This window comes from Microcaecilia unicolor, chromosome 8 (genome assembly GCF_901765095.1).
Source record: "Microcaecilia unicolor chromosome 8, aMicUni1.1, whole genome shotgun sequence".
Taxonomy (NCBI): domain Eukaryota; kingdom Metazoa; phylum Chordata; class Amphibia; order Gymnophiona; family Siphonopidae; genus Microcaecilia; species Microcaecilia unicolor.
The window spans coordinates 209,256,728-209,400,906 of NC_044038.1; the positions used below are offsets into that span (position 1 = coordinate 209,256,728).

At 46.7% G+C, this 144,179-nt stretch overlaps 1 protein-coding gene across 1 annotated transcript; it reads left to right on the forward strand.

The window, feature by feature from the left end:
• The first annotated feature begins 12,997 nt into the window (after positions 1-12,997).
• Positions 12,998-77,642, forward strand: CTCFL (CCCTC-binding factor like). Its single transcript, XM_030213458.1, has 8 exons — positions 12,998-13,136; positions 17,390-17,523; positions 38,418-38,538; positions 44,538-44,687; positions 58,450-58,610; positions 61,306-61,488; positions 72,966-73,086; positions 77,488-77,642. The coding sequence occupies exons 1-8, from the start codon at positions 13,037-13,039 to the stop codon at positions 77,640-77,642; spliced, it is 1,125 nt and encodes a 374-aa protein (XP_030069318.1). The 5' UTR covers positions 12,998-13,036.
• The last annotated feature ends 66,537 nt before the right edge of the window (positions 77,643-144,179 follow it).

Consider the following 144,179-nt stretch of genomic DNA (forward strand, 5'->3'; position numbering starts at 1 on the left):
GTAGTTTGATAATAAATGAATTGTGAAGCACAAAGGTAAATCAAGGAGCCCTTTTACTAACCTGCGCACGTTAAAATACACTTACCGCACGTTAAAATGCACTACCGTGGGAAGCGCTCATACACCCCTTGGTAGTTTTGGAATCAGTGCGCACGACCCATGCACTTAAAAATAAAAGGCCCTGTTTACTAAGCTGCGCTGTAGGCGCACTACTGTATTTAGCATGCGCTAATTCTAGAGACACCTGTATATTCCTATGGGTGTTTGTAGCATTAGCGCACGCTAAAAAATGCTATAGCACCTTAGTAAACGGACCAAAGTTTATTATCACTGGGGTGTGTTTGGGGGTGGAGAGGGGGCATTTCTGCGCTAATCATTTAGGGCATCTACAGTGCCTCGCTCTAACTGATTAGTGCAGGATTAGCGTATGAGCCCTTACTGCCTATAAAATAGCTTGTAAGGGCTACACATTTCTGGGGAAATTAGCGTGTGGCCATTATCGAAAAATAGAAAAATCTGCCTTTTACCGGTAGCATTAAAAGTGTCCTCAACGCTCAGGAAAGACTCGCGTTGGGACTACCGCATTCCACTTTTAAGTGCTGCTTGATTAAAGGGTCCCCAAGTTTGTTTGTATTTGATTTTATTTTTGTTATATTTGTACCCCGCACTTTCCCACTCATGGTAGGCTCAATGCGGCTTATACATTGTATACAGGTACTTATATGAAGCAGTAGATTGTAAACTAAGGGGCCCTTTTATTAAGGCACGCCGAAAAATGGCTTGTGCTGGTGTAGGCACGTGAATTGCAGGCGCGCAGGTCCATTTTTCAGCACGCCTGCAAAAAAGGCCTTTTGGGGGAGAGGGGCGAAAATGGACGTGCAGCAAAATAAAAATTGGTGTGCGTCCGTTTTGGGCCTGAGACCTTACCGCCACCCATTGACTTAGCAGTAAGGTCTCACGCGTTAACCAGGTGGTAATCGTCAGCGCGCGTACACTGCTGATTACTGCCCAGTTAGCGCCACGTGGTAGAAAATAGAAATTATTTTCTGCTGCACATTTTGGACATGCGTAAAAATTAGAATTACCACCCGGGGCACACGGTAGCCGGGTGGTAGTTCTAATTTGACGCACATTGCATTCACGTAGGCACCCATGCGTCTTAGTAAAAGGGTTCCTAATACACTAATAAATTGGACTTAAACCACAGTTTAAAGATAAAACATAAGACCTTAAATTCTATATATTCTTTGATCAGTAACCAATTCAGAATCTGCTTCAAAGGAGTAATCCTCTCATACTTCCATATATTGTAATTCCCCAGGGGTATTCTCATGTGCTGAGGGCCCTCTGGTGACTCCTATCCAGCATTACAAGCCCTCAGCCAGGACTCACTAGCACTTCGCTTCTGAGAAAGGCTCCAAAACAGTTCTTCTCTACAGCAGCCAGTGTTGCCAGATTGAAAAAATTTTCCCCGCCCAAAACCGCATAAAGTCAAAACCCGCCTCCGGTGTCATTAACCCCGCCTCCACGGGGCTTCTATTGGACCAGGCTGAAGAGGGGAGGGAATGCTCTGGGCTTCCAAATCGGACCAATAAAAAACCCCACGGGAAAAGTGCCCAAACCCGCACCGCGGCCGTGAAAATGCCGCCCAATTTCCCGCAGCCCTCGAAAATTTCCCACAGCCAGTCACGGGAAACTGCCCAATTGGGTGGGAAAACCGCCCATCTGGCAACTTTGACAGCAGCCTATAATCCCATACTCAATGTTTGGACTCCCCTTTTAACGCAGGGTGGCTGTTCCCCATTTATCACCAATTCTGGGAATCCTTCCCTGCTGTATCCTCTGGTAATCGGTCACATTTCTGGTACCTCTGATGGGCCTCCTGTCTCCTTTCTTGGGAATATAACCCTGGTTTCTCCGAGGACAAGCAGGCTGCTTGGGTGACGTCCACGGCTGCCCCTCAAATCGGAATCTTCACTAGCAAAGTCCTTTGCTAGCCCTCGCGCGCCTGCGCGGCCGTCTTCCCGCCCGAAACCGGCTCGAGCCGGCCAGTCTTCTTTCGTCCGCACTCGGTACGGTCGTGTTTTCGCCGTGTCGAGCCCCGGAAAGTCGACCTCGCGCGTCCTTTTTCGACGTGTTTTTTTCTTCGGAAAATCCTCAAAAACTGTTTGGGAAGTGCTCCGGAAGCCCTCTCGGGTTTCGTTTGCCCCTTCCCGTATTTTTTCAGATTTTGCCCCGGTAAGTTTTCTTTCGTCGTCGGGGTAGGCCTCTTTTCGGCCTCGGTCGAGATTTTTCTCCCTCAAAGTTTTGGTGCTCACTTTCGTCATTTCGGATTTTGATTTTGCCGGCGTGGTTTTTCCGCCCATGACATCGAAGCCTTCCAGCGGCTTCAAGAAGTGCACCCAGTGCGCCCGGGTAATCTTGCTCACTGATAGGCACTCGTCGTGTCTTCAGTGTCTGGGGGCCGAGCACCGTCCTCAGAACTGTAGTCTGTGTTCCCTGTTACAAAGGCGGACTCAGGTAGCGAGATTGGCCCAGTGGAACGTTTTGTTCTCGGGCTCTTCGTCGGCATCGGCACCGGGGGCATCGAGTGCATCGACGTCGTCAGCGTCCAGACCTTCTTCCTCGGCTGCTAGTGTATCGGGTGCATCGAGGCATCGAGTCTCTGCATCGGCGCTGAGGCATCGGGCGACTGCATCGACGTCGATGGTACCAGGACCTCGTCTGCTGATGTCGTCGGACGGTGGTGCATCGTCTGGAGTGCAGGTGAGGGCTGTCCATTCCCCTGCTGGTGGCGGTGAGCCTTCGGGTGGGTCTCCCCCTACCCTGAGGGCTCCTGTGGTACAGCCCCCCTGAGATCGACCTCCTTCGGCCTCGGCCCCGAGGAAGCGACGGCTGGATTCTACGTCCTCCTCGTCGGTGCCGGGGAGCTCCGGTGACATGCTTCGGAAGAAGTCGAAGAAGCATCGACACCGGTCTCCTCCCTGCGTCGGCACCGAGAGCTCTGGGTCGCCGAGGGAGTCGGCACCCAGCAGGCATCGGCACCGAGAGGACCGCTCACCCTCTGTTCAGGAGGTGTCGATGCGCTCCACTCTGGACAGCCCGGAACAGCCTCCACGCCCGGAACAGGTTCTGACGTCGACGCCTGCATCGACCTCTCTGCCTTTCTCTGCAGCCGCTCTGAACGAGAGCCTCCAGGCCGTTCTCCCAGAGATTCTGGGAGAGCTGTTGCGCCCTACCCCTCCGGTACCGGCGGTGCTTGCGCCTCCGGTACCGTCGAGCGTGGCGCCGGCTGGCCCATCGCCCGGGGTGAGGTCCCCGACGTCGGTACCGCGTGCGGTGCCGACTGCGGCCACCTCCCAGGAGGGCTCCCCGACTACGTCGGCGGAGGGAGCTTCGCCGATGCGGGCGAGGGAGTCTACCTCTCGACGCCCCCATCGTGGACGTGGCTCCACGGAGTCGAGCCGGGCGAGGTTGCAGACACAGGTTCGTGAACTTGTGTCTGACACCGAAGGTGAGGCCTCGTGGGAGGAAGAGGAAGATCCCAGATATTTCTCTGACGAGGAGTCTGAGGGTCTTCCTTCTGATCCCACTCCCTCCCCTGAAAGACAGCTTTCTCTTCCTGAGAGTCTGTCTTTCGCTTCCTTTGTCCAGGAGATGTCTACGGCCATCCCCTTCCCGGTGGTTGTGGAGGACGAGCCCAGGGCTGAAATGTTTGAGCTCCTGGACTATCCTTCTCCACCTAAGGAAGCGTCCACTGTTCCCTTGCACCATGTCCTAAAAAAGACATTGCTTGCGAACTGGACCAAGCCACTAAGTAATCCCCACATTCCCAAGAAGATCGAGTCCCAGTACCGGATCCATGGGGACCCAGAGCTGATGCGCACCCAGTTGCCTCATGACTCTGGAGTTGTGGATTTGGCCCTAAAGAAGGCTAAGAGTTCTAGGGAGCATGCTTCGGCGCCCCCGGGCAAAGACTCTAGAACCTTAGACTCCTTTGGGAGGAAGGCCTACCATTCTTCTATGCTCGTGGCCAAAATCCAGTCTTACCAGCTCTACACGAGCATACACATGCGGAACAATGTGCGGCAGTTGGCGGGCTTGGTTGATGCGCTCCCCCCTGAGCAAGCCAAGCCTTTTCAGGAGGTGGTCAGGCAGCTGAAGGCGTGCAGAAAATTCCTGGCCAGAGGGGTGTATGACACCTTTGATGTTGCGTCCAGGGCCGCTGCTCAAGGTGTGGTGATGCGCAGGCTCTCATGGCTGCGTGCCTCCGACCTGGAGAATAGACTCCAGCAGCGGATTGCGGACTCGCCTTGCCGTGCGGACAATATTTTTGGAGAGAAGGTCGAGCAGGTGGTAGAGCATCTCCACCAGCGGGATACCGCATTCGACAAGTTCTCCCGCCGGCAGCCTTCAGCATCTACCTCTACAGGTAGAAGATTTTTCGGGGGAAGGAAGACTGGTCCCTACTCTTCTGGCAAGCGTAGGTACAATCCTCCTTCTCGACAGCCTGTGGCCCAGGCTAAGCCCCAGCGCGCTCGCTCTCGTCAGCAGCGTGCGACTCAGCAAGGCCCCTCGGCTCCCCAGCAAAAGCAAGGGGCGAGCTTTTGACTGGCTCCAGCAGAGCATAGCCGACATCCAAGTGTCAGTGCCGGGCGACCTGCCAGTCGGAGGGAGGTTGAAAGCTTTTCACCAAAGGTGGCCTCTCATAACCTCCGATCAGTGGGTTCTCCAAATAGTCCGGCAAGGATACACCCTCAATTTGGCCTCCAAACCTCCAAATTGTCCACCAGGAGCTCAGTCTTACAGCTTCCAGCACAAGCAGGTACTTGCAGAGGAACTCTCCGCCCTTCTCAGCGCCAATGCGGTCGAGCCCGTGCCATCCGGGCAAGAAGGGCTGGGATTCTATTCCAGGTACTTCCTTGTGGAAAAGAAAACAGGGGGGATGCGTTCCATCCTAGACCTAAGGGCCCTGAACAAATATCTGGTCAAAGAAAAGTTCAGGATGCTTTCCCTGGGCACCCTACTTCCCATGATTCAGGAAAACGATTGGCTATGCTCTGTGGACTTGAAGGATGCCTACACACACATCCCGATACTGCCAGCTCACAGACAGTATCTGCGATTTCAGCTGGGCACACGTCACTTCCAGTACTGTGTGCTACCCTTTGGGCTCGCCTCTGCGCCCAGGATGTTCACAAAGTGCTTGGCTGTAGTAGCAGCGGCACTTCGCAGGCTGGGGGTGCACGTGTTCCCATATCTCGACGATTGGCTGGTGAAGAGCACGTCCGAGGCAGGAGCCCTGCAGTCCATGCAGATGACTATTCGCCTCCTGGAGCTACTGGGGTTTGTGATAAATTATCCAAAGTCCCATCTTCTCCCAGTGCAGAGACTAGAATTCATAGGAGCTCTGCTGGATTCTCGGACGGCTCGCGCCTACCTCCCAGAGGCGAGAGCCAACAACTTGTTGTCCCTCGTCTCGCGGGTGCGAGCGTCCCAGCAGATCACAGCTCGGCAGATGTTGAGATTGCTGGGCCACATGGCCTCCACAGTTCATGTGACTCCCATGGCCCGCCTTCACATGAGATCTGCTCAATGGACCCTAGCTTCTCAGTGGTTTCAGGCTGCTGGGGATCTAGAAGACGTGATCCACCTGTCCACGAGTTTTCTCGAATCCCTGTATTGGTGGACGATTTGGTCCAATTTGACTCTGGGACGTCCTTTCCAAATTCCTCAGCCACAAAAAGTGCTGACCACGGATGCGTCTCTCCTGGGCTGGGGAGCTCATGTCGATGGGCTTCACACCCAAGGAAGCTGGTCCCTCCAGGAACGCGATCTACAGATCAATCTTCTGGAGTTGCGAGCGATCTGGAACGCTCTGAAGGCTTTCAGAGATCGGCTGTCCCACCAAATTATCCAAATTCAGACAGACAACCAGGTTGCCATGTACTACGTCAACAAGCAGGGGGGCACCGGTTCTCGCCCCCTGTGTCAGGAAGCCGTCAGCATGTGGCTCTGGGCTTGCCGTCACGGCATGGTGCTCCAAGCCACATATCTGGCAGGCGTAAACAACAGTCTGGCCGACAGACTGAGCAGGATTATGCAACCTCACGAGTGGTCGCTCAACTCCCGAGTGGTGCGCCAGATCTTCCAAGCGTGGGGCACCCCCTTGGTGGATCTCTTCGCATCTCGAGCAAACCACAAAGTCCCTCAGTTCTGTTCCAGGCTTCAGGCCCACGGCAGACTGGCATCGGATGCCTTCCTCCTGGATTGGGGGGAGGGCCTGCTGTATGCTTATCCTCCCATTCCTCTGGTGGGGAAGACTTTGTTGAAACTCAAGCAAGACCGAGGCACCATGATTCTGATTGCTCCTTTTTGGCCGCGTCAGATCTGGTTCCCTCTTCTTCTGGAGTTGTCCTCCGAAGAACCGTGGAGATTGGAGTGTTTTCCGACCCTCATTACGCAGGACGAAGGGGCTCTTCTGCATCCCAGCCTCCGGTCCCTGGCTCTCACGGCCTGGATGTTGAGAGCGTAGACTTTGCCTCTTTGGGTCTGTCAGAGGGTGTCTCCCGCATCTTGCTTGCTTCCAGGAAAGATTCCACTAAGAGGAGTTACTTCTTTCAATGGAGGAGGTTTGCCGTCTGGTGTGACAGCAAGGCCCTAGATCCTCGCTCTTGTCCTACACAGACCCTGCTTGAATACCTTCTGCACCTGTCTGAGTCTGGTCTCAAGACCAACTCTGAAAGGGTTCACCTTAGCGCAATCAGTGCATACCATTACCGTGTGGAAGGTAAGCTGATCTCAGGACAGCCTTTAGTTGTTCGCTTCATGAGAGGTTTGCTTTTGTCAAAGCCCCCTGTCAAGCCTCCTACAGTGTCATGGGATCTCAATGTCGTTCTCACCCAGCTGATGAAACCTCCTTTTGAGCCACTGAACTCCTGCCATCTGAAGTACTTGACCTGGAAAGTCATTTTCTTGGTGGCAGTTACTTCAGCTCGTAGAGTCAGTGAGCTTCAGGCCCTGGTAGCCCAGGCCCCTTACACCAAATTTCATCATAACAGAGTAGTCCTCCGCACTCACCCTAAGTTCTTGCCAAAGGTTGTGTCGGAGTTCCATCTGAACCAGTCAATTGTCTTGCCAACATTCTTTCCCCGTCCTCATTCCTGCCCTGCTGAACGTCAGCTGCACACATTGGACTGCAAGAGAGCATTGGCCTTCTATCTGGAGCGGACACAGCCCAACAGACAGTCCGCCCAATTGTTTGTTTCTTTTGATCCCAATAGGAGGGGAGTGGCTGTGGGGAAACGCACCATATCCAATTGGCTAGCAGATTGCATTTCCTTCACTTACGCCCAGGCGGGGCTGGCTCTTGAGGGTCATGTCACGGCTCATAATGTTAGAGCCATGGCTGCGTCGGTAGCCCACTTGAAGTCAGCCTCCATTGAAGAAATTTGCAAAGCTGCGACGTCTTCGGTCCACACATTCACATCTCATTACTGCCTGCAGCAGGATACCCGACGCGACAGTCGGTTCGGGCAGTCAGTTCTTCAGAACCTGTTTGGGCTTTAGGATCCAACTCCACTCCCCGAGGGCCCTGTTTGTTCTGTTCCAGGCTGCACTCTCAGTTAGTTGGTAAATTTTTTAGGTCAATCTCAGTTATGTCCTTGCCGTTGCGAGGCCCAATTGACCATTGTTGTTGTTTTGAGTGAGCCTGGGGGCTAGGGATACCCCATCAGTGAGAACAAGCAGCCTGCTTGTCCTCGGAGAAAGCGAATGCTACATACCTGTAGAAGGTATTCTCCGAGGACAGCAGGCTGATTGTTCTCACAAACCCGCCCGCCTCCCCTTTGGAGTTGTGTCTTCCCTTGTATCTCTTTTGCTACTTATGAGACTGGCCGGCTCGAGCCGGTTTCGGGCGGGAAGACGGCCGCGCATGCGCGGTGCGCGCGAGGGCTAGCAAAGGACTTTGCTAGTGAAGATTCCGATTGGAGGGGCTGCCGTGGACGTCACCCATCAGTGAGAACAATCAGCCTGCTGTCCTCGGAGAATACCTTCTACAGGTATGTAGCATTCGCTTTCTCAGCTTCCACAAATATGCAAATTGGATACACCAGGTGCAAATCCATTTTATTAGCACTCTGCTCCAGTCTTGTGGGGAACAATTTCTTTACCGCATATCATTCAACGTCCAATAATACACAGTTCCATTACTACCATGTCCATACCAGGTAAGTACTTTCTTGGTTTTTAGCGGGATCCTTCTCTCCACTTCTTGGGGATCTCCTCCAGCAGGCTTCCCAGGTCCCCATCTCCTCTTCTTGGAGGGTGCTCTTTATAGGGTGGCTAATAATCCTCCCCACCTCTTTAGGCCCCTCCCACTGGTTCCAGAAAGGTCCAGGCCCAGAACTCTCTCCACCTTTCCCTAACCTACTCTGAGAGCTCCCCTCTGGTGGCCTCTTCAGGGAAGGGCAGGTCCTATACTATGAGCACTCCCTAGCTGTCCCTTCAGGTCATTACATGGACATACCCCTTTTGGCTCCCTCTAGTGACCAGATCAGGGCATTTTCCAGACTGTTCCCTGAGACAGTGCCCTCTGGCAGCGTCCTCGGGTTAGGGCAGTCCTGTGTTTATCACAATATATTTATATATATAATAAGGTGCGCTGTAAAATGGCCAGCAGTAGTGTAGGCACGGGTTTTGGGTGCGTGCAGAATCATTTTTCAGTGCACCTATAGAAAAGGCATTTAAAATTTTTTTTACCGAAAATGGCAAAATGAAAATTGTCGCGCGTCCGTTTTGGGTCTGAGACCTTACCGCCAGCCATTGACCTAGTGGTAAAGTCTTATGCGGTAACTGGGCGGTAATGACCTACGTGTGGCAAATGCCACTTGACGCGCATATAGTACGCACGGCAGAAAATAAAATTTATTTTTCAGCCGCGCGTATTGGACGCAGCGCAAAAATGAAATTACAAGAGCCATGTGATAGCCATGCGTTAACTCCGTTTTGGCACGCGTTGGGCTCGCGATGCTTACACGGCTTAGTAAAAGGACCCCTTTAAGTTTAGTCATAGTCATCTATTGTGAGATCGTCAAGAAACAGTCGTTAACCAAAAGGAACAAATCAGTAAAAGAAGAAAACATAGGGAAAACCATCTGCACATTGTCTGCTTATATATAATAAGAAAGATTTCAGGAATGAAGAAGTACTACTACTACTACTACTACTTATCATTTCTATAGCGCTACTAGACGTACGCAGCGCTGTACACTTGAACATGAAGAGATAGTCCCTGCTCGACAGAGCTTACAATCTAATTAGGACAGACAAACAAGAGATAAGGGAATATTAAAGTGAGGAGTACACCTAAAGAGCTAGAAAACAAAACAATATGGGCGATAGTGAAGGACCCTGAGGTACTCCACAATCTGCCTGTCATTCTGGAGACAGCTGTCACGATCCCAGGCTTTGAACAAACAGTCACGGACTCTGGAACAACGTGAGCCGTTGGACTATTGTCAATGAGCGGCAGCAGGAGGCAAAATCCCGCAACCAAGACTGGACTAACAGGACTGGAGCTGTAGACAGGCAGGGCTGGAACAGACAGACTGGAACAACAGGAGACTGGAATGGACTTGGCTTGGCTGGACCGGAACCGGATTCTGGAACAAGCTGGGCTAGACTGGACTGGAACCGGATTCATGAACAAGCTTGGCTTGACTGGACTGGAACTGGATTCAGGAACTCAAGCAAGATTCAGGATTTACAAACAAGCTTGGCAGCAAACAGGGCAGAGACAAGTAGGAAGGGGACTGGAGCTAAAGACTACCAGGGTAAAGACAGACAAGCAGGGACAGAACCAATGCTGAAGGCTTGCAAGGCAGAGACAAGCAGGAAGGGGACTGGAGTTAAAGACAGACAGGGCAGCTACAAACAGGAGGGGAACAGAAGCTAACTGGAGCTGAAGGCAGACAAGGCAGATACAAACAGGAGGGGAACAGAAGCTAACTGGAGCTGAAGGCAGACAGGGCAGATAAAAACAGGAGGGGAACAGAAGCTAACTGGAGATGAAGACAAACAGGGCAGAGACAAGCAGGATACAAAGCTGACCCACACAGACAAAAGAACTAAGGCTGAAGCTAAGGTAGAAGGGACTAGAGCAAGCAAGGCAGACTAGGCAGGACACAAAGCAAACAAACAGAGAAGAACAGAAACAGAAATGCACACAGGCACCCTAAACAGAAGTGCCCACGGGCACAGAGGCTATGAACAAAGCAACAAGGATCTAGGCAGAAGTGCCCACAAGCACACAGATTAAGAACAAGGAAGAAGTGCTCACACACAGACTAATTTTGGGACCTTTGGCATTGCAAAGGCCCCGAATGAAAGTGAACCACTTCCTTATAAACAGGACAGAGATAGGAAATACACAGAACCCAAAGTGAGGCTTGAAACACAGAGGAAGTGGAAACCCTACAGGACAGAAGCAGGAAATACACACTGAACACCAAAGTGAGACTTGGAACACACAGGAAGTGGGAAAGAACAGACAAGGAGCCAGCTCAGAAGCTGACCATCTGGAAACAAGGTAAGTCAAAGAGGGGTCACAGCCACAATCGTGACAACAGCTTTCCATATCATTTAACTTGATATCAATGTTTCTTTAAAAATTCTGAAAATCACTGAAGTACATTATGCATGCAAGATATAAATGTGTGAAGTTTTATACAATTCTGTGTCAACAGGTAAAGCAGTGTTTTATTCATGGAACTGCTTTTGATAATTATCCTTTTAAAAATAAAGCTTGAATATGTTGCAAGTACATATATTTCACTGAGTCAATAAATATCTTGTAGATCTAGTTGGAGGGTATCTCAAACTCTGGTCCTCAAAAGCAGCACAAAATTTTTATATAACTTAAAACAGTTATGCTTGTGTTATGCATTCATTTGCTTAGGGTGAGCCTGTGATCACTTGTTTTATGGCTGTTACAGATCAGAAATGCACCTTCTGCCTGGGGGAGTGATAAGGCACCGCTTGTTCCTGATGCACCAGGAAATGAACACTCGCCAACAGCCAGCAAAACCAACCAGCGAGCAGACACTGTGGCAAAAAGTAGCCTGTCTGTCTATGGGTATGATGAGGCATCTTCAGAGGGACGGAGAAGGAAGATAAAAGCTCCTGGAATGAGAAGAGACAAGATGAAGGCAGAAGGTAACATGAGGTCTTTATATGCATCTGGTGCAGAGAGGTGAAGAAGTATTTAGCTGCACCTCTGTGCTTCCATAAAGAGGTTTGGCATGATACTGAGAGGCAGGAAGGTGAATGAATGAGCTGGGCACTGCTAGTGACCTTCCTCTCCTAGGAGTGCTGAAGGGACCCTGGGGATAGCTGCATGTGACAGAAGTGCTGACTTCCTTGATCTTTTAGGTTATATTTTGAAATAAAATCATTCCTTATCATCCTACTAGACCAGACCTTTATGCCACCCAGCCAGCAGATGGAGACAGAGTCACAGGTTTCAAGTTGTATCATCACTGTAAAACGGGAGCTGTGAAGATAAGGCAGTTGACAATATTCATCCTCTCAGAAGTGGTGTCTACATTTCAACTGAGCTAAATAATCTCTCTTCTGAGGGAGAAATGCTTGGGAAGGATAGATCTCTCTGCTTCTTAGATGTTTGGCAAGTTCTCAGGTAGCTCAAGGTTCGTGGTTAGGAATTTGGATAGGTTATTTGGTCTCTTCAGTGGTCTTTACAAGGAAGAGGCAATATCCAAGTCTTTCTTAGCCAGGTGGATCAAAGACGTGATTACCATGGCATACGTACTGAAAGGCTTACAGGTTCCGAATGGTGTTCAAGTGCATTCCACAATAGCTCAGGCTTCCCCCTGGGCAGAATTTAAAACAGTTTCCACAGAGAACATTCGCAGGGTGGTCAAAGGGCCTTCTTTGCACTTCTTTGATAAGCATTATAGATTGGATTTGGCAGCCAGGGAAATATGGCATTAGGAGAAGGAGTACTTCCAGGGAGGGGGGTTGGTTTCTTCATACCCATGTTAGAAGCTACTTGGGTACCTCCAACACGTCTGTACTGGATTAGCAGGATGATAAGAACAGCTACACAAACTTAATGGATCATCTCTGCATTTTTTTTTACTGACAGGGAGGGTGACAAGTTTTCAAACAGCCAATTATCTACATGTGCACATACTGCGGGAAATTTCCAAAACCCATTTACCTGGCTAAATGCCTATTTGATAATCTCCCACCCTTCCTATCATAAGAACATAAGAATAGCCATGCTGGGTCAGACCAATGGTCCATCTAGCCCAGTGTCCTGCTTCCAACAGTGCCCAATCCGGGTCACAAGTACCTGGCAGAAACCCAATTAGTAGCAAAATTCCATGCTACCAATCACAGGGCAAGCAGTGGCTTCCCCCATGTCCATCTCAATAACAGACTGTGGACTTCTCCCCCAGGAACTTGTCCAAACCTTTTTTAAACCCAGATAGGCTAACCACTATTACCACATCCTCCAGCAATGAGTTCCAGAGCTTAATTATTCTTTGAGTGAAAAAATATTTCCTCCTATTTGTTTTATTGTATTTTCATAAAAAGATGTGCTGATGGTTCTTTGTGTGGCTGTCTGGTACTAATGTTTTGTTTTGACTACAGCTGCTCTTTGCCTTCTAAGGCCCCCCCCCCAGAAGCTGCCACCCTGGCAACCACCAGCGCATAGGTTAAGCTGACCCTGGGTGTTAAGGTCATAAGAATAGTTTCAGAACACGAGAGGGTGTGGAAGGTTCTTAGCTGTGTGGAACAACAAGCAGGGTGTGCACTAGTGTCTTGAGAAGGAAGACCAGGCAGACAGGCTGTGCTTAGCCTTTATTACCTGTGCTTTAGTGTCTGTTCCCTGTTGCATGGTCAAACCTAAAGAGCCCAAATGTAATGTTTACCTCTTCCAGGTGCAAACGCCCCCCACCAGTGTCAGCTCTGTGAATTCACCACCGCGAAGCTTTCGAACTTCAGCCGTCACATGAAGACTCATACGAATGAGAGACCTCACAAGTGTCACATGTGCAGCAAGGGCTTCCGTACCGTCACTCTTCTGCGTAACCACATCTACGCGCACACAGGTGAGGGAAGCGTGCAAACGTGTGCAGCCCTCCGAGCGCCTGCCATCAATTTGCCATAAAATAGTGTCGTATCAGAGGCCTCCCCATAGGAAGAGACAGCTGTGTCTGTACACTGTAAAAGCCAGCCTTTCTGATCTGGATATACTGGCATTGTTGCTAGGTTTGGGATGCAGTTGTGAATCACACATTGTGTGAATTTTTTTAAGGGAGGGTTATCAATAGAAATCAAACAAAATAAAACATGGAAAAGAAAATAAGATGATACCTTTTTTATTGGACATAACTTAATACATTTCTTGATTAGCTTTCGAAGGTTGCCCTTCTTCGTCAGATCGGAAATAAGCAAATGTGCTAGCTGACAGTGTATATAAGTGAAAACATTCAAGCATTACTATGACAGTCTGACAGGGTGGGAGGATGGGGGTGGGTCGGAGGTATGCATGGGGACATCAAAGCATATCATTGATATTCTAACAGGATGGGTGTGGATAGGTGAGGGGTGGGGTGATCAACAGAGACAGACAGCTTTATGGTTTATAATGGGTTAGGAACCCCAGATCCTTGTTAAGGATTTAGTGTAAAAAATGTAACGAAGGACAGCACTTCACAGAACCAGGACACTGTACCAGTGATTTCACAGTGAGAATACTGAAAGGTAACTTTAAAACCATACAAGAACGTAAGACCTTTGAAGTCAGAATGATTGAATATTTTAACACCCAACAGAAAGGACTTAACAAGGATCTGGGGTTCCTAACCCATTATAAACCATAAAGCTGTATGTCTCTGTTGATCACCCCACCCTTCACCTATCCACACCCATCCTGTTAGAATATCAGTGATATGCTTTGATGTCCCCATGCATACCTCCTACCCACCCCCGTCCTCTCACCCTGTCAGACTGTCATAGTAATGCTTGAATGTTTTCACTTATATACACTGTCAGCTAGCACATTTGCTTATTTCCGATCTGACGAAGAAGGGCAACCTTCGAAAGCTAATCAAGAAATGTATTAAGTTATGTCCAATAAAAAAGGTATCATCTTATTTTCTTTTCCATGTTTTATTTTGTTTGATTTCTATTGATAACCTTAAGAGTGGACTAACACGGTTACCACACTCCTCTACTTAAGGGAGGGTGAAAGCTTGACAGTGTGATATTTGTTTTTTAATTAACATATTGGGAATAATAGCCCACTGCGGTCTTTGGTTTATAATCTGCTTACTGCCGTGGACTGAACTGAGTCCAGATATTCATGTCTGGGCTCATGCACTGAATAGTTCACCCGGAAGTTAACCGGACACCAGCCGATATTCAGACCGTTGCCCAGTTAGCTCGGCAGATAAGATAGGACAGCAGTATTGTAAGTCACCACAGGTTTCACAGTAATGAGATCCAAACATGTAAATGCATGTAAAACAGCTCATTACTTTTTAAAAACCAGAACGTGACTTGTGGCGTGCACTGGGTACACTCTGAAAGTCATGTTATGGACAAAAAATGACAGCAGAATAAACCCAGCCAAAAACGGGTTGTTTTGCCATTTTGGGAGCATCAGGCCTCAAGGCTATGGCCTGATGCTCTCAGGCCCGATCATAAAGGGCTGGTGCCGTTCTCCTCCACAACCTCAAACACATCCTCCACCCCCCCAAACACATCTCTCACACCCCTCAAGCACATCCCCAACACCCCTCAAAGGACCCCTTACCATCCCTGTGGGTCCCACCAGCATTTTCCCTGTTTGTCTAGTGGTCTTTAGGCAGAAGCAGTCCCCAGTCTCTCCTGCCCTGCCGATGCCATCTCCAAAATGGAGCCCCTAGTAATAGTCTCGTTATTGTTTCTGGGGTTTGGAAGGATGTGATTGGGGGGTTGAGAGGATGTGATTGGGGAGAGAGGGTGGGGAGTTGTGATTGGGATGGAGGGAAAAAGCACTGGCCACTTAGGCTCCAACCCGGGAGCATTGGGCCATGGCTTTGAGACCCAGTGCTCCCAGGCTGTTGGAATAACGCTGCTTGCAAGGAGGCTCACAAGCAATATTATTCATTTACCATGGTAGTCAGCAACCTGTGGGACTGTTATACCACAGGTTGTTGACTCCTATGGCAAATCTAGGTGTGGTAAAAGCTCACCTTTTATTGCACCTTGATAACTCCCCTGATAAGTTGTTTTCTAAAGCGTTTGTTGGAGTTTTTTTGACATGTTTTATCTGTTGTTTTTTTTTTTAATGAGTGCTGTGTTGTACCCCACCTAGATGGCTGGATAAGCGAGTTATAATGTATTAAATAACTAAATAAGTGATGGCTGCACCCCTGGTCACAGGCAGTATTCAATGGCATTACCCACTGAAGTGCTGCTGAAAATTGCCGAATGGCCTGCTCAGTGGGGATTAATAGGCCAGGAGCCTCTCTCGACTGGTTGAGCCCATTCTTTTTGGCCCGTTGTATTCTGCCTACCAGTGAGGAAGCTCTGTGTGAGGGCAGATAAAAGAAGCATGCCTGGACACTAGGATTGAGAAAGGGTTGAACCATATTCAGGCTTATTTTCGAAAGAGAAGGGCGCCCATCTTTCGTCACAAATCGGGAGACAGGCGTCCTTCTCACAGGGTTGTCAAAATCGGCATAATCGAAAGCCGATTTTGGGCGTCCCCAACTGCTTTCCGTCGCGGGGACGACCAAAAGTTCCCGGGGGCATGTCGGAAGCGTAGCGAAGGCGGGACTGGGGCGTGTCTAACACGGGCGTACTCGACCGATAATGGAAAAAAGAAGGGCGTCCCTGACGAGCACTTGGGTGACTTTATTTGGTCCATTTTTTCTTACGACCAAGCCAGGAAAAGGTGCCCAAACTGACCAGATGACCACCGGAGGGAATTGGGGATGACCTCCCCTTACTCCCCCAGTCGTCACCAATCCCCTCCCACCCTTAAAAAAAAAACTTCTTAAATATTTTTTGCCAGCCTGAAATGTCGTACCCTGCTCCATGACAGCAGTAAGCAGGTCCCTGGAGCAGTTTTAGTGGGTGCAGTGCACTTCAGGCAGGCTGACCCAGGCCCATCCCCCCCCCCCCCCCCGTACCTGTTACACTTGTGGTGGTAAATGTGAGCCCTTCAAAACCCACCAGAAACCCACTGTACCCACATGTAGGTGCCCCCCTTCCAGTGGCGTTCCTAGGCTGACTGACACCCGGTGTGGATCGCCAATGCGCCACTCCCCTGGGTGCAGCGCAGCCCCCCTCCCCCGACGAAATTACACCACCCCCCCGGGTGCAGCGCGACCCCCCCAGCGAAATTACACTCCCCCCCCCCCCGGGTGCATTTTTACCTGCTGGGGGGGGGGAGGTGCCGTGCGCCTATCGGCTCCGAGTCCGCTCGTTCCCTGCTGCTCCCTCTGCCCCGGAACAGGAAGTAACCTGTTCCGCGCAGAGGGAGCAGCAGGGAGGGAACATCCAAAGTTTGGTGCGAGATCCGCACTAAACTAATATTGTGTAATGGGTGCTCTGCACAGAGCGTCCTTTGCAGAATACTGGTTTGGAGCACAAGGCCGCCAAGGGGGGGGGGGAGCAAGATTCCCCAGGGCCTGGCTTCCAAGGGGGGGGGGGGGCGTCGCCTGGCGCCGACATTTCTGAGATTGGTCTCCTGCTCCTGTGTGCCGCTGTGCTGGGTTATTGAGTTATCGCGATAAGTCTGCTCTGCCAGCCACAGGTCCTTCTTCCTGCCTCGTCCCGCCTCCTGTGTGAAGTACTTCCTGTTTCCACAAACATGGGAGAGGACGCGGCAGGAAGAAAGACCTGTACAGCAGGGCAGAGTTAACATGATCCTGACCCACAGGAGCAGGAGACAAGCAAGTAAGTGGGCCCACATGCGAAGGGGGGGGGGGGGGGGGGAGTGTGCCCTGTGCCTGGCTTTGTCTCTCAGCTGCCCTGTTAGTGTTGATCTTCCCAACATGTAACTTTGGGTGCTATTTATAGAGTTACCCCCATGGTACCAGGGTAAAAAAACTTTGTCAATGTCTGGTTTAGAAAGTTATTGAGGTCCTCCCCCCCCCCCCCCCCCCCCCCCCGCTCCAGAGGAATTGCAGCTCATCAGTGCATTGAGAGTGAGTTTGGTGGCCACTGATTTAGCATACAGTTCAAAAGTGCTACGTGTTGTGTATCGTCCAGAGCTTTAGGGAGGGTGTTGTATAAAACATGAGACATAAATAAAATGTGACATGCTGTGCTAGTTCTCTTTCTCTGAGACCTCTCCTCCCCCCTCCAGGGGTCAGACCTCACAAGTGCAAGGACTGTGACATGGCTTTTGTCACCAGCGGAGAGCTGATGCGGCACCAGCGCTATAAGCACACGCATGAGAAGCCCTTTAAGTGTTCCATGTGTACGTATTCATGTGTGGAGGTAAGTGCAGCAGGGCAAATCTCCAGGGATAAGACAAGTTCCATATCATCATGCTGATCAATCCATAGACTGGTGGGTTGTGTCCATCTACCAGCAGGTGGAGATAGAGAGCAATCCTTTTGCCTCCCTATATGTGGTCATGTGCTGCCGGAAACTCCTCAGTATGTTCTCTATCTCAGCAGGTGGTGGTCACACACAGCAGCAGCTCTGGCTAGGTCTCTAAGCCTAATTTTTAGGTTTTGTTGAGTACCTGGGGTTGAGGGCTCTTCTTGAGCAAGTGCAAACCTGGTGGAGCCAGGTCCCTCCTTTTCTCCCCCCCTCCCGCTGGCTCCGTTAAAAAAAAAAAAAAAAAATGTTGGACGTCCTTAAGGGCGTTTATTTCGACGTTTATTTAAACGTTTATTGCAGCTACTCACTGGGACACCAGGTCGTTACAGCTCGGAGCGTGAAGCAGGTAATTTTTACCTTTTTATAGTGGGCAAGGGGTTCCCCGATCGATCTCCACGTGGCCTATGGCGTCGGAGGGCGAGGGCGCGAAGAATCGCTCCCCGGACCGCGTGTGCGCTGTTAGCGGGGATGTGGGGGTCTTAAAGTCTGATTCGCCCTTGTTGGGTGTCAGTTCGGAGGCCGGTCAGTGTCCCGGGTCTTCCTCCGGTGCGGCGGTTTTTCCCGCCATAAACGCCCATCCCCCGCTGCTCGCCTCCACCATCTTGGCCGGCCACTCTGCTCGGACGGCTTCTTCTTGGGCCGCCCTTGAGCTGGGAGACGTTAATGCCATGGCCGCCCTTGATTTGGGCGACGGCAAAAAAGCAGCTAAAGTTAAGCGCCGTTCTTCCCGCGCGGCTCCTTCACGGAGTGTCGCGCCGGACGCCATCTTGGATGCGCAGCATGTTTCTCCCCCGCTCTTGCGAGCGCCGGTTGAGGCTGTGGCCCAGGCTGCTGAAGTGCACAGTCTGGGGGGTTTCTCCCCCGAGTTTATTTTGCTGCTGCATCAGGCCTTTCTTATGAAAAACGCTGCCCCTTCTCCCTTGTCCGATAAAGGGGTTGAGGCCCCCGGAAGTAAACGCCCTCGGGTGGATTCCCAGGCCTTAGAGGACTCTGTTTCCTCTGATGTAGATGAGGGCAGCGTATCTGAGTTCTCCCAACGGTCCTTTGGGGATTCCTTGGAGGAGACGGATTCCCGCTCGGATGGAGCGGATGACCCCTCTGCAGCGCGGATCTTTCGCTCAGAGGATTTGCCCAACCTGTTAGTGCAGGCCATGGGCATTTTGAAGATTTCCTCTCCAGAGGACGTCTCTCCCTCAGCCCCTGTTGGCTCCACCATTATGCTGGGGACGAAGCGCCCGCCTAGAACCTTCCAAGTGCATGATGCCATGCACACCTTAATTTCGGCTCAATGGGATGTCCCGGAAGCGAGCCTTAAAGTGGCTAGGGCTATGTCCCGCCTCTATCCTTTGCCTGAAAGTGAATGGGAGGCCTTTCTTTGGCCTACCGTGGATTCTTTAATCACTGAGGTGATTAAGAAAACGGCGTTGCCGGTGGAAGGTGGCACGGCCCTAAAGGACGCCCAAGACAGAAGATTGGAGGCGGCCTTAAGGTCGTCCTTTGAGGCGGCTGCCTTAAGTTTGCAGGCCTCAGTTTGCGGCTCCTACGTGGCCAGGGCGTGCCTGACGATTGTGCAGCGGGCTTCCCCTCGGATCCTTCCTTGAGGGCTGATTGGCCGGCCCTGGAATCGGGCTTGGCTTATTTGGCAGACTTACTGTATGATGTCTTGAGAGCCTCGGCTAAAGGTATGGCTCAGACAGTCTCTGCGCGGCGGTGGCTTTGGCTGAAACATTGGTCTGCGGACCACGCCTCTAAGTCCCGCCTGGCTAAGTTGCCTTTTAAAGGGAAGCTGCTCTTTGGGGTCGAGCTGGACAAAATTATGACCGATCTCGGCATGTCTAAGGGCAAGAGGTTACCAGAGGTCAGGGCTCGGGCTAGTGCTCGCCCCGGTAACTCCAGAGGACGGTTTCAAGAAGCCCGTCGGTACCGCCCGGGCAAGTCGGGCTCCTCTGCCCCCTCTTCCTTCAAGAGGAACTTCTCCCCCAAGCCCTCCGGTCCTCCCCCAGGGTCTCGTACCCAATGACGGGGTCCTGGTCCATGGCCCAGTGCAGATTGGAGGACGCCTGTCCTCGTTTCTGGGCGAGTGGACCAGGGTAACTTCAGACGCTTGGGTTCTGGAAGTCATCAGAGACGGCTACAAGCTAGAGTTCTGCCGACCCTTAAGAGACGGGTTTGTACTCTCTCCCTGCAAGTCTCCGGTCAAAGCTGTGGCAGTGCAGCAGACCTTGGACAATCTGATCCGCCTGGGCGCGGTCGTTCCGGTGCCAGAAAATCAGCTTGGCAAGGGACGTTACTCCATTTACTTTGTGGTACCAAAGAAAGGAGGTTCTGTACGGCCTATCCTCGACCTCAAAGGCGTCAATCGGGCCTTGAAAGTTCGGCACTTTCGCATGGAGACTCTCCGCTCTGTTATAGCGGCAGTGAAGGCAGGGGAGTTCCTGGCATCCTTGGACATCAAGGAAGCATACTTGCATATTCCCATCTGGCCTCCTCATCAACGCTTTCTGCGTTTTGCAGTCCTGGGCCGACACTTCCAGTTCAGAGCCCTCCCGTTCGGGTTGGCTACTGCTCCGCGGACCTTCTCCAAAGTAATGGTGGTCATCGCGGCCTTCCTGCGAAAGGAAGGAGTACAAGTCCATCCTTATCTGGACGACTGGTTGATCTGAGCCCCCTCTTATGCAGAGTGCGGCAAAGCTGTGGACCGGGTGATTGCTCTTTTGAGCTCCCTGGGGTGGATCATCAACTGGGAGAAAAGCCAGCTGCGCCCGACTCAGTCCCTGGAGTATCTGGGAGTTCGATTCGACACCCAAGTGGGCAGAGTGTTCCTGCCGGACAATCGGATTGTCAAACTTCAGGCTCAGGTGGACCAGTTCCTAGTAGCCTCTCCGCTTCGGGCTTGGGACTATGTGCAGCTGTTGGGCTCTATGACGGCCACGATGGAAGTAGTGCCCTGGGCCAGGGCTCATATGAGACCACTACAACACTCTCTGCTGCAGCGCTGGACTCTGGTGTCGGAGGATTATACTGTGCGCCTTCCCTTGGACCCAGCAGTGCGCAAGGCGCTGAGCTGGTGGATGAAGACAGACAAGTTGTCTGCAGGGATGCCTCTTGTGACCCCGGAGTGGATTGTCGTCACGACGGACGCCTCTTTGACGGGCTTGGGAGCCCACTGCATGGGAAGGACAGCGCAGGGGCTCTGGTCTCCTGCAGAGGCAAAGTGGTCTATCAACCTCCTGGAACTCAGAGCCATTCGGTTGGCGCTTTTGGAGTTCCTCCCGGTACTAGCCAGTACGGGTCCTGTCGGACAATGCCATGGCTGTGGCCTATGTCAACCGCCAGGGAGGTACCAAGAGCGCCCCTCTAGCCAAGGAAGCCATGAATCTATGCCAGTGGGCGGAAGCGAGCCTGGAACAGCTGTCAGCGGCCCACATTGCCGGAGTCATGAATGTCAAGGCGGACTTTCTCAGTCGCCATACCTTGGATCCCGGAGAGTGGCAGTTATTGGCTCAGGCGTTCTTGGACATCACGAAGCGCTGGGGCCAGCCGAGCCTAGATCTGATGGCGTCATTGGCCAATTGCCAAGTGCCGCGCTTTTTCAGCAGAGGACGGGACCCTCGATCTCTGGGAGTAGATGCTCTTCTCCAACAGTGGCCGACGCAAGAGCTTCTCTATGTGTTCCCGCCCTGGCCCATGTTGGGCAGGGTACTAGACCGGGTGGCAAAGCATCCGGGCCGGATAATCCTGGTGGGTCCGGACTGGCCCAGACGTCCCTGGTATGCGGACTTGATCAGGCTCTCAGTGGACGACCCTCTGCGGCTGCCAGTGGAGCAGGGCCTGTTGCATCAGGGTCCCGTGGTGATGGAGGATCCCTCCCCCTTTGGTCTTACGGCCTGGCTATTGAGCAGCAGCGTCTGAGGAAGAAGGGCTTCTCAGACAAGGTCATCGCCACTATGCTGAGAGCGAGGAAGCGCTCTACTTCTACTGCTTACGCCAGGGTTTGGCGTACCTTTGCAGCGTGGTGTGAAGCAGGCTCACTTTCTCCCTTCACTGCTCCGATTTCTTCAGTGCTGGCGTTCCTGCAAGAAGGTCTGGAGAAAGGCCTGTCGCTCAGTTCCCTTAAAGTCCAGGTAGCGGCTCTGACTTGCTTCAGGGGCCGCCTGAATGGTGCTTCCCTGGCTTCGCAGCCAGATGTGGTACGTTTTCTCAAGGGAGTTAATCACCTGCGCCCTCCTCTGCGCTCAGTGGTGCCTGCGTGGAATCTCAACCTGGTGCTAAGAGCCTTGCAGAAGCCGCCTTTTGAACCCTTGTCGAGGGCATCTCTGAAAGACCTGACGTTGAAAGCGGTCTTTTTGGTGGCTATCACTTCAGACAGAAGAGTTTCCGAGCTCCAGGCACTCTCATGTTGAGAGCCTTTTCTGCAGTTCACTGAGGCAGGAGTGACTATTCGCACAGTGCCTTCCTTCCTGCCCAAGATTGTTTCTCGCTTCCATGTGAATCAGCAGCTCTGTCTCCCTTCCTTTCGTAGGGAGGACTACCCAGAGGAATACTCTACTCTCAAATATCTGGATGTGAGACGAGTCATCATCAGATACTTGGAAGTGACCAATGATTTCTGGAAATCGGATCATCTGTTTGTCCTGTTTGCAGGTCCTCGTAAGGGTCTGCAGGCTGCTAAGCCTACAGTGGCAAGATGGGTCAAGGAAGCCATCGCAGCGGCTTATCTGGCCGCGGGGAAGGTGCCGCCTATTCAGCTGAAGGCTCACTCCACTAGAGCTCAGGCTGCCTCGATGGCAGAGGCCGGGTCCGTCTCCTTGGAAGAGATATGCAAGGCGGCAACTTGGGCATTGGCCCATACCTTCTCCAGGCATTACCGCTTGACTGTGGCTGCTCGGGCGGAGGCCCGTTTTGGAGCTTCAGTGTTGCGGTCAGGGATTTCAATGTCCCGCCCTGGGTGAGTACTGCTTCGGTACATCCCACCAGTCTATGGATTGATCAGCATGATGATATGGAAGGTAAAATTATGTATCATACCTGATAATTTTCTTTCCATTAATCATAGCTGATCAATCCATAGCCCCTCCCAGATATCTGTACTGTTTATATTCTGGTTGCCTTTCAGGTTCAAGTTTAGTCTTCAGTTCCAGTTCAGGAGGACTTCGTGTTCAAGTTTTTTCAATTGGATTCTTCAAGAGTTGAGACGAGTTTGTGTTACAGTGAGCTGCTGCATTCCTCTCCCCTCCGTTTTACGGGGCTGGATTGAGACATAAATTCTGCCGGCGCTCCCTCCCGCTTCGTGCGGCTGTAGGGCAGCTTTGTACCCCTCCCGCTTCGGCGGTGTTAGGGTCAGTCAGCTCCTCCCGCGGTTGCAGGATAAGCCAGATCCCCCCGCATCGGCGGGGTGGTGTCCCTCCCCCGCTCCGCGGGGATGAGCTGGACGGATTCCCCTCCCCCACTTGTGTGGGGATGAGCTGGGTTAATTCCCCTCCCCCGTTTTGGCGGTGGTGAGCTGGGCAGAGTGTCCCTTTGTGGGTGTAATTCTCTAAGTGCTGAGTCCTGCGGATGGAGCTTGGATATCGACATACTGAGGAGTTTCCGGCAGCACATGACCACATATAGGGAGGCAAAAGGATTGCTCTCTATCTCCTGCTGGTAGATGGACACAACCCACCAGTCTATGGATTGATCAGCTATGATTAATGGAAAGAAAATTATCAGGTATGATACATAATTTTACCCTGCACCTGGTGTATTTTCCCCCATTGCATGCATGGAATTGTAGTTCTAGTCTGACTGCAAAGAACCAGATTGAATCTCACAATATGTAAAGGGGGTAAATTGTGGTTTAGCTCATTTATTTATTTATTGCATTTGTATGCCACATTTTCCCACCTTTTTGCGGGTTCAGTGTGGCTTACAATATGAGTTAAATTATATACTCAACTCTGGTTTGAATGCTTTTGTGGGAGAGTTAGATGTGATAGTGTCAGTGTATTTTTGGCTGAATGAACCAGTGTTTCCTCTAAGGTGCAGACAGTCCTCCACATGGTGCAGCAGTATAATGGGTCAATCACAAGAGGCAGGCAAGTTCTGTGGGGCTCCCAGGGGGCCTTCCTGCCTCTCATAATTGAAACCACATGTTGATGCACTACCCCTGATCATCGGAACATGAGTGAAGGCTCTAGCCCACCTTAGCAGGAACGTTGGAATGGATCTGTCTACTTTTACAATCATTTTTGTAAAGCATTTTTCATATGCAGTAGAAGGCTGTTTCAAAATAGCACAGCCAAATGCATGCATGTACTGTATATACTCAAATATAAACCTATTCAAGTATAAACTAAGATAACGATTTTCCACACCAAAAGGGGGAAAACTGTTAACTCGAGTATAAATCCAGGGGGTTTGTATTCAAGTGTCCAGATCACTTCCAGGTTCACCTGTAGGACCAGATCTACTGCCAGATGTAATGCAGCTGTTCTCTGAAGCATTTCCAGATGCTGCTGCTATCAGGGCTGGGGGGGGGGGAGGGACAGGGCAGCCGTCCTGGGCCCTGCAGCCAAGGCATCTCTTCTTTTCTCCCCACCACAGTCTGTCTCCTATTCCCTCTGAGAAGGGAAATAAAAATGTTAAAGAAGACCGTAAGGTGTGGGGAAGGGAGGGAGATGGACTGTGGTGGGGGAGAAGGGGAAGAGATGCTCGTATCGCATAGTAACAGTGGAGGTGGGGAGATCAGAGGGTGGGATTGAGGAAGAAATGCTGATCATTGAGGTGGGGGGGGGGGGGGGGGGGAAGAGGACAGACTCGAATATAAACCAAAATCCTCATTTTTTGCCCTTTTTTTGGATGAAAAATCTTATTTATCAAAATTTATAGCCCGCACATCGTAACATCTAATCGGGTTACAATAAAACAAACATAAACATAATCACAAACATCATTAAAACAAATAGACATTACAACTATATAAAATCCTCAAATAAAAAAAAGATAAAAAATAAAATGCAAACTAGTTGTACAAATTAAAAAATGCAGTCATTGCTGGAAATGCATTTAACTAGCGCAGAACGATCAAAACAGTCTAAACTCCCCTGCTACCCAGAAAAAGCCTTACCAAACAACAAAATCTTCAACTGCTTCCTAAACAAAGGCAAGGAAGAAATTTGACAGAAAGTCAGCGGAAGAGCATTCCACAATATGGGGCCAACAACAGAGAAAATACGAGAATGAAGGGAAGAAACTTGCAAAAACCACTTGATCTTAAGACAGAACAGGATAATACTCCCGAACCTCTGAGTCAAGGCCAGTGGTTACATCATCATGGAAAATGCCAAACTATAGGCAGCCAATTTAGTTTCTGTAAATGTGGAGTGATATGCTCCAATGTACTAGCCTGCGTAATTATCTGTGCTGCAGAGTTTTGCGCCACTTGCAATGCCTGTAGCATTGTATGTGGTAAACCACACAACAAGGCATTGCAATAATCAGTGTGTGGCAGCTCATAACTCTGCAGCACCAAACAAAAATTCTGATCAGACAGAAAATCTCTTAATCTAATAACTAACCGTAACTTGAAAAACAGTAGCTTAAAGTTAAGCAACTTATGGTTTAAATGACAATGTAGTATACAAAATCACTCCCAAGCTATGAATAGAAGCAGAGACAGGGACAAAAATGGAATCTTACATTCAAGTATATACTGTAAGTATGCGAGCCAACGAGATGAGTTGTCTGCTACATGCACTGCACATAGGTGCTCCTAGTAGTATAATATAACTTGGCTCTTCATGCTAGCTTTCAGTCCCAATTAATGGGTGTCTTTTGGCCCTTCCTCTTTTCAGGAGTACCTTATCCCTCTCCCTGCTGTCACTTCCCCCCCCCCCCCTTTCCCCATGCACTTACAGTGGGGGAAATAAGTATTTGATCCCTTGCTGATTTTGTAAGTTTGCCCACTGACAAAGACATGAGCAGCCCATAATTGAAGGGTAGGTTATTGGTAACAGTGAGAGATAGCACATCACAAATTAAATCCGTAAAATCACATTGTGGAAAGTATATGAATTTATTTGCATTCTGCAGAGGGAAATAAGTATTTGATCCCCCACCAACCAGTAAGAGATCTGGCCCCTACAGACCAGGTAGATGCTCCAAATCAACTCGTTACCTGCATGACAGACAGCTGTCGGCAATGGTCACCTGTATGAAAGACACCTGTCCACAGACTCAGTGAATCAGTCAGACTCTAACCTCTACAAAATGGCCAAGAGCAAGGAGCTGTCTAAGGATGTCAGGGACAAGATCATACACCTGCACAAGGCTGGAATGGGCTACAAAACCATCAGTAAGACGCTGGGCGAGAAGGAGACAACTGTTGGTGCCATAGTAAGAAAATGGAAGAAGTACAAAATGACTGTCAATCGACAAAGATCTGGGGCTCCACGCAAAATCTCACCTTGTGGGGTATCCTTGATCATGAGGAAGGTTAGAAATCAGCCTACAACTACAAGGGGGGAACTTGTCAATGATCTCAAGGCAGCTGGGACCACTGTCACCACGAAAACCATTGGTAACACATTACGACATAACGGATTGCAATCCTGCAGTGCCCGCAAGGTCCCCCTGCTCCGGAAGGCACATGTGACGGCCCGTCTGAAGTTTGCCAGTGAACACCTGGATGATGCCGAGAGTGATTGGGAGAAGGTGCTGTGGTCAGATGAGACAAAAATTGAGCTCTTTGGCATGAACTCAACTCGCCGTGTTTGGAGGAAGAGAAATGCTGCCTATGACCCAAAGAACACCGTCCCCACTGTCAAGCATGGAGGTGGAAATGTTATGTTTTGGGGGTGTTTCTCTGCTAAGGGCACAGGACTACTTCACCGCATCAATGGGAGAATGGATGGGGCCATGTACCGTACAATTCTGAGTGACAACCTCCTTCCCTCCGCCAGGGCCTTAAAAATGGGTCGTGGCTGGGTCTTCCAGCACGACAATGACCCAAAACATACAGCCAAGGCAACAAAGGAGTGGCTCAGGAAGAAGCACATTAGGGTCATGGAATGGCCTAGCCAGTCACCAGACCTTAATCCCATTGAAAACTTATGGAGGGAGCTGAAGCTGCAAGTTGCCAAGCGACAGCCCAGAACTCTTAATGATTTAGAGATGATCTGCAAAGAGGAGTGGACCAAAATTCCTCCTGACATGTGTGCAAACCTCATCATCAACTACAGAAGACGTCTGACCGCTGTGCTTGCCAACAAGGGTTTTGCCACCAAGTATTAGGTCTTGTTTGCCAGAGGGATTAAATACTTATTTCCCTCTGCAGAATGCAAATAAATTCATATACTTTCCACAATGTGATTTTCCGGATTTAATTTGTGATGTGCTATCTCTCACTGTTACCAATAACCTACCCTTCAATTATGGGCTGCTCATGTCTTTGTCAGTGGGCAAACTTACAAAATCAGCAAGGGATCAAATACTTATTTCCCCCACTGTATCTTGTATGAATGCAATTTCTATTCCTATTCTGATATTGTTGTTCTTCTCCATTTTGTCTGGTTTTAATTTTATGTAAACCTCTTTTATGTATTTTTATTTATTTATTAGGATTTACCAACTTTTTGAAAGAATTCACTCAAGGCAGTGTACAGTAAGCATAAAACATATGCAATAGACTATTACAGCAGTAAAAATATTCAAATAACAATACAAAGTATGGCATAGAGGGGCATAATTGAACGAAAACGTCTATCTCCATGGGCGTTTATCTCCGAGAACGGGTCCGTGAAGGGGCGGACCGAACCGTATTTTCGAAAAAAATAGACGTCCATGTTTTATTCGACAATTTGTGAGCTGGGCGTTTTTGCTTTTCAGCGATAATGGAAATTGAAAGCGCCCGGCTCAAAAACGAATAAATCCAAGGCATTTGTTCGTGGGAGGGGCCAGGATTCGTAGTGCACTGGTCCCCCTCACATGCCAGGACACCAACCGGGCACCCTAGGGGGCACTTTTACAAAAACAAAAAAAAAGGTAAAAGAGCTCCCAGGTGCATAGCACCCTTCCCTTGTGTGTTGAGCCCCCCAAATCCCCCTCAAAACCCACTGCCCACAAGTCTACACCATTACTATAGCCCTAAGGGGTGAAGGGGGGCACCTACATGTGGATTTTGGGGGGGTTGGACGACTAAGCATTAAGCAACACAATTGTAACAGGTAGGGGGGGGGGGGGGATGGGCCTGGGTCCACCTGCCTGAAGTCCACTGCACCCCCTAACAACTGCTCCAGGGACCTGCATACTGCTGCCAGGGAGGTGGGTATGACATTTGAGGGTGAAAATAAAAAGTTGTGAAACATCATTTTTTGTGGTGGGAGGGGGTTAGTGACCACTGGGGGAGTCAGGGGAGGTCATCCCTGATTCCCTCTGGTGGTAATCTGGTCATTTAGGGCACTTTTTTGGGCCTTATTCGTGAAAAAACAGGGTCCAGGAAAAGTGCCCTAAATTCTAGCTACAAATGCATACTTTTTTCCCATTATCGGCGAAAGGCGCCCATCTCTCCTCGGGTGATAACCATGCCCCAGTCCCGCCTTCACCATGCCTCCGTCACGCCCCCGTCAACTTTGTACGCTTCCGCGATGGAGTGCAGTTGAAAACGTCCAAGTTCGGCTTTCGATTATACCGTGTTATTCGTTTTTGTGAGATAAACGTCCATCTCCCGATTTAGGTCGGAACTTGGGCGTTTTTCTCATTCGATTATAAGCAGGATAGTATACTATTTACAATATCAACACAGTACGTAATAGAACATTTTAATAGCAGCGTAGAGTATAAGCAAAGAAGGAGCATATAGATAGGTAAGAAAGTAAGAAGAGTTAGAAAGTAAGGTGACTATTTTAAAGAAAGGTGCACATGAGGTCATAGAGATGGTTAAATATTATCTCAAATAAAGCATGAGTGGATAAACATGTCCTGCTGCAGTATGTGCAGCCTGTGTCACTCCTTGTGTATGCGAGTGAGACTAACAAGTTAGTTACTTCTTCCATTAAATGCATGGTTGAAGAGTCAAGCTTTCACCTGCTTCCTGAAGTAGAGATAGTCTTGTGTTAAGCGGAGTCTTTCAGGGGGTGCATTCCAGAGTGTGGGGGCTATTCCAGAGAAGGCTCGCTTGCTGGTATCACATCGTGTAATATCTTTTGGGGAGGGTTTGGTTAGGGATACCCCTTGGGAGGACCTTATTGTTCTTGGAGGTATGTAGAGGGTCATTCTTTTCAAGTACTTGGGGCCATTTCCTTTAAAGGCCTTGAAGATCAGACATAGAGTTAAATTTAGCCCTATATTGTGCTGATAGACAGAAGCTTTGATCTGCTGAGTTAGCAAAGGCGGTATAGCAAATGCCAATAAGCTAAACTAAATATGGGCAGAGCAGGGGTACAGGTAGGTTGTACACAGGCACATTTACAGTTTTGGAGCAGGTGTGAGTTTGTGCATTACCAGGGTAATTCTGGGTGCTCTTTTTTTCACGGAGGTTGAGCATTAGCAAGACAAGCAGGGGCATTTTTGAAAGAGAAGGGCGCCCATCTTCCGACACAAATCGGGAGATGGGCGTCCTTCTCTCAGGGTCGTCCAAATTGGCATAATCGAAAGCTGATTTTGGGCACCCTCAACTGCATTCCGTCATGGGGACGACCAAAGTTCAAGGGCGTGTCGGAGGCATAGTGAAGGCGGGACTGGGGCATGCTTAAGAGATGGGTGTCCTAGGCCGATAATGGAAAAAAGAAGGGTGTCCCTGACGAGCATTTGGTCGAATTTACTTGGTCCATTTTTTTTCACGACCAAGACTCAAAAAGGTGCCCAAACTGACCAGATGACCACCGGATGGAATCGGGGATGACCTCCCCTTACTCCCCCAGTGGTCACCAACCCCCTCCCAACCTAAAAAAAAAAATTTAAATTTCCTCAGCGACCCTCCAGACCGGTCAAGACGCGTGGGTTATGTCCTCCTACCAGCAGAGGGAGACTGAGAAAACACTAAGCTTTTGAAGCCTGTATATATAACCTGTGCAGAACCTCCACTAGCCAGTATTTTCTCAGTCTCAGCAGAGGTAGCAGTTGACAGCCTGTGCAGTCTCCAATAATCTGGTGAGGTAGTTTGTCATTGGGTCGTAGGATTTTTTCCTTCCAAACTTTATTCTGTTGCAGTACCCTGTACGTGTGTGTAAAAAAAAAAAAAAAAAAAAGTGCTTTGGGGCCCTGGGTCTGGTGGGGCCCAGTTTTTCCCCCTGGGGTGTTACACCTATGTTTGGGTCCCTCCCCCTGTGCTGCTCTCTATTTCTGTTTGCTTGGCAGTTTTGTGCCTCGGCTGCTTTCTCAGTATTGTAGCCTTGAGTGCCTTACAATTTCCAGATGCCAGAATTAGAGTACTGTGCCTTTAAGGTCAGTTATTCTATTTCATTTTGCTTGCCAGCTTTGTGCCTCGGCTGCTTTCTCAGTATTGTAGCCTTGAGTGCCTTACAATTTCCAGATGCCAGAATTAGAGTACTGTGCCTTTAAGGTCAGTTATTCTATTTCGTTTTGCTTGGCAGCTTTGTGCCTCGGCTGCTTTCTCAGTATTGTAGCCTTGAGTGCCTTACAATTTCCAGCTGCCAGAGTTGGAGTACTGTGCCTTTAAGGGCATTTATTTCTTTATTTTCAGCGGACCGAACGGGGGTTTCGATTCCTTGCTGGAACGAGAGAGCAGCGCTTTCTTCAGTGCTTTTGCAGTGTGAGGGAGTTTTTGGTTTGGCGCGTTTGCGGAACAGCTTTTCCCTTCCCTCGTGGTTTATGGCGGCCCAGCTCCTCCGATGTCGCGCGTGCTCGTGGCGAGGGGTAGAGGCGCCGGGTGCTCAGTGTAGCTTTGCGGTGCACCTATAAAGGTGGCTGCGGCACCCCCCGACTTGACCGCGGAGGGATCGATGGTGTCGGGAGTCTCCGGGTCAGCGGGAGCGTAGGCAGGGCTGCTGTCAGCGGGAACAGTTTCGGCGGGAACAGCCGCCATCTTGAGTCTGACGCGGCCCGTGGAGCCAGCTGTTTTTGGGCCTGCGGCCTCCGTTTTTGGCACAAAAGGGCCTAATGACGGTCCAGGAATGGTGGGCTTTCCTCCAGATTTTGTCTGGACGCGGTATCAGGCCTGGAGATCGGGACCCCCCCCCCCTAATTGGAAGAGGGGGCTATTTCCGTCTTGGCTGAGAGACCACGGTTAGAGTGGTCAGAGGACAGGCAATGTTTTTCTCCTGTAGCTGCAGAAGCTGTGCTTAGTGATCTGGGGGAGTCAGATGGAATTGACGGCTCTCAGGAGCAGGATTGGTGGATTCCTGGAGAGGATCCTTCAATAGTGCGGATTGTCCATAGAGATGAGCTGTCAGAACTCATAGATCAGGTGTCGTCCACCCTTCAGTTTGGTCCTGAGGTGGCTTTGGGGGAAACTGTCCAGGATCCGTTGGTGAAGGGCATTCAGCGTCAGGCGTGATCCTTCCCTATGAACAAGGATCTCCGGGAGATGATTTGTCAGGAATGGGATTTGCCGTGTAAGGTGGCAAAGGCAATGGCGAGGCTTTATCCCCTCCCTCAGGACGATAGGGATTCCTTTAAGGCTCCCACGGTAGATGCAGTAGTGACGGCAGTAATTATAGCTACGGCTATCCCGGTTGATGGAGGAACGGCCCTCCGTGATCCTCAGGATAGGAAGTTGGGATCTTTTCTCAAGCGTAGTTTTATTTTGTCGGCTCTAGCCCTGCAGGCCTCGGTTTGTGGGGGTCTGGTAGCTCGGGCATGTTTTCGTTGGGCCGAGAAGCTCCTGGATGATTCGGTAGATGTTGGTTCTTCTGGGGGTCAGGAGTTAGCCGACTTGGACATGGGTTCATCCTTTTTGTCTGAGGCTTTTATGATTTGTTGCCTACTTCAGACAAAAAATATGGCTATGGTTGTGGGTCTCTGCCACTTAAGGGAGCTATGCTCTTTGGAGAAGATTTGGACAAGTTAGTGTGAGGTCTTAGTGATACCAAGGTTCTATGGCTTCCAGATTTTCGGTTCAAGGCAGGGGCCAGAACTAGTTCCTCTCGGGGACGGTTTAGGGAGGCTCAGCGGTATAGGCCGGGCAGATCGAGTGGGACCTACCCCTAGCTGTCTGTTTGTCTGTCCAATTTAGATTGTGAGCTCTGTTGAGCAGGGACTGTCTTTTCATGTTAATTTGGACAGCGCTGTATAAGTCTAGTAGTGCTATAGAAATGTTTAATAGTAGTAGGACCTCTAGGGGTCGGTTTTTCCAGCGCGCACAGTTCTTTCGTGAGAATCGTCGCGGAGGGCGTGGCTTTTCCGTAGGAGGTTAGTATTCACGCCGCAATTCCCAATGAAGGTGTGCGGGCTCAGGCTCTGGTGCATGTTGGGGCTCGGCTGAGTCTGTTTTACCAGAGCTGGGCCCAAATCAGGTCAGATCAGTGGGTTCTCAAGGTGTTTCGAGGCGGATATGCGCTGTTCTCCCGAAGTGTTTCTGGAATCCCTCTGTCGGTCTTGGAGCAAGAGGGCAGCAGTGAGGGACACTCTGCGGTGGCTGCTCGCATTGGGAGCCGTGGTTCCTGTTCCTTCAGATCAGCAACGCTCAGGGTGCTATTTGATCTATTTTGTGGTCCACAAGAAAGAGGACACTTTTCGTCCCATTTTAGATCTCAAAAGGGTCAATGCGGCACTCAAGGTGCCCTCTTTCCGGATGGAGACGTTGCGGTCGGTCACTGGTGCGGTCCGGAAAGGAGAGTTTCTCACTTCCCTGGATTTGACGGAAGCTTATCTTCACTTTCCTTCGTGCAGCCTTTTGGTTCCAAGTTACAGGGTCTGATTTGTCGGTTCCTTGCAGAGAAGGCGCCGACGGCCCGTACTTATCGTCAGGTCCTGGGCCTGATGGCGGCGACCATAGAGGTAGTTCCGTGGGCCAGGGCGCGCATGCGTCAGGTACAGTCAGCTCTGGTCAGTCGTTGGTCCCCTCTGTCGCAGGACTTGGAAATGTGTTGTCCGCTGTCGGTGGCCCCTCGTCTCAGTCTCCGCTGGTGGCTCAACCCGCGCAATTTGGGAACAGGAATGCCGTTGGAGTCCCCACAGGGGCTGGTAATGGTCACGGATGCCAGTCTGCAAGGTTGGTGGGCACATTGTCTCGGTCAGGTAGCTCAAGGCCGGTGGTCTCGGGCAGAAGCAGAGTGGTCCATCAACCGGCTGGAAACTCGGGCCATTCGGGTGGTGCTCCAGGCCTTGACGTCGGTGGTTCGCCACAAGGCAGTCCGAGTGCTCTGTGACAATGCCATGGCAGTAGCATATGTCAACCGTCAAGGGGGGACGAAGAGCCTTGGCGGCGCAGTTGAACTCATCTTCAGGCTCTCTTGGCAGCGCATGTGGCCGGGGTAGGTCACATAGATGCAGATTATCTCAGCAGGCACACTCTAGATCCCAGAGAGTGGTCTTTTCTTCGGTCAGTGTTCCAGTGAGTTGTGTCGGTCTGGGGACTTTCGGTGATCTTAGGGCAACAGCTCGCTATGCGCAAGTTCAGAGATTTTTTGTTTTTTTTTCAGTCGCTGAAGAGACCCTTGAGCGGAGGGAATCGACGCTCTTCTGTTGCCTTGGCCTCGGGAGTGACTGTATGTGTTTCCTCCGTGGCTGTTAGTCGGTCGAGTAATATAGCGCATCGAACATCACTTCGGTCGGGTGATTCTGGTAGCTCCGGATTGGCAGCATCGACCATGGTACGGAGACCTGGTGCGGTTGGCAGGGGCGGCGGCCCTGCCTTTGTTGGGATCAGTTCTGTGTCAAAGCCCGATAATCATGCCGGTTCCGGCTCGGTTTTCGCTTATGGCTTGGCTCTTGAGCGGCACAAGTTGAAGAAGAAGGGGCTTTCGTCCAGTGGCTTTGCTACGATGTTGAGTTGCCGTAGACGATCCACTTCCTTGGCGTATGTCCGGGTTTGGAGAATCTTTGAGCACTGGTGTGAAGACCATCGAGTTCGGCCGTTTCGCTCTTCGGTGGCGGAAGTTTTGGAATTTTTGCACGATGGTGTTGATAGGGGTCTGGCCTTGTCTACACTGAAGGTTCAGGTGGCAGCTTTGTCATGTTTTCGTGGGAAGCTTCAGTGAAAGTCCTTCGCGTCTGTGCCTGAGGTAGTGCGTTTTTTGAAGGGTGTTAAGTTGCTGCGTCCACCTCAGTGACGGATGGTGCCTCCGTGGGATTTGAAGCTAGTTTTGGATGCTTTGATCAGGCCTCCGTTTGTGCCGCTGGTATCGGCATCTTGTAAGGATTTATCTTTAAAGACGGTCTTGTTGGTGGCGATTACTTCAGCACGGAGTGTTTCAGAGCTTCAGGCTTTGTCTTGTAGGGAACCATTTTTGTCCTTTCTGAGGGAAAGGTTTCGTTGCGGACGGTGCTTTCCTTTTTTTGCCCAAGGTGGTTTCCGAGTTCCATGTTAATCAGGTCATCTCTCTGCCAGTGTTGGGTGATATGGCTGGAGATTCGGAGCAGCGTGGTATTGCCAAGCTGGATGTCAGGAGAGTTTTGAGTTGTTATCTCTCTGGAACTCAGGACTTCAGAGCCTCTGACCGTTTGTTCGTTCTTCATGGTGGCCCAAAGAAGGGTGCAGCGGCTCCTAAGGTGACCATAGCACGGTGGTTGAAGGAGGCGGTTGCATCTGCTTACTTGGTGAAGGGTCCTGTGGTGTCTAGGGGCTGGTCTGCTCATTCCACTAGGGGAATGGCAGCCTCGTGGGCGGAGAATAGTATGATTTCTCTGTTAGATATTTGTTGGGCTGCGGTTTGGTTTTCGTTGCATTCCTTTGTGAAGCATTATAGGATTCCTGTGCATGCAAAGGACGAGGTGCGCTTTGGGGCAGCAGTTTTGACCTCTGGCCTTAGTAGGTCCCTCCCGTAAGTTAGTTACTGCTCTGGTACGTCCCACGCGTCTTGACCGGTCTGGAGGGTCGCTGAGGAAGGTGAAATTAGATCTTACCTGCTAATTTTCTTTCCTCTAGACCCTCCAGACCGGTCAAGAGCCCGCCCTGTCTGTATTGGAGGCCAGGAGGTGTGTTGGTTGGATAATTCTTGGCTGCTGTAGATTGTTGTTTCTCTAATTGCAGACTGTTTATTTCTGTTTTGTGATAGGAGTCCGGGACAGGTGGGGCTCTTCTTTGATAGTCCACCTGTAGAAGCCCAACTGTTTTATCAAAGGCAAAGGAACATGTTTCCGTAAGAGCAAGCGGAAGATGTTTCTTGTTTTTGCAGTTTACTGTGACCACGTACAGGGTTGCTAGTTGTTGTTAGTGTTTTTTGTTTCTCTGCTTTGTCAGGGTTATACTGGCTAGTGGAGGTTCTGCACAGGTTATATATACAGGCTTCAAAAGCTTAGTGTTTTCTCAGTCTCCCTCTGCTGGTAGGAGGACATAACCCACGCGTCTTGACCGGTCTGGAGGGTCTAGAGGAAAGAAAATTAGCAGGTAAGATCTAATTTCACCTTTTTTTTGCCAGCCTCAAATGTCATACCCAGCTCCATGACAGCAGTATGCAGGTCCCTGGAGCAGTTTTAGTGGGTGCAGTGCACTTCAGTCAGGTGGACCCAGGCCCATCCCCCCTACCTGTTACACTTGTGCTGGTAAATGTGAGCCCTTCAAAACCCACCCAAAACCCACTGTACCTACATGTAGGTGCCCCCCTTCACCCCTTAGGGCTATGGTAGCGTTGTACAGTTGTGGGGAGTGGGTTTGGGGGGGGGGTTGGGGGGCTCAGCACCGAAGGTAAGGGAGCTATGCACCTGTGAACAATTTCTGAAGTCCACTGCAGTGCCCCCTAGGTTGCCCAGTTGGTGTCCTGGCATGTGAGGGGGACCAGTACACTACGAATGCTGGCTCCTCCTACGACTAAATGCCTTGGATTGGGTCGTTTTTGAGATGGGTGTCCTCGGTTTCCATTATCGCCGAAAACCGGGGACGACCATCTCTAAGGTCGACCTAAATGTTGAGATATGGGCGTCCCCGACCGTATTATCGAAATGAAAGATGGACGCCCATCTTGTTTTGATAATAGCGGTTTCCCCGCCCCTTCACGGGGCCGTCCTGCAGGGACGCCCTCAGGAAAACTTGGGCGCCCCTTTCGATTATGCCCCTCTATGTGTGTTTTACTAGGACTGACCTGAGACCCGTAAAGTGTGAGGCAATGGGAGAGACTTGGGCATATTTTAGAACGCTATCCTGATAGTTACCAGTTGCTTAATAGTGTACATTGTTTTGAAGACTCCTGATGCAGGCCGGTTTTGGCTAAAATACGTTTTGTGTCAAGTTTTAGATGTTACCTAATAAAGCTGCTGATTGCATATGCATCATCTTTGTATTGTTTCACTTCACCGTCGCTGTGTTTTTTGTGCTTTTTTATAAGGCACATTAATGCTTATGTTGGCTTTATATAATAGGGGTCATATAGGTGCCAGTTTTGAATGTTGACATAAGCACCCTTTTATGAAATTACCTCCTTTCTTTGCCAGTAGGGCATTTAAACTTGCACTTTTGAAAATTGACTAGGGCTGAGTTCCTAAATTTGAAAGCACAAAACCCCTCCACAAAGACTACACTGGCTCCCAATCAAAGAACGTATCGCCTTCAAAATCTGCACCCTGGTTCACAAAATCATCTACGGAGAAGCCCCGAGATACATGACAGACTTGATCGACTTACCAATTAGAAACAGATCTGAATCAACACGATCTTATCTAAGTCTGCACTACCCAAGCTGCAGGGGACTTAAATACAAATCAACTTACGCATCCAGTTTTTCCTACATAAGCACACAACTGTGGAACGCATTACCAAAAGCCTTGAAAACGACGCACGACCACCTAAACTTCCGGAAATCACTAAAAACTAACCTGTTTAAAAAGGCATACCCTACCGATCCAACTTAAATGCCTGATCTCTGTAACACAACAAAAGTAAAGTATGTAATGGACATAACACAACTCTTCCGTTCTACAATTCCCTAATGTGGCTGTGCCACATGAACTTTATCTTACCACAACATCACCCTGTATTTGTTCACACCAGAGCCTGCAAAGGCCTCTCCGATACTATGTAAGCCACATTGAGCCTACAAATAGGTGGGAAAATGTAGGATAAAAATGTAACAGATAAATAAATAAATTTAAGACACCTAAATTTAGGTGCTCAAAAAGGAGTGGTTACAGGAATAAAATTAGGGGGCTGCAGGATTAGGTACAGCACTGATTTTCAGTGCTAGGCACCTAACTTCGGAGCCTAAAGATAGACAAATGAATTACAGGCTTAAATTTTCCCACAGAAAATGTAATCTTTGACATTCAATTCAATATTCTCTCAAATGTAAGTGCCTAATTTAGGAACTTAGAACCCGATGTTCAGCTAGCAGCAATCAGTGTTTTGCTGACCGGTGCTAAATCTGGAGATTTAATACTGGAATTTCTGGGTTTATGGAGTCGGCTAACACGTAGCCAGTTAAGTCTGATGATGTTTAGCACTTAACCGGCTATGGGTTACCGTATAAAGATAGGACTGACTTTGATGTGGTCCTGTTTATGCAATTAACCTAGCTGGTTAAGTTCTGGGGATGGGACGCCTTCCCTACGAGGAAAGGCTAAAGCGGCTAGGGCTCTTCAGCTTGGAGAAAAGGCGGCTGAGGGGAGATATGATAGAGGTCTATAAAATAATGAGTGGAGTTGAACGGGTAGATGTGAAGCGTCTGTTCACGCTTTCCAAAAATACTAGGACTAAGGGGCATGCGATGAAGCTACAATGTAGTAAATTTAAAACGAATCGGAGAAAATGTTTCTTCACTCAACGTGTAATTAAACTCTGGAAATCGTTGCCGGAGAATGTGGTAAAGGCGGTTAGCTTAGCGGAGTTTTAAAAAGGTTTGGACGGCTTCCTAAAGGAAATGTCCATAGACCGTTATTAAATGAACTTGGGGAAAATCCACTATTTCTGGGATAAGCAGTATAAAATGTTTTGTACTTTTTGGGATCTTGCCAGGTATTTGTGACCTGGATTGGCCACTGTTGGAAACAGGATGCTGGGCTGGCTGGATGGATGGATCTTTGGTCTTTCCCAGTATGGCAGTACTTATGTACTTATCAGCACTTAACCAGCCAAGTGCTAACTTCATACCCGGAGCTCCCCCAAAGTAGCTGGTTTAGAGCTTGGCACTTACTGATTATTTTCAGTAGCGCTAACCAGTTAAATGCCGTTGAAAATGACCAGCTAGCCCCAAACAGGCAATTTAACTGGCCAGGAGCTGTTTTTAACCGGTTAAATTGCTTTGAATATTGACTCCTTAGCCTTTTTTTTTTCTTTGAAAATTGACCTCTGTGAATTTTTAAACAGAACATTTATCTGGGGACTGAGTGAGAAAAAAAATCCCTGTTATTGATAAGGGTGTTGGGACAGAGCCTCGCAAATCTGTCCTGATGAATTCACAGCCAGTCACTTTTTTTAGGGTATCCACATAAATATGCATGGGATAGATTTGCATATAGCAGGGCTCCAGGGGACTGGATGAGAGGTCAGCAGGACAGGTTTGGGAATTTCTGGTCTTGGGTGGACTACTGGGCTCCAGGTCTTTTGGGGGCACTGAGCCAGCCCTCATTTTTCAACATTTCTTCCTATGAACCTGGGCTGGCTCATCTGCTCCTGAGAAGTGGGAGCTTTTCTGTTTTTTTGATTGAAAGGTCACACTTACGATGTCATCATGTTTGTTGTTTCTTCTGTGAACCAGACCAGTAAAATGAAACGCCACATCCGTTCGCACACAGGGGAGCGGCCCTACCTCTGCTGCTTCTGTAGCTATGCCAGCAGAGACACTTACAAACTGAAGAGACACATGAGAACCCACTCAGGTATGGAAGCACTGGCGAGCTGCCTCACCTTTGCAAAGCAGTGTGTCAGAAGACAGGTCTGGATTTACGTACTACTACTACTACTACTTAACACTTCTAAAGCACTACTAGGGTTACGCAGCGCTGTACAGTTTAACAAAGAAGGACAGTCCCTGCTCAAAGGAGCTTACAATCTAAAGGACAAAATGTGCAGTCAATCAAATTGGGCAGTCTAGATTTCCTGAATAGAGGTATAATGGTTAGGTGCCGAAGGCGACATTGAAGAGGTGGGCTTTGAGCAAGGATTTGAAGATAGGCAGGGAGGGGGCTTGGCATATGGACTCAGGAAGTTTATTCCAAGCATAGGGAGAGGTGAGGCAGAAAGGGCGGAGCCTGGAGTTGACGGTGGTGGAGAAGGGTACTGAGAGGAGGGATTTGTCCTGTGAGCGGAGGTTTCAGGTAGGAGCATAAGGCCTAAAAAGCATACCTCCAGGGCAGCAAAGTTCCTGCCACTCCCACGGTCCTCCAATCTCACCTCTTCTAGCCATTTGTAGACTTTCAGTCTGACTCACACCCTCCCTCTTTTGTTGACCTTCAAACCAGTTTTATTTCCATCCCTTTCCCCGGGCAGGGTTTTTATCTAAGCCCTTTTCTCAGACAGTGCTGTGAACAGCTACCAGTGAGTGAGGAGTGAGTGAGGGACTGAGACTGAATTAGTCAGTGGCCTCACACCTGTGTGCACAGCATAACTCAGATCCTGCATTCATTGCCACTGCAGTGGGAGGGAGCTTTGTTATCTTTAAAGGGTGTGAGGAAAGGTGGCAGGAGGGGAAGGATTGGAGGCCATGGATAATAGGGAAGGGAAAGAGAAATGGGACTTGATATACTGCCTTTCTGTGGTATTTTGCAACTACATTCAAAGTGGTTTACATATATACAGGTACTTATTTTTTTGTACCTGGGGCAATGGAGGGTTAAGTGACTTGCCCACAGTCACAAGGAGCTGCAGTGGGAATTGAACTCAGTTCCCCAGGATCAACGTCTACTGCACTAACCACTAGGTTACTCCTCCACTCCTCACTAGGGTGACCGTTGAGTTGATTTGGAGGTCCGTGGGGGTGGGGAATATGAACAGGAGGAATAATTCAGTGGTCCTTGCAGTGGGAATTAAGAGAAATGTGCCATTTTGTCACATTCTAAGGGGTCAATTCTATAACTTGGTGCCACATTTCAGTGCCCTGATTAAGTTACTCCTGGGGGAATTCTGTGTTATTGCGCATTACAGAATTTGTGCAGGTAACGAATAGAAATTTTTTAAAAAGAAGAAGATAACAGGATACCTTTTTTTTTATTAGACTAACAGTACAGTTTTTGATTAACTTTCGAAGGCAACACCTTCAGGTCAGAAATGAGCAAAAGATGACAAATATCAGAATTCGTAAATGAAACAAAAAAGTATTCCAGTGACAGCCTCATGGGGAATGGTAGGAGTTGGGGAGGGGGGGTGAGAAACAGGGAAAAGAGACAGAAATGACTCTGCAGACTCATGCCACCCACAAAGCTCAACTGGGAACCAGTAGACCAACTGGACCAGGAGCAAATCACTCAGAAGCTGAAAGTGTGTCCATCCACCTGCTGGAGATGGAAAATACTGAGGAGCTGGACTGGATGCCAAGAGAGATATGTCTCAGCTCAATTTTCAGTTATCTATCTCCACCTGCTGGTTGATGGACACAACTATCCCACAGATTCTAGAATAGTGGGAAGAACTAATGAAAAGAAAATTATCAGATAACACCTAATTTCTCCTTTCAAATATTTTGCCTTACTCCAGAACCTCATTTGTTAACATCAGAGGAGGAAAGAGGATACACATGTGGCCGTGTCCTCCCCATCCTGCATATGCAGTTCAGATACTTAAGTCAGGCTTATGTGCAGGAGGGGGAGGATGTTCCCAATGCCCAGCCTCGTTTCTTCTCCTCTGTTAACAGTTGGTGCTCCGGAATAAGTGGAAATAATTAAGATAGCTTGTTCTGTGGTAGAGGTCCCACAGGAGAAGGGGGTGCACTGCCTTGGAGGGGGGAGTAGTGAAAGAGGGCTTAGTTTGGGGAATATGTTGGGGGTGGGGAGAGAGCCAGAGAAGTATGTTCCTCAGAGCGGGGGAAGACAGAGGAATAGGATAGTTATGTTCATTAGGGGAGGGGGTGGACTGTGTCTGGGCATCAAAAGGGAGATGTGTGTGCCTGGTGGGAAGAACAGGATGGGTGTGGATCTTAAGGGGGGGGCTGTTCTTGGGGGAAGGGGAGATAGAGCAGGAGGGTTGTGTGCCTTGGAGGTGGGGTATGTACAGAGGAGGAGAGAGAGGTGGGGGAAGGCTATAGCAGGATCCAGGAGAACAAGCCATTGAGGGTGGGGGTGAGAGTGCCTATGGTGGTTGACAGAGCTGTGAGTGTGCATGTTCCAGGAGGAGTTTGAGGGCCTGATGCTCAAAAATTGCTGTTAAAAACTGTGTTCGTTTATATCAGTGGTTGAACTTACAATTTTCAAACTAGTGATGGATGCTCAAAGGAAAGCACTTGCAAATGAGAAGTGCGGAAATTCTGCAAATGGCTCGTAGGGAAGGTGCCTAGCATATGCGCAGAACAGTCTTTCGGTAAGTGTCCATGTTCTGCACGTGTCCAGGAATCCCGCTGCTGTGCTCTCTCCTTTTCCCTGCAGTATCTGGTGCAGGCTCTACCTTCCTCTTGCAGCTTACTTGCCTTCCCTCAGGCTGCCCCCCCCCCCCCCCCCCCCCCGATAATTTTGCTTGGGAATCTCCTCCTTGCTGAAAGCCCCCCCCCCAACTGACATCATAGGGCTTTCCCCCGAGCTGATTGGTTGTCTGCTTATTTCTGTGTCCCCCCCCCCCCAACTGACATTATAGGAGCTTTCCCCAGCCGATTGGCTGTCTGCTTGATCCTCTGCCCCCTCCCCCAACTGACATCATAAGGGCTTTCCACAGCCGATTGGCTGTCTGCTTGTTTCAGGCCCTAAGCTATTCTCTGCTCTCCCACAATGTCTTTGCTATTGAAAAAAATCTCCTCCTTGGTGAAAGCCCCCCCCCCCCCCCCACCAGCTGATATCATAGGGGCTTTCCCCAGTCATTTAGCTGTCTGCTTGTTTTTCTGTCCCTGTAAGCTGTTCTCTGCTCTGGGACAAATTTTGCTATTGAAAAATGCAAGCAGATTGCTCCTCCCAGAAGTCGCCCTCACACAAGGACAGCTGGAACATTAAAGGTAGGCGTTCCTTTCTGTGCATTGCACAGAATGCTCATTGTAATACTAATGAACTTGTTGTAATACATTTGCATTGGATTATCGCTAGCTGCTATGGTGAACGGTTAAAGTCACTTTGTGCATTAGACTAAATAATGTTTGCTTTAGACCAGCTCCAACTGGTCTAAAGAAAAGGTTGCAAGCAGGGTAAGCTTTGTACATCAGGCTCTGAAGAGAGCATCATGGTTGTGTGTGTGCAGGGGAAGGGGGTTAAGAGAGAGCTATGTGAAGGGGCGTGCGCCAGAGTAGGGAGGGAGGTTTCAGAGACAGAGATAGTTTTATACTGTCCTGAAAATCCAAAACTCAGTAACTGTTGAGAATGTAAATATGAAAAGAGTCCAAAAAAACGATTTCTTTGAATAAATCCCCATGATGTAATTCTTGACCAAAACTAATACAGTACTGTGTTCTGGCATAGCTCCCATTTATCAAGAGATACTGTGTCTTGAACTTTGTTACAGGCTTGAAAATGCATCCAAATGTTAAATGGCTTCCGTATTAAGAAATACATAGTAATTATAGGACATCTCTGTGAGTTAACTTAGTTTTCACAAAAGCTTGAGTTACTGTGTTCTGGCTTTAAAGGGCAGTAACGGTCTATCACTATGGCTGAGTGTATGGGGGAGGGAGTTTGAGAGAGCTTTGGAGATGTTTGTGTCAAGGTGGGGGGGGGGGGGGGTTCTGAGAAAGATGGGGTTAGAGAGGAATGTGGGGAAGTCTTACTAGGGATTGAGGAGAAAAAAAGCTAGGGAATTTCCATCCTCGAGAGGGATCAGAGAAAATGGGGAATTGAACCTGCAAGGAGAGAGAAATCAACCCTAATTGGATTTCTAGCTGTTGGTGAGAGAGACTGCTGGAGGTTGGGTTTTACCTAAGCAAAAAGAAAGTTTGGGGGGGGGGGGGAGTATTAGAACTGGAGCAGGGAGAACCAAGTAAGTCTTTATGACATGGGAATTTTAAGCAAAAAATTTAAAATGCAGAATTTTGTAGAATTTCCAAGATTTCTGTGCAGAGGTTTCAATGTTTTTGTGCAGAATTCCCCAGGAGTAACTTTTGTTTGTGCGTGAGAAAGAAAAACTTTCCCCTCTGTTCAGTAAGGCATGCTAGCAGCTGCCGTGCACTAATGCCAACACAGCCTATTCAGACTGAGGCCCAGATGCATTAAAGACGTCGGTAATTCCCGTTCCCTACCGATTCCATAGCGAATCGGTAGGGAACGGGAATGCATCAACGATAGGGAATGCAAATGAGCTACTCGTTGTAGCTCACTTGCATTCTCTATTCCTTCGGTACCTGAGTCGAAGAATCGGGACGTCCCTTTTGATTAGGCTCCTCTTCCTGGTCTCTTCAGCCAATCAAAGCGGGCTTAGCTGGCTGTTGTCAGCGAAACGTGCTCTGATTGGCTAAAGAGACCAGGAAGAGGAGCCTAATCTAAAGGGATGTCCCGATTCTCCGGCAACCAGGAAAATATAAAAGTTTTGCTGTGGAGGGGCAGCGAAGACAAAATAGAAGGGGGGAAAAAACACCAGCGCCGGCAGAGCTAAAAAAAAATGTGAAAAAAAGACGTCTCTCAGAAGCGCAGGGAGAGTACGTCCTTAAAGGACGCCCCTCACATGCGCTCCCTGCTTCTTATTTTTTCTTTTTTACCTTTTTTGGGGGCCCTTTTCCTTTCCGATTCCCTCACAGGAGCCCTAACGAGAGGTCAGACATCTCGTTAGGGTTCCTATGGTAAGGGAATCGGAAAAACGGTAGTGCATCTCATTATAATGGGCTGCAACGGTTGTGCAGCTCATTATAATAGCTTTTCAATCATTTGCATTCCATTTTCGTTGCCTGCTACCGTGGCAAGGAAAATGCCCTTAGTGCATGCCCGGGGTGAACTACTTGCGTTTTAAACTGGCTGGAACCAGTTTAAAACGCAAGTTGTCGGTTCGTTAGGTTTTGTGCATCTGGGCCTGAATGGACTGTGTTAGCATTGCAGTGTAGCAGCCGCTTAGTATGGCTTAGTAAATGGGGGTTGCACTGCTGCTGTCTTTGGGTTCCCATACCTGGTCCTGGAGGCACCCTAACCAGTCAGGTTTTCAAGATATCCACAGACTAGTCATGAGAGAGATTTGCTGCAGTGGAGCCAGTGCATGCAAATATCTCTTATGAATATTCATTGTGGATATTCTAAAAACCTGACTGGCTGAGGTGCCTCCAGGCAGTGGCGTTCCTGGGGGGGGGGCGGTGGGTGCGGTCCGTCCCGGGTGCATGCTGCTGGGGGGGTGCCTCGCGCGCGCCTGTCCTCCATTCGTTCCATGCTTCTTTGCCCCGGAACAGGTTACTTCCTGTTCCGGGGCAGAGAAGAAGCATGGAACGAACGGAGGACAGGTGCGCGCGGCACCCCCCCCCCCAGCGGCGTGCACCCGGGGGAGGGTTCCTTCGTGGGGGGTGTCCTTTTGCCGAGGGGGGTCGCGCTGCATCCGGGGGTCGCGCTGGCGATCTGCCCCGGGTGTCAGCCCCCCTAGGAGCGCCACTGCCTCCAGGACTAGGTTTGGGAACTACTGGCCTTTGCTGTGGCTGACGTGGTAAATGGAAGATTTCATTTTTCAGCCTCCTTAATCTTGCGTCTTTCATGAGCATTAAATTCATTAAGTAAAAAAACCCAAAAAGTACTGAGTTAGAGATGTGAATTCATTTTTCAGTGTGTTTTGCTTTCTGTAGGTGAAAAGCCATATGAGTGCTACATTTGCCTGGCCAGGTTCACCCAGAGTGGCACCATGAAAACACATATCATCCAGAAACACACAGAAAATGTGCCGAAGCTTCAGTGCCCGCAGTGCAGTGCCACCATCGCCAGAAAAAGTGACTTACGTGAGTTCCAGGGACCCAGAAGGGCCCAATGTCTGCTGTGTTGAATCCAAACCACAAAAAAAAGCCTAAATCGGATTAAGAGCCTTGTTTACTAAGGTGCGCTAGCATTATCGTTTGCTAAGTTTTAGTGTGCGCTAAAAACACTAGTGTGGCTTAGCTCCATCTCTGGCCGTCTTCAAATCTAGGCTAAAAGCCCACCTTTTTGATGCTGCTTTAAACTCCTAACCCTTACTCACTTGTTCAGTATCCTTATTTTATCATCCCCACCTCTGTAATTCCCTTATCTCTTGTTTGTCTGTCCTAATTAGATTGTAAGTTCTGTGAGCAGGGACTGTCTCTTCATGTTCAAGTGTACAGCTCTACCTACGTCTAGTAGTGCTATAGAAATGATAAATAGTAGTAGTAGTAAACGGCCCTAAATTATGTATCCAGTGATAAACAATCCTGAGATCATTACAATTTTAAAGTTAAAAAAACAAAGGGCCCTGTTTACTAAGTCATGCTTTAGGCTCGCTAGCATTTTTAGTGCATTCTAAAAATTAGCCGCCGTTAACGCTAGAGACACCCACATATACCTAGGGGTGTCTCTAGCATTAACGTGTGCTAAAAATGCTAGCACACCTTAGTAAACAGGGCCCAAAATCTAAATAATGCAAAAAATTATATACATATATACTAGCCATTAAGCCCGTAAAAACGGGCGAATATTGCAGCCCTCCTCTCTCCCCTGGCCTCACCCCGTCCACCGATCCTCCCCCCCCCCCCCCATATCCAGCGACCCTCCTCTTTCCCTTGGCCTCCCCCTCCCCCCCATGTCCAGCAACCCTCCTCTGTGCCCTGCTCTCACCCCAAGTCCAGCAACCATGGCCTCCCCCCACATGTCCAGCTACCCTCATCACCGCCGCTCCCTCCCCCATCCGTGCCGGGCCCCCTGCACTGACCTGACAGCGCCTCTCACCTCCGTGTGAAAGCACTACAGGCAGCAGCAGATCGCTCTGCTGCTGCCTGCAGCACTTCCACACGGAGGTGAGAGGCGCTGTCAGGTCAGTGCAGGGGGCCCGATACTGAGGGGGGCGGGAGTGGCGGGGGGGGAGGGTGGAGGTTGTTTCGCGCGATGTTCCTTTCCAGGCGGCAGCTGCGGCGTCCGACAATTTGACTCTGTTTCCCTCTCTGTTCTGCCCTCTGACGTCATAACGTCTTGACGCGAGGGCGGGACAGAGAGGGAAGTCTGTACTGCGCATTTGCAAGTGAGTACGGTCACTTGCCGTTTATATGTTTGATATATATAGAAGAGGAGCTCTCATTTTAAATATCTGAATCATCCATGCAGCCCAGCGAAGTCTTGGCAAATTTTGGTGGTACCAGCTGCATTGTGTCCTATTCCCCTGATGCAGTTCTTAATGAAGCTCAGTGAACTGGGCTCTGGGGACACTGAGGATGTTGCAAAATACTTCCAAAATCAGCAACTTCATCTTTGAGAGCCGTTACTTGAGCTTAGTACTTTTCTTGCTCTGTTTAGATTACCAAAGGTACTAAGCCTATGTGGCTTTTTATGGCTTTATTTATTTATATTGCACTGTTTACATAATTTACACATGGAGGACTCTATGATTATATTGAAAAGGGAGTCTAGACAGCAGCTGTAACTCTTGGGCTACATGCATGACTTGGATATTTAGTATGAGAACTTCTTGTCTCTCTCTATATATAATCACTTTTGCATTATTTAGATTTTTGATTTTAAAGTTTTAATGATCTCGATTACTTTATTGCATTGACATCACTAATTTTCTGCTGAACATCTTTCTGAGTTATATTGTGGAAGGACTATCTGGTAAGGTTTGTCTCTTTACGGATGATACCAAACTGTGTAATAGAGTGGACACCCCGGAGGGTGTGGATGACTTGAGAAAAGATCTAGCAAAGCTTGAAGATTGGTTCTACAATTGGCAACTAAGATTTAATGCTAAGAAATGCAGAGTCATGCAACTGTGTCACAAGAATCCAAGGGCATGGTACGATATGGGGGGTGAAGTACTTCTGGGTATGAAAGAAGATCAGGACTTGGGGGTGATTGTGTCTGATGACCTTAAGGTGGCCAAACAGGTAGACAAAGTGACGGTCAAAGCCAGAAGGATGCTTGGGTGCGTAAGGAGAGGGATGACCAGCAGGAAAAAAGAGGTGATAGTGCCCTTGTATAAGTCTCTGGTGAGGCCACATTTAGAGTATTGCGTGCAATTCTGGAGACCACACCTACAGAAAGATATAAACAGGATGGAATCGGTCCAGAGGGCGGCTACTAAATTGGTAGGTGGTCTCTGTCATAAAACATATAGGGACAGACTCATGAACCTTAACATGTATATGCTGGAAGAGAGGCGGGAGAAAGGGGATATGATAGAGACGTTTAAATACTTCAGTGGCATCAATGTACAGGAGGTGAGCCGTTTTCAAATGGAGAACTGTGGAATGGGAGGGCATAGGAAGAAGTTGAGAGGAAATACACATAGGAGGAATCTAAAAAAATACTCTTTCACCGAAAGGGTGGTAGATGTGTGGTATAGCCTCCCAGTGGAGATTGTGGAGAAGAAGACTGTGTCAGAATTTAAGAAGGTGTGGGATCGGCACGTGGGATCCCTTAGGAAAAGGAGGAGTTAGGGTTACTGAGGAAGGGCAGACTGAATGGGCCATTTGGCCCTTATCTGCCATCATGTGTCTGTGTTTCTATGATATGAATAAGGTGGGTTAGTTATTATGACCTGAAAGGATAGGCTTTGTTTTTGCAGGGTCAGGGAGAGGTACCGTACTGAATGTGTCGTATTTGCTTTTCACTTCTTCTGAAATTCCCTTCAGGCTGGCCCTTGACAGGCAATTTCCCAGCTCTTCAGCTCCCTCATCCTGAAGGCATTCCTGAAACTATCTGCGCTGGGACTAAAACTGCAAACAGATTTTGCCCACAGGTTTTGTACCAGTTTCCAAAGCAAATGTGTGCGCAAGTCACTCTCTTAAAATTGCTGTAAGCACAAAGTATATGCGGTAACTTGCAATAAAAGTGCAAGATAGCACCAGAGCGCCGAAGAAGCAGATCAAAGGTGGAGGCGACTTCTAGTTGCGCTACATATCAGCACTTCATTCTCTCACATAACGTCAGTGATACGTTTGAAATGTTGATGCTTGATACCGGTACTGAGCATTTGTGTGTTCAACATGTCACACGGGACGAGGAAGTGGCGACAGACATTTCAGCAACATGCGGAAGTCAGAGGAAGCACCGGTGCTGGCTCAGGAAGGAGGCAATTACTAAAATTCTCAAGCAGGCTGCATCCCAGGGTGCCTACAGGCCACATACAGGAAGGTTAGGTTCTGCAGGTATGATGGAAGGGATCTGACGTGTTTAATGTATAGTGACTGCTAGACAAATTATGTCAAACATATTTAAGAAGCAAAGAAAGAGGGTTATGAGATACTAAGACAGCATTTCGTACAACTTAAAACATCTTCAGTAGATAGACAGGGTCTTCGGGAAGATGAGCAGGAACAGATGACTCCAGAATTGCCTTGTTGGAAGGCCTGCAGAGCCACCTTGTGGCTTACATTCTGCTATAGCAGCTGGTGGATTTTGGTGTAACCTCATTAATAATGCTTTGTTAATCTCATCTGGGTTAAATTTTTTAGCAGGCTTTAAGCAACATGTCAAAACATCAATAACGAAGACTATTGTCAGGGTTCTAGCACCCAGACATGTGGCAGGTACTGTATTGTGCTCTGCATCTCTTTGAAGAATAAAAAAAAATGTGTTTTGCATTTAAACAGTTGTTTTGAAAGGCTTTTGCAGAGCCTTTTTAGTGCCCTAAGTTGTTTGAAGGAAGCAAGATATAGCTCTTGAAAATAACATCACAGTGCCAACCCTGTACGTTTTTCGAACATTCTGCTGTCTAAAATATACAATTCAAAATGCATTAAAGCAAGAGTTTGTTCCACTGATCTACACAACATACTTTATACTTTTAAAGGAAAGGACAGTGGTAGAACTATTCAAAAATAATTAAGAATAAGAAATCAAAAATACTTGATTTCGTATACCTTCACACCCTTGATTATAGTAAACCCTAATTAGCTATGTTTCCAAAACAAAATCCCTTAATGAAGCCCATAATAAGTTAAATTGTACAGCGCTGCGTAACCCTAGTAGCGCTTTAGAAATGTTAAGTAGTAGTAGTAGTAGTAAATAGATCCCACTTGTCACACTGGCTAAAGAATTTAGCTGTTTCTGATGTATGATGTGAAGCTGAAACAGAGACCTAAATACAAAGCTTTCAAAAGAATACCAAAGGTATATACTGGAGGAACACTATAAAACCTGGAGAAAAATTTCAGTGTTTTGAGTATCCCTTGGGGCATTACCAATTTGGTACCTCCAAAACACTGTCTTCATCAGACCATCTCTCCAAAATCAGTAGCCTTTGGTTAAGGAAACTGCTGAGGAAGGTCACTGTGAAGTAGGCCTGGGGAAGATGTTGACCATTCTACAGTTCAAGGTTGCATCGCAAAAATAGCCTGTATAGGGTGGTGGTAAGAAGGAGGCCACTGCTGAAGAAAAGCCATGTGATGTATTGCATAATGTTTACAAAGAAACACCCGGCAACATTGCATTCATGTGGGAAAAGATTTTATGGCCTGATGAGATCAAAGTAGAGCTTTCTGATTTCAATGCTAAGCGATATGTGTGGTGTAAAGCAAACACAGCACATCACCCTGCTAATGTCATCCCTATAGTAAGGCATGTGGGTGGCAGCAATATGTTTTGGGGATGCTTTGCAACAGCAGAGATAGGGAGGTTTTTGAAGGTCATTTCATTCATTCGTTTCATCATGGTATTTATAACCCACCTATCATTACACTTCTAGGCAGTAACATCCAAACATTCATAATAAAACAAAAAACAATACGTAAAGATTTATAAAGCAGGTAAAATATCTATTCAACACAAAAATGAAAAGCTAAAAAAAAATGTGCTTTTAACTTTTCATGAAAAGATAAATCTAGTTTATCTTGAAGAGGCAGTGGAAGAGCATTCCAAAGTTGTGGCCCAATCAAAGAGAGAAAAATGGCTGGTGCAAAGTGCAAGCAGATCTTGGAAGGAATCCTGTTCCTGTCTGGGACTATGATCCTATGAACAAAGCAAAATAAACAGTAGAGTGGCTCAGCAAGAAGAAAGTGAATGTCCTGGAGTGGCTTAGTCAAAGCCTAGACTGAATCCAGTGCAAAATCTGTGGCATGACAGAGTCCACAGACATGTGGGTTTACGCTGCCCTGCCAAGGAGGCTGTGCAGCCCACAGCCAGCCAGTAGTTCTCAGTCTCCAGCAAATGGTAGACGAGGTAGAACTGTGTAGTCTGAATCTGATCTGTAGGCCACAGGGTTTTAATTTAATAAAGGAGTGGAGGAGTGGCCTAGTGGTTAGGGTGGTGGACTTTGGTCCTGAGGAACTGAGTTCGATTCCCACTTCAGCCACAGGCAGCTCCTTGTGACTCTGGGCAAGTCACTTAACCCTCCATTGCCCCATGTAAGCTGCATTGAGCCTGCCATGAGTGGGAAAGCGCGGGGTACAAATGTAACCAAAAAAAAATAAAAAAAATAATTCAAAGACAAGGGAAAGAGAAACGAGGGCTAGAGTCAGTGGGAGCCAGTCTAACAGGCTGGGGGTGTTAAACCTGGTGGTGCCAGATCCCTCCCTTGGGAAGATTCTGACAGGAGAAGACACGTCAATTGTCAGAATTTTCCACAGAGACAAATTTGTGTTGTCCCCCCTCACAGAAATGTTGGTGTTGTTGAGGATCTCAGAAGAGCAGCCATCCAGTATTGTCAGGAGGCAAGCAGGGGAGATGTTGGCAATCCTGTTGGTGAAGTCTTGTTCCTCTGAGGGAATATATTTTGTAAGTTTGCTTGGTTACAGAAATACTGGTTGGCTGTGGACTGTACAGGTCCTTATATAGGGACACATCATCAAACCAGGGGCTCTCAGTCTTTGTCTGCTGGCAGGAGAGCATAAACCTATGTGTCTGGACTGGTCTAGAGGACTCAAGGAAAGGAAAATAACTGGTAAGCTCTAGTTCTTCCATCCTGCTGTTCTACGTTTATAGATATTTATAGATGTCTCAAGGCTATGATTGCTGCAGTGGGGGCTTCCAAGAATTATCAAGTGGTGTGAAGTGTTATCCAATCAAGACTTTGTGTTGTATAAAATCAATTATACTGCTGTAATGCATTTAGAATTATTGTTTATTATACAAGAGAATGTGAAAAACATTAGGAGTAGTGTAGTGGTTAGTGCAGTGGAGTTTGATCCTGGGGAGCTGGGTTTGATTCTCACTGCAGCTCCTTGTGATTCTGGGCAAGTCACTTAACCCTCCATTGCCCCAGGTACAACTAAGTACCTGTATATAATATGTAAACTACTTTGAATGTAGTTGCAAAACCCAGAGAAAGGCAGTATATCATCCCATTTCCCTTTTACAAGGTGCTATATCTGCTGTGTAAATTGTACATGAAGTATTTTACCTCCATTGCTTAGAGAGTCAGTGAACATTTCAGAACAGTGGACCCCCTTCCCCATTGCATTAAAAGTGCTATTTGGTTAGTAAAGCATGCTATGCTGACCTTTGGTTTGGTTACAGTTACAATGTTTTTGTTCTTGTTCTGGGAGGGGTTAGCCTTGACATATTTACCACCCTGGGTAGCCCGACATTGGCTAGCATTGCTTTCTGCAGCTTCCTTTACAGACCTGACCTCTGCTGGCTCGTTTGCCTTTCAGCGCCAATTAGAATGTTACGTTGGCCAGTTCCATAGGTATTTGGTGGGAGAGGGCAGGGAAGGGGATCAGAGAATCATATTCAGAATGCGGATGTGAGTTTAGATCACGCTGTAGCCCAGCAAACCCATCAACCCAGTGCAATCATTGGTATTGAGTCATTTGGACTATTGTAATTCATTATACGCGGGATGCAAGGCACAAACCATTAGGAAACTCCAGACTGCCCAGAACACCGCAGCCAGACTGATATTGAGAAAGGCGAAATATGACAATGCTAGACCCCTTAGAGAAAAATTGCATTGGCTCCCGACTAAAAGATCAAATTGCATTCAAAATTTGTACCTTGGTTCATAAAATCATTTATGGAGATGCCCCATCTTACATGTCAGACCTAATAGACTTACCAGTGAGAAACAACAAAAGTTCATCACATACTTTCTTAAACATCCATTATCCCAACTGCAGAGGACTTAAATACAAATCTATACATGCATCTAGCTTCTCATACATCTGCACACAACTATGGAATGAATTACTGATCACCATAAAAACGACACACGATTCGTTTCCGGAAATTACTGAAGACCAACTTGTTCAAAAAGACGTATAAAAAGGATCCCCCTTAACGAACTGACTCCTAAACTATACCAGATATAACCATTATGGAATTCTTCTAATTTGTTTATTTTAATTGCATCCTCATTACCGAACATTATATCTTGTCCTGATCGCATTTATGTTATGTTTTTATCTATTTTATCCACTTCTAATCTTACAGGATATCCTTATGCACCTTAATTATAACAATATTCTGAAGTTCTTATTCCGTTAATATGATTGCCATGGTATGCACATTATCTGTAACAGTATTCTGAAATTCTTATTCCATTAATGTGTTTGTCGTTGTAATATAATGTAAGCCACATTGAGCCTGCAAATAGGTGGGAAAATGTGGGATACAGATGCAGTAAATAAATAAAAAAAATTAATAAACCTTCAGCAAAAATTATTTTCAAGCAGTATTTAAAAGAGTGCCAAAGATAAATGACCTGAGTTAGGTGCATGGGGGCATCGAGACAGAGTAGATAGGCCAAGAGGTTCTTTTGTGTTGAAGGTTACATTTGTGTATTAAAAGTCTGCTGTTACGAAACAGAATTCCTATAAACTAGGCTAGCAAAGTCCAGCAGCAGAGAACCTGAGCTCTGGGTTACTAGTGCAACTTTACATCATTGTGATCAAAGTTCTACTCTTATATTGTGGGGATAAATTAGTAGTCAAGATTTAGCTCACACCTTTTTTCAGGTAGTAGCAGCTCAAGGTGAGTCACATTCAGGAACATTAGGGCCCTGATGCTCAGAAGTAAACGCATTAGCGCCGCACTAGCGCCTGCATTTACTAGTGCAGAATGCTTAGAGGCCCTTACTGACGTAAACAACGAGCTTACCCACTATCGGCGCAAGTAGCATACTAATGTAGTTAAAAAGCATGCAAATGGGGGTCATTTCCTATTCCCTCAGATGCTCAGGTAACAGGGCACTTTGCAAGGGCATAGTCGACGAGAGGGGGGGCAGGGGGGACAAAATTCCCCAGGCCCAGGCCTCCAAGGGGGGCCCGGCACTGCAGTTCCACCCGCCCTCCGTCATCGACCCTCTGCCCCCTGCATTGAAATCGCAGTCTCACCTCCGTGAAAGCAGTGCTGCAGGCAGCAGAACGCCTCCCTTCGGCCCTCCTTTCCTCCCTGTGTCCCGCCCTCGTCTGACGTAACTTCAGCAAGGGCTGAACACAAGGAGGGAAGGAGGACCAAAGGGAGGCGTTCTGCTGCCTGCAGCGCTGCTTTCACGGAGGTGAGACTGCAATTTCAATGCAGGGGGCCCGGCCCGGTGGCAGACGGAGGGGGGAGCGGCGGCGACCTCAGGGGGGTGGAGAGGGAGCAGTGGCTGCAGCGATCTCTGGGGGGGGGGGGGGGGCGGAGGCGGTGGCAAACTCGGGGGGGGAGAGGGGGGAGCGTCGAATGACTTGGGGAACAGTAGTGTTTCCTTGGTTGGTGGGCCAGTACTGTAAGCACTTGGCTTCTCCTGTAAGCAATGTGGGAGGTCACCTGTGTTCTAACTGTGGATCCTGCTGATGTCATGTTCTGATTTGAACCACATGGGATAGACAGAGGTGCTATGGGAGTTAGAGGCCGACTGAAACCAGAGTTAGAGGCCGACTGAAACCAGGCTTTTCGGTTTGAGCTGAAACCAAATCTGTGACCGTAGTCCACTACTCGGTTTCAACCAAAGCCAAAATTGAAAACAGCCAGCCCCCACCCCCTGACAGGAGCCCACTGTACCCCCCCCCCCCCCATCACCAGCATACATAGCCTCCCTCCCCTGTTACTGCCGCTGCTGCCACCCCCAAACACAGCCTCCTTTCCCCCCTCCTGAATCCACCCTTCAGCTCCCCTGAGCCTTCCTTAAACCCTGATGGTCTAGTGGCCTAACCAGGGCAGGAGCAATTCACAGTTGCTCCTGCCCCAGCTGTCTACGGACCATTTTGAGATTGGAGCTGGTATGGGCAAGAGGGATTCACAGTCTCTCCTGACTATTCAGGCTCCAATCTCAAAATGGCTGCTGCAACCTTCAAGACGGCAGGGGTAGGAGTGACTGTGAATTGCTCCTACACCACCAAGGCTCCTCAGGTCTGGGGAGGTCCTAGGGGTGGTGGGAGGGCGTCAGTGGTTTTTGTCAGGGGGAGGGGAATGGGGAAGGAGAGGGACATAATCGAAAGGAAGGGACGCCCATGTTTTGCTGAGGACGTCCTCGCAAAACATCCCGATGGAGGGGCTAGGAACCCGTATTATCGAAACAAGATGAATGTCCATCTTTCGTTTCAGTAATACGGTCGAGGACGCCCAGATCTTGACATTTAGGTCTTCCTTAGAGATGGTCATCCCTAGACTTGGTTGTTTCTGATTTTCGTCGATAATGGAAACCAAGGACGCCCATCTCAGAAATGACCAAATGCAAGCCCTTTGGGCATGGGAGGAGCCAGCCTTCGTAGTGCACTGGTCCCTCTGACATGCCAGGACACCAACCGGGCACCCTAGGGGGCACTGCAGTGGACTTCACAAATTGCTCCAAGGTACATAGCTCCCTTACCTTGTGTGCTGAGCCCCGCAACTCCCCCCCCCCCAAAACCCACTACCCACTACCATAGCCCTTACGGGTGAAGGGGTGCACCTAGATGTGGGTACAGTGGGTTTCTGGTGGATAATTCGGAGGGCTCCCATTTACTACCACAAGTGTAACAGGTGGGGGGGGGGGGGGGGGGATGGGCCTGGGACCGCCTGCCTGAAGTGCACTGCACCCACTAAAACTGCTCCAGGGACCTGCATACTGCTGTGATGGACCTGAGTATGACATTAGAGGCTGGCACAAAATATTTTGAAAGATGTTTTTGGAGGGTGGGAGGGGGTTAGTGACCACTGGGGGAGTAAGGGGAGGTCATCCCCGATTCTCCAGTGGTCATCTGGTCAGTTCGGGCACATTTTTGAGGCTTGGTCGTAAGAAAAATAGGACCAGGTAAAGTTGTCCACGTGCTCATCAGGGACACCCTTTTTTTTCCATTATGGGTCGAGGTCGCCCATGTGTTAGGCACGCCCAAGTCCCACCTCCGACATGCCCGGAAAGCAGTTGGGGACGCCCAAAACTGGCTTTCGATTATACCAATTTGGGCGACCCTGTGAGAAGGACGCCCATCTTCCGATTTGTGTCGAAAGATGGGCGTCCTCTTTCGAAAATGAGCCTGAGAGTGAACGGTAGTTTTGGTCTGGGGGAGGGGGGGTTGTTTTGGTTTCAGCCGAAAATGCCAAAACGGCCAAATTTGAATTTCGGGCCAGTTTTGGCAGTGAAACCAAAACTTAAATTCGGTCAGCCTCTAATGAGAGTTCTATAGCACCTGCCAGCCCTGCGTGTTCAAACTGTATGATTGCTGAAACAGGCCCTGCAGTTAAAAACTGGGTGACAGTCTCCTTTGCAACTTAGAGGAAACATTGGTCAAAAGCAAATCATCTGTTGCTTTTGTCTCTTCGAATGCATAAATGGCTTCTGTACAGGAGGAGCACTGTGGCCAGGAATTCTTAGAAGGTGTGCAGGGGACTGCCAACACCTTTGTACCTGAATGTAACTCACCTTGAGCTACTGAGAAAGGTGTGAGCTAAATTCAAATCCCTTTGTTCCTGCCAGCTGTTCTCCAGCTGCCCCTTAATTTAAACAGTTGCCGGTCCTCCTGACATGGGAGGAGTCACAGCCCAAGGGAGAAAATTGTCTACACTCTGGGATGGATCACGGGCTTTGCAAAGAAAGATTGCTGGCCTCTTAACATCCACAGCGCGTAGAGTTTTACCGATTCCAGTTTCACAGCTCATTGCATAATCAGCAAACAAGGAGTGGGAATGAGATTGCCATTGATTTTAGGACCACAGTAAAGTGTCTTACCTTAAGTCAATAACACTAAAGGGGTTACCAACAGCTTGGAGCTAGTAAAAGCCACACACCAGCTGTGTGCTTGGAACAGCTGGGTGCCAGATGTGCTGGTGGTGCTAGCGCAGGGAGAAAAGCGTCCTGTTTCCAGGTCTGACTTCTGATTATTTGAAAAATCAACACTGAAAAGGGAGACGAAAACAGTGCAGCCATCCCCTCCGACTGCAGCCCAGAAATGTCACTACTCCTTTCTCAGGTTGACTTCCTAGCTTTTTCCTCTTCTTCTTGATCTGATAGGACTGTGGCCGTTTGCAGGGGTGGAACAGGTGCCCTCTTTCTCAGGAGAGAGAGGAAGTTTTAGAATAATGAGATCCTAAAAGGCCCCTTTGTCCCATACTCACCAGTCCACATACAAGAATACACTGTCAGCACTGTGCACATCAAAAGTGGCTGCATATTTGTTTCAGGCATGTTAAACTTCAAAATGGGTCATGGATTTGATATACCAGCTTTCTGTGGTACAACCAAAGTGGTTTACGTATTCCCCCACAATATTCAGCTCTATTTAACTGGCCAGAAACAGCCCCTGACTGGTTAACTAGCGTTTCAGTACCTAACCGCTATATTCAGCTGAATATTGCCAGTTAGCGCTGAAAAGATAACCGGTTATATCGCTCGATAACCGGCAATATTCAGCGCTGACCAGCTATGTTTTAGCAGCCAAATTGGACTGCCTAAATTGCAGTCCCATCTTTGGCTGCTACAAACTTAACCGGCCAGCGCTGAATATTGACATCACCGGTTAAGTTAGAGCCAGCAAAAACAAACCCTGCATATTCAATGCCAGTCACCAGAAATGGCCCAGCCTTGAGTATCCGGGATTACCGCCGATCACAGCACTTAGGCAGGCTGCCTCCCAAGGGCTGAATATCAGCCTCATTCTATACAGGTACTTTCTGTGTTACTAGTGGGCTTGCAGTCTTTTAAGTTTTTGTATCTGGTGCAGTGGAGGTTAGGTAACTTGCCCAGGGTCACAAGGAGCCACAGTGGGAATCAAACTCATGGGCAGATGATCGAAAGCCCCACGCTGTTCCAATCAGCACTCTAAAAATAGCGCTGGAACAGAACGGGGCTTTACTGCCCCTATGATCAGAGATAATAGCATGCAAATTTATGCACGCTAGTATCTCTGATCATAGGGTAAAGTGTGGAAGGATTGTACCTGAGCATAGGGTCAGGCACAATCCTTCCACACTTGTTTGACAGGTCTGGGCAGTCAGAAGCCCAGACCTGTCAAACACAGGGGCTGGAGGTCCATGGGACCACCAGACCCCAAACAGCATGGGCCTAGTACCCCCACCCCGAACCAAGTGACACAGTGGTCAGAGGTGCGGTGGACCTCCAGTCCCCCCGACCCCCCCCCCCCCCCCCGACACAAGTTCAGGGGAGCTAAAGATCTGGTGGGTCTCCAGCCCCCCTAACCCCTAGCGTCCTCTCAGATAGAGCCCTGGTGGCCCATTGGGCCGCAGATCAACCTCCATGGACCTGGTGGTGTAGCGTCCTTATTCCTCTCCCCTACCTTCATTGGAGGAGGGAGGTGGCTCCTTCCTCGTCCATCGGCGGGAGGTTGATTCGCTGCCCACTGGGGTACCAGGGCTCTATTTGAGGGGATGTTAGGGGGGCTGGAGACCCATCAGATCTCTTGTCCCCCTTGAACTTGTGTCGGGGGGGACTGGAGGTTCACCGCACCTCCAGCCCCCATGTTGCTGGAGGGGGTCGGGGTTCCTACTCCTGCGGGGAGGGGGAGGCTGCTAGCATGCAAATGCATGCTGGACAGGGTTTAACATTCCTTCCCAGTGGTCTGCAAACCCTAATACCTGCTGTAAGCTGGCGTAGGGTTTGCCGCGGACTGCGTGCTGCTTGCTGATCATTGATAAGAATACATTTAGCATTGCGCTGCCTTGATTTGCATGCATTTGCATTCTAGTTGCATTCAGAGCCCACGAGGGCGTTGTTTCACATGCTCGAGAGCTCTGATCATGGGGTGGTAGCTAGTATGGCGCGCTAACAGCCTCTAGCACCTGTGTTTGCTTCCGATCATCAGCCCATCAGTTCCCCACCTATTCTCTAATCATTAAGTTAATGGAGGCGTGGCCTAATGGCTAGTTCAATGAACTGGGTTAATTTCCCACTGCAGCTCCTTGTAGCCTTAGGCAAGTCACTTAACCCTCTGTTGCTTCAGGTGCAAGCAAACTGAGTCCACCAAAGACAGGAAAAACATTAACCATATCTGAATGTAACTCACCTTGGAAAAAGATACGAGCTGATAAATAATACCCATAAATATTGAGCCACCTTTTCCCTTTCTGATGGTGGTTGTAATAAGTTCTGTTAAATTCATAGGGAAAATATTCTTCCCAAATGGCTGTCAAACTCTCTGCTTCAGCTAAACTGTTTGTCTCTGGGGGTGGGTGGGGGTGTTTCAGGAGTTCATTTACGAAAGCTGCACAGTTATGTGGATGCAGGGATGAAGTGCCGTTACTGCGATGCCATTTTTCATGAGCGCTACCCCCTCATCCAGCATCAGCGTGGGCACCGGGACGAAAAGAAATTCAAGTGTGACCATTGCAGCTATGTCTGTAAACAGGTTTGTCCTTCCTTTCTCTTAATGTTTCAGGGAGAGGGCAGGGGAAAGGATGTGTGTTGTCAGTGTGTTTGTCTTTCTTTGTGCATACTAGGACTAGGGGGCATGCGATGAAACTACAGTGTAGTAAATTTAAAACAAATCTGAGAAAATATTTCTTCACCCAACGCATAATTAAACTCTGGAATTCGTTGCCGGAGAATGTGGTGAAGGCAGTTAGCTTAGCAGAGTTTAAAAAGGGGTTAGACAGTTTCCTAAAGCACAAGTTCATATTCGACTAATAAATGGACTTGGGAAAAATCCACAATTCCAGGAATAACATGTATAGAATGTTTGTACGTTTGGGAGCTTGCCAGGTGCCCTTGGCCTTGGCCTGGATTGGCCACTGTTGTGGACAGGATGCTGGACTCGATGGACCCTTGGTCTTTCCCAGTGTGGCATTACTTATGTACTTAGGAATTATTACTGTGTAAATGGGATTTTTTTTCAGTTTGTGTCACTCCTATGCAACAATATTTGTGACCCACTGAGCAAAAAGATACCAAAAGTGCGGTATGTGACTTACCGGTATTTATATCACAAGATAGAGGGATGTCAGCTGCATAATCCTGCAAACTTTCAGCCTCAGGTATGGACTAATTACATCTTTAAAAACTGAGAAATGTTTATCAATAAAAAAAGTAATTAACCCCAGAAATCACATACCCCATTTAAAGTGCCTGCAGTTTTTAGGCTGTAAAATATGAAAAACATCAAAGTTGTGAAAAAAATTACATAGTCGCATTCTGCTGACCCTATAGTACACAAACTTTTCAAAAATGAAACTTGCCCCTCCAAACTTTTGCAGCCTTTATCTTTGTTATTTGTAAATCCGCTTTTGGTACCTTTTTGCTCAGTGGGTCACATATCATACTTATGTTTAACTTAAAGAGCAGTCAGTTCACACCAGTCGGCCCCACTTCTCAACCTTCTTGGGTCAGCTGGGGCTGGAGATGTTGTGGAGTCTGTGTCCCCACCTCCAGGAGCAGGGAATGATGGGTAACATCTAGTGCTTGGGGCCCAGAGCCATGAGTGCAGTGACCAACCTATGAATATCGCAGGTAGAGGAGGATTTCAAATAAAGGACATTTTTTTGGAAGTTGAGAACGAAGCCCAGGTGGTAGATCCCAACCCGGGTTCTGAGCTGAAGTTACATGTAAACACATGTATGCACATGCTGGACTGCGGTTCTGTCCAGACAGTTTTGTGGAATAAATTGAACTGCCAATACACAATTTTTGCAAATACCAATTTCTTCATCGGCCCAACATTTTTTTTATTTGTTCCAGCACACCTCCTCTCTCAGCTTCACCTCTTCATGGGAGCCAGAAAAAGTTGCAGGTCTTGTTTGCTCATGGTAAAGAGAAAAAAATGGCACAAAGGGCCTTCAAAAGGAACACAGTTCTTTCATCAAAAGAGTCCTTTAATAGTAAAATTTTACTATTAAAGGACTCTTTTGATGAAAGAACTGTGTTCCTTTTGTTTTTAAAGGCCCTTTGTGCTGTTTTTCTGCTTGGACCTTTTTTGTACTTAGTTCCGTCTCTCTTATGGTTACCATACGTCCAGATTTACCCGGACATGTCCTCTTTTTGAGGACATGTCCAGACGGATTTGGCCAGCCTGCCCGTTTGTCCGGATTTCTGGACAAACGGGCAGGCTGGCGGGGGCGGGACTCCCCTTCCCTCCCCTTACTCTACTATCCCTGGTGGTCTAGAGGTACCTCTTGTCTTCGGGGCAGGAAAGAGCCCCCTCTTTCCTGCCCGGAGCGCTGGTGCTAGTAGCCTTGCATCCTGCGTTTCAAAATGGCCACCGAGAGTTGAAGCAGCCTCGCGAGACTTCAACTCTCGGCGGCCATTTTGAAACACTGAGAGCCGGACTCACAGGATGCAGGGCAGCTGAGCTGGCAGGAGCGCGCCGGGCAGGAAAGAGGGGGCTCTTTCCTGCCCCAAAGAGGTACCTCTAGACCACCAGGAATAGTAGAATAAGGGGAGGGGAGGTGCTGGGGGGGGGGAGGAGATGACGGGGGAGGGGGTGACCGGGGCAGGCCAAGCGTGTGAAAGGGGCGGGACAGGGCGTGAAAGGGGCGGGCAGGGGACATGATAGGGGTGGGGCAAGTGCCCTCTTTTTATGAGGACAAAAAATGGTAACCCTACTCCCTCTGTTACATTAAAGAGGAAAAAATGAACATAAAATCCTCACTAGCATTGACCATGAGATAACAAGTTAACCCTTTAGTCCTCCGCAGTGCTAAAGTTGAAACCCCTGAGCTTGACTTTCAGGTCTTCTGCACACTTCTCTGCATCTGGTCTGAATACCTGATAACTTCATTACCAGGGAATTTAAATGTTCTGTGCTTCCGATGCATTTCTGAAGCTTTGCCCACAGGTAGTTTGTGCACAAATTGCATCAGACCCTGAGTTGGAAGCCCAAAGGAACAGTAAGAAAGTGCCAGGTCAAAATTGTACAAGTAGTACATTTCCTTCTTACTGAATGCACTGTATGGTGTAGCATATGCCTTGTAGCACTATAGAAATGATAAGTAGTAGTAGTAGTAGTAGTATTGCCAGACCAGCCTTCCCTTACGTACCATTTCAGAGAGCTGCTCTGTGTGTAGTAATGCTTATCTGCAAATTGCATATGCTTTTTCCTGTGGCTGTAGGAGTCTCTCATGACCTCCCACCAGTGCGCTCACTCTGGAGAGAAGCCTTTCACCTGTCCGTGCTGTGGCAAGTGCTTCAGGCAGAAGCAGCTCCTGACCCTGCACTCCAAGAAGTACCATGACCCCAACTTTGTACCCTTACTTCACAAGTGCTTCATGTGTGACAAGAGCTTCACTCGCTGGGTAAGGCAATGGGTCATCCGTCTACAGAACTCATGTTAAATTGCATTTTGCATCTGTAAATTGAGAAAGTGTGTTAAGCACCCTTTTCATTACAATTCACCTATGGTTAAGCCATTGTGGTCCGGCCGGGTGGGGGGGGGGGGGGGGGGGGATGGGAGATACTTATAAATTACTCTTCAGCTGCACCTGTTGGCAGATCCTTGGAGATGTCCTCAGGATTCCTTGTTTATTGAGGATAAGAAGTGTTGAATATTAGAGCAAGTACAAGAATGAGAGGGGAGTTTAAAGCTAATGAGAGTTAAGTCTTGTGGGCCACCCACAAGGGTCCTTGTGTTGTCCTCCCTTCTCTTAGCAAACTAAAATTTCCATAACATAGCTTCCCACTATTCCAGAACCTGTGGGATAGTTGTGTCCATCAACCAGCAGGTGGAGACAGAGCACTGAAAACTGAGCTGAGTCATATCTCTCTTGGCATCCAATCCAGCTCCTCCGTATTTTCTATCTCCAGCAGGTGGATGGATACACTTTTCAGTCTCTGGTTCTTACTGTGCTCCTGGTCCAGTTGGTCAACAGGTCTCCAGTTGAGCTTTGCGGGTGGCTTGAGTCTGAAGGTCTTCAGATCTCTGTCTCTGGTGCCCTGCAAATTTACTTCTTCCCTCCCTTCATTTCTCCCCACTTTCCTATGGAACTCTCCTTTCCAGCACAACAACCTTTAAAAAAAAGAGAGAGGAGAAGGAGAGAGGTTTACTGGAGAGAATGGGATAGAGTATCAGTCCTGATTCTGTCTCATCTGGTGGTGACTTGAGGAGGCTGTGAGCTTGGGGGGAGCAGCCGGCAGTGGTAAGGCTGACTAAAGTTAGACTCAGAACCACTTGGAGGGCTACAAGTTCTACTTGGTGCAGGGGAGGGATCTTGAGTCACTGCTTGGGACCGCATGGTGCGGTGCTTTTGACAGGATAAATGGCAACTCCTGCAGAAGCAGTTAAGCAGTGTTCCCGCCAGCCAGTGTGAGGGCATTGCAGTGCAAGTGAGCTGTGAATCCTGGGGGACACAGAGGAAATGGTTGGCAGCAGCATGTCTGGATTTGGCACAGCATCCAAATATGCCGGGGACTTCAGGTTCTCCAGCAGGGCTGATGCACAGTTCGATGCAGGAGAGCGTGGGAACGGGCGCCATTTTGTTGGGGCTGACTGGCAGTGAGAAACAGCCTCTGTCTGATCATGCGTGGAGCACAGCCACCATTTTACAACCTCAGGACCCAAGAGAGCATTCAGCTGTATCAGGATCTTTGTTTTCTCCAGAGTTTGTCTTGCTCTTATACCAGGTATGTTGACTGAAGCAGGGAGTTGCAGCAAGGTGCTACAGTTTCTTGCCCTGCTGCCCCTCCAGCTCCTAAGAAATCTCATTTAGACCTCCAGAAGTGGGCAGGTGAAGCTCTCTGCTTCTCCCTCCTTATCTGATGTGGCCTTGGTCTATTCAGAGTAGCCGTCATTGAAGGAGTTGTTAGAGGAGGGAGTTGACCTGAAAGTACTGAGGTTGTTTCATAAAGAAGAGCTCAGTACTCTTATTTCTGAGGCAGTGATGGTGCTTTCTATTGAGGAGCCTTCTGTTTGGGGGCTTAGAGATCCTTCTAAGGCATTCCCAATGCATCCTGACATTCAGGACCTGATTACAGCAGAATGGGTCTCACCGGATGGGTTGAGAGTGGAAAGAGCCATTGCTCACCTCGATCTGTTGGCTCTGGAGGAGAAAGAAATTTCAGCTTCTGAGGGTGGACTCCCTTGTTACAGCAGTGACTAAGAAGACCACCTTCTTAGTAGAAGGGAGCATTGCCCTAAAAGACCTACAAGATAGGAAACTAGAAGGCAGTATGGTCAGAAATTCCACTTTCAGGCACGCCAGTCTTCCTTTCATGCAGACAGCTAGAGTGCCAATGCCTCCAGAGCTTCGCAATGATGTGAGGCTGGTCTAGTCTTCTCTTCCTCCGGTAGGAGGACGTCTTCAGGAGGAGTGGGCCAAAATCATGTCAGAATAGTGGGTTCTGGATATTCTTACAGAAGGTTACAAGTTGGAGTTTTCCTGCCTGGTTGCTCCTCTCTTCTGGCAGTCTCCTTGTTGAAAGGGAACAATGGAGGTCGAGATTCAGGCCACCGTAGATTCCTTGCTGGCACTCCAGGCCATTGTTCCAGTTCCCCAGACTGAAAGGGACAAGGCAGATACTCTGTCTATTTCATTGTCCCGAGGAAGGAAGGCACCTTTCGTCCAGTCTTAGATCTCAAAGGTCTAAACCACTGTCTCTGAACGTCTTGCTTTCACATGGAAATACTAAGAGCAGTCATAACCTCAGTTCCAGTGAGAAAATTTCCCTCAATCTCATGGAGGTATACTTGCATATACCCATATGGCCACCGCATCAGAAGTTTCTACGTTTTGCAGTGCTGGGCCATCATTTCCATTCAGGGCTTTACCCTTTGGTCTCGTCACAGCACCAGGAATGTCCAGGTTCTGGGGGCAGTGATGGAAGTGGTTCCATGGGCAAGGGCTCTTATGTGGCCTTTACAGGAGTCTTTTCTCCGCTGCTGGTCTCCAGTGTCACAAAAGTATGGCCTTCACTTTTCTTGGACACTGGTTGCCAGATGGAGTATGCAGTGGTGGTTGTCACCCAGGAATTTGACATTGGAGCTCCCTTTCCAATAACAGCATGAGAGGTGGTGACAATGGACACAAGCAAGTCAGGTTGGGGAGCTCATTACAAGTTCCACACAGGGCACATGGGCACATGGAAAAGGAGTCTCAGTGGTTGATAAATCACTTGGAGCTCAGGGCAGTGCAGAATGCCTTGTGCAACTTTGCTTCCTTTCTGGCGGGGGCTCCGGTCTAAGTTTTCTCCAACAATGTGATTGCAGTGGCATATATATCAATAAGCAAGGTGGTTGAGGCAGCCTCCCTCGCGAGCTGGGTGGAGAAAAATCTTCTCTGCTTGTCGGCAACTCACATTGCTGGGTCCTTGAATGTGGAGGTGGACTTTCTTAGGGTTTACTCCTTGGACCTGGAACTTTCCAGCCAGGGATTTCAGCTGATCATGGACCGATGGGGTTCTCTGCTTCAGGCTCAAAAACACTTTACATCTGTGGCGTATGTGAGTTTATAGATAACGTTCAAGGGCTGGTGTTCTGAGCATGGACTTTCTCCCTTCTCTGCTGAGATCACCGACATCCTAGTGTTTCTCAAGGTAGGCCTTCAGAAAGGATTGGTGTTGGGTTCTCTAAAAGTTCAGGTTGAAGTTTTGGCCTGTTTTGGGGCCAGCTACAGAAGATGTGTCTTGCGGCTCACCTCGATCCTTGTGAGAAATGGGCCACTTGCAGTGTCCTTTTCGTATGCTGTGCCCAGAGTGGAATCTTAATTTAATCCTTTGGGCTTTGCAGAAGCCTCCTTCCTTAGCATCCCTCCGGACCGGACCAGGATTGGACTGATGGGTTGTGCTCGCCTACCAGCAGGTGGAGACTGAGAAAAAACTCTGACTCTAGAGAGCCAATAGGAGCCCTGGCCATGTGACCTTAGCCTCAGTATTTTCTCAGTCTCCCAGCAGGTAGGAAGTGAGCCCATTAGTCTCTCTCCTTTTCTCTTTAGATATTACAGATATTTGTGATAATTCTTCTGTGCCTGGAATCTTATTTAGAGGCTTGACAGGGTTTCCTTTCTCTTCTTTCTTTGACAGCCTCGGGGGTGTTAAACTCGGGTGTCTCGAGTCCACCCCCCTTCCTCCCCATCTCCCTGGCTTAGCAGGGAAGGGCCGTCCCTTTCTCTGGAAAGGTGTACCGTCTTTGGGAGAGGCAGCCACTTTTAACAGGCAGCTGCTTTAAAAGAATTAAATAAAAGGAAATTCAAAGAAGCAGCCTTTCTTTCCCCAGACTTCTAACGAGCAGGCAGCTCCAGTGTTTTATTATAATTGAGGGGTTATAAAAAAAAAAAAAAGAAGAAAATAATTTAGTGTCTGAGACTTTAAACAGCGATTTTTCTCGTCAGATTTAATTTCCTCCATTTTCTTGCGTTTTGGCGGCGGCAGTTTAAACAAATGAAAAAAAGAAAAAAAGAAAAGAAAGGTGCGAACCGCGTAAGCGCAGCCACCTGTTTTTTCCGATATGGCTTAAAAGTTCAAACAGCTGCTGTCGGTCAGCATCGCGCAGTTCACGCAGCCGGAACGTGTAAATTTTACTCTCCCTTCTAGGTTTCTTCGGGTCCGGTGCTGCCTCCGGTTTTTTCGGGGCCTTTTTCGCCGGCTGTTGTTTTTTCGCCGTTCCACTGGGCTCCACTTGTTCGGAGGTGTCGGGCGCGCTGTCGATCGCCACGGGGCCAGTGGCGCAAACGGCGGCCATTTTGTTTCTCCCTCCATCTTATCAGTCGGGGATTTCTCTGCTGAAGGTAAGGCTGCAGTTCATAGAGCAGTTCGGCTCCAAGATGTGTACACTTTTGTATGTGCTGAACGGCGTATTCTAAAATGCTCTTCACATCAGCAGGCAATATTTGGTTGAAAGGGGGCTCCTTTCATATATAGATATATAACAAGCTTTTCTTCTTTTAAATTTCTATGTATCACGGGGCTGTTAACACTAGTTTTTTCTGGTGCTCGGTCATTTTTCATTGCCTGGTGGAAAATCTACATCTTATCATAATATCATAATTCATTTCAAGCATTTTCCTCAATAGCTGTAGTATTATACAGTGTTTTAAGAACTTTAGAAACTTTCTCTATAGGCATAGAGTAAATTTCTGTCTTTCTCATTCCCTGGTGAATAGGACTACATTGTCTAAGAGTCAATTGATTGGTACTTTGCAATTCTGACCATAATATCTTAGTTCCTTTCAAGCATTTTACTCCATGCCTATGATGTTATATAGTGTTTTAAGAACTTAACAGACAATCACTCTCAATGGCTGTAGTGTTATACAGTGTTTTCTTTTTCCGACTTTAAGAAGCCTTCTCTAGAGGCATACAGTATATTGTTCAGATGCCATGGGGATATATCAGCTCTTTCATATTCTCTGAGGGACAGTCCTGTCTACCAAGCTCCCAATCACTCAGCTGCCTTAGCAGGCATGCTTTATTCATGTCTTCCCTTCTTTTCCAACTGCCTTGAAGCCTCTCATATTTCATTTTAGCTTTCTTCTGGTTTTTACGGGACATATGGTCACTTAGAGAATAAAGTCATCCTTTCACTTAAAGATAGTGGACGGTCCTCAAACCATCTACTCGTGTTTGTCTCTACTCTATCAGTTCAGCATTGGCAGATTATAAACATCCTGGTTTGGTCCAGTATGCCTATACATACCATCTGCTATCTCTTCCTCTTCCTTAGAGACCTGATGTTATATCAAGCTTTCTTGAATTCAGATACAGTCTTGTCTACACTGCCTTCACCAAGTGGCTGTGGCACAACTTCACTTTTTTCGTTACAGGTAATTTCCAAGTTTGTCCTTTGGAGTGAAGGCGCATAGAATGAAAATGAGTGTTCTTTCAATTGGAAGGGGATTCACTCACTTCCTGTGTATTTATGCCATAGGTACATAAGTATGGTTATGCTGGGTAAGGCCTAAAGTCCATCAAGTCCAGCATTCATATCTAATGGGCATAGGTACATAAGTTTTGCCATTCTGGGGAAGCTCAAATGTCCACCTTTCTACAGCCAGAACAGCATTAGAGAAAAAAAAAAAACAAAAAAAAAAACCTCTCACGAGAGTATCGAACAGAAATCTCTGCTCCAAAAGCAAAGCTTTGCAGTAATTCTGCAAACTAACGCATACAATATTTGCCATGGCTGTTCACCACTAGGAACACCGGGGACCCTGGGCCTAGGTTCGGTGTTTTAACCTGAAACAAGCTCAACATTCATATCTATTGGGTGTGAGTCTGGTACTACTACTACTACTACTTAACATTTCTAGAGCGCTACTAGGGTTACACAGCGCTGTACAAATTAACAAAGAAGGACGTTCTCTGCTCAAAGGAGCTTACAATCTACATCTCAGTGAGGGAGGACGCATGACCGTGGTACGTGGATTACTGGTATGTGGATTAAGAAATTACGTTCATACTGGGACAATTCTTTTCTGTCCGGAGCGTACTACCATAGCATCTATATTCAGAACTTACCCAACTATGGAACGCCATAGAGATAGGGTTGGAGTTTGTAGCCCTATTTAACTGGTGTCCTTGGTCACCCTTCCTCTTCTCCTCAGGATCCAGAGAATGGCTAGTTTTTTGCTTATGCATTAACCGGTCATTTTCAGCAGTACTCTCTCTTCCGTTCTTTTATAGATCTAAGAGGATGTTCATTGCGCTCTTAGGGTCATTTTATTCTTACCTAGACGACTACCTAATTGGAGAAAGTCTTATCAGCAGAGTTCTCAGGTCACGCACCGGGTGTTGCATTTCTTACAGTCTCTAGGTTGGGTGGTGATTGTAGCCAGGCCTCTCATTTGATCTCTCATCAGATATCTCTGATTTTCTCTTTGTTTAGTCAGGTTGGCGCACAGTCTTTTGTCTCCTCTGCAAACATCTCAGTTTATATTTTTCTTGGTGACCTTGGGCCTTCGGCCATTTCCTCGCTCTATTCTGCAGAATGCAATTTTACTTTCTAAGGCCCAAGAAGGAATTTTCCTTCATCCTATTGCGAATCTCAGGGTCATCAATCACGCTATTTAAGTGTCATCTAGTTATCTCAAGAACCTTAGTTCTGGCATTGGGATGCTTCGTGCAGTACACTTTTTGGCAGAAGCTTGTTTGTATATATTTTTTTTCTGGGGGACCTCAGCAATTCGTTTTACCTTCGGGTGAATTTTGTTTTCCCTACTGACAAACAAGGCGGAGAGAGCTATGTTGGTCCTTGCCATGGCAATGGGTTAGGTCATCCGCCAAGGAGGAGTTAAGAGTATACTCTTGAGTTTGTACTCATTTTTTCTTAGTTGTGTCACCCTGCATTTAGGTGAATGGACTCTCATTTTTTCAGCCTTACTTCCTCACTGCGACACTTCAGGGCTATCTTTTTTTGCCTTCAGGCTCACGAACATTTCTTGCTTCTTCCGTTCAGCAACAGTCTTGACGGAGACAGGGACAGATGCCAACGTCCAGCAGGGGTTTTTCAACCTTCTTTATGCGTTTCTTCCGTCATCTCACTAGGTGTTTACGCAGAACCAAGGCACCCTTCTACATCCGGACCCCCAGTCACTCAAACTTATGGCGTGGTTACTGGGTCCGCAACATCTTTGATATTTTCGCAGGAAGTACTTCAAGTTTTAATTGCTTCCAGACAGAAATCTACATTAAAGTCCTATGAATCAAAGTGGCGACGGTTCACTCTGTGGTGCTCCTCTCGCCACTTCATTCCACAAACAGTATCCATTTTGCATGTTTTGGAATATCTTCTGCATCTTGCGAAATCTTGTCTGTCTTACTCATCCATTAGAGTTCATTTGGCAGCTCTATCAGTGATGCATGATACTGTTGACAACCGCACGCTTATGCAGCATCCACTGTCAAAGCGGTTTCTTAAAGGAGTCCTGCACCTGTACCCCCCGCTTCGTCCATCAGCTAGGTGAACTAGGTGAACAGACTCTTAAAGTTCTGTTTTCTAGTAGCCATAACGTTTTCTATAAAGTTTTCCTCTTCAAGCAGTGTTTCCTAGTAGCCATTGCAGCAAGTAGATCTATGTGTGGAATACTTCTACGGTTGGTAACTTCTTTTCGGTCTGCTGTAGTTTAAAGTTTTCACCTTTCCCAATCGGTTTTTTCTTATTGGTTTTGTCCTTCTAGCCAGTAGGCGTAAAAGTTTTTCATTGTTTCTAACCCGCTATATCGCGAAGGATCAAGGAAATGAGAATGTCTATTTCTCTTCTGGCTGAGAGGGCAGTTCCACAGCGTATTACAACATATTCCACAACTTCAGAAGCGGGCTCTATTCTTACTACGGCGATTTTTGGTGCTCTCGGTGCACATTGGTAAGTTGGCAACTTAGTCCTAGTTTCATTTTATTTTGCTCATTGGGACACACTACATGTTAGTTGTCGCCAGGTGGACTATGCAGCATGAACATTTCTCTGCAGTTTTCATAGGGTCCCTCCCTTCAGATTACTGCTTTGGTACTTCCCATCAGTCCAATCCTGGTCCGGTCCGGAGGGATGCTAAGGAAGGAGAAATTAGATCTTACCTGCTAATTTGCTTTCCTTTAGTCCCTCCGGACCGGACCAGGCCCCTCCCATGTTCTCTCTACTCTTTAGCTTCTTTTATTAAGTAGGAAGTGTATTCAGTAGGAAGTGTATTCATTCCTTTACGATTCGTGGAACAATACTATATATATACAGAACTTTACGTGGTCTATACCACTTCTCTGGTGGTTGCTGGTGAGCTCAATTGTTGGAATCTATCTATAAAACCTTAAATACGCCATACCACTTCTCTGGTGAGAGTTGTGGCTGAGCTCAGTTGCTGGAATATCTATAAAACCTTAAATATGATTTACCACTTTTCTGGTGAGAGTTGCTGGTAAGCTCAGTTGATGGAATATATATAAAATCTTAAGTGGGCCATACCACTTCTCTGGTGAGAGTTGCTGGTGAGCTATAAGACAAGTGAGCCATACCACTTCTCTAGTGAGAGTTGCGGGTGAGCTATATTATACGTGAGCCATACCACTTCTCTGGGGAGAGTAGCTGGTGAGCTATATTACATGTGAGCCATATCGCTTCTCTGGTGAGAGTTGCTGGTGAGCTATAGTACAAGTGAGCCATACCACTTCTCTGGTGAGAGTTGCTGGTGAGCTGTAATACATATCGGGCCATACCACTTCTCTGGTGAGAGTTGCTGGTGAGCTCTGATACTTGGCATTGCCGAGTGCTTTGTGGCTGCTAGGATTCCATACGGCACAGAAGGTCTTTCTTTCTTTCCTGCTTTGTTATTCAAATACTGAGGCTAAGGTCACATGGCCAGGGCTCCTATTGGCTCTCTAGAGTCAGAGTTTTTTCTCAGTCTCCACCTGCTGGTAGGCGAGCACAACCCATCAGTCCAATCCTGGTCCGGTCCGGAGGGACTAAAGGAAAGCAAATTAGCAGGTAAGATCTAATTTCTCCTTTTCAGTCATTCTAGAAGGCCTCCTTGAAAGATATTACACTAACAACAATGTTTGTGATGGCGGTTGCATCAGCATGTAGGGCTTCGGAACTTTAGGCTTTCTCTTGTTGGGATCCCTTTCTCTGCTTTCAGAGGTGGGGGTCTCCCTGCGTATCATTCCTTTCTTTCTTTCAAAAGTGGTATCAGCATTTCATCTTGACAAATATATGGAGCTTCTGTCCTTTCACAGAGAGGACAAAGAGGTTCTTCCTTGAAGCTTCTCAATGTACATAGAGTCCTCATTAGATATCTGGAAGTCACAAATGGGTTTTTCAAATTGAACAGACTGTTTGTGCTTTTTGATAAACAGAGTTGTGGCCTCATGGCTTTCAAACCCACAGTTCCTAGATGGCTGAAGGAGACTATCGCATCAGCTTATTTGCTTGTGTGGAAGCAGGCTTCTCAGACCTTGCGGGTTCTACGAGGCATACAGCAACATCCTCGGTGGGGACTACCTTGCTGTCTCCGGCAGATATTTGCAAGGCAGCGACATGGTTGACACTGCATACCTTTGCTGAGCACTACAGGGTGGACGTTGCAGCATACCCAAAAACCAGTTTTGGGGATTCAGTCCTCAGGGTGGCGGTGCCAGGATCTCACCCATTCTAGGGATTGCTTTTATACAGGTTCTGGAATAGTGGGAAACTACATAATAGAAGGAGAAATTAGGTCTTATCTGATCATTTTCTTTCCATTAGTCCTTCCTTGTCCCCTAGTCTTTGAAAACATTTCCTACTTAGCCAAAGCAAGGCCATGCAGATACTTTACTCTGAAGCTTGGATGTGGCACAAAGAGGTGGAGGGGGGCGGGGGAAGAAACGTTTTAAAAATGGGAAATGGGAGAAGAGGTGAATGTAAGAACATGAAAACTTCCATATTAACTCAGACCAAAGGTCCATCAAGCCCAATATCCTGATTCCAAAAATGGCCAATTCAGGTCACAAGTACCTGGCAGAATCCCAACAATTAGCAAGATTCTATGCAACCAATCCCCAAAGATAAGCAGCAGATTTTTTCAAGTCTATCTTGCTGGTTTGTAGGCTTTTCCTCCAGGAACTTGTCCAAAGTGTTTCTAAACCCATCTGTGCTACTGCTTTTACCGCCCTCTCCAGCAGGAATTCCAGAGGTGCACACCTTATGTTCAGGAACAAAGGTGTCAGAATAAGAAACATTTTTTGATGTGCCGAGCCGCCGAGAGACTGGGCCGGGGCAAGGCCGCCCCCGCCGGCCCCCTGCATTGAAATCACAGCACCTTTCACCTCCGTATGAAAGCGCTGCAGGCAGCAGGGCAGCAGATCGCCTCCCTTCGGCCCTCTTTCCTTCCTTGTGTCCCACCCTCACGGAAGTTATGTCAGACGAGGGCGGGACACAGGGAGGGAAGGAGGCCCGGAGGGAGGCGATCTGCTGCCTGCAGCGCTTTCACACGGAGGCGAGAGGCGCTGTGATTTCAATCCAGGGGGCCCGGCCCGGTGGCAGACGGTCGACGACGGAGGGCGGGTGGGACTGCGGCTCCGGGCCCGGGGAACTTTGTCCCCCCTGCCCCCCCCTCTCGGCGGCTATGTTGATGTCCCCCCAATAAAAACATCTGGGGACACCAAAAAGGATAGTCCAAAGAAAGAAAAGAGAGTAAAATGCTTAGTGAAAATTTTGGCAAATATTACTGTCAGGATGATGGTGTTGAGACAGCTTTGGATTAGGTTCAGAAGTAAAGGAATGGGAGAGTGCCTCAAGAAAATAAAATCAGCAATTAATAAAAAGAGAAATTTCTAGCTTGATTTTGCTTCCTGGGAGACTAGAAAACTTCAGCACAACTTTGCACTTGCAGTATTCCTGCCAGGTTCTTCTGAGTGACCTGGATTGGCCACTATCAGTGAAAGGATATTGGGCTCAGTGAACCTTAGGTTTGACCCAGCATGGCACATGGCACAGCTTGTTACTCAGATCAGCAGAACAAATGCTTTACAGCTTTTTCCTTTTACTGTATTGTCCTGCAGTGAACAAAAGAATCATTATAAATATCCACCACCACGCCAGCTGTTTTACATCAGGAATGCCGAACATGTTGGCGTGAATGAAGGCTAAAAGGTTTCCTGTAAATAGAAAATCATTAACAATACTTATGAAGATGAGATGTTCAGATGGCTGAACTGAGCAGGAATTGAAAATGATTTCCAAAATCTAGTTCAGTGAAACCAAGACTCTTCTAAAGCCTTTGAGTTGCCTTCAGTAGGCGCTGAAGCCATTGGCCTGTGTTGGACACGCATGTATGTATAATGCTGGACTGAATGTGGTGGTTAGGATCTGCTTTGCTTACAGAACAATCTCTACAAGCATTTTGAGAAGTGCAGGCTGATGCAGAGAAAAGTCAAGGCCTTGGAGATGGAATGCACAGGCAGAAAGAAAGGAGAGACTGTAATATGTGAGACGGGAAAAGAAGGTAATGGACCAGCATTGTTATTGGAGTGAGGGAGTAGGTTAGAGTAGGAGGCTGAGAACCAGGGGAACCTTGTTCAAATCCCACTGTGGCTCCTTGTAGTCTTGGGCAAGTCACTTCACCTTCCATTGACTCAGGTACAAACAAATTGTGAGCCAGTGGCGTAGCCATGGGGAGGACCTGGGCTCCCCCAATTTGGACTCAGGCCCACTAAAGGTCTGCAGGTTTGGTTGGCAGGGGTCCTCAAGCCCAGAAGCAGAAGCCTTCCTCCAGCGATGTTCGCCACTGTGCTGCCCTGCTACCCCCCCCCCCCCCCCCCCATTCTCAATTTTAGTGAAATTGAGTATGCACAAGGCAATTTAATTAAAACCGAGCTTGCGTGTGGGGGTGGTGGGAGCAAGGCGCAGGCAGTGCAGCGCTGAAAATCGCTGGAGGAAGGTTTCTGTTGGTGGGGGTCGGGGACTTCCACCTGCCCAGGTATGTGGTGTTGCGGCAGGAGTGGAGAGTAGCGGGGAGGAAGGGCAAAATGTGCCCCTTCACTTTCGGCTCAGACCTCCCCCCCCCCCCAAATTGAGGCCTGGCTATGCCCCTGTTCTGAGCCCTCCAGGGACAGAAAAATACGTACTGTACCTGAATGTACACTGCTTTATGGTTTGCAGGTGGTATATAAGAACATACCTATATCCCAAGAGCCATTCTCAGAACAGAGCCACAGATAACCAGGAGCCAATGGTTATTTTTCTTATAGTGGGTGTCCAAATAGCTGTAGGGTTACAAAGGAAGTTTCTCTGCCAGTCAGCCGGTGACTGCTTTTAAAAACTAATTTTCTTATTGTCTTAGGCTCTGACCCCTTGAGAGGGAGGGTGTTGAGCCATCACAGTGAGAGGAATGGATAGAATATTTGGATTTAATCATTCACCTTTTCTAAATCCAGGCTGAAGGTGAGCTTCAATCAGGTGCATATGTTATTCCCCTCTGTAAGTGGACTTACAGTCTTGGTTGTGCCTGAGGCAGTAGAGGGTGAAGTGACTTACCTGAAGTTCAAAAGGAGATTCAGTGGGAGGTTTCAAACCTGGCTTCCCCAGTTGCCACCAGCCTGCTGTCCTAACCACTAGGCTACTCCTGCAGAGGCTGGAAGTGGTAACTCCTTCTAAAACCCAGTAGGCGTTACTTCTACCACAGCATTCCTGGTCAGCGTTGGGGAGCAGAAACCATGCTCAAGAATGACACCCAGATCTGAGCCAGTAGGACAGCTCATGCCCTTTCCCAACTACAGAAACCTATCTAGACACACAGGATCTAGAGGGAACGATATTCAGCCAGTGGTGATGAGCAGTGTTTTGGCCACTGCCGGTGTTATTCCCAGATATTCAGTGCTGGGTCATGCCCAGGCACTGACACTGAGTATCTGGGTTTATGCGGCCAGCTATCTCTTATGTGGTTAAGTGCGATATTCAGCACTTAACCACATAAAGATAGGACTGACTTTTACATGGTCCGATTTGGCCACTTAATTTAGGACCCTGCTTACTCAGGCGGATTAGCATTTTTAACGCATCTACAATTAGCGAGCGTGCTAACGCGTCTATAACATGGCTTAGTAAACAGAGCCCTTAGGCTGTTAAGTGCTGAATATCGGCACTTCCTATATAATAATTCTCACCTCCAACGTTCTGACTTGCTGCCTGGGACCGTGGCTCATTCCGAGTTGGTCTGCTAGGCTCCGTAGATCAGGCTGACATCACAGTAGCCATTATGATGTCAACTTCAGAACCCGGGGGGAAAAAAAAAAACATGCCTCAGCTGAACCATGTCCAGAGGAGGGCCGCTGGACATGGGTGGCTGGAGGGGGGTAGGGGAGAGAGGAGGATCGCTGGACATGGGTGGCTGCAGGGGGGGGCAGGGGGTCACTGGACATGGGTGGCTGGAGGGGGGCAGGGGAGAGAGGAGGGTCGCTGGACATGGGTGGCAGGAGGGGGGCAGGGGAGAGAGGAGGGTCGCTGGACATGGGTGGCAGGAGGGGGGGCAGGGGAGAGAGGAGGTTCGCTGGACATGGGTGGCTGCAGGGGGAGAGGAGGGTCACTGGACATGGGTGGCTGCAGGGGAGCCGAAGAAAACCTTGCTAGAGCCCTTTTCATTTGTGTCAGAAACGGGCCTTTTTTACTAGTAACTGCATAATTGCCAACTCCGCCCCCAGATCACCCACAGTTTGGCGGTCTGTGGTGATATTCAGTGGCACTAACTGGTTAAGTGCCACTGAATATCAGCGGATAGCCCTGCACAGGCAATTTGACAGCCAGGAGCCATTTCTGGATGGTTAAATCACTTTGAATATGGACCCCAGAGTTTTTATGTGGACACGGGGGAGGGTGTTACAGCCATTTGCCAGAAGAGATCATGCTGGCCAGCCTGCAGGCTGGGAAGATTGCAGTAGTCCAAATGTGGCCATCTGCAGTCACTCCTACCCTTGCTGGTTCCAATCCCAAAATGGCTGCCATGGCTTTCAGCAAGTGGAAGGGAGGAACTGGGAGTTCCTTTGTTTCAGGGAGTGCTGGTGGTGGTGGAAGGAGTGGGGGCTGACTTCGGTTTTCGGCCAAAACCAAGCAGTGAATTTTGGCCACAGATCTGCCACCCCTCTGTTTCCAGGCCCAAGTAACATTACAGCAGTGATTATCAACCCTGTCCTTGGGACACACTTAGGCCCCTGTTTACAAAGCCGTGCTAGCAGCTGCTGGTGCACTAATGCCGATACAACCTATTCACTAGCGCAGCTTTGTAAACGGGAGGTGTGGGGGGGGGGGGGGGGGGGTTAGTTAGCCTAATTTTCAGGATTTCCAGAATGAATAGGCATGAGATGAATATGCATATACGGTGGAGGGCATGCATTTAAATGTATCTCATACATATTCATGACAACTAGACTCACTGGCTGTATTCTGAGGACTAGGACAAGAACACCCGCTTTACAGTGATAACCCAAAGTGAAAAGACAATAGTCTTTCCTACTGGTATGTTTTTAAGTAAATTTGCCCCCTAAAATGTGTTTCTTGTATCATTTGCTGTGCCTTTTGTTTATTTATTTGTTGCATTTGTACCCTACATTTTCCCACCTATTTGCAGGCTCAATGTGGCTTACATAGTACCGTAAAGGCGTACGCCAGCCAATTTATAACAAATACAGGTTATATTGTGGTCGAAATGAGGTAGGTGTGTATCTGGCACCATGAGGATGGAAAGGATGAAGATTGTATATTGTCCAGTACGATCATTGGTTATGTTGTGTTGCTGGGTGTGGGGATTTACGTTGGATTGGTGGGGTAAGCCTTTTTGAAGAGGGTGGTTTTTAGTGATTTCCTGAAGTTTAGATGGTCACGGATTATTTTCACTGCTTTTGGGAGGCCGTTCCATAGTTTATCCTGTTAACATATCTAACTGCTGATCTGTATCTTATTTGTCCATTGTGGTGTTTGGGGAGGGCAAGGTTAAAGTATGTGTTCTTCATGTTTCTATGGTGCTGTTATACAAGTTTAAGAAATCCCACTCTTCTTGCAGGTTTGAAGTTCTTTTTTCTGCCACAAGGTGTCACTGTTGAAGTACTTTGCTGGTCCAATATCTAATTGGTACCAAAAAGTACACAGGAATAGCCTTGCAGAAATCTGGTTAGAAATGCAGTGGGTTTCATTAAGAATGAAACAGGAAATTTAAGCAAAATTCCCTTTGTTTTATCTTGTTTTGCAAATGAAGTAAAGAAAAAAAAAAAAGAAAACAACAAAATGTCTTTTTTGTTTAGTTGTCCAAAAACATTGACCTTACAGCCAGCCCCATGATCTCACCCCACCATAAAAATCTGCACCACTGAATATATAAAGGAAAAAAAAAACTCTGGGCCTGATGCCATTCCCCCCCCCCCCCCCCCCCCCCCGACACACACACACACACACACCTTTGTCTCAGGGCTCCGCAGTTTGCTCCATTCTTGGGTCTTTTGAGGGAGGAGTGATCCTATCAGTTCTGTATTTTAGAATAGTGCCAGCCTTGGGTCAGCTTATGCCATTGTGAAATAGAGTACCAATGGGACAGGACAACTGGACTTACTCCCGCCCCTGAAAACCCAGGGATAGGGTAAGCTGTGAGGTGACGCAAGACTAGTGAAATGGTGGCTTCTGAGTCTTCCACAACTTTGTAAAATTTAGTTGGCACTCAGTTTGTAGTGCTTGCTATTGAAAAAAGAGCGCTCACAAAAAAAAAAATAAGTGAAATGACGCAAGAGCCACCAGTGAAAGAAAAATGTATGACCTACCAATTTTTATGATGTTTTTCCATGAAGGAAGTGGAATGACACTAAACAAAGATCCTTTAAATCTTAACGTTTACATAATTGAGATCTTATCTCTTTCTGTGAAGCCAGTGGTCAACTCAGAGGCAGATTTTGCATCATGAAAAGTGAACAGCTGACTGAGGAGACTGTGGCTGGTGCAGAGCTGGCAGAGATGAGTTCGGAAGACAAACAGAGCACAGAGGTGACATGTGAGATGATCCTAAACATGATGGAGAAGTGACCCCGGAGAAGGCCCTTCACTCCTCTGTGGGCTTGCCTTGAAGTTTCCGGCCAGTTGGAGAATGTTTAAATAGTAATCTCATTCTGCCTTTCGGTGAATGGTCTGCCTCCTTTCGGCTAAGATCAAATATCAGGTCTGACCCATGAGCTAAGGGTCCCTTCTGGATCTGCTAAGTGGGGATAGGGTATAGAAATGTTAAGTAGTAGTAGTAGTATTTAACATCCTCAGCCTGACTGGGGACACAAACCATTTGGACCCTGACCCAACAGGGAAGAATAAACCTCCCATTAAAAAAAAAGAATGAAAATCAGCTTATTTACATAACTGTAATGCCATTTCAAAGAATTTGTAGAAATAGAAAGTTGTACTTAGAGCAAGGCATCCCTTAGACAGATTCTAATTTCTTGACAGCTACCACATGAGGTGGAAGCAAACCTTTGCAAGCCTCATATAATGTGTTGATGAAAATCTTGAAAAGTTGCATAACAAAAAAATTTTGCTCCTGGGGGCACCTCTCATATGCGTCCTCTGCCTTGGGCTTTTTGCTTACTTCCCCCTCCCTCATTAATTCCTCCTGATCCCCTGCTTTTCCTTCCTGCTGCTGTCACCTCCCCATCCCATCCTGACTCATCTACCTCTTGGAAGTGAGAGAAGCTGTTGGGGTCGACCCTCTGCACTAAAGGCAGTCAGGCCCCGATGGTCAGAAACAAACGAGGGCGCTAGAGGCCAATTAGCGCTGGATTGGCCCCGCGTTTGCCTGCGTCCCAGGATCAGAGCCAGTGAGCATGTGAAACAACCGTACTCATTGGCTCTGACCGCTAATTGCATGCAAACGAGGGTCCCCGCATTCCTCCCTTTTGATCAGCGAGCAGCGTGCCAAACAAGGGTGCTGCCCCTGCTACAAACCTTACTACTACTACTACTACTATAAATCACTTCTATAGCGCTACCAGTCGTACGCAGCGCTTTACAATTGAACATGAAGAAGACAGTCCCTGCTCAAAAGAGCTTACAATCTAACACCAGCTTGGAGCTGACATTAGAGTTTGACAGGTCCGGGATTTTCTCCTGGACCTGTCAAACCTAAGCCTGCCCCTCTTCACACAAGGCCTGGAGGTCTGGTGGACTCTAGCCCCCCCCCCCCCCACCCCCCCAAACACTAAAAAGACCTGGTGGTCCAGTGGGACCGATGGACCACAACCCCAACACTAACAAGACCTAAAATTTGAGTCTTTGAAGGCTGAAATTTAATACATTCTAATTTGTATCCTGGACTGTAGTTTTTTGTAGACTCGCTGCTTTTTTTAGGTGACTTGAGCTTTCTGCAGTGGGGCCTCTCTATATCTGAATAATAATATCATTTGCATATGAAAAAAAATTCCCAAAGGTGACAAAAAACTCCCAACTCTAGACATCAGGATATTAAAATTAGAGAGTGGCTCTTGAGGAATACCATATTCCACCCTCCAAATGCTAGAGGTCATATTTCTGCACACCAAGAAACCCCTAAATCAACTTAACACTCTGTCAGTTTAGCTTATTTCACACAATAATTCCACCATATCGCCCATGAAGAGCAAGTGAGGGGATGCGGTGGCAGCAGCAACAAGGAGACAGCTGGAGTTTTGTGCCTGGGGTAACTTCCCGGCTCATTCCTGCTCTAGTTACAGCATTATTCCTGCTGCATGTATTTGAAATTAATTTCATGAGGTTATTGTGCGATTTCAAGTTTCACTGTGTTTCTTCATACCAGACCTTGTGTTTGCTTTCATTGCTGATCAGATGTGTTTTAACAGGAAATCCACAGAAGTTGTAAGTAGAGATAATCCCTTATATTTGGCTGTTTTAAGATACTAATGGTTTCTTCAACATCACTGCAGGTGACGAATGAATGTTCAATGTCCAGACATCTTCCTTAAACCACATGGTATTCTGATGCAGAGTGTCTGTGGATTTTTCATGCATTTTGGCTGTCCATTGCTTCTTTCCATCAGGCACTGAGAGCTTGAAGTCCTCAGCTCTCCACAGAGAACTAGCCTAATGGTTAGAGCAGTGGGTAGAGAAAGTAAGGGTTGAAATCCCACTGCTCTGCTTGTGATCTTGGACAAATCACTTAACCCTCTGTAAGTCCTCTACAGGGAAATACTTGAATGAAACTCACCTTGAGCTACTATTGAAAAAGGAATGAGCAAAATCTAAATGCCCGTTCTCACTGGTAGGCATCTTAATTTAAACAGTTGGTAATGTTTGCAACCAGGCCCAGAACCAGCCGGAAAGGGTAGATTTGTGTTGGTTAATTTTGAAAAAAAAGTGAACGAAGTGGGAAAGGGACCATGGATTCCAGAAACAAAGAAAACAAACTCAGTGCTTCAATAAATCTTCTTGAAGTACTGAGTTTGTTTCTGGAATCTGTGGTCCCTTGCCCACTTCTTTCATTTTTGCTACACACCCTGGGATCTTTGAGTTCTCCACCCTGGTTAATTTTGAAAAGCATGGAGCATTTTCTACAGCAAATCAGCTCCTGCGAACTAGCTTCCCTCTTTTGCTTCTAACCAATGAGTGAACAGCACCTCCTGCCAATCAGAAAGTAGCTGCAGCCTGCGTTCACCAGAGAGCTAGCTAGCTGCCTGCCAGCTAGGCTGAAGTTAGTAGTGAAGTTGCAGGGAGCAGAGCACAGTAAGGAAAACACATAACATTACCGTTGTTTTACAACTGCTGAATTTGGGCAGTTAACCTTGGATCAGTGTCTGAAGCGCCTGGCATTTGCATGTGGAAGGTCCACAGATCCTAAGCTAATTTAAAGGTAGACAAGCCAACAAGTTACGTAATGCGTGAAGGACTTTGTCAGTGGATCTAAAATGCTTTATTTATGCATTTTAGCTCTGTTAGGAACTTAGTAGATGAGCCAAACAAGAGCCGTGTACAAGGCAGGACTAGTGTCTTCAGCACATGGGCAGGTCATCAGTGCACAGGTGGAGTGCTGTTAATAACTATGGAAGATGAAGTGTGCAGGAATCCTAGTGCCTGCAGACTGAACCTTGACTGCAGTGCTTCTCACTTTCGTCTTATTTCTGCCAGTCCTAGTTCTTTGAGGATTGGCAGCCAACGGCCCTTCTTTATCTTGAAGGGTATGTGTGGGCGTGTTGTGCGCACAGTTAATGACTAAACACACATTTGTAGACAGAAGCATATTTGTGTACTATTCTTATTTCCTTACCACACCCTTAGATTGTCAGGGAACAGTATGAAAAGGGATCCAGCTCACAGTAAAATAGCTACCTCACCTCCCTTGTTAACTGAGCAGCCCAGTCCAGGGTTGGTTCTGCCCCAGTGCAAGCAGGGATCTGTAGTTCCCAGTGAGTTCCTCAAGAAAATCAAAACTACAAATCCATGCATTCTATGAGACAGAACCATAAGAATAGCCATACTGGGTCAGACTAATGGTCCATCTAGCCCAGTATCCTGTTTCTATGCTACTAGTCCCATGGTAAGCAATGGCTTCCTCTTGTCTATCTCAATTAGTATAGTGTGTACTTTTCTTCCAGGAATTGTCCAAACCTTTTTTAAACTCAGATACCACTGACCGCTGTTACCACATCCTCTGCCGACAAGTTCCAGAGCTTAACTATTCATTTAGTGAAAAAATATTTCCTCCTATTTGTTTTAAAAGTGTTTCCACGTAACTTCAGTGAGTGTTTCCTAGTCTTTGTACCAGGGGCGTAGCCAGACAACAGATTTTGGGTGGGCCTAGGCAAGAAGTGGGTGGGCACCAAGTGTTGTGCCCCCCCCCCCCCCCCCCCCCCCCCCCCCCCACCAACCACCACCAAAATAATATCTCGACTGATGGGAAAACGTTTCTTTCCATCTTGGCAGTCTGCAGCAGGCATGCGCTGAAAAATGAGCATACTCAGGTGCTGGTATCGTGGAGAGTAGCTGGCCAAGCTTGGGATCCCCACCAGCTACCGCTAAACGTGTGCTACTTTTGGGTGGGCCTGAGCCCTAAATGGGTGGATCCAGGCCCACCTGTGGCTACGCCACTGCTTTGTACTTTATGAAAGAGTAAAAAATCGATTCACTTTTACCCATTCTACACCACTCAAGATTTTGTAGGCATCAATCATATGTCCCCTCAGCCATCTCCTTTCCAAGCTGAAGAGTGCTAAACTTTTTAACCTTTCCTCATATAAGAAGAGTTCCATCCCCTTTGTCGTTTTGGTCTCTCTTTGAACCTTTTCTAAATCCAGTATATCTTTTTTGAGCTACGGCGACCAGAATTGAACTCAATACTCAAGATGAGGTCACATCATAGACCAATACAGAGACGTTATAGTATTCCTGGTCTTATTTACCATCCCCTTTCCTAATAATTCCTAGCATCCTGTGTGCTTTTTTGAACACCACTACACACTGGGCAGAAAATTTCAGCGTATTGTCTACAGTGACACCAGATATTTTTTTCTTGGGTGCGGACTTCCAAGGTGGACCCTAGCATCAGGTAACTATGATTCAGATTATTCTTCCCGATGTGCATCACTTTGCATTTGACTACCCCCTCCCCCCCCCCCCCCCAGCCAGTCAGCTTTTTCAGATGTCCACAATGAATATGCATGAGATAGATTTGCATATAATGGAGGTAATGTATGCAAAGCTATCTCATGCATATTTATTAAGGATATCCTGAAAACTTGTCCTGGATGGGTTGAACACTACTGCCTTGTAGATAATTTAGAGCAGAGTTCTTGTATTTTTAGATATTTTAGAATCTTTATTATAGAAAAAAACTAGTAAAAAAGCCCCGTTTCTGATGCAAATGAAACGGGGGCTAGCAATGTTTTCTTCTGTGTGCATGTGGGAGTGTGTGTGTCCCTGCCCTCTGGCCTCTCTCCCCTCCCCCCTCTGAGTCCTTCACTGTTACAGAGCCAGCGATTTGATTTCGTGCTCTGCTGTTTTCCTTCACTGACTGTGTTACAGAGAGGGCGGGGCAGACACTCATAGGGAAACCGGATATCTCGCCCCCTTCACACTTCCGGCTGGAGGCTTCATAGAACGTTGGTGTTGCTTTTTATATAGAGAGATGTATTGTTGCTCAGAGCAGGGATAAATACTAAGATATGATGTACTGAAGTTTATTTCAGTTTAAAAGAAAAGGTGATTCCTGCCTTAACAGCATATACTCATGACCTGGATTAGCCTTCTAGAAACAGGATACTGGCTAGATGGACCTTTGCTCTGATTCAGTATCAGTGCTTATGTTTTTATGTTCACACCTGATCAAAATTTCATCCCATCCTGGGCACCAGGAGTGTAGCCAGACTTCGGCGGGAGGGGGGGTCCAGAGCCCGAGGTGAGGGGGCACATTTTAGCCCCCCCCCCCAGCGCCGCTGCCACCACCAACTTTGACCCCTTCTGCCGACGACCCTCTCGACCCCCCTCCCGCCGCCAACCCACCGTCGCCTACCTTTGCTGGTGGGGGACCCCACCCCCCGCCAGTCGAGGTCCTCTTCTTCCTTCGTTCTGTTTCTGAGTCTGTACGTGCAGGACGTCAGACTCAGAAACAGAACGAAGGAAGAAGAGGACCTCGGCTGGTGGGGGCTGGGGTCCCCCGCCAGCAAAGGTAGCAGATGGCGACAGCAGGTTGGCGGCGGGAGGGGGAGGGTTGAGAGGGTCGTCGGCAGGGGGGTCCAGGGCCAAATCTACGGGGGCAAAGGGCCCCGTGGCCCCACATAGCTACGCCCCTGCAGGGCGCATATGTGGTTTTCTGAGTGGAACCCCAGTTTTCAGCACCTGGTATTGCAATGCATACACTGCCTCCAGGGCAAGGAGGAAAATCCATCAGGAAAAAGGTTCTAAATCTACTCCTCATGTTTTCTCTGGCCCTAATTTAGTTTCCAGCAGGTTTTGGTAGAGCCACTTGTCAAAGGAAATGGAACTGAAAAATAGTGTGTTTTTTTTAGCTAGCACGAAAGGGGAAATGAGTTGGTTTTAGTTCATTATTTTGTATTTGGATTTTGCTCACACCTTTCATGCAGTGAGTTGGAAGACTTCAATTATTTCAGTTCAGAGAGCACATTAATGGTATTTTTTTCTGTTATTATGGATAATTAGCTTTTTTCCCTGGCCATATTCCTGTTTCATGTTTTAAGTACTTCTCTGTAGTGACAGACTACAAGCATTACAATATTAATTGATTTCCCACTTTTCTTCACTGGGATTCATCTGTCCTGAAATTTGCATTGATTCTACACAGCATAGGATAAGCAGATCCATGCAGCAGTTTGTTATTCAAATGTTCTGCGGTCCATTAGGAATAATTTGACTTGCTTGGTGGCATAAGATTTCTTGAGCTGGTAATAAACAAAATCAACAGTGTTTGCTAATCAATTTCCTCAGAGCTGAATTATGCCTTGATGTGACCAGAGCACTTCTGCCTTCAAAACCAGAAAGTACACAGGTGATCTTTAAAGGGAAACTTGACCTATTGGCAGACATTTACTTTGTATGGTCGTATTTCAGAGAATTTTTGCATAACCAGCCGAGTACAGTAGCTTAATTTCAGGCCTGCATAGTTGGGTTGTGTTAGATTCGGTACAGCTGGCGGAAGAGAGGCAGTGGACTTTGATCCTGCTACGACGTGTCTTGGTGTCCATCATAAACAGTGAACATGGACCAACTCTCATGCTTTCTTTATGATCTGCGGTGGCCAAGTGCAACACCTTATTTCCTTACTGATGATTTTAGATCACCGTGGCAAAGGCGACTAGATGCCAGGTAAAAACTTAGAGGAATATGTAGCATTTTAAAAGTGATCGTATCGCGGCTCACAACTATGCAAGAAAACAAATTGAGCAGCCATCTCATGACTAGAAAGCTTCACTAGCACAGTAGCCTGGCTGCTACTTTCTCAATACTTACTGCGATTCCCTGGACCGGCGGCTACGACTAAAGGGACCGTACGGGCTCGCGACTCCACGTGGCGATCGGCTGGGCAGGAGCCATCAGGAACAGGGCTGCTTCCTTCGCGTCTCGGGCTTGGCTTGTGGGCGCGCTCCCGTTCAACGGGGGAGATCGCGGAAATTACTAGTACTTGCAAAGCGTCGTGTCGTGGTGTCAGGAGCGGCGTAACCGCGCGGCCTCAAGCAGGGCTTTTTCGCGGCGCTGGTTCCTTATATGCTGGTGCCCGGATGTCTGAAGGGGCCGTCTGGGCTCCGCCCAGGGGCTTTTAAACCCCTTTGTAGCTCTTCCCCCTTTTCAGCGGGGTGCCCTTTTGGCGGCGGGAACATGCCCATCACACCTTGCTTGCACCCCGCTGGCCCGGTGCGCATGCCCGTCGGGGCACGGCGCCATATTATAGGCGGCTCATGCACCCGTGGGGGCACTGCGCCTTGCTTGTCTGTATGTACCTGGCTACTGGCAGGCTGCATTGCTATGATGGCCTAAAACCATTCACTATCCCTGTGTTCACACAGTGATGGTTTTTAAAACAGGCAGCAACAAGACCAAAACCAGGAAATTGTCTCAGGACCAAGAAAGTAAGTAATAAGATCCTGTCACCTGGCAAATTTAAGCCGAGGCATGTTGTGTTATTAGTGAGGTGCAGAGCACTTTGTGCACTGTGGAAAAGTTGGTTTTATGTTTGTTGTAACCATGCACTGGTTTTCGTTTCATGAAGGTGACATAACTTTTTTTTTTGTTGTTGTTGCCCTAAGAAGTTGCCAGTACATTACGTGAGAAAAGTTACTCCCCACTTGTAAATTTTAGCATCTCTTCATTTTAATTAGTATGAGGTTTTGTTAAAGGGGAAATCTGTTATATGCAGTGTAAGAAAGAAAACGCCAATCCCACGTAAAGAAACTGCAGGGTACCCACAGTTCCACAGTCATATCTAGAAGGCAGTTTACCAGAACTTTCCTTTTCTTTTAGTTCAGTCACTTACCCTCTCTGGCTGCTGATTCGTAAGAGACACAGTTTCCCTCTAAGGAAAAAGGGAGGACTGATATGAACAATAATTTGTTTCTCTATTATTACTACTACTACTATTTAGCATTTCTATAGCGCTACAAGGCGTACGCAGTGCTGCACAAACATAGAAGAAAGACAGTCCCTGCTCAAAGAGCTTACAATCTAATAGACAAAAAATAAAGGAAGCAAATCAAATCAATTAATGTGTACAGGAAGGAGGAGAGGAGGTTACAAGTGGTTACGAGTCAAAAGCAATGTTAAAGAGGTGGGCTTTCAGTCTAGATTTAAAGGTGGCCAAGGATGGGGCAAGACGTAGGGGCTCAGGAAGTTTATTCCAGGCGTAGGGTGCAGCGAGACAGAAGGCGCGAAGTCTGGAGTTGGCAGTAGTGGAGAAGGGAACAGATAAGAAGGATTTATCCATGGAGCGGAGTGCCTTTGTATGGTTTACTGTTAAATAATAAATGTTGGAGCACAAGTATTTAGGGGCAGCTCCCCCCAACTAAGAATGAATGGTCAAGGGAAAGTCGGATTTCTGTTCTAGTTGTAAAATCTTTTTGAAACCAGAGAAACTGCTGTTATCTGATATTTGTGATGAATTTTGAAAATAAAAATAAAAAGTTTTGATTTTTCCCATTGGCTTTTGAATGCATCTTGTGGGTGAAATCTTTTTCATAAAAGTGGCTAATAAATAAGAATAAAGCTGAGTCACAAATCTTAGTGGGGAAAGAGCAGAGGATGCCAGTGGGCTCTGTGGCAACTCTGGTGAATTCCTATGCATTTCCAAGGGAAAGAGAATAAATTATTCTTGAATACTGCCACCTGATGAACTTTTGCAACATCTTAAATGACTTCTCAACAAGGCAGCTGCTACTGTTATCCGGGGTAACGTAAGTGCTCACTGTTTGCCTCAGCTTTGGAGCTAACGGTGGTGCAGCGATAGAGTAGAACCTTCAGGTGAACATAGCATTCCTGGTGCAATTATAGACTGCTAGTGGAACCATATCCGTTTCCTCAACAAAGAAACGGGCCCTAGGAAGGCTGTCATGTAAGCTTTTTTTTTTCCTCGCTCCCCTGCCCTCCCCTCCGTGTCCAGCTATTCTTCCCTTCCTTCCCCTCCATGTCCAGCGGTTCTCCTCTTCCCTGCCCTCCCATTCGTGTCCTGTGATTCCTCTACTGTCCTCCCATCCATGTCCATCAATTCTCCTCTGACCTCTCCTTCCTCCCTCCCTCCTTGATGTCCCGCAATTCTCGCCTCCCCTTGATTTGTGCCTGAACGTTCTCTGGCTGGCTGTCAGTCGGGAAGCTGAGGGCGGGAAGGAGTGGATGGACCGTCCGAGAGCTGCCTGGTGATTCTCTCCTCCTGACATCATCTCGCCTCCTGTGTTCCCTTCCCCTTCATTGTTCCGCCGTCTGATGTCATTACGTTTTGACGTGAGGCTGGGGTAATGAGTGGGAATGGATGTTACGAACCCAGGCATCCAGACGTAGAATCTTGGAGGTGCAAATTATTATATAGGATGCTGAATCTGTTCATGAACCCTCTAGAGCAGGACACAGACGAGATGCTGATAAAGTTGAGAGTATCAACCTCTGAAGATAGAAAGGGGATAACGCACTGCTGCTTTTCTGCTATAAAACAAGGGTTCACTTGAAAAGGCATGCCAAAAATTGAAAGAAAAGGGACTGCTATCAAAGGAAAAGGAGTTGATGGGAATTTAAGATCTATAATTGGAAATATCAAAGTAAAGATGTATGTAAAAAACAAAGCAACTGAGGACAGACGAGGTAAGCATATAAAGACCATGTGGCCTATCCAGTCTGCTCACCCATGCCAAATGTTAAGCTTTACAATCCCTTCCTCACACTCAGATATCCTTTGTGCTTGTTTCATGCCTTCTTGAATTCAGATACAGTCCTTGCCTCCACTAGGAGGCTGTTTCAAACATCTACCACCTTTTTCGTAATGAAGTGTTTCCTTAAATTACTCCTGGATACATCCCCTTTCACTCCTCATTCCACAGCCTTTCATTGAAATAAGGCTGCCTCCTGTGCTTTTATGCCATGGAGGCATGGTCTGCCACATTTCCTTCAAAGTATTCTCCCCCCACCCCCCAGACGTCTCTGGGATGCCTGCCCTAAGGGACTATGGCCCACACCTTTAAGATGGGGCTTGGCCTCCTTTGTTCTCATTGAATGAAACTCAACTCTTCATTACATAAAAGATGTACTTATGCTCCCACCAGTGGTTCTGATTCCATTGCTGGTTTGGAGTCACCTTTGTTGATCATGCCTGCCTACAAAATAATGTTTTAAGGTTTCTGATCTGTGATCTCTAGATATCACATCTAAAGAAGGGGCCTACATGCTCTCAGTAGCTCATTCTCAACATGATCATGATGAAGACAACATCACCTCTGGTTAATTCATATGTTGGTCTAATGAATGGTATCACAGCCTGCAGAGAATCAACAGTAAGAAATCCCATTTTAAGCACTTTAAGATTTTTGGTTGTGATAATAATATTGGTTTACAAACTGATCAAAATTTTTGTGGTAACCCTAAGCATCAAACTATGAACCAGAAGCAGAATGGTGGCATTACTTGGGGACCCGTTTACAAAGGCGTGTTAGGGCCTATGCATGTCCACTATGCGTCAGATCAGCATTACTGCCCAGCTACCACATGCCCCGGGTGGTAATTCTGAATTTGGCATACGCCGAAAACACGCAGTAGAAAATATTTTCTATTTTCTACTGCATGGCACTTACCCTTCGGTAAACAGCAGTGGACATGCTGCATGCCTACCACCCGGGTAGCGCATGACACCTTATCGCTAAACCAATGGGTGGTGGTATGGTGTCAGGCCAAAAATGGACGCATACTGCTTTTTATTTTGTGGCACGCTCATTCTCCGGCACCTTGAAAAAGGCCCTTTTCCCAGGACATGTCAAAAACTGGCCCGGCACATGCCAAAAAGATGCGCTTGCACTACCACAGGCCTGCCGTAGCTTTGTAAAAGGGCCCCTTGGTGAGGAGCTAAATCTAGTCTTGAAAACAGCAGTTAGTGGTCTGCATTCCATTCTGAGCTGTGGAATAATTTTGAAAAAAAGGCATGGGCTAAGCTGAGAAGTAGTGAGACCCGGGAAGACCAAGTACCTGAAAGTCTGAATATTTGCACACAAGTCTGCTGCCCCCTAGTGTTTATACAAAACCTCAGCTGCTTCGTTAGTTGGCTGATCGGAATTGTGTTTGAGAACTTTAAACCGTTGGTACCACTCCCCATAATTCAACATGCTTCACTTTGGGAGGAACAAAAGTACTGTTTGAAAGGGTTTTAAATGTAGATCAATAATTCACTCTTTAAAAAAGAAGCATCAGCCCGTGCAGAAGTGTAGCCTCCTTCCTCACCAGCCTGGTATTGTTCAAAACCAACCACTGAAACAGCTGCACGCTGTCAAGCTTCAGGTGGTGGAGCCTCTAATAAAAAGCAAAGGGCTTTACTGAAGATTTTTCAGTTTCATTTGTTTTCATCTTGAATAATCATTTGGCAATTAACAAAGTACCTGATTTCTTTCTGTATTGTAAACTGTCCATTTAATCTGTCAACATCGTTTCCCTCTTTGTGCTTACATACCCCACCTTCCATTGCTTTTGGATTGGACCCTCCCCAGCAGTGGAAACAAGGGGAATGAATGGTTCAAATCAAACAGCTTCACAGTCCAGTGCCAAGTGCCTGGGGACAGAGCGTTCACAGGCCCAGGGAGGGATTCCTAGTCATCACTCAGCAGGGTGCATTGTACAGGTTCTTTACATTCTGGGGCAGATGCTCAAAACAAGGAAAACCACCAAATAAGCACCAAACAAGGGATATTTATTAAAAATGTCACAAACAAAGACCTAGGGGGAGATGCATCAACCAAACGTTAAAAAATCTAAATCGTAAACGTGCTTAACGAATTTCTAATCCCCGTCGGTAATTGGCCCCTTAAGCATGCGCAGAGCAGCCAAGCGTTATGCTGGCTGCTCTGCGCATGCCACAAACAGTCAAAACAAAAAAAAACACGTGGCTCCCAAAATAAAAACAAAAATCAAAAAAGGAACGGGAGGGGGCAAAGGCGCTCGTCAAGAGCGTCCTGTATGGACGGCCTTGCCCCCCCACCCCGCCCGAGGTCACCGCTGCTCCCCGCTTCCCCCTGCATTATAAATTAAAAAGCAAAACAAAAATCAGCAGCCCCGGCTGGGCCCCCTCCCTTCCTCTCTACTCTTTCGCCCCACAGCTCCACCTCCCGACATCCTCCGCCCTGTGCCCCGCCCCCTCCTGGGGTCATCACCGCCATTCCCCCCTCCACCGGGCCCCCCTCCCTCTTACCAGCCCGTGCAGCGCTGTGTGAAGGCGCTGCACGGGCAAGAAGAACAGCTGATGCCTCTGTGCCCAGTCTTCCTTCGCGTCTCTCTCCTCTTGGGCCCACCCGCGTCTGACGTAAGTAACCAACGTAGGTTACTTACGTCAGACAAGGGCGGGACCAAGAGGAAAGGACGTCCTCCTTTGCTCCTGGACCCGCCCTTGTCTAACGTAAGTAACCTACGTTGGTTACTTACATCAGACGGGGGCGGGCCCAAGAGGAGAGAGACGCGAAGGAAGACTGGGCACAGACAGAGGCATCAGCTGTTCTTCTTGCCCGTGCAGCACCTTCACAAAGTACAAATGTAATAAAAAAAAAATGAAAGGAGAATCACAGGAACAAATTAAATTAGATTATGGTGTAGATGTCAATAACATTTCTAGATTTGGGGATGATGTTATTACCTTCTTAGATTCTAGAAAGGAACTTCCTTAACCTTCCTTAACCTCCACTTCCCCAATTGCAAGGGCTTGAAATACAAGGCGCTACACGCGTCAACCTTTTCTCACATGAGCACGCAGTTTTGGAATACACTGCCGCGCAACTTAAGAACGATCCACGAGCAAGCTTCCTTCCGCAGATTATTGAAGACCCATCTTTTTGAAAAAATTTACGGAAAGAACCAAAACACATAAAGTCCATACTTACTGTTCATTAATGCATCATACATCCACTTCTGAACTCTCATTCCCGCAATATCACATCACTCATACCTTTACTCACAGAAAGATATATACCATATGTCTTCATGCCTTATTATCGCCCTCTAAGCTCCCATTGTCTCCTTCCAACGTTTCAATGTTTGTGTTCCATTGTTACATTCCTTAACGACACCTCGATTGTCTCGCATAACTCTACACAATGTAATCCATAACCAATCTGTAACAAATTGTATTTCCATCATTTAACTCATATTGTAAGCCACACTGAACCCGCAAAAAGGTGGGAAATGTGGGATACAAATGCAATAAATAAATAAAACTTAAATGTACAGGATTTAAAAAAAAAAAAACATATTTCACTGAGCTGCCAAAATGTTAGCATCACAACCATTCAGCGTTGTTTTGCTCACTGTGGGTTTAATCACCCCAACTCGGATACACAGGATACGGCTGAAAATGATGTTGTGGAAGCACAGCACATTGAAAACTATGAAGAGTTTTCATGCATCGACAATAATCTTCAATGTTATAATGAAAAAGAAAGTTGTGAGGATGAAATTGTTGAGCAAATTTCAGCCGAACATCTGAAGACATTAGAAAATTAGGAAACCGAAGAGGAGGACACTACTGAGCACGAATGAGTGACAAACCAGGATACCAGGAAATTTATTTCTGGATTAAAACTTTATTTCATGTAGGAAAGCAATGAAAGCAGTCCTGTATCTGCTCTAGAGACTTGTGCCAATTTTGTCCAGCTGCAGACAATGAAGAGAGCTCGTCAAGGTATGCTTGACTGATATCTCCAACATGTGTTGGGCCAGCAGTAGTCCCGAAAGAGCGAGCGGTAAGCCTCCGTTGGGCTTACCACCGCTCTGTAAATGGGCCCCTATATCACTAGGGAATGACAAATGAGAAGTATAAAGTATATCTAGAAAAATCTTGCTTAGTGAATGATTGAGTACTGACTATGAACAATGGACTGTTGAGTAAAAGTCAGTGCCAAATGTAAAAACAATGCAACAGTTGTTTAAATATTGACTTAAAAAATGTGAAAAATACTTACAGCTGCACCGTACAGCATGCAGCATCTCGCTGAGAGTAAACAGCTGACTCAGATAAAGCGGTTTAACAAAAGAGGCGCGAAAAATGACATGTGCTGTGAATGAACAATAATGACACTTCCTGTGTGCATAATAATAATAAACACAAAAGTGCTGATGTCATCAAAAAGGAGAACAAAGATGCTGCGAGAAACGATAGTGATGTAAAGCAAATGAACACCTCGTGCTGATTTAAACACTATTATGACTAGGGACCAACAAGTGGAAAGTGAATTGGTGACGGCAAAGTGAACCGTGACAAAATGTCCGGAATTTGGTACAAGTGAACTGCTTATTTATATGGATCTCTGACTAAGGAAATGAAACAAAGAGCGTTATGCAAAAAGTAAAATATTATTATTATTTATTGCATTTGTACCCCACATTATCCCACCTTTTTGCAGGCTCAATGTGGCTTACAGGATGTTAATATGATATAGAGGGGCATAATCGAACAAGAACGTCTATCTCCATGGGCGTTTATCTCCGAGAACGGGTCCGTGAAGGGGCGGACCGAACCGTATTTTCGAAAAAAATAGACGTCCATGTTTTATTCAACAATTTGTGAGCTGGGCGTTTTTGTTTTTCAGCGATAATGGAAAATGAAAGTGCCCAGCTCAAAAATGAATAAATCCAAGGCATTTGTTCGTGGGAGGGGCCAGGAGTCGTAGTGCACTGGTCCCCCTCACATGCCAGGACACCAACCGGGCACCCTAGGGGGCACTTTTACAAAAAAAAAAAAAAGGTAAAAGAGCTCACAGGTGCATAGCACCCTTCCCTTGTGTGTTGAGCCCCCCAAATCCCCCTCAAATCCCACAAGTCTACAACATTACTATAGCCCTAAGGGGTGAAGGGGGGCACCTACATGTGGGTACAGTGGGTTTGGGGGGGGTTGGACGACTAAGCATTAAGCAGCACAATTGTAACAGGTAGGGGGGGGATGGGCCTGGGTCCACCTGCCTGAAGTCCACTGCACCCCCTAACAACTGCTCCAGGGACCTGCATACTGCTGCCAGGGAGGTGGGTATGACATTTGAGGGTGAAAATAAAAAGTTGTGAAACATCATTTTTTGTGGTGGGAGGGGGTTAGTGACCACTGGGAGAGTCAGGGGAGGTCATCCCTGATTCCCTCTGGTGGTAATCTGGTCATTTAGGGCACTTTTTGGGGCCTTATTCGTGAAAAAACAGGGTCCAGGAAAAGTGCCCTAAATTCTAGCTACAAACGCATACTTTTTTTCCATTATCGGCAAAAGGCGCCCATCTCTGTTCGGGTGATAACCATGCCCCACTCCCGCCTTCACCATGCCTCCGACATGCCCCCGTCAACTTTGTACGCTTCCACGATGGAGTGCAGTTGAAAACGTCCAAGTTCGGCTTTCGATTATACCGCGTTATTCGTTTTTGTGAGATAAACGTCCATCTCCCAATTTAGGTCGGAACTTGGGCGTTTTTCTCGTTCGATTATAAGCAGGATAGTCATTACATGAAATTAGATACAGTCCATAATAAGCTGAAGGTAGAAGAGGATTTGGATGGGAGGTGTTGGGTAAGATCATGTGAGAGGTGTTTTACAGCACATGGGTGATATAAGGAGTGGTTTGTTTCATTGAGGATGTCTTTTGTAGGCCTTGTCGAAGAGGTGTGTCTTCAAAGATTTGCGAAAGCTGGTTAAGTTGTCCGTGGTTTTCAGGGCCATGGGTAGTGCGTTCCATATCTGTGTGCTTTTGTACGCAAAGGTAGTAGCGTATGCCTGTTTGTATTTAATTCCTTTACAGCTGGGGAAGTTCAGATGGAGGAACTTGCGGGCTGATCTTCTGGCGTTTCTGGGCGGTATGATAAATCTGAAACCTGAGAAAGATGTTATAACGAGACGTCTGATGTGGCATGCAAAAAAATGTATATAAAAACACATTTGTAGAAACAAATGAAAACAAAGTAACATCTGGCAGAGTAAAAAAAAAAAAAAAAAAAAAAGAAGGAAAAAACACATTCTGTTAATACCACTTGGCGCAAAATGGATACAAATATACTGGCATCATTAAAAAAAAAAAAGTGAACTGAAAGAACGTGCAGCCATAATTATTGAAACTGTGTAGGTCTATGAAGAATTGATCCAGTGGGGTATGCGTCACGAACGCGTCAAAAATACTTAAAGATTAGTGAGCATGAGGTAGTAATAAATGCTTAGTGTAACTAGAAAACTACATAAATCATGACACCGAAAATGAATATCAGATCAAACTGTGGCTTGTATTAATATCTGATAATGATAAAGAAAATTAAGGAAAAACAGTGATTAATACAAGGATCTTATTAGACGTAAAAATGACTATAATACAAATAAAAACTGAATGCTTTAGACAAAATAAAACAACCACTGAAAAAATGGCGCTTACTATATTATATACAAATGCAACAGTCAAACTATAACATAAAAAAATAATGTCAAAAATTCTGACGTTATATGAGGAACCAAAAACTGATTTTACCAAGCTGCGGCAAAAAGGGGCCTGTGCTGGCGTCAGTGCGTATTTTTCATGCACGCCGAGGCCCCCTTTGACCGCCAACCCTACGGAAGAGCCCTTAGCCCCGGGATTCCTGGAGAGAAGCTGACAGTCTCAGGGAGGAAAGGGAGATCAACTGACTGGGGAATAATGCCAGAGGAGATTGCTGGAGCGGGACCTGTGTTGGCATGTGTGGACAGGAGGAAGGAAAAGGTACCCGATGTTTGTTTAGCCTGGATACTAGGAAGCTATCATATTGAAGTTCTTCATAGCAGTGGCGTAGCCAAGGGTGGGCTTGGGTGGGCTCAGGCCCACCCACTTTGAGCTCAGGCCCACCAGTAGCAGCACACCTATGATGTGGCCGGCAGAGATTCCCAAGCTGAAAACTCCCAACAACTGTCCCTCCTGCATACCTTATAAATAGCAGATCTTCGCCTGCAGGAAGCAGCAACTGATACATGCTACTCACACCAGCCCCACAGCCTTCCCTCTGACGTATTCTCGCCTATGCGGAAACAGGAAGCTGTATCAGTGGGAAGGATGTGGGGCCCACATGAGTAGTGTGTATTAGTTGCTCCTCACTGAAAATCTGAAATTTAAAAGGTGTGCAGGGGAGGAGGGATATTTGAGAGACCACATGGCATACAGGCGAGAGGAGAGACCAAATCACCTATGGGATGGGGTGGGGTTCTTCTGCCCACCCATCTTGGGCCCAGGCCCACCCAAAATTGGATGTCTGGCTATGCCTCTGCTTCATAGCAACTTGATTTGGATTGCTGGAGGTTGATGGGGAAAGAAAAGAGTTGGAGACAGTACTTCACCCTGCTCCTATGCACACAATGCTCCATTGCTCGTGCTCTCGCCTACACTCCCTGGAATTATTGGCACGCCCGGGCATGCTTTCTTCGGGTAACAATACAGAAGGCAATGAAAGCATCAATGTTTCCTTGCAGACAAAAAAGTCTGTTATTACAATTGATCATTTTGTCTCTGAGCATTTATTTATTAGGATTTATTTATCACCTTTTTCAAAGAATTCACTCAAGGCGGTGTACAGTAAGAATAAATCAAACATAAGCAATAGTCAATGAAAGTAAAAAAAAAATATTTAAATAACAAGACAAAGTATGGCATAGTATACTACTTACAATGTCAACACAATATGTAATAAAATATTTTAATAGACAGCATAGGGTAAAAGCAAAGATGGAACATATAGGGCTCCTTTTACTAAGTGTTGGTAAGCCCAACGCCGGCTTACCACTTGCTATACAGGAAGTACTGCTGGGCTACTGCAGCAGCCCAGCTGTACTTCCCACCCCTAGTATTTATTTTTGTAGCGCCGGAGTGTACCCGGCGGTAATCAGGCAGTTACTGATGGGTTAACGCGGGAGTCCTCCACCACCTCAACGGGTGGCAGTAAGTGCTTCCCCCGAAACTGGCCATGGGGCAAGTGCTTTACTTGCCGCATGGCCATTTCCTGCAAAAAGATGAGATTTCCCTTTTACCAGCTTCAGTAAAAGGGGGCCTCGGCACGTGTATAAAACACACGCCGATACCAGCGATGGCCCTCTTTTGCTGCAGCTTGCTAAAAGGGTCCCATAGATAGGTAAGAGAGTAGGAGGAGTTAGAAAATAAGGTGACTAAGTGGGAGTGGAGGAGTGGCCTAGTGGTTAGAGCACTAGTCTTGATATCTTGATATCCAGAGGTAGCTGATTGAAATCCCATTGCCATTCCTTGTGATCTTGCACAAGTCACTTAACCCTCCAAATCCTCCATTGCCTCAGGTACAAACTTAGATTGTGAGCCCTCCAGGAAGAGAGAAATACCCAGTGTACCTGAATGTAACCAGGACTGCCGAGAGACTAGGCTGGGCCTGGGGCAAGGCTGCCCCACCTCTGCCCCCCCCCCCCCCCCCCCGGCTGCCCTGCCTCCATTCCCCCCCCCCCCCCACCGCTGCAGTCCACGGTCTCACCTGCCTGCCTCCACGGCTCCGGGCCCCCTTCATTCAAAGCGGCAGTCGCAGATCGCGTCTCTTCTGGCCTTCCCTCCCTGTGCCCCGCCCTCGTCTGATGTAACTTCCGGTTTCTGCGAGGGCAGGACACAGGGAGGGAAGGCCAGAAGAGAGGCGATCTGCGACTGCTGCTTTGAATGCAGGGGCCCGGAGCCAAGGAGGCAGGCAGGTGAGACCGGGGATTGCAGCACCGGCGGCCTGACCCCGGCGCCGGGCCCCCCTTGCAGGCCCGGGCCGGGGAATTTTGCCCCCCCCCTGCCCCCCCTCTCCACGGCCCTGAATGTAACCACTGAAAAAGGTGTGAGCAAAATCTAAATAAATAATTTAAAGAAAGTTGCACATGAGGTCCAAGAGCTGATGAAATATGTCTTCTTTTAGTATGTGCAGCCCATGTCACTCCTTGTTTGTGTGTGTAAGATTAACAGTTAGTTCATTCTTCCATTAAAGGCCCGGTTGAAGAGCCAAGCTTTCATCTGGTTCCTGAAGTAGAGATAGTCTTGTGTTAAGTGGAGCCTTTCAGGGAGTGCATTCCAGTGAGGGGGGGGCTACTCTGGAGAAGGCTCTCTTGCGGGTATCACATCATGTAATGTCTTTTGAAGAGGGTATGGTTAGGGGTACTCCTTAGGAGGACCTTAGTGTCCCTGGAGGTGTGTAGAGGGAGATTCTGTTCTTCAAGTACTCTGGGCCATTTCCTTTAAGGGCCATGAAGATCAAAAATAGAGCTTTAAATTTAGCCCTGTATTGTACTGGTAACCAGTGAAGTTTTTGCAAAATGGTATGATATGGTCACATCGCATGCAACCTTAGTCTTTAGAAAGCTAAATATAAACTGGTATAACATGCAATGTTTACGAGCCAGGGAATCTGTAAATCAGTGTTAGCCCGAGATAAGTGATAGTAGCCCACGGCTGAAACAAAGGGTTGTCAACTTCCCTCCAGGACAACCTGATTTTGCCCAACAGCCTGCATGGATCTTTAAAAGGCAATTTTTTAACTGGGCATGTACAATTATTTGAGTCTTGCATGCGTAACTGCACTAATTAGCACCACTTATGCACCCAAATGCACTATGCATTATACCGTAAGGTAAGAACATAGGAATAGCCATATTGTGTAGGACCAATGGTCCATTTAACTCAGTAGCCTGCTTCCAACAGTGGCCAATCCAAGTCACAAGTACCTGGCAGAAACCTAAATAGTAGCGACATTCCATGTAGAACTCCAAAGAGTAGCAAGATTCCATTCAGAATCTCAAAGAGTAGCAACATTCCATGCTACCAATCCCAAAGCAAGCAGTGGCTTTCCCCACATCTATCTCAATAGTAGACTATGGACTTTTCCTCCAGGAACTTGTCCAAAGCTTTTTTAAACCCGCATATGCTAACTGCTGTTACCACATCCTCTGGCAACGAGTTCCAGAGATTAATCATTCTTTGAGTGAAAAAATATTTCCTCCTATTTGTTTTAGTTCCATTGAGTTCCATTGAGTGTCCCTTGGTCTTTGTATTTTTGAAAGAGTGAAAAATCAATTCACTTTCACCTGTTCTACACCAGTCAGGATTTTATAGACCTCAGTCACATCCCCCCTCAGCCATCTCTTTTCCAAGCTGCAGAGTCCTAACTTCTTTAGTTTTTCCTCATATGAGAGCAGTTCCATCCCCTTTATCATTTTGGTCGCTCTTTGAATCTTTTCTAATTCTGCTATATCTTTTTTGAGATACACAAACAGAATTGAACGCAACACTCAAGATCAGGTCGCACCATGGAATGAGGCATTATAATATTCTTGGTCTTATTTTCCATCCCTTTCCTAATAATTCCTAGTATCCTGTTTGCATTTGTGGCTACCGCCAGCGTATTGTCTACAATGACACCTAGATCTTTTTCTTGGTTGCTGACCCCCCAAGGTGGACTCTAGCAACTATGATTCGGATTAGTCTTCCCAATGTACATCACTTTGTATTTGTCCACATTAAATTTAATCTGTCATTTGGATGCCCAGTCTTCCAGTTTCCTAAGGTCTTCCTGCAATTTTTCACAGTCTACATGTGTTTTGACAACTTTGAATAGTTTTGTGTCATCTGTGGTACAGAAGTGTGAGGAGGTGTGCACGTGGACAGAGCATTGCTAGGCCAAGGGTATGGCGCCAAATTATGCAGTTAATTTATAGAATATTATAAGTTATACACGCTGCAAGGCACGCTCAGGCTCATCCACGTATACCAGTCATAGACCTGACGTAAGTGGTCATGCCTAAAAATAAGCCCTTTATGGGGCCCTCCTTAGAGATGGGCGCCCCCGTTCGATTATCCCCCTCTCGGTCACCTACGAACCTTAATGCAATATAACTCTGTATTTCTCATTCCAGAAACGGCGATCGCCATTATGGAACAATGTAAGCCACATTGACCCTGCAAATAGGTGGGAAAATGTGGGATTTATTTATTTGTTGCATTTGTATCCCACATTTTCCCACTAATTTGCAGGCTCAATGTATGCCGTAATGGCAATCGCCATTGCTGGATAAAGAATTACAAGTGGTATTGCATTAAGGCACATAAATGGTACAGTAGAATACAAAGTGGTATTGCCTTGAAGTTCCTGAATGATAGAGTGAATTGTCAAATAGGTTAGATTATCAACTATAGAAAGTTAATTTCTGACATAAGGAATAAAGTTCATTTCCGGCATGAGAAATAAAGTGGTAGTGCGTATTGTGTAACTTTCATTTGTGGCTGCGAAGGTCATCAGTCTGATGTAAAGAGTTCGTTATTGTATAGTTCAGGTAAAGTCTAGTTTCCTAGTAGGATACAAATGCAACAAATAAATAAATAAATACGCGTGTCTATGCCAACTTGCACCGGTATTCTATAATGGATTCTTGGTGCCATTATTGAACTGGCACTCAGCACATGGCATCAAGGCACCTAACCTGAGGTTCTCAGTTATAGAATTGCCCTCTTAGTTCTGATTTCCCTAGGAAAACAGAACTGCAGTCCCTTGCATGCTATGGGAAAAACCAGGGCTGGAGCAGTCTCTTTGGTTGGCAATGCTACCAAGCCAACAAGATTCCTTTGGGCTCAGTAGCAGTGAATGAAAAGTTTTGAAGCACTTCAGCTTTCATGAATTGCAATGTAGGGCTGGTAATGCTCAGCATCCTTGAAGCTCTCAACGATGACTCTATTCTTAGCATGGTGCATATCTTTATGGAAAATAACAGACATCATTCATTCCCAAGACCCCAGCCACTGTTTAAAGTGAGACCTACAGGAAATGTATTTTCTGGCCATCTTCCAGGAGAAAACATCCATGAAGGCCCCTGCTAGTCTGTACATTTCTGAGGCATGGAAAAAATTATACACAGGGGTAAATCTATACAGGACAGGGGGGCCAGCTATCTCTAAGCCAGCCAAAACTGGCATTTTGTAACATGACAGGAATAATATGGTGTGGGCAGAATACCATTTAACCAGCCAGGAAAGGCAACTGGCCGATTAAATGACACTTAACTAGCTATCTAGCAATATTCAGCAGGGGATACCCGGGTATCCCCTGCTGAATATTTCCGCTTAGCAGTACTACTACTACTACTACTTATCATTTCTAAAGCGCTACTAGACGTACACAGTGCTGTACACTTGAACATGAAGAGACAGTCCCTGCTCAACAGAGCTTACAATCTAATTAGGACAGACAAACAGGACAAACAAGAGATAAGGGAATATTAAAGTGAGGATGATAAAATAAGGGTTCTGAACAAAGTGAATAAGGGTTTTGAGTTAAAAGCAGCATCAATAAGTTGGGCTTTTAGCTTAGATTTGAAGACGGCCAGAGATAGAGCTTGACGTACCGGCTCAGGAAGTCTATTCCAGGCATATGGTGCAGCAGCTAGGAGATAACCGGTTATATCACGCAATATGGCTGGCTATCCCCGAATATTTAGTGCATAGTCAGCTATTTTAAGTGGCCACATCGGGCCGAGTACATAGCTGGAATATCTTTGGCCATTTTAAAAAGTAACCGGCTATCTACGAACATTAACTTAGGGGGGTCTTTTACAAAGCGGTGGTAAACCCAACACAGGCTTACCGCGTGCTACTGCTCTCCACCGAATGGCCACACGGTAAGAGTTATCTTATCGCGTGGCCATTTGGGGGGGGGGGGGGAATTTTACTAGCTGCGATAAAAGGGGCCCTGGAGTGCAGAAAAAACGTCCCCCGCCGCATCCGCAGGGCCTTTTTTCCCACAGCTTAGTAAAAGGAACCCTTAGCCGGTTAAGTTTAAAACCGTCCCAAAATAAACCAGATATTCAATGCCAGTCACCGGAAATGGCCCAGCATTGAATATCTGGGCTGACCGCCGACCGCAGGAGTTAGCCAGGCTCCCTCCCATGGTCTGAATATCAGCTCTATTATCTCTAGATTTTTAGCCATTTTCACAGCTTGGGAGTTTTTCAGAATGAACGCTGAAACATATCTCAGGCCAGAACACACAAGAGGAAAGAAGCATCCTTTGGTCAAGAACACTTCATAGTATCTCCCAGATTCTATACATGATGCCCACAGTTGTACGCACAAATTTGAGTGTGCACCCAATTTGCACACACAATTTGAGTAGCGAGCCAATTAGTGCCAACAATTAGACACTAGCAATCAATTATTGGCGTTAATTGGCAACAATTTGAATTTAGGCATGCATCTTGCTAAACTCTATTCAAAAAGATGCATGCACAAATTTGGCATGTAGCTGGAAAGGGGGTGTGGCCATGGGAGGGGCATAGATGGGTCAGGGATGTTTACTAAAGATGCACGCAATATTAGAGTATTTGGGGGATCTGAGCCTAATTTACGTACGAGATTTATACTACGTGCTATTCTCTAAGGAGCGCTCAACTCGGAACGCCATTTCTAGAATAGCATTCAGCATGCATATGTTTTCTTCCGTGCCCAAATTTGGGTGCCATTTACTGAATCTAGTTCTGAATGGATAATTTTATTTAATCAAACAAACAAAAAAGTGTTTGTCTCTCACCAGATTTGACTATATAAATGACTTAATATTTATAAAAACTGCACACAGCTACTTGCCCATCCTTTTGAGGGGGCAAAATTTGACGTCAGAAGTCCTCATGTAAATATCAAAATGCAATTTATGCATGTCCTTTCTCTTCGCTGGCCTAGCACGCCGCTGTGAATGCCTCCTTTCATCACAGTTAAAATTAAACATTCTTTGTGGACTAAATGGGTTTACGTCTAGCAGCACTGAGGATCAGCAATTTTCAGCCAGTTAACCAACTCAGGTAAAACCATTTTTACCCGGGGAAATGGCTTTCAAAGTTGGCCTCTATATATTTCAAATTGTTTCCAGTGAGAGATGCTTCTTCAATGTGTTCATTGTATGAGAAGGTCACACAGCAGAAACGATCTGCTCTTTATGTATCTGTTTCAATTTATGAGTCTCAAAAAAGATATAGTGGAATTAGAAAAGGCACAGAGAAGGGTGATAAAAATGATAAAGGGGATAGGGCGACTTCCCTATGAGTAAAGGCAAAAGAAGCTAGGGCTCTTCAGCTTTGAGAAGAGATGGCTGACAGGGGACATGATTGAATTCTATAAAATACTGACTGGAGTGGAATGGGTAGATATGTTTGACTTGTTTATTTTCCAAAAATACAAGGACTCAGGGGCACATGATGAAGGTACTAAGTGGTAAATTTAAAACAAATCAGAGAAAATATTTCTTCCCTCTACATGTAATTAAACTCTAGAGTTCACTGCCAGACAATGTGGTAAAAGCAGTTAGCTTAGCAGGGTTTTTAAAAGATTTAGACAAGTTCCTTAGAGGCCGACCAAATTCTAGTTTTGGTTTCAGTGCCAAAACTGGCTCACAATCAGTTTTCTGCCCAGTTTCGGTTTTGGTCGAAAGGTCAGTCATGGTTTCAGTTTCAGCCGAAACTGACTGTGTGTTTTTGGTGAAAGCTGAAAATTTATGCTTTGTCCTGTTTGTCTCCTTCTCTCACCCTCCCATCCAAACAGGAGTTGCCTCTCCCTCCTCCCCCAGCCCCCGCCCCCCCCCCACCACCTGTAGCTGCCCCTCTTGGGCCTATCTTACAACCCCTGGAAGTCTAAAGGTGTAGTCAGGGCAGGAGTGATCCCCAGTCGCTCCTCCCCATGCTGGCTCTGCTCTCAAAATGACTGCTATGACCTCTAGTGGCAATCTTGCGAGACTGCCATATGAGGTCGTGGCAGCCATTTTGAAAGTACAGCCATAGGCGCCTGGTATAAGAGGCTTGGACAGGCTAAGCCTCCCCTGCTGTGCTCTGAGAGGTTTAAATTGTTGATTTACCTCCATCCTCACAGCAGGAGCTGCAGTGAAAGCCCTCTAGCCTTGTGTAACCAATTGTAGAAATTGGTTTATGGTTTGTTTACCTTACTGCTGGGAGAGCGGGGGGAGGGTGGGTGGGTGGAGGTGTCCTGGGTTGCCAGGGAGATATTTAACAAGGATGACTTCCTGACCTGCACTGAGCACAGATACAGTGGTGGAAATAAGTATTTGATCCCTTGCTGATTTTGTAAGTTTGCCCACTGACAAAGACATGAGCAGCCCATAATTGAAGGGTAGGTTATTGGTAACAGTGAGAGATAGCACATCACAAATTAAATCCGGAAAATCACATTGTGGAAAGTATATGAATTTATTTGCATTCTGCAGAGGGAAATAAGTATTTAATCCCTCTGGCAAACAAGACCTAATACTTGGTGGCAAAACCCTTGTTGGCAAGCACAGCGGTCAGACGTCTTCTGTAGTTGATGATGAGGTTTGCACACATGTCAGGAGGAATTTTGGTCCACTCCTCTTTGCAGATCATCTCTAAATCATTAAGAGTTCTGGGCTGTCGCTTGGCAACTCGCAGCTTCAGCTCCCTCCATAAGTTTTCAATGGGATTAAGGTCTGGTGACTGGCTAGGCCACTCCATGACCCTAATGTGCTTCTTCCTGAGCCACTCCTTTGTTGCCTTGGCTGTATGTTTTGGGTCATTGTCGTGCTGGAAGACCCAGCCACGACCCATTTTTAAGGCCCTGGCGGAGGGAAGGAGGTTGTCACTCAGAATTGTACGGTACATGGCCCCATCCATTCTCCCATTGATGCGGTGAAGTAGTCCTGTGCCCTTAGCAGAGAAACACCCCCAAAACATAACATTTCCACCTCCATGCTTGACAGTGGGGACGGTGTTCTTTGGGTCATAGGCAGCATTTCTCTTCCTCCAAACACAGCGAGTTGAGTTCATGCCAAAGAGCTCAATTTTTGTCTCATCTGACCACAGCACCTTCTCCCAATCACTCTCGGCATCATCCAGGTGTTCACTGGCAAACTTCAGACGGGCCGTCACATGTGCCTTCCGGAGCAGGGGGACCTTGCGGGCACTGCAGGATTGCAATCCGTTATGTCGTAATGTGTTACCAATGGTTTTCGTGGTGACAGTGGTCCCAGCTGCCTTGAGATCATTGACAAGTTCCCCCCTTGTAGTTGTAGGCTGATTTCTAACCTTCCTCATGATCAAGGATACCCCACGAGGTGAGATTTTGCGTGGAGCCCCAGATCTTTGTCGATTGACAGTCATTTTGTACTTCTTCCATTTTCTTACTATGGCACCAACAGTTGTCTCCTTCTCGCCCAGCGTCTTACTGATGGTTTTGTAGCCCATTCCAGCCTTGTGCAGGTGTATGATCTTGTCCCTGACATCCTTAGACAGCTCCTTGCTCTTGGCCATTTTGTAGAGGTTAGAGTCTGACTGATTCACTGAGTCTGTGGACAGGTGTCTTTCATACAGGTGACCATTGCCGACAGCTGTCTGTCATGCAGGTAACGAGTTGATTTGGAGCATCTACCTGGTCTGTAGGGGCCAGATCTCTTACTGGTTGGTGGGGGATCAAATACTTATTTCCCTCTGCAGAATGCAAATAAATTCATATACTTTCCACAATGTGATTTTCCGGATTTAATTTGTGATGTGCTATCTCTCACTGTTACCAATAACCTACCCTTCAATTATGGGCTGCTCATGTCTTTGTCAGTGGGCAAACTTACAAAATCAGCAAGGGATCAAATACTTATTTCCACCACTGTAGCAATAGAATCGGATACTGGACCAGCATGATCAGAAAAAGTCACCAGACAACTAAGGCAGAAAATATCATTTTATTTTCATTATAGTGTTTGGAATATGTCCACTTTGAGAATCAGGTGCTCAACATCAAAAGTTTATATTTATTTACTTATTTATGGCATTTTATCCCACATTAAACATGAATTAGGGTGTTTTGTGGCTCTACATGAGAATTGTGATGATATGATCCCTTGTTTCATATTGTTGATGGTCTGCATTTTCCGTATGGGTGGTATATTGGTGTATTAGGTTCTGCCCAGTGTAATATTTATGGTACAGTAATGTTCTGCGTGTGTTTTTGCACAAAGTTGTGCATAGTGTTTTGCAGTTGAGCGATTGTGGTTAGAATATGCTTTGAGCAACCACTTTATTCTTTGACATATGATACATATCTAATATCTAAATTTAATAAAAGGTATTAATTGTGACTTTTATTTTTATTTATTTATTTTTTCTGTGTGTTATCAGACAATTATGGATTTAAGCTCCACCCCTGTCCCCACCCCTAACCCCGCCCCCTTTAGCCTCCCCAAACAGTTGGGCCACCGACCGCCTATGAGTACAGCTGACATGGGCAAGAGCAACTGGGGATCACTCCTGCACTGACTACACCACTAGACCACCAGGGATTGTAAGTTATTTGGGGGGGGGGAACCCCTACTCTTTTCATTCTTTTTTTTTTGTGTGTATTGTGAATGTAAGTAATGCACTTTTGATCATGCATAGTAGATTTTATGGTAAATAGAGTGCTCCAAATAAATGTTTTTGATACAAAAATGTAGCAGGAATTTAAGTCTGTAATGACCCGATGCTCAAAACTCCGGCACTGTTCCAAACAGTGCCATAAAAATACCTCCAGAAAAGCACGGATGAGCAACACCCTACTGCGCAAAGCTAATGAGATGCAAATACAGGTGCAAGCATAGCATTGAGGCTTAGGGAGTTCGGTGGGAAGATTGTGCTTTGGTTTGGGAGGATTGTGCTTGGTGCATGCGCAGAAGAGTTCCACGGTAAGCTCAGCTCCTGTGCGCATACACCTGGTAAAACCCAGATGTGAAGCAGACATTAGCGTCTGTTTTCTGTGGCCTAAATATAAGCATTTAACATTTTTTTTTAGCTTGGACGCTTATATTTAGATGCAGGAAACAGACGCCAATGGTAAGGGGGATGTACATGGAGAGGAGGAAAGGGAAAAGAGGAAATAGAGCACATGGGGATGGAGAGGAGAGGGTAGGGTTACCATACGTCCGGATTTACCCGGACATGTCCTCTTTTTGAGGACATGTCCGGGCATCCGGACGGATTTGGCCAGCCTGCCCGTTTGTCCGGATTTCTGAACAAACGGGCTGGCCGGCGGGCGCGGGACTCCTCTCCCCTACTCTACTCTACTATCCCTGGTGGTCTAGAGGTACCTCTTCGTCTTCGGGGCAGGAAAGAGCCCCCTCTGTCCTGCCCGGAGCGCTGCTGCTAGCTGCCCTGCATACTGTGAGTCCGGCTCTCGGTGTTTCAAAATGGCCGCCGAGGGTTCAAGCAGCCTCGTGAGTCTTCAACTCTCGACGGCCATTTTGAAACGCCGAGAGCCACACTCACAGGATGCAGGGCAGCTGGCAGCAGTGCTCCGGGCAGGAAAGAGAGGGCTCTTTCCTGCCCCGAAGAGGTACCTCTAGACCACCAGGGATAGTAGAGTAAGGGGAGGGGAGGCGACGGGGGGGAGTGGAGATGACGGGGGAGGGAAGGTGATGGGGGAGGAGGGGGTGACCGGGGGAGGGGAATATGCATCAGGGGCGGGGCGAGTGCGTGAAAGGGGCGGGGCAGGTGACGTGAAAGGGACGGGGCAAGTGTCCTCTTTTTATGAGGACAAAAAATGGTAACCCTAGGAGAAGGTGACCTGCTGCTCATGGATGGGAGGAAAAGGAAAGGAAAGGGGGACACGCTAACCATGGGTGTTTGCTTTTTTGTAAATGTGCATCTTTTTCAATTTTTTGTTTAGCAGAGTACGGAAGAAAATACATTTATGTTACTTTTACCAGTATTTTCACTGCTTATAGAATCTGGTTTTCTTGAGTGGGGGTCAAGGTGACTGTGCTGACTCCACCCCTGGAAAACTCACAAAGTAAGAGAGAAACCAAAGAGTAGGGTAGATTGGCTCTTCCAATAAACCGAGGGAGACACTGGCTTAAATGGGTGGTCTTTATCGGAACAACTTAAATGACTCAACACAGCTGTATTGAAGATACCGTATACAGTATAAGACAGTTGCTAAAAACGAGTGCATGTAAACTATTTAATGAGCATACTGCTATTGAGAAAGGACTGGTGTAATCAGGTTGTAACTAAAAAAGCAGTGCCGGACAAAAACAAAAAGAAAAGCCTCATATTGCAACATGAAATGTTTAAAAAGAAAAAACTGATGTCAAGTTACTGTGCTGTAGAACAAACGATATTGCAAAAGGAGCATATAAAAGAATGAAAAAAAATACATATGGTGCAATATCCTATCCCCCCCCCCCCCAACAGGAAATCTACCTCAAGGGGGTGGGAGTCTCAAGGCAGTGCTTCAGTGTGGGCCTGTGTTTACAGGGCCCGTGTGGGATTCTGTCTTCTCTGGGGTGATGCGGGAAGGTGGGGTTATCATACGTCCGAATTCCCCTGGACATGTCCTCTTTTTCAGGGGACTGTCAGGGGTCCAGGCGGTTTTTAGCAGCCTGCCTGTTTCCGGGTTTCTGGGCAGATGGGCTGGCTGACTGGTGGACGGCTGGTGGGTCTTCTCTCTCCTTCAACTGAACCGTAATGCACCCTGGTGGTCTCGTGGCCTGCTGCTGCTTCTTTAAAATGGCTGCTGAGACTTCAAGTGGTGACCTCGCGAGACTTCTGTGGAAGTCTTGCGAGGCCACAGCTTGAAATCTCAGTAGCTATTTTAAAGAAGTGACAGCAGTGGGCACGAAAGAGTGGGGTTCTTTCTTGCCCCAAAGAGGTCCCTACACCATCAGGGCTGTAAGGTAGGCCAGAGGAGGGGAGGGGAGTTGATATGCTGCACATGGATGGAAGGGAGAGAAGGAGACAAGCTGCACATGGATGGAAGGGAGAGAAGGGGACAAGAGCTGCACTTGGATGGGAGGGAGAGAAGGGGACAAGAGCTGCACTTGGATGGGAGGGAGAGAAGGGGACAAGAGCTGCACATAAATGGAAGGGAAGGGTGAGAGGGAGACATGCTGTAAATGAAGGGAAGGGAATGGGAGAGGGTGAAGGGAAATGGGGAAATGCAGCACATGTTAGAAGGGGATGGAGAGGAGAGGAAAGGGGGTCATGCTGCTCATGGATGGGAGGGAAATGAAAGGGGGGGACATGCTGCTCTTGAATGGGAGGGATAAGAGGGGGGTGGACATGCTGCTCATGGATGTTTGCTTTTTTGGGGGAAATGTACATATTTTATCATTTTGTATTTAGCAGAGTACGGAAGAAAATGCATTTCTGTTACTTTTACCTGAATTTTCCCGCTTATGGAATCTGGCTTTCTTGGGGGGTCAAGGTGACTGTGCGGCAGGGTACAGTGCGGGGTTGGGGGCAGGCCGGGGGCAGGGCTGGGGGCGGAGCAGCATATTTTTTTTGTGTCCTCTTTTTTTGTCACCGTAAATATGATAACCCTTCTGGAAAGGGAAAGGAATGGCAGTAGCAGGGCCATTAAAGGGAAGGCTCTCGCATGTGCTGAAGCTATGCTATCACACCCCAAATTCTGCCGTCCTAGGTGTGGAGGAGTGGCCTAGTGGTTAGAGCCCCAGTCTTGAAATCCAGAGGTGGCTGGTTCAAATCCCACCGTTACTTCTTGTGATCTTGGGCAAGTCACTTAACCCTCCATTGCCTCAGGTTTGTGAGCCCTCCTGGGAGACAGAAATATCCAGAGTACCTGAGTGTAACTCACCTTGAGCTACTACTGAAAAAGGTGTGAGCAAAATCTAAATAAATAAATACCTAGTTCACCTGGTGACAGGGCCAAAAAGGTTTCTTGCCCCTCAAAGGCCCCAGTTTTCCCCAGGAGCAGCACAGCTGCTCAAACTGTGCTATATAGCTAAAAGAAAGTCCTGACTCTTAAGAGCCAAGAAAACAAATAGAAATTGCCACCAAATTATCCAGTCCTGCTGTTCCAAGTAAGCTGATCCTGGGCACAGCATAAGAGACAAATGATTTTATGAAATTATATTAACAAAACGCAACTATCATAATAGAACTTTGTGAAGAAGCCTAAGCACTTTCTCTCAGTATTTGCCCCCAAACCAAAGTGTCTTTGTCTGGACAGGCAGAGAACAAAACAGCAAGAGGAAAACACAGGGAGAGCTCCAGCTCATTCAAAGGCAAGGGGTGAAATGTCCCCTCTTTGTGTGTGAGCTCCCGCTGGTGCCAAACCTTTGAAGAACCTCTGAAGCGCCTGCCAAGAAGTTTACATGCAAGGAGCGGAGAAGATACTGAGGCCTGGGGAAATTGCTAAAGTTTCTTATTGAGAAATAACAACCCTAAAAACAGAACATAGATTCTTATTTACTGGAAATGCACAGAGCAGCCTCTCTACAGTCACACAGGTCCTGTGACCATTTCTAAATCATGATTTCTGATCTAGTCCTGGCACCTAAACAAACTCATCCCTCTGCTGAAAATGGATTGCTTATACTCAGGCTGGTGCGTGCCTCACTAATGACATCACTCCCCACCTCACCCCCCCCCCCCTAAAAAAATGATTCACTTGCCTATTCTATTAAAGAGGCCTGATTTATAAATGTTTATTCTCCTGGGCACACACTCAAACAAAACCTTTTAGCAGTCAAACTGGGACTGTTCATTTTGCTGCACACGAGGAGAGTAATTTTTTTTTTTTTTAACAAGGTGCCTTGTTTAAGAGAGCAAGTAGATGCCTACTTAGTTGCTACTTTTATAAAGTCACGTGGAGGGGCATAATCGAACTGGGCGCCCATCTTTAAGGGCGCCCATCTCTAAGGACGTCCCGATGAAGGGGCGAAGCATCCCGCATTATCGAAACAAGATGGGCATCCATCTTTCGTTTCGATAATACGGTCGGGGACACCCTAATCCTAACATTTAGTTCGACCTAAATGTTGAGATCGCCGACCGTAGAGATGGGCGACCTTGGTTTTCACCGATAATGGAAACCAAGGACGCTCGTCTCAAAAATGACCAAATCCAAGCCATTTGGTCATGGGAGGAGCCAGCATTCCTAGTGCACTGGTCCCCCTCACATGCCAGGACACCAACCGGGCACCCTAGAGGGCACTGCAGTGGAGTTCAAAAATTGCTCCCAGGTGCATTGCTCCCTTACTTTGTGTGCTGAGCCCCCCAACCCCCCCCAAACCCACTCCCCACAACTGTACACCACTACCATAGCCCTTAGGGGTGAAGGGGGTATCTAGAAGTGGGTACAGTGGGTTTGTGGTGGGTTTTGGAGGGCTCCCATTTACCACCACAAGCGTAACAGGTAGGGGGGGATGGGCCTGGGTCCGCCTGCCTGAAGTGCAGTGCACCCACTAAAAACTGCTCCAGGGACCAGCATACTGCTGTGATGGAGCTGGGTATGACATTTGAGGCTGGCATAGAAGCTGGAAAAAATGTGTTTTATCCTCTTTTGGGGGGTGGGAGGGGGTTGGTGACTACTGGGGGAGTAAGGGGAGGTCGTCCCCGATACTCTCCGGTGGTCATCTGGTCAGTTCGGGCACCTTTTCGAGGCTTGGTCTTGAAAAAAAGGAAGAAAGTAAAGTTGGCCAAATGCTTGTCAGGGACGTCCTTCTTTTTTCCATTATCGGCCGAGGACGCCCATCTCTTAACCATGCCCCCATCCCGCCTTCGGTACACTGCTGACACGCCCCCTTGAACTTTGGTCGTCCCTGCGACGGAAAGCAGTTGAGGACGCTCAAAATCGGTTTTCGATTATGCCGATTTGGGCGACCTTCGATTTGTGTCGGAAGATGGGCGATCTTCTCCTTCGAAAATGAGCTGGATAGATGCCTATTAGCCGGTTAGCAGACTGAATATCACCGCTGTCTTAGGGGCCCTCTTACTAAGTGGCGGTACAGCTACCGTGTGGGTAGCATGTGGCAAAACAGCACTTCTGCCGAGCACTCCCAGAGGTCATTTTGTTTTTGTCATGCACCGTTTCTCCACACCAGAAAATAATTTTGTATTTTCTAGCATGGGGGATGGGGAGTAGCATAGGAGCCATTTACGACCTCCATATTAAAATTTGGGTTGTTACTGCCATGGTAGTAAGTGGCCTCAGCATGCGGCAATTCCACATGCCCATGCTACTGCAGACCATTTCCTACCGCCAGGGCCGGCGGAACGGGGTAAGCAGGGTATGCAGGGCAGGGGGTGCCAACATTCGGGAGTGCCTGGCTTTAGCCCTCCCCAGCTGCCCTGCTCTCTTTCACTGCTGTCGCTCTGCCTCTAGTCAAATGGTCCAGTTTTGTGAAACCAGAAGTAGTTAATCAGTGGCTCGGAGGAGCACGCATCGCCAGCATGCCAGACCCATTTGACTAGAAGCAGAGCTGGAGGTGGGAGATGATCCAGAGGACTGGTGAGAGAATGGAGCTGGAACTGGGGGCAGATGGGAGAAGGGGGGAGGGAGAAGAGAGAAAGGAGATGCTGGGTTGGGCTGGACCAGGGTGGTGCAGGGGGGATTGATATTTTGCAGGGGGGTGCCATAGATACTAGCACCGACCCTGCCTACTGCAGCTTAGTAAAAGGGCCCCTAAGTCACAGCATCACCCAAACTGTGCCCCGGACCACCCCTAACCTAGCCAGTTAGGGGATGATTGGTTAGAGTCAATATTTATTTATTTATTTAGATTTTGCTCACACCTTTTTCAGTAGTAGCTCAAGGTGAGTTACATTCAGGTACACTGGATATTTCTCTGTCCAGGAGGGCTCACAATCTAAGTTTGTACCTGAGGCAATGAAGGGTTAAGTGACTTGCCCAAGATCACAAGGAACAGCAGTGGGATTTGAACCTGCCACCTCTGGGGATTGCAAGACCGGTGCTCTAGAATATTCAGTTACTCTACAATTGAATCACCTAAACAGAATTCTGTGGGGACCAAATATCAAAAATAACAAAATTATGTCCCAAACAGTGTAATATCCAGCAGGAAATTACTTCAAACTCATATTTAGATATACCCAGTAAATATTATGAATGCATTTATAGGGATCATCAGACTTCCATGCATCTCGCAGCCACATGAACAGTAATGTTCTATCGTTTTTCTGTACAACGAAATGGCGCGGTGCAAATCCTCATGGAATCCCACTATTTTTACTCAGAAATTTAATTAATTTTATTCAAAAAGATTTTTTCAAAATTCTTTTAAAAGTCCTTAAAATTACGACTTATCTTCAATGGCAGCAGCATAAAGTTATCAGGAACCTCCGCCGACATGGCCAAGTTTCGCTATACGCTTTATCAAGGAGGAGGCTCACTGCAAACCAACAATATAAGATAGAGAAAAAGATCAAACACCTTTCATAAAGGGATTCCCTATAATCTTAAACTTTAGAATAAATAAAATACATATTTACCGTTATAGCTTTCATACCGTTCCTGCATCAACAAAATGGCCGCGGCATCTAAGCACACGCCTCCCTTTTAAATAAGCTACAGCTGATCAGAAAGAAAGCTCCAGGATTGGATAATCAATCAAAAACACCAACCAATCAGATTAGATCAGCGACCACCAGTCTATCTCAGAATTCAAACCGTCAGGATACAAAGAATTAAGCTGAAAGATCCATCTTTGCTCTTTAAAGTTCAATAATTGACCAGTATTACCACCCTCCCATCCCGCACATATGTGGTCAATAATTCTCCATTTAAGATCTGCAAACGAATGATGAAATTCTATCCAGTGTTGAACCAAAGGCGCTGAAAGCACTTGATGCTTTATACGAGATTTATGTTCATTCAAGCGCACCTTGATAGGTCTACTAGATCTCCCTACATATATCTTATGGCAGGGACAGATTATGACATATATCACATTGTTTGTTAAACAGTTAGTATTCGATCTGGCATATATAGGTCGGGAATCATCTGAATATCTCCAAAATGCACCTTCAATAGTAGTAGCACACCATTGGCATGCTCCACATTTCGAATGACCCAAAACAGAAGAGTCAGTACCCTCATAATCCAATCTTTTATATGATAATAACTCCCCCAAAGTTTTACTACGTTTGTAAGCCCCAATTGGATGATGTATAAAACATTCATAAATCTGTAGAACCTGCCAATGTTGATGAATACTTTTTAAAATATTAGAACTCAATGGAGAGTAAGGGAGAACAGCAGTAAGTTTATCTTCTGAATCACTGGCACGATATTGTAACAGTAGATCCCTATTGGAGAATTTTGCTCGTAAATAAGCCTTTCTAACCACTGATTTTGGATAGCCTCTATCTATAAATTTCTTTATCAATTTTCTAGCTTGATCCTCAAAATTACCCATTTCAGAACATATTCTTCTAATTCTTAAGAATTGGCTTATGGGTAAGCTAGTTTTAAGATGATAGGGATGAAAACTAGAGAAATGTAGCAGGGTATTTCGAGAGGTAGATTTCTGAAACACAGTAGTGTGTATTTGATTGGATGTTTTAAATATCCAAACATCCAAGAATTCCAAACTTTGATGATGATAGTGGAATGTAAACTTCAAATTATTCTGTAAAGAATTCAATTTATTCATAAAGTATAACAAAGATGTCTCTGAACCTTCCCAAATGAAAAAAAATATCATCCAAATAACGTTTCCAATAAGAAATATTACTGAATTCCTGTAGTGTATAAATCATCTGCTCCTCAAATTTCGCTCCCTCTGTGGCAACGTTATATCCTTGATAAAGCGTATAGCGAAACTTGGCCATGTCGGCGGAGGTTCCTGATAACTTTATGCTGCTGCCATTGAAGATAAGTCGTAATTTTAAGGACTTTTAAAAGAATTTTGAAAAAATCTTTTTGAATAAAATTAATTAAATTTCTGAGTAAAAATAGTGGGATTCCATGAGGATTTGCACCGCGCCATTTCGTTGTACAGAAAAATGATAGAACATTACTGTTCATGTGGCTGCGAGATGCATGGAAGTCTGATGATCCCTATAAATGCATTCATAATATTTACTGGGTATATCTAAATATGAGTTTGAAGTAATTTCCTGCTGGATATTACACTGTTTGGGACATAATTTTGTTATTTTTAATCTAGAATATTCAGTGGCACTTCCTAGTTAGGTGCCACTGAATATCAGTGGCTGGCCATCTCAGTGGGATTTTTTTTTTTGTTGTTTTTGTTTTAACATTTTTATTGATGACAACATAATACAAAGCATTCCATTCCGGCCTGAACAAAAAGGCCAACATCAAACATTTTATCAATTTTTCGCTCCACTCCCTTCTCCTCCCCTCTGCTCAGTGGGATTTAACCCCTTTGAATATTGGGCCCTATGCGTACAGCTGCTGCCAACAAGACGGGGAGGAGGAGGGGTAAGAAACAGGGAGGGAAAGGGGAGATGCTGGAACCAGTGTGGGTAGATGGGAAGGCTGCTACTTACAAAAAATACTAGCATAAGCAGTGGAAATCGTGCCTATCTTGAAAGCAGATGTAAATGTCCATAGCTAGATTATTATTCAAGTACATGACATCTATTAGCGTATTTCATAATCTGCACATGTACTTGTGAACTCCGCCCACAATCTGCCCAAACAACGCCCCTGTATACATCTTCCAGCAAAGTACATGCTATCATTTCTGAGTGTGAACTTTTACATTGGTCAGTATTTTATAAGAAGCTAGATATGTGCAAAAATTACTTTAGAAAATACCCCTTAAAAGAGATAAAAAGTGATTTTAGTTAAACAGGGAGGAGGGAGGGGGAAGGGGTGTTGAATTAAGTAGAAGTCTTGTATATATTCATCTACACAGGATAGTAAACAACCAAAGAGGAAGTCCACAAAAACTGAGTTAGATAAGGAGTAGCATCCTATAAGCGGTCCCACTGTACAGCTAGGCACAGTGAGTGGGTCAGGTGGTCTTTTCCTGCTATCATCTACTATGTTGCTATGTATAACTGAGTATTATTATAATTTGTTGCATTTGTATCCCACATTTTCACACCTTTTTGCAGGCTCAATGTGGCTTACATAGTACCGTTAACGGCGTTAGCCGATTCCGGTCTGAACAAATACATGGTGTGAATGAATACAAGGTGATATTGTGGAAGATAAGGTACATGTATGGTAGGTACAACTGGGGGGAATTTAGGGAGGGAGGGAAGAGGAGTCAGGTAATGTCCATTACGTTCTTTGGTTACATCATGTTGCAGGTGTCCATGTATTTTTATGTTGGGTCGGTGGGGTATGCTCTTTTGAACGGGTCTGTTTTTAGTGCTTTCCGGAATTTAAGGTGATCTGGTATAGTTTTTACTATTTTTGGCAGTGCGTTCCATAGTTGTGCGCTTAAGTAGGAAAAGCTGGATGCATAAGTGGATTTCTATTTGAGTCCTTTGTTGCTTGGGTAGTGGAGGTTTAGGTATGATCATGCAGATTTTGTGGTGTTTCTGGTTGGCAGGTCACTAAGGTCTGTCATGTATCCAGGTGCCTCTCCGTAAATAATTTTATGAACAGTCGTGCAGATTTTGAAGGTGATACATTCTTTGATTGGTAGCCAGTGCAGTTTTTCTCGGAGTGGTTTGGCTCTGTCAAAATGTGTTTTTCCAAATATAAGCCTGGCTGCTGTGTTTTGGGCAGTCTGAAGTTTTTTTAATGATTTGATCTTTGCATCCCGCATAGATTCCATTACAGTAGTCTGCGTGGCTTAGTACCATTGATTGTATCAGGTTACAAAATATTTCCCACAGGAAAAATGGTTTCACGCGTTTGAGTTTCCACATTGAGAAAAACGTTTTTTTTTTAATGGTGGATTTCGCTTGGGTCTCTAGTGAGAAGTTATGGTTGATTGTTACTCTGAGAATTTTCAGGCTGTCTGAGATAGGGAGGGTGTATCCTGGGGTGTTAATGTTTGTGGGTTTGTATGCATTGTGTTGGGATGAGATGATGAGGCAGTGTGTTTTTTCTGTATTGAGTTTTAGTTGGAATGCATTAGCCCATGAGTTCATGATGTTTAAGCTGAGCTTGATTTCATTGGTGATTTCTGCCAAATCATGTTTATAGGGGATATATAATGTAACATCATCAGCGTAGATAAATGGGTTAAGGCCTTGGATGGATAAGGCCTTGGCTAGTGGTGTCATCATGAGGGTGACAAGGATTGGTGATAGTGGTGATCCTTGCGGTACTCCGCAATTTGGTTTCCATGGTGATGATATGTTTGTTTTTAATTTCACTTGATAAGTTCTTGTGGTTAGAAAACCCTTGATCCAGTTGAGAGTGTTGCCACCGATTCTGAAGTATTCTTGAAGTCTTAGCAGTATGTTATGGTTAACCATGTCGAACGCACTTGACAAGTCAACTTGGAGGAGGAGAATGCTCTTGCCTATTGCTATTTCCTGTTTGAATTTGGTTAGGAGAGTAAGTAGTACTGTTTTGGTACTGTGCAGGGGTCGAAATCCTGATTGTGATTCATGTAGTATAGTGAATTTGTTTATGTAGTCATTGAGTTGTTTGGTCGCCAGTCCTTCCATTAGTTTGACTACTAGTGGGATGGATGCTACTGGGCGGTAGTTGGTAATGTCGTTTGTTTTTTTTCTTGGTGTCCTTTGGTATTGGGGTGAGCAAGATGTTGCCTTTTTCTTTAGGGTAGATACCCTGCTGAAGCATGAAGTTTAAGTGGGATGTGAGATCTGTTATGAAGCGGTGGGGGGCAGATTATATTAGGTAACTGGGGCAGGTGTCCAGTTGACAGTGGCTGTTGGAGTATTTTTTAATCGCCTGGGTAACTGTATCGGTGCTGAGGGGGGCGAAATTTGACCATATTCGGTCAGCAGGGTATTCGCCAGGGGTTGGGTCTAGACCATTAATGAAGTTTTCTATGTCCATGTTGTTCTTAGGTAGGGTTTTGCGTAGATTTTTGATTTTTTTCATTGAAATATTTAGCAAGGTTGTCTGCAGATGGGATGTCAGTGTTGGTTGTGGTGACCGGCATTGTGTCCAGTAGTTTGTTCATGAGATAGTATAGTTCCTTTGTGTTTTTGTAGTCCGGCCCAATTTTAGTTTTGTTCTGATATCCTTAACTTTTACCCTCTAATAATATTCTGTATTCCTTTTACTATGTAAGCCGCATTGAGCCTGCTTTGAGTGGGAAAGCGCGGGGTACAAATGTAATAATAAATAAATAAATAATACGACCTTTTGGTCTGCCTTATTGCGTATTTGTATTTCCTTTGTAATTGTTTCCATTCGTTGAGTGTGTGTTCATTTTTTATTTTTTTCAACGCGCGTTCCAGTTTCCTAGATTGTATTTTTAGTTTTTTCAATTCTTCATTGAACCACGGTATCGAGTTGTGTCTACGTGAAATTCTTGTTTGTAAGGGTGCTATTTCGTCTAGTATGTGTCTGCATCTTTTGTCCCAATCTGAGAGGTAATATATGGATTCCGTTTGTGCTGTCCAGTCGTTGTTCTATATCTGTTGCCAGAAAGTAACCGGGTCTATTTGGCCTCTCGTGGTGTGGGTTGTGTGGTCTCGTGTGTGGGGAGAGCCCCTTTTCCGCCGTTTTATGGATGGGTTTAATTTGTAATGGTCGGTCCATGGTGTTTCTGTCCATCTAGTTTGTGTTATGGTTAAGTTCTGATCAGTGGACAGTTTGTGTGAGAAAAGGTCAAGTGTATGACCCTTCGCATGGGTTGTTTGCATGTGTGGCCATGTAAGATCGCACAGATGAAGGAAGTCCTTGCATTCTCATGCGTTGATAGAGTTTGGGTCTTCAAGGTGAAGGTTAATGTCTCCTAAAACTAGTGTGTTGGAGTTGGATACACATATGTTTGAAACGAAGTCCATGAAGTCCGCCTAGCTTTCGATCCATTTGCATGGTGGTCTATAGAATAGTACGCAATTTAGGTGGTCGAGCAGGGTTTTATGGTGGATTCTGATTGAAGCTATTTCAAGGTGGGTTGTTATAGATTCTGCAGTGGTTTCAATCGTGACGTGAGATTGGTATATAAGCGCTATGCCCCCTCCTCTTTTTTCTTTTCTGGTCCAGTGGATGATTTTATATCCTGGAGGACATAGGTTTAAGATGATAGGGTCCTTCTGATCATGGATCCATGTTTCAGTGATGAAGAGTAGATCGAGTTTCGCTGACGTGATCCAGTCTGTTGTTGTTGTTTTGTTTACTACGGATCTGGCATTGACGTAGCCTATTTGAATGTTTTGGTATGGGTCTTCTGCATTCGGTGTTATGTTGACTTTTGTTAGTTGTCGTTTCTTGGTTTGAGTGGGTTTTTTATGACCTTTCTTTTCATTTTGTTGAGGGTGTACGCTTGTTGGTTCTCTTCCTTTGTTTTGGTTAATGTCAGTTTGGTGTGATGTGGTGTGTCTGGTCAGTATTCGGTTATTAAATAGTATGGGTATATTGTTGATTTCTGTGGGGTGGTCATTGTTAGGTGGATCAGGGATAAGGAGTAAATTGCTAGGAGCAGTTTGGCGGTGTTCATTCTGGTGTCAATTCAATTGTTTTTAAAAGAAGGCTATTGCTGTATTGTTTTTAAAAGAAGACTATTGTTTTTATAAAAGAGTATTGCTGTAATTCAACGTTGAGGAATATTCTCCCGGAACCTTGTATTTGCGTAGCAATCTTGTCCTCCTTAAAAGTTACGAGGCCTCACTTTTAAGAGGCAGATAGTAGAACTATCTGCCTCTTAAAAGTGAGATGTATCCACGGAGTTTGCATGTGTGCCAAGCATTTGCAACAACATTTCAGTTACACATGCGCATGGTATGACCAGTAGCAGCAGAACTGTGGAGTGCATGCCTGTCGGGCAGTGAAACGGAGTTAGACATCCACACGAAGTACAATGATATAAAAGATTTCCCATTAATGCATGACATGACACTCTGAAGGATGAAGAACTCTGATCTGTATAGTAATCCCATCTCATGCAGTGTGGCTGACCTCAGGTTCAAGCTTTGGCTGCATTATTGTGAACATTTTGTTCACACTGTGACCTGATGCCCTGTGAGAAGACCGTTCTAGGAATCCGAAAGGTCACATGAAGGTTTGGACACCATTTAAAATAAAGCATCCACCAGAGTGGACAAAACCCGACTGCAGCAGTGAGTATTGTTTCAGTGGAGTGTATGAAGTGTGCATCAGTTTCATGATATTGACAGGTTTTTGCAGCAAAACAGGAGTTATCTGTCCCCTCCTGCCTGCCGCCTTAATTCCTGTCCACACTGCTAAAGATCTATCCCAGGTGCCAGTCACAGTGTATGACCTCCTGTCCTGCAAGATCTCTCTCCTTATCTTTTCAGAGATATAATTCTCTTGCCTTGAACTATTTCCTCCATATATTTTGAATGCATTCCAGTGGCTGCCATTATCTTTGCTAAATGTATTGTTTGGAGAGACAGGTGGGTGGTATTAGGAGATGCAGTATATACTTTATTGCTAAGTTCAATGTGTCAGGGTCAGCTTGGTCTACTATTTCTATCCTGGTCTTGTTCCAGAAGAACCACAACAGAGATCAACTTCACTGAAATCAATTGCAGATACTCATCAAAACCCAAACAGTGAAGAATGACTTTTCAAGGAGGAAAAAAGATCTCATACAACTGTGGCAATTAATTAAACATTCTTCTGCACACAGTGCAAAAAGTAATCATAGATCAAACCCCCCCCAAAATATATATATATATATATATATATATATATATATATATATATATCTTGCACTATAAAATCTTTCTATCTCATATAATATAATTCAGGCACATCCTACGCACTGCTACACAATCGTTTATACACAGTGCTGTTAAAAACGCACTTAATTTTGAAAGTAAAAAACTTATCTTTGCGGCGCTGTGCAGTTCATGTGAAGCGTGGTTACACCCCAGCTGGCTGATTTAACATGTGCGCAATCACAACAGTCCCGTTTCCCATCTGCTTCTTCAGGAAACCACACCGATGACCATTTTGGTTTCTGGCTCGCTAGAGGGTAGACTTCCCACTGCCCCACTTCTGGCCAGAAGAAACAGGTTGCTACCAGAGCTTCCTGAAGCCCAGAAGCCTTCCTTCAGGAGTCAGATTCTTAGCGTCCCCTAAAAGTGTGACCCTGAGCTCAGTATTGCCTGCTGACACCAAACCAAGGGCAGAGATGCCAAATCTCACTCATTACATATGTGTCATATTCAATTACTACTACTACTACTACTACTTAACATTTCTAAAGCGCTACTAGGGTTACACAGCGCTGTACAATTTAACATAGAGGGACAGTCCCTGCTCAAGGAGCTTACAATCTAAAAGATAAGTGAACAGTCAGTCCGAAAGGGGCAGTCAAATTGGGGCAGTCTGGATTACTGAACGGTAAGAGTTAGGTGCCAAACGCAGCATTGAAGAGGTGGGCTTTAAGCAAAGACTTGAAGATGGGCAGGGAGGGGGCTTGGCGTAAGGGCTCAGGAAGGTTGTTCCAAGCATGGGGTGAGGCGAGGCAGAATGAGCGGAGCCTGGAGTTGGCGGTGGTGGAGAAGGGTACAGAGAGGAGGGATTTGTCCTGTGAACGGAGGTTACGGGTGGGAACGTAAGGGGAGATGAGGGTAGAAAGGTAGTGAGGGGCAGCAGACTGAGTGCATTTGTAGGTAAGAAGGAGAAGCTTGAATTGAAGGCTATTTATCATATTTTGATATTGCTTCCCTCCAAAACAAACAAACAAAACCAAAACTCTAAAAAAAAAAAAAAAAGCTACAATTAACTCATGTCCCTACCTCTCTCACAATCGTTGAGCTCCTTTTTTCACTCATCAGAACCTCTGTGCTAGTGCACCAATCCCAATCACTGCTTTCATGGCGGCAAGACCAAGATGAGAAAAGTCAGGTGGCCCCAGCCCTAGGAAGAAATCTGAGCAGACCTTCCTTTCTTTGGTGTTTGTTTGTTTGTTTGATTGACTCACTCAGGGGCCCTTTTACTACAGCTCAGCATACTCAAAATGCTGTGCACACCAGGGGCGTATCTGCGTGGGGCCACAGGGGCCTGGGCCCCCGCAGATTTTGCCCTGGCCCCCCTCCCGCTGCCAACCCTCCCCCGCTAATGTTGTTTACCTTTGCTGGCGGGGGACCCCAACCCCCGCCAGCCGAGGTCCGCTTCCGCCTGCTTTTAAAAATAATTCTTCAGCTGGCGGGGGACCCCAACCCCCGCCAGCCGCCAAGGTCTTCAAAGTTCTTGTTCTTCGTCCTCTGTGGCCATGCTGTACCCTGTTGATTCGGAGTCTGTCTGATGTGGCACCAATGCCAGTGAATGTGTCCTAAACTATCTCCTAGAGCCCCTTTAATGCCTTTGCCCATAATTGAAGAATCTAAGGCCAAGCTAGGGATGGATATAGTGGGGCCCTTGGAACGAAGTAGTAGGGGGTTTCGTATATATCCTGGTAATAGTGGAGCATGCTACCAGGTATCTGTGGGCCATCCTTTAAGGAGGGCATCCATTAAAGCCATAGCCTGAGAGCTCATGAAGCTGTTTTTGTGAAGTGGGTTTCCCCAGAGAAATCCTCACTGATAGAGGAACAAACGTTAGACCTACTACCCTCAGTCAGTTGTGGGATGCCTTTGGAATTTGTTACATTAATGCCTCTGCCTACCATCCTCAGGCCAAAGGTTTAGTAGAACGATATAATCAGACATTAAAAACAATGCTTAGGAAGGGCATTGGCGAGAACTGGGCTAATTGGGAGTAGTTGTTGCCATTTGCAACACATCATGAACACATGGGCAGATGCATTTCGTCTAAAATTAAATGCAGAAAAAACCCAATGCCTGATACTCACTTCCCAATACAACACAAATGAATTCACCGCGATAAATACACCAAACCTAAATCTTCCAATCTCGGAAACGCTGAGAATCCTTGGGGTCACCATCGACCGCCACCTAACACTCGAAACCCACGCAAACAACACAACTAAAAAGATGTTCTACTGCATGCGGAAACTGAAAAGGATAAGACCATTCTTCCCAAGATTCGTCTTTCGCAGCCTAGTGCAATCCCTCGTCCTCAGCCATCTGGATTACTGCAACTCATTATATGCAGGTTGCAAAGAACAAATACTGAGGAAACTCCAAACAGCCCAGAATACAGCAGCCAGACTCATCTTCGGAAAACCAAAATATGAAAGGGCAAAACCATTACGAGAGAAACTACACTGGCTTCCACTTAAGGAACGCGTCACTTTTAAAGTATGCACCTTAGTCCACAAGATCATTTATGGCGAAGCCCCAGCCTACATGTCCGAGTTGATAGACCTGCCACCCAGAAACGCTAAAAGATCATCGCGAACATACCTCAACCTCCACTTCCCTAATTGCAAGGGCTTGAAATACAAGACTCTACACGCGTCAACCTTTTCCTACATGAGCACGCAGCTTTGGAATACACTGCCGCGCAACCTAAGAACAATTCACGAACAAGCTTCCTTCCGCAAATTATTGAAGACCCATCTTTTCGAAAAAATTTACGGAAAGAGCCAAAACACATAGAGTCCACACTCACTAATCTTCAATGCGCCATATATCCACTTCTGATCTCTCATCCCCTGTAATCTCACATCACTCATACATTTACTCAAAAAAAGATGTACACCATATGTCTTTGTGTCTTAATTCTGCCCTTTAAGCTTCCCATTGTCTCCTTCCAATGTTTCAATGTCTATGTCCCATTGTTACATTCTTAACGATACTTCGATTGTCTCGCATAACTCTGCACAATGTAATCTATAACCAAGTTGTAACATATTGTATTTCCATTATTCATATCATATTGTAAGCCACACTGAGCCCACAAAAAGGTGGGAAAATGTGGGATACAAATGCAATAAATAAATAAATAAATAAAAATGTGCTTACAGGAAAAGCACACAGGCAGCCTTAGGTGTGTCCCCCTTTGAATTAGTATATGGGTGGGCCCCGAGACAGTTGCTGGATGTAGTATGGGAACAGTGGGATGGGAGAATGTGGGAACAATGGGACCTGATATCATACTAGAGAATTTGAAAACCCAAATAATGCAGCTAAAGGAAGTTTCACATGCCAAGCTGCAGAAATGCCAAGGGCACCAGAAGGCCTAATATGACCAACAAATGTGAGTCCGTGAATTTAAGGTGGAAAAAAAGGTGTTGATACAAATTCCCTTGATGACGCATAAATGTACAGCCCACTGGTTGGGTCTGAGGGTAGTAGCGCACCAGTTAGGGCCCGTCAACTATGAAGTGCGACCTGGGTCTGGCAGAAAGCAGACTTATGACTTCAATGTGCTGAGACTCTGAAAGGAGAGGAAATAGGGATGGCTGAAGTGAGAAAACTACAGGAAGAGGACTTAGGACCCCAGGCGAGTGACCGGACGAGAGAAAGGCAACCTAAGATAAATGAGGAGCTGACTCCAGATCAGGCAGCCCAAGTGAAGGAACTCCTGGGCCAGTTCAAGGATGAGTTGTCCCCTTTACCAGGGAAGACTTATTTAAACTCACAAAGAATCCACACTACTCCCGGAAAGATAGTCAGGCAACGCCTGTATCGCCTACCAGATAGTAATTAGGTACAAGAAATGGAAAAGCTAGGAATCATTGAGGAGTCCCTGAGCCCGTGGAACAGTCCAGTGGTGCTAGTGCCCAAACCAGACAAGACCCAGAGTTTTTCATTGATTTTAACAAGTCAATGCCATTTCCCAATTTGATGCCTACCCCATGTCCCTCGAGAAGCTGCTAGAGAGCAGCCGAGTACCTATTGACCCTAGATCTTATTAAGGGGTACTAGCAGGTACCCTTAATCCCAGACTAATGTCCCAAGATGGCTTTTAGCACACCCTGGGGGCTGTACCATTTTAAGAATATGCCCTTTGGCTTAAATGGAGCAGCAGCCTGCTGCCAGCGCCTCAGCAATACCCTCTTAAGGCGGCATCAGGACTATGCTAGAGCTTACATGAATGATACAGTAATTTTTCAGCTCCAACTGGGAGACACATCTCCACAGGGTGGCGGCGGTCTTAAAAACATTAAGAGAAGCCAGGTCAACTGTGAACTCTCAAAAGTGTAGTTTTGCACTAAGGCAAGTAAAATATCTGGGCCATGTGGTAGGGTATGGAGAAATACATCTTCTAATAGATAAGGTAGGGATTATATCCAGTCTTTTAGTAGTTTTCTAGGCCTTGTAGGATATTACCATAGGTTTATCCTCCAATTTACCCTTTTAGCTGACCTCTTGACAAAAATGTTAAAGAAAGGGAGGCCTAATCAGTTGCAGTGGGCATCAGGGCCACTGAGAGGGGAGAGACAGGGAGATCAAAATACCCTGGGCCCAGCCTCCAAGGGAGGGGGCGGTTCTGACAAGTTTCTTCATACCTGCCTGCCTGCTTCCGGTTCTGTCTCTCCTGTTCCTGCTGCCCAGGACTCAGGTGATTGCATTAATGCGATATTGCATTAATGCAATAATCCGGGTCCCAACTCCCAGTACACAGGAGCAGGAAAGAATAACAGTAGTCTCCAAGACATGAAAGTAAGAGGGCGGACGGGGCGGTGGCGGCCCAGGTGGGGAGCACACGTGCAGTGGTCTGGTCCTGCCCTGGAGGAGACGTCCATAGTCTGGTATTAAGACAGACATGGAGAAGGCCACTGCTTGTCCCTGGGACCAGTGGCATGAATCTTAATACTATTTGGGATTCTGTCAGGTACTTGTGACCTGAATTGGCCACTGTTAAAACTGGGAAGCAGGATACTGGGCTAGATGGACCATAGATCTGACCCAGGAGCCGATGCACAAAAGTCACTGGAAAAAAACACGCACTATTTCCACCTGGGTAAAAATTACCGAGGTGAAAGTGATGAGGGATTCTCAGAAGAAATCACATGTAAATGAGCTGCATGAACTTTTAACGTGCAGCTCGTAGGGAAGGCTGCCAGGGCATGGGCAGATCATCCACTTGCAAAGCTGCGCATGCCCAGAACAGCCCTCTGCAATGTTTCACAGCTTTCATACATGCACACAACAAGCTGTGTGCATGAAAGCCATGTATATTGTTGATACTTGTATATAATTTTTTTTTTAAATGCTCACTTCAAGCCCATCGTGGGGAGCTGGGAAGGCTGCTGCAGGAGGCCAAGAAGCAGCAGTAGTGGGAGGGAGCTGCTTTCCTCCCTCGCCGACCACCAGATCCCCCTCCACCATGCTTTTTCCGAGTCCATGTCCTTAGCACGGCCACATGCTTCTTCCAGGTCCATGCCCTTATAACAGACAGTGGGATCCAGTCACGCTACCTGCTGAGGTGAGATCAATCGGGGATTAGATGCCCGTGATAGATAACCAGAGTTGGCTGTGCTATGTGGAGCTGCGAGAGAAAGCCCAGCTGCACAAAAGTGACAAGATTCCACTACTTATGGCTGCTCCAGACCTCCTGGTAAATGTTGCTTGCCAAAGGTAGGCAGTCCTTGCTGTGCATCACTGGTAAAGGACTGTGCATCCCACAGAATAAACATTTAAATACTAATCAGCTCGTTTGCATGAATTTGCATGCAATTCCCATTGGCTGGTACCGTGGACAGAAAAGGGCCTGTAGAACCCCTTTGTGCATTGCCCAAACCAGTTGGACCCAGTGGAGTAGCCACAGGTGGGCATGGGTGGGCCAGGGCCCACCCACTTAGAGCTTAGGCCCACCCAACAGAAGCACACGTTTAGCGGTAGCTGGTGGGGATCCCAAGCTCTGCCAGCTGAAGACTTCCCCCTGATGGTTACGAAAATGCTACTCTCCACAATATCGGCACCTGCGCATGCTCAGTTTTCAGCGCATGCCTGCTGCAGACTGCCAACGTGGAAAGAAACATTTTCCCACCAGCTGAGATATTTCTTTTGGTGGTGGTGGTGGTGGGAAAACACTTGGTCCCACCCACTTCTTGCCTAGGCCCACCCACAATCTGTTGTCTGGCTAAGTCCCTGGTTGGAGCCAGTCAAAACTGCACGGTACTGGCCCCGGTAACTTCTGTGGATTGGGCCCCCAGAATGTCTATTCTTATGTTCTTATGGAGGGCACAATGCAAAGCAGAAGAATGTAGATTGAATGCCACAGGGTTTGTCAAAGGCGTGTCTGGTTGCTCATTCAGACATTCAGATAAGGCATCCCTGAGATAAGAACTGGAAATTCAAGACCTGCTGAGGACATGTATTGCACAGATACGGTGATAAACTCCTGGAACAGTCGTCAGTTGATGCTTATAAAAAGAAAAAGAGTGGATAACATCTGGATTATTCCAGCAACAGTTGACAGGTGTGAACATTAGCAAGTGCAGCTGGTGGGTAAAATTAGGATTTAAGCTCAAACAAGCTATGTGGGGGGGGGGGGGGGGGGGGGGGTTCCCGTTTTCTAAGATTGCTTTTTATGGAAGGCGGCTTCCACCAATTTTCATGAGCCTACGGGACCAGATTCAGTAAATGGTGCTCAATAGAAATCAAACAAAATAAAACATGGAAAAGAAAATAAGATGATACCTTTTTTATTGGACATAACTTAATACATTTCTTGATTAGCTTTCGAAGGTTGCCCTTCTTCGTCAGATCGGAAATATGCAAATGTCTGAGGAAGAAGGGCAACCTTCGAAAGCTAATCAAGAAATGTATTAAGTTATGTCCAATAAAAAAGGTATCATCTTATTTTCTTTTCCATGTTTTATTTTGTTTGATTTCTATTGATAACCTTAAGAGTGGACTAACACGGCTACCACACTCCTCTACAGTAAATGGTGCTGAAATTTAGGTTACCAGCTACTATTACCCTAGGATGTATATTACACTCAAAACTGCTGTGCCCCTAAATAAGTCATAAACAACAAAAGCTCAGTACTTTATCCCTTATTTTAAAATACATTAAGTGAAATGAAAATGCCATCAGGTGCTAACATCCTATTTAGGTAATTAGTAATTCAGCACAAGCTATACTCTGGGTTCATCATGCTGTAGAAGGAGGTAGACTATGTAGTTTTATTACATTTGTACCCGACCCTTTCCCACTCATGGCAGGCTCAATGCAGCTTACATGGGGCAATGGAGGGTTAAGTGACTTACCCAGAGTCACAAGGAACTGCCTGTGCAGGGAATTGAACTCAGTTCCTCAGGACCAAAGTCCACCACCCTAACCACTAGGCCACTCCTCCACTGTTGCTACTATTTGAGATTCTACATGGAATGTTGCTATTCCACTAGCAACATTCCATGTAGAAGTCGGCCCTTGCAGATCACCAATGTGGCCACGCAGGTTTCTGCTTCTGTGAGTCTGACGTCCTGCACGTACGTGCAGGACGTCAGACTCACAGAAACAGAAGCCTGCGCAGCCTTCTACATGGAATGTTGCTAGCAACATTCCATGTAGAATCTCCAATAGTATCTATTTTATTTTTGTTACATTTGTACCCTGCGCTTTCCCACTCATGGCAGGCTCAATGCAGCTTACATGGGGCAATGGAGGGTTAAGTGACTTACCCAGAGTCACAAGGAACTGCCTGTGCAGGGAATTGAACTCAGTTCCTCAGGACCAAAGTCCACCACCCTAACCACTAGGCCACTCCTCCACTGTTGCTACTATTTGAGATTCTACATGGAATGTTGCTATTCCACTAGCAACATTCCATGTAGAAGTCGGCCCTTGCAAATCACCAATGTGGCCACGCAGGCTTCTGTGAGTCTGATGTCCTGCACCTACGTGCTAGTGGAATAGCAACATTCCATGTAGAATCTCCAATAGTATCTATTTTATTTTTGTTACATTTTTACCTTGCGCTTTCCCACTCATGGCAGGCTCAATGCGGCTTACATGGGGCAATGGAGGGTTAAGTGACTTGCCCAGAGTCACAAGGAGCTGCCTGTGCCTGAAGTGGGAATCGAACTCAGTTCCTCAGGACCAAAGTCCACCACCCTAACCACTAGGCCACTCCTCCACTGTTGCTACTATTTGAGATTCTACATGGAATGTTGCTATTCCACTAGCAACATTCCATGTAGAAGTCGGCCCTTGCAGATCACCAATGTGGCCACGCAGGTTTCTGCTTCTGTGAGTCTGACGTCCTGCACGTACGTGCAGGACGTCAGACTCACAGAAACAGAAGCCTGCGCAGCCTTCTACATGGAATGTTGCTAGCAACATTCCATGTAGAATCTCCAATAGTATCTATTTTATTTTTGTTACATTTGTACCCTGCGCTTTCCCACTCATGGCAGGCTCAATGCGGCTTACATGGGGCAATGGAGGGTTAAGTGACTTGCCCAGAGTCACAAGGAGCTGCCTGTGCCTGAAGTGGGAATCAAACTCAGTTCCTCAGGACCAAAGTCCACCACCCTAACCACTAGGCCACTCCTACCATTTCTTGATATATGGGAACATTTAAATGTATTGGAAATGCAATATATAACCAATTAAGGTTGTTTTGCATGTAGGTTCAATATAAGATCTAGGCATGGTATTTTATTCAAGGTTGAATATAGTAACATAGTAAATGACGGCCGATAAAGACCTGAATGGTCCATCCAGTCTGCCCAACAAGATAAACTCATTTTTACATGGTATGTGATACTTGATATGTATGCCCGAGTTTGATTTGTTCTTGTACTAAAAGTTCTGAAGTTAACGTCGAAGCCCCTTAAATTTACACTCCAGCCCAGCCATATCTATTCAGTTGCGATCAGAGCGTAGACCGTAAAAGTCTGCCCAGCAACGGTTTTGCTTCCCAATTACTGGCGTTGCCACCCTATCTCCGCTAAGATTCCGTACATCCAATCCTTCTAAACAGGATTCCTTTGTGTTTATCCCATGCATGTTTGAATGATGATAGTTAACCGCTTCCATTCAACGAAGGACAGATCAGTATGTGCACTGCTTTTATTTTATAGTACTGCAGGAGGGAGATGATGAGAAGTAGGAACACCTAAATGTGCGATGATGGTGCCTCTGATTCTACCAAATGTTCCCCTGGGGTTGTAATGGTAAGAATTTCTTTGAACTGAACACATTTTCATTTCGCTTAATTTATTTTAAAATAAGGGATAAAGTACTGCGCTTTTGCTGTTTATGGCTGAAATTTAGGTGCCAGGAAAAATCCACACTAAGTGCTATCAAACATATAAACGGCGAGTGACCGTACTCACTCGCAAATGCGCAGTAGAGACCTTCTCTGCCCTGCCCCCGTGTCAATACGTGATGACGGGGGGCAGAACACAGAGGGTCTGTACTGCGCATTTCTGAGGGAGGGACACCGCCGTCTAACGCTCCCCTCACCCGAGTCGCCGCCGCCACCCACCTTCTACCCGGTCGGGCCCTCGCTCCACTATTGAAACAGCGAGGGTCCGGGAACGCAGCACTGAGCTCTGCTGAGCTGCCGACATCGCCCTTCCTTCTTCTTCTCTGCCTCTGTCCCGCCCTCGACGACGTTACGTCACACGAGGGCGGGACAGGCAGAGAAGAAGAAGGAAGGCCGACGTCGGCAGCTCAGCAGAGCTCAGTGCTGCGTTCCCAGACTCTCGCTGTTTCAATAGCGGAGCGAGGGCCCGGCCGGGTGGAAGGTGGGTGGTGACGGCTCGGGGGGGGGGGGCAGCGGCAAACTCGGCGGCGGGGGCGGGCCCTTCAACCCCCCCTTCCTATAATAGCCCGTTTTTACGGGCTCAAAGGCTAGTTCTACATATAAAGAGTGCTCTGGGCTGAGCGTCCTGTATAGAATAATGCCCAGCAGACTTCCGCACCCAAATTAGGGCACTTCCACCTGTTGAAACCTGCTGTAAATCCTGGTGCACAAGTTGGGTGCATAACCCCGGTAAAATATAACACTGTGCCCAAATTTTGAGAGCACCCCTGACCCGTCCATGCCCTTCCCATGGTCACACCCCCTTTTTGAGTTGCGCACATGACAATTTAGGTGCACAGCATTATAGAACAGCATGCAAGCAGATCTGCACCCATCCTAATTAGTGCCAATTAATAGTAGCTTGTTAACTAATTAGTTTGCATGCGGACCTGGGCTCCACGTTCAAATTTGTGCAATCTACCCAGAATCCGGGGCTTGATGTCATTATTTATTTATGTATTTATTAGGATTTATTTACTGCCTTTTTGGTGAAATTCATTCGTGATATCGTTGAGGAGAAGTTTTCACATTAGCTTCTCATGAAAGACCTGATGTGGGCCACAGTGTCTTCCCGCCCACCTCACCTACATACGAAAGTCAAGGCCAATGATCACTCAACCCAACAGGTGAGACTCCCATCCCTAACACTAGTATTTCCTCCCCAAATTACGACCATAGTCAATTAAGGTCAGGAGGGAGGATGGCTCCCTTTGGTCCAAACCTACCAGTGCCAAAATAACGCAAGTTGACTCATATAGCCTTAGTCCCATGGCTATAGCCCCTTTGGAGTTGCATGCTATAAGATTTGCACATGGATCTTTATATTATACTGCTTAGTAAGAAGGAATGGATCCTCAGAAGCTTAGCCGAGATTGGGAGGCGGGGCTGGTGTTTGGGTGGTGGGGCTAGTTCTGGGCAAGACTTCTACAAGAAGTAGCACATACAGTGGGGGAAATAAGTATTTGATCCCTTGCTGATTTTGTAAGTTTGCCCACTGACAAAGACATGAGCAGCCCATAATTGAAGGGTAGGTTATTGGTAACAGTGAGAGATAGCACATCACAAATTAAATCCGGAAAATCACATTGTGGAAAGTATATGAATTTATTTGCATTCTGCAGAGGGAAATAAGTATTTGATCCCCCACCAACCAGTAAGAGATCTGGCCCCTACAGACCAGGTAGATGCTCCAAATCAACTCGTTACCTGCATGACAGACAGCTGTCGGCAATGGTCACCTGTATGAAAGACACCTGTCCACAGACTCAGTGAATCAGTCAGACTCTAACCTCTACAAAATGGCCAAGAGCAAGGAGCTGTCTAAGGATGTCAGGGACAAGATCATACACCTGCACAAGGCTGGAATGGGCTACAAAACCATCAGTAAGACGCTGGGCGAGAAGGAGACAACTGTTGGTGCCATAGTAAGAAAATGGAAGAAGTACAAAATGACTGTCAATCGACAAAGATCTGGGGCTCCACGCAAAATCTCACCTCGTGGGGTATCCTTGATCATGAGGAAGGTTAGAAATCAGCCTACAACTACAAGGGGGGAACTTGTCAATGATCTCAAGGCAGCTGGGACCACTGTCACCACGAAAACCATTGGTAACACATTACGACATAACGGATTGCAATCCTGCAGTGCCCGCAAGGTCCCCCTGCTCCGGAAGGCACATGTGACGGCCCGTCTGAAGTTTGCCAGTGAACACCTGGATGATGCCGAGAGTGATTGGGAGAAGGTGCTGTGGTCAGATGAGACAAAAATTGAGCTCTTTGGCATGAACTCAACTCGCCGTGTTTGGAGGAAGAGAAATGCTGCCTATGACCCAAAGAACACCGTCCCCACTGTCAAGCATGGAGGTGGAAATGTTATGTTTTGGGGGTGTTTCTCTGCTAAGGGCACAGGACTACTTCACCGCATCAATGGGAGAATGGATGGGGCCATGTACCGTACAATTCTGAGTGACAACCTCCTTCCCTCCGCCAGGGCCTTAAAAATGGGTCGTGGCTGGGTCTTCCAGCACGACAATGACCCAAAACATACAGCCAAGGCAACAAAGGAGTGGCTCAGGAAGAAGCACATTAGGGTCATGGAGTGGCCTAGCCAGTCACCAGACCTTAATCCCATTGAAAACTTATGGAGGGAGCTGAAGCTGCGAGTTGCCAAGCGACAGCCCAGAACTCTTAATGATTTAGAGATGATCTGCAAAGAGGAGTGGACCAAAATTCCTCCTGACATGTGTGCAAACCTCATCATCAACTACAGAAGACGTCTGACCGCTGTGCTTGCCAACAAGGGTTTTGCCACCAAGTATTAGGTCTTGTTTGCCAGAGGGATCAAATACTTATTTCCCTCTGCAGAATGCAAATAAATTCATATACTTTCCACAATGTGATTTTCCGGATTTAATTTGTGATGTGCTATCTCTCACTGTTACCAATAACCTACCCTTCAATTATGGGCTGCTCATGTCTTTGTCAGTGGGCAAACTTACAAAATCAGCAAGGGATCAAATACTTATTTCCCCCACTGTATGAGTTTATCTTGTTGGGCAGACTGGATGGACCGTGCAGGTCTTTTTCTGCTGTCATCTACTATGTTACTATGTTACTATGTAAGATGCATGTGCCAGTGGATGGAAAGGGAGTGCCTTCCTTTTTGCCCCCATCAACCATGACCCTGCTTTGGAGGGGTACGCTGGGTGTCGGGGTGGTAAGGGAATAGGAACCCACAACAAAATGTGCATTAGTACCGCCAATGAAACATGTGCAGTATCTGCCACTAAACAATTTAATGCCCTTTCGTACTCTGGTGACAGAAAATGTGCACGTTGAAAGCAGCTGCCAACACTGATTTTAAAAGCAACCATTGACTCCTCGATGGTGAAAGATTTCATTTGCAAAGCTCATCATCTCTTCAGCTGGCATCCAGGCCAGTATGAAAATGTCTGTGTGTCCCTGTGTGTAGGGGTGTGTCCCCTGGGAGATCAGAGAACATGGGGTGGGAGGTTCACAAGGAAAGCCATGCAAGGGGTGGGCTGCCACAGGCCCTGTGAGTGTATGCCACCTTGCAGGCACCACCCTGATTCCTATCTGCTGCTGCTGCTGCTTGCTTCAAGGTTGCAGTCGAAAAATATAAAAATACAACCAAACTTCTAACACTAAACTGTGGTGAAACAAATTTAGTAATACAATATGTGTGGAATAATAATGGGAATGAGAGTCCATCAGTGTTTCAATGTTACATTCGCAGTCAACAAAACTGAAGAAAAGCTCAAACATTATGGCTTAAAGTTTTATGTCACTGTAGCAAGGTTTTCAATTGTATTTTTTTTTTTTTGTTACACTTGTACCCTGCGCAATGGAGGGTTAAGTGACTTGCCCAGAGTCACAAGGAGCTGCCTGTACCGGGAATCAAACTCAGTTCCTCAGGACCAAAGTCCACCACCCTAACCACTAGGCCACTCCTCCACCACATCATTGGTCTCTTTATTCCAAAAGTACAAACTTAATTAGTGTCCATAACAGTCTCATCAAACGTGATAACATTTTTACTAATGTCTAGCCCACAAAAGAGTCAAAAAACAACTACATTACATTACATCTAGATTTATATCCTGCTACCACCTTTCAGTTCTAAGCGGGTTCCAAACCAGGAAAGCCGGAACATACTTCTGGGAAACTATAAAACTCAGATAAGAAAAAAATCCAAAAAACTAAGTTCAAAATTTCTGAATAAGTAAGTTTTTATATACTTCCTAAAAGAAAGATAAGACTGGGATATAAAGAATATTCCAGCTACATCTTTCCATAATTGTGCTCTTAGTGCACCCAGATCTGATGTGAACCATGCACTTATCTCAAAGCATCAGTTGTAAATTTGGCAGTTCACATCAGGTTGCAGCTACCTACTTAATTGACAGTTAGGTGCCCATGAGGCATATTTTCAAAGCACAGGCGTAGTTTCAAAGCACTTAGACTTACAAAGTTCCATAGTAACCTATGGAACTTTGTAAGTCTAAATACTTTGAAAATGAGCCCCGAGCTCTTCCAAAGTTCCATAGAAACCTATGTGCTTTCAAAGAGCTTTGAAAATATGCCTCCATGTGCACTAGGCACTGTCCTTCAAAGTAGCACCTAAGTGCCCATAGCACCTGACTGGAAGGGAATGCATATATGGGCAAAGCATGGGCAGGCCATGGGCATGTCTCCCAGGTATGCATGCAGTTTATAGCCGTGTTTCCCAAGTTCAGTCCTTGCCAGTCAGGTTTTCAGGATATCCACAATGAATATGCAAGAACTTGATTTGCATACACTGCCTCCATTATATGCAAATCTCTTTCATGCATATTCGTCGGGGATATCCTGAAAACCTGACTGGCAAGGGGAGCTCCAGGACCGGACTGGGAAACACTGGCTTATAGAAGACTATAAATTATGCAGGTCACTTTGCACTTAGGCACAGCAGCTTACATCTGCCATTAACATGGTGTAAGAGGTCACATTTCCAGTCATGTAGTTAATAAAACAGCATAATTGACACCAAAGGGTTGGATGGATATACTCTGCAGTGCTTTCATTGTGTCTTACACATACAGGGCCTCAACACTGATTCACTAGATATTTTTTCAGTTCTGAATTTATGTGCAAAGAATCTTGATAAATATAAATTAAAAAAAATATATATGGGGCAAATCTATACATTGCCACTAATTCTATAATCCAGCTTATTTTCGAAAGAGAAGGTCGGCCATCTTCCAATACAAATTGGGAGATGGCTGGCCATCTCTCAAGTCCGGCGAAATCGGCATAATTGAAAGCCGATTTTGGCCGGCCTCAACTGCAGTCCATCGCGAAGCCGACCAAACTTCAAGGGGGCGTGTCGGCAGGGTACAGAAGGCTGGACGGGGGCGTGCTTAAGAGATGGCCGGCTTCGCCTGATAATGGAAAAAAGAAAGCCAGCCCTGACGAGCATTTGGCCGACTTTACTTGGTCCCTTTTCTTTCAGGACCAAGCCTCAAAAAGGTGCCCCAACTGACCAGATGACCACTGGAGGGAATGGGGGTGACCTCCCCTTACTCCCCCAGTGGTCACCAATCCCCCCCCCCCACCCAAAAAAAATAAAAAACATTTTTTTCCAGCCTCTATGCCAGCCTCAAATGTCATACCCAGCTCCATGACAGCAGTATGCAGGTCCCTGGAGCAGTTTTAGTGGGTGCAGTGCACTTCAGGCAGGCGGACCCAGGCCCACCCCCCCTACCTGTTACACTTGTGGTGGTAAATGGGAGCCCTCCAAAAAAAACCCAAAACCCACTGTACCCACATGTGGGTGCCCCCCTTCACCCCTTAGGGCTATGGTAGTGGTGTACGGTTGTGGGTAGTGAGTTTTGGGGGGTGGGATTTGGGGGGCTCAGCACCTAAGGTAAGGGAGGTATGCATCTGGGAGCAATTTTTGAAGTCTACTGCATTGCCCCCTAAGGCATGTCAGGGGGACCAGTGCACTACAAATGCTGGCCCCTCCCACAACCAAATGCCTTAGATTTGGCCGGGTTTGAGATGGCCGGCCTCGGTTTCCATTATCGGCGAAAACCGATGCCAGCCATCTCAAATCCAGCCATCTCTGACATTTGGCCGGCCCCAACCGTATTATCGAAATGAAAGATGGCCGGCCATCTTTTTCGATAATATGGTTCGGGACCACTGTTTGCGGCGCCGGCCATATAGATGACCGCCCATGTAGATGGCCGGCGCCGTTCGATTATGCCCCTCAGTGGCATTTGGGCACCAAGATTCTGTTATAGAATACCAGCATATGTCAGCATTAGCATACCCATATTTAAATGTGACCTCTTACCAGTGGCGTATCTACGTGGGGCTATGGGGGCCTGGGCCCCACCCCAAATTTCCTCTGGGTCCCTGGTTTTCCTGGTGGGGGTTCCCAACCCCCGCCATCTGAAGCATTGTCCAGCGCCAGTCTCCAGCACCACCGTGTTGCCTGCCCTGCTCTCTCTTCCCCTCACATCTGGCACACTTCTTTTATTGAAACTGAGCATGTAAACCAGCCAAGGTATTTGCTGCGGCAGTGGGTGGGGAGCATCAGGGCGGCGACGAGGCGGCGGCGGGCCGCAGCGGAGCGCCAGACCAAAATGTGACCTCCCCCTTGGGATCTGGTCCCCTCTCACTGCAAGGTCTGGCTATGCCCCTGCCTCTTACGCCATGTTAATGGCAGATGTAAGCTGCTGTGCCTAAGTGCAAAGTGACGTGCATAACTTATAGTCTTCTATAAACCAGTGTTTCCCAAGTCCGGTCCTGAAGCTCCCCTTGCCAGTCAGGTTTTCAGGATATCCACAGTGAATACGCATGAAAGAGTTTTGCATATAATGAAAGCAGTGTATTCAAATCAAGTTCATGCATATTCATTGTGGATATCCTGAAAACCTGACCAGCAAGGGGTATTCCAGGACTAGACTTGGGAAACCTGGCTATAAATTACTTGCATACCTGGGAGACATGCTCTGCCCATATATACATTCCCTTCCAGTTAGGTGCTAAACACTTAGATACTGCTTTGTCTGGAAGAATCTATAACTCCCTGACTTACTGCTGAAACTGAAGACAGGGAATGACTTTAACGAATCAATTCGTAAAGTTTGCAAATGAGGAAGCCAATACATTTTAAAAACTGCACAATCCCAGAACTTACATTCATGGACTTGGAAAAAAAAAAAAAAACAAGGTTGAGGAGAAAGCCAAACTGCTCATTACAAACAGAGACATCGTTATCTTATATTCCTTTTAAGGCGTGTGGCAAAAATAGCTTTCACATCAAATGAAGACAGCAAGAGAGCACGAAGGATTTCCTAGCCTCAAACAGTTCTAGTTCGTATCTGGTGGTGGCACCATAACATCAGAATATTGTATCTTTGGCATTTGATCTGGGGAAGGAATCAACAGGACGGTGTCCTTGATATGTTTTCAGTGTTCTTCCTTCCAAAGATTTACTTACCCAACCCAAACATGTGGTGCTTCCGGTAACAAATTATATTTAAACTGGGAGTTTGCTGTATAACTCACCTCTGATCCGTTTGATGTTTCACCTGATACAGTGTTTTTCTGTCCCTGTTACACTATTTCCTAAAGTGGAGGAGTAGCCTAGTGGTTAGTGCAGTGGACCTGGGGAACTGGGTTCAATTCCCACTGTAGCTCCTTCTGACTCTGGGTAAGTCACTTTACCCTCCATTACCCCAGGTACAAATAAGTACCTGTATATACTATCAGCGGCATAATTGAAAGAGAAGGACGCCCATCTTCTGACACAAATCGGGAGATGGGCGTCCTTCTCTCAGGGTCGCCCAAATTGGCATGATCAAAAGCTGATTTTGAGCGTCCTCAACTGCTTTCCGTCACGGGGATGACCAAAGTTCACAGGGGCGTGTCGGCAGTGTACCAGAGGCGGGACAGGGCTGTGGTTAAGAGATGGGCGTCCTTGGACAATATTGGAAAAAAGAAAGGTGTCCCTGATGAGCATTTGGCCGACTTTACTTGGTCCAATTTTTTTCACGACCAAGCCTCGAAAAGGTGCCTGAACTGACCAGATGACCACCGGAGGGAATGGGGGATGACCTCCCCTTACTCCCCCAGTGGTCACCAACTCCTTCCCACCCAAAATAAAAATTAAAAAAAACATTTTTTTCCAGCCTCTATGCCAGCCTCAGATGCCATACCCAGCTCCATCACAGCAGTATGCAGGTCCCTGGAGCAGTTTTTAGTGGATGCAGTGCACTTCAGGCAGGCGGACCCAGGCCCATCCCCCCTACCTGTTACACTTGCGGTGGTAAATGTGAGCCCTCCAAAACATAAGTACATAAGTAATGCCATACTGGGAAAAGACCAAGAGTCCATCGAGCCCAGCATCCTGTCCACGACAGCGGCCAATCCAGGCCAAGGGCACCTGGCAAGCTTCCCAAATGTACAAACATTCTATACATGTTATTCCTGGAATTGTGGATTTTTCACAAGTCCATTTAGTAGCGGTTTATGGACTTGTCCTTTAGGAAACCGTCCAACCCCTTTTTAAACTCTGCTAAGCTAACCGCCTTCACCACTTTCTCCGGCAACGAATTCCAGAGTTTAATTATACATTGGGTGAAGAAAACTTTTCTCCGATTTGTTTTAAATTTACTACACTGTAGTTTCATCGCATGCCCCCTAGTCCTAGTATTTTTGGAAAGCGTGAACAGATGCTTCACATCCACCTGTTCCACTCCACTCATTATTTTATATACCTCTATCATGTCTCCCCTCAGCCGTCTCTTCTCCAAGCTGAATAGCCCTAGCCTCCTTAATCTTTCTTCATAGGGAAGTCGTCCCATCCCCGCTATAATTTTAGTCGCCCTTCGCTGCACCTTTTCCAATTCTACTATATCTTTCTTGAGATGCGGCGACCAGAATTGAACACAATACTCAAGGTGCGGTCGCACCATGGAGTGATACAACGGCATTATAACATCCTCACACCTGTTTTCCATACCTTTCCTAATAATACCCAACATTCTATTCACTTTCCTAGCCGCAGCAGCACACTGAGCAGAAGGTTTCAGTGTATTATCGACGACGACACCCAGATCCCTTTCTTGGTCCATAATTCTTAACGTGGAACCTTGCATGGCGTAGCTATAATTCGGGTTCTTTTTTCCCACATGCATCACCTTGCACTTGCTTACATTAAACGTCACCTGCCATTTAGCCGCCCAGTCTCCCAGTCTCGTAAGGTCCTCTTGTAATTTTTCACAATCCTGTCGTGATTTAACAACTTTGAATAACTTTGTGTCATCAGCAAATTTAATTACCTCGCTAGTTACTCCCATCTCTAAATCATTTATAAATATATTAAAAACCCACCACAAACCCACTGTACCCACATCTAGGTGCCCTCTGTTACCCTTTAAGGGCTATGGTAGTGTTGTACAGTTGTGGGTAGTGGGTTTTGGGGGGAAGTTGGGGGGGTTTGGGGGGCTCAGCACCCAAGGTAGGGGAGCTATGCACCTGGGAGCAATTTATGAAGTCCACTGCAGTGCCCCCTAGGGTGCCCGGTTGGTGTCCTGGCATGTGAAGGGGACCAGTGTACTACGAATGCTGGCTCCTCCCATGACCAAAGAGCTTGCATTTGGTCGTTTTTGAAATGGGCGTCCTCGGTTTCCATTATCGGCGAAAACCGAGGTCGTCCATCTCTAAGGTCAACCATCTCAACATTTAGATTGACCATCTCTTAGGTCAACCTAAATGTTGAGATTTGGGTGTCCCTGACCATATTATCGAAACGAAAGATGGACGCCCACCATGTTTCGATAATACGGGATGCCCCGCCCCTTTGCGGGGACATCCTCAGAGATGGGCGCCCTTAGAGATGGGCATCCCCATTTGAAAATGCCCCTCTATGTAAACCACTTGGAATGTAGTTGCAAAAACCACAGAAAGATGGTATATCAAGACCTGTTCCTTTCCCTTTTTAACAGAATTTGATACCCCAGTCCAATGCAACTTGATGTCTAGAGAGAGATGAATGAACCGGATGCATTGTCCATAATATAATGTTCAGATGGACATAGTTTTTGCAAAAACATCCAAATCGCTATTTTTAAAACTCACTTTTAAGATGTTTTTCTTTGCAGTTCATCTAAATCTCAAGGGGATATGTTGGAGGCGTGTTTTGGGCGGGACTAGGGAGGGCTTGCGATTTGGACATTTTTCTGCAATAACGGAACATCGTAAAAATATCCAAGACAAAAAATAGGACATTTTTGTCTAGACCAGTTTCAAATAATGATTAAGTGCCAAAAAGGTGCCCAAAGTGACCAGATGACCCCTAGAGGGATAAAAGCATGACCCCCCCCCTTAATCCCCCAGTGGTCACTGATCCCTCCCACCCCCTTAGGTGAAAATGACAGTACATACCAGGCTCTAGGACAGCTGCAGATATAATAGTCATTCCTCTTAGAGCTGCAAGCAGGTCCCTGGAGTAACCAAGTGCTCAGAGCAGTGGACTCTAGAGAAGGGAGCCCAGGCCCATATCCCACTCTGGTACATTTGTGGTGGAAAGTGTGAGTGCCCCAAAAACCCATATTGTTATGTTTCAGTGTATCAAAGTCTCAATGCTGCAGAATCTGAACTGCTTCTCCCACAGATATACATTGGGCTATTTTGGAGGGACCTTATTTGCTGGAACCCAAATCTGGTCAGTGTGTGTTTTCATTGGTTTTCTCTTTTTTTCCCCCCATTTATTTTTAATTGTTTTCAATAATAAACTCAATGGCAATAAGAACATTTCTAATACACCAATGATAAGCGTACTAAATAATGACCATCCCTAACATATTTGTATGTTCATGTCTCATCCCTCCCCTCCACCTCTCCCCACTACCTCTCCATACCCCTCCCCCCCCCAGCAACTCCATGGACTCAACCTTCTCCTTTACACCTTCATATCCAACTAGTCAGAGGTGTTCTGTGAGAATGACCATTGTTCATAAAGATTTTCACTGGTTTTTTTCTCATGCCAGCTTTGGTCCTATTCTGTTAAAGTTTTGGAGAGAAATAGACAGACAGACAGACATTCATGATCCCTTATGTATAATTTATTTCCAACACCCAACTGCACTTGCTCCCTCAGCTACATATTAAGATGCTTCAGTTCATAGGAGCCAACTTTTCAAAATTATTGGGGGTGCTAAGCCCAGTGGAAATAACCCTTCCTTGGACACATACAAGGACTTTTCTCAATATTGGGGGTGCTCAAGCACCCACAGCACCCACAGAGTCGGCTCCTATGCTTCAGTTTATTGTATGAATAGTGTTAGCAATATCTGTTATTTGAATGTTATAATGTGTGCCTAACAAACTCCCCTGCTTACTAAGCTGTGCTAGCAGCTGCCACTCAGCCATTCAAAATGAATGGGCTGTGTCTGCATTAGCGCACCGCAGTAGTACAAAAGTACAAAGACTAGGGGACACTCGAGGAAGCTACATGGAAATACTTTTACAACAAATAGGAGGAAAGCAATGAATAGTTAAGCTTTGGAACTCTTTGCCAGAGGAGGTGGTAACAGCGGTTAGCATATCTGGGTTTAGAAAAGGTTTAGACAAATTCCTGGAGGAAAAGTCCATAGTCTGCTATTGAGACAGACAAGGGAAGCAACTGCTTGCCCTGGGATTTGTAGTTGGAGTGTTGCCATGTTTTGGGTTTCTGTACCTGTCTTGGCCACTGTTTGGAAAACAGCATACTGGGCTAGATGGACCATTGGTCTGACCCAGTGTGGCTACTCTTATGTTCTTAAGTGTTTCATTTGAATTGAGCTGCCATTGTATCATTCATTTCTATGTTATATGATCTTCCATGATGTCTATTATGACATCATTTGTATTCTACTGATATTTATCATATTTCTGCTATTTGACTGTTTTACAGTGTTGTTAAACGTTTATAATTCTGATCAGATTAGTCCTATTATTAAGATTCAATTTGCAAGCTCCAAGTTTCCCTCATTGTATTTATGCTTGTACTTGCTCATTTCATGATTATTATTTTTTATATCAAATTGCAAGTTTTATTTCAAGCTGTTCCTGTTCTGTGCCCTGAAAATGACAGATACAAATCAAGGTAAGGTATACACAAAAAGTAGCACATATGAGTTTGTCTTGCTGGGCAGACTGGATGGACCGTGCAGGTCTTTTTCTGCCATCATCTACTATGTTACACCGCCTTAGGTGAATCTCTTCATAATCACCCATTGTGCATGCGAATCAAGTGCAATGCCAATCATTTCATGTGGGCTATATAAATGCGAGATCAGTAGTGAGTAATCCCGAACTGATATCTGACTGGATCTCCTCCGATGCTCTAGACATGTTGTTCATCACGGAAACCTGGATAAGAACACCTAAAGACCCCATTGTGCTGGATCTCTGCCCAGCAGGCTACAAGATCATCCACTGGGACAGATTAGACAAGCGAGGGGGCGGGTTGGCGCTTATTTACCGCTCCCACCTCACAGTAGAAGAAAGTTCGGTTTTGATCTCCCCGTCGCTGGAAGTTGCTGCTGTCAAGGTTCACCACTCCTCTCTTCATGGCCAGCTGGCCTGCGTGCTGTTTTATAGGCCTCCAGTTACCTGGTCAAGCAGTCATTCCGTGCTTCTGGATTTCATCTCTAATACCTGCATGAACAACTCGAACATACTTTTATTGGGTGATCTCAACCTCCATTTGGATAATCCCACATCCCCAGATGTATCCCAGTTCCTGGATTTTCTCCACCTTTGTGACCTTGAATGTCCTATCTCTGGTCCAACCCACTATAGGGTCACTCACTTGACCTCCTCTCATTTAAATTTTTAGACGATCAGAACTTTTCTGTTCATGATATTAGCTGGCTGGAAACGGCTTGGTCGGATCACTTTAAATTACAGTTCACACTGCGATGGCAAACCTCAGATCCCCTCCGGCCTCGTCAGTCTCACCAACATTACACCAGAGGTGTCATTGATCCCAGCTTGTTCTGGAGGTCTCTTTATAGTCACGGCTTGGATCTGCAACCATCCTCGCCCACTTATCTCACTGACTGGGATCACACTTGCAATGCAGTGCTGAACACAATTGCTCCCCTGTGTCTCAAATCCTCGTACATTCGTAGATTATCACCTTGGTACTCAACAGACCTGAGAGCTTTGAAACGTGAGGTACGACGTATGGAAAGAACTTGGCGAAAAGGCAAATCTGATCAGGCTCGGGAGGCCTGGAAAAATAGTCACCGCAAATATAAACACGCCATCCGATGTGCAAAGCGCACCTACTTTTCAACTAAGATGCAGGCGGCTGGCCGGGACATCCGACAGATATATCAACTACTAAACACCTTCTTAGATACTCGCAAGCTAGAACGCTCCAGTGTTCATCCTCCCTCAGCTACACAACTTGGATCTTACTTCAAGGAGAAAATTCTTACCCTGCGGTCTTCAACAGTCAGCTGCCTCTCTGATGTGGATGACTTTCTGGCATCCTTGGATGTGCCTTCGGGTGCTTGCCCTGCTGACCGCTTTTGGATCAAATTCAATCGCCTGATACCCGACAAAGTAACTGCTGCTCTACGTAAATTCACAAATAAAAGTTGCAGATTAGATGTATGTCCGACCCATCTCCTAAAAGTCGCACCAAAATGTTACATTGAGGAACTGACTTGTTACCTTAACTATATGTTAAGCGCAGGATTTTTCCCGTCAGGTCATGGAAACATCCTTCTCACCCCAATCCCAAAAAATTTAAAGATCAAGCCAGATGTCATCTCTAACTATCGCCCAGTGGCTTCGATACCTCTAGTTATCAAGCTGATGGAGAGTCTGGTCAATGTTCAGCTCAATGACTTTTTGACTAATTTTGATATCCTCCATCATTCGCAATCAGGTTTTCGAGTCCATTACAGCACGGAGACTGTCCTGGTTACTCTCTTATCCAACTTTCGACAAGAATTATCTGTAGGACGGAAGATTCTCTTGCTACAATTTGACATGTCTAGTGCTTTTGACATGGTGGATCATGAAATCCTGCTCCATCTACTGGATTCTTTTGGAATAGGAGGGCCAGTTTTGCATTGGTTCAAGGGTTTCTTGACATCAAGGTCTTACAAGGTCATGGTGAATACCCACACTTCTGAACCGTGGAATGCTTCCAGTGGGGTCCCTCAGGGCTCTCCCCTCTCACCTACCCTATTCAACATAATGATGATGCCTCTAGCCACAGCACTTGCAAATCTGGACCTTAACCCTTTCATCTATGCGGATGATATTACAGTCTACATCCCTTTTCAATCCACAGTATCAGAAGTTGCCAACCTCATAGATGCCTGTTTCTCCACTTTAGAACAATGGGCCAGGGTGTTCCGCTTCAGGCTGAACAGGGAAAAAACACATTGTCTCATTCTCTCGTCCACGCACGCTCATGTAACTGATACAATGCTTCCAGTCCTGGGCTCTGCTCTCCCGATTGCAAACAGCCTGAGACTTTTAGGAGTGCATCTGGATTCACATCTCCAGCTGGTTGATCATGTACACTTGGTCTCCAAAAAAATGTTCCAGGCCATGTGGAGGATTCGACGCATCAGATACCTCCTTCCCAGAGACTTGTTTCGTACCCTTGTCCATTGGCTCGTCCTATCCCACCTGGATTATTGTAGTGGTATTTATGTGGGCTGCCAGGCCTCCTTATTGAAAACTTTCCAAACGGCTCAGAACACTGCGGCGAGGCTCATCCTAAACGAAAGGAGATTCGCACACGCCGACCCCCTGCGATTTAAACTTCATTGGCTGCCGGTACAGGAGCGCATTGCTTTTAAGATCTGCTCCCTAACACATAAAATCATCTATGGGGCTGCTCCGGAATACATGCTCCCCTTGATCGATCTTCCGCCTAGAAATGCCAACCCTGCTGCTCGATCCTATCTCCACCTCCATTTTCCGAATTGTAAGGGAGTTAAATATAAGAAAATCTTTGCCTCGTCTTTCCGTTATTGGAGTCCCAAATACTGGAACATGTTACCTCGTCACCTTAAAACTCAAGTGGACCATGCCCTTTTTAAGAAGTTGTTAAAGACATTCCTCTTTGCTAAGACTTACCCCTCAATTTACCATGTTGATTAAAGCATCCCTTGTTCCTTACCCTATCTAGTTCACTTTGTTAGTTTCTTCCCTCCTACTCACTTCTTTATGCTTGCCTAAACTGTTAAGTTTGTACTCTTATTTAATTCTCTGTAAGCCACATTGCGCCTGCATGTGTGGGAAAATGTGGGATATAAGTCACAAATAAATAAATAAATAAATAAATAAAGGTAGTTAATAAATCCCAATAAACAAATAAAGAATGAAAAGAAAGTA

Bases quoted from the DNA above. Each gene is read 5' to 3' on its own strand.
- CTCFL (XM_030213458.1), top strand. From the start codon at position 13,037: ATGAAGACTCATACGAATGAGAGACCTCACAAGTGTCACATGTGCAGC. The intron at 13,137-17,389 runs GTGAGGGAAGCG...TCCCCCCTCCAG, and splicing joins CCACATCTACGCGCACACAG to GGGTCAGACCTCACAAGTGC. The intron at 17,524-38,417 runs GTAAGTGCAGCA...TCTGTGAACCAG, and splicing joins GTACGTATTCATGTGTGGAG to ACCAGTAAAATGAAACGCCA.